Raw genomic sequence first — 130354 nt, forward strand, 5'->3', positions numbered from 1 at the left:
CTGCCGGATACCTTCAGCAATGTTCAATTTTCATGGTTAGTTTCCAATATATATTTAGGTGTTTCACACTTAATTGAACAAAATGCACCCCCAAATTGTGACATGTTTTTGGAAACTCAGAATGAGGTATCCGGTGCCGGATTCTTGGTATCCGGTGCGGATCCTTGGACACCCAGATTGAGGTATCCGGTGAGGTATCCGGTGCCGGATACCCGGATTCCAGGTGGCATACTTTCAGGTGAGGTGTCCATGCCGGATACCACGGATCTGGTATCCGGCAAGGTATCTGCCACCGGATACCCGGACGCGTTTTGGGTAAGTGTCCGGTGGTATCCGGCAGGTATCCGGATACCGGAAACTGCATTTTTTTTGCTGTGAAAGCCCGAAGTGATGCAGGTCTTAGACATTTACTTCTTCTGTGAAACCCACGAGCACGGGTATGGTGCTGACAAACCTAGAAACATAATCGGGGCGAACCGGGATTCGAACCCACAATCATAGAATTCTGGCGTGCCCAAGGGACGCAACTCTGCACAGCGAATCGCGGCGCCTTAGACGACTGGGCCACCCGTGCTCCCGACACAGTAAGACATGGTTTGGCAATGGTCGCTCCCGAATTGGATGGTGACATTGCAACATTAGCTTCTAAGCATCCTTACTCCTGTTCCTCGGAGGATGATAGGGGCCACGTTCAGCTTGACACTAAAGTTCGGAGGATGCTCCCTAAGTTTAAACATATTTTATTCGAATTGAAATGGATTGGGAACAGGTTATCCAACTTAGGACTCCCTCTCCATGGTATTTACAAAAGCCTGTACAGTAAATCATATACAGGGAAAACAGAAAAAAGATGAGTGTATAGCTAACAAAATAAATGTACAAAAAGAGATATCAGTATATTTACATTAATGTGTTACCCAAATCTCTTTGTATGACTTATAAAAATTTGCACTGCCTTAAATATATGTTGCTTCTCGATAATGGACAAACATTCATTTCCGTTTAACATCAAACTTAAATCTAATTTAACATATTTGTTCACGGCGTTCTGTAAAATGTCCCGAATTATTATTAACATAGAATGGCTTTGACGGACATACATTCGGCACTCTAATAAATAATGAAATGCACTTTCACATGGATTACCACATTGACATATTGGATCACATTTTATCTCTATTCTGTATAAATCATAATTTAACTGGCTTTTCATGTATCTTAATCGAGTATGATAAATATTCGACTTTCTAACACTATTTGAAAAATATGGAGGTGCAATAACTTGCTCTTTTTGTATGTATGTCTTGAATTGGGATGTAGATGTACAATTTCTACCTGCTGCAGGAATAGTGTTGCATAACCTTACAGTTGATGGAATAAAAGAACAGGTTGAGTGTTTTAATCTAGTATTTGGAATCACAATATTGTCTGACTTTCTTAAATTATATGATACATTTGAACATAGTGGTTGGTACAATGTCTTTAAGATAAGTTGGGGCAGTATTACTTTGTATTTTGTAGAACAAACATAGCTTACGTTACCTCCTTCGTTCTATTAACGTTTCCCATCCTGTTTCATAATACAGATGTTTGTGCGAAGTATACTTTGGGAGCCCAGTAACTATTCTGGCAGCTTCTAGTTGGAGATTTTCTAACTGAGTTGATAATTCTACATTACACCCATCCCTTACTTCACACGCATATTCGAAACGAGGTCTTATGAAAATTGTATATACTTTATTTCATGTACTTCAGTTCAATATGAATTTTAATTTTCTCATTGAATTTATTATTTTTGATGTTGATTTAATTATATTATCTACGTGAGAGGACCACTTTCCGTTTGATGCAAACGTTATACCCAAATGTTTATGACTTTGAACATTCTTAACTTTACATTCATCAAAGTACAAGGTAATAAGGTCTAAAATCATCTTTTAATGAAAATAAAACCACTTCTATTTTATCTGGTTTGTATTTAATTATCCAGCGTTTTGCCCAGAAACACAGCTTGCTTAGGTTTAAATTTAGAGTTGATTCAACTAGTTGATTATCTGGTGAAGAAAAGCCGAGTGCTGTATCGTCAGCAAAAAGTCTTGTTATGCAATCTAATTCATCAGTAATGTCGTTAACAAATACAATAAATAAAAAGGGACCTAACACCGACCCCTGTGGAACGCCAGCCTTTAAAATCCTTGGATTGGATAGAGCCCCGCTTACAGACACTGATTGAATACGATTGCTTATGTAACTTATGTCAGGTAAATTCCCTTTTATACCATACTTTCTAATTTGTACATAAGCCCTCTATGCCAGACACGATGGAATAGTTTTTGACACATCGCAAAAAAACATGCAATATTTTTCTCTATTATCTAACGATATACAAATTTGATTATACAATTCAATTAGTTGATGGACAGTGGAATGGCCTTTTTGAAAGCCCGACTGGTATTTATGTAACAATTTATTGTCATGAAAATAGTTATAAAGATGCTTAAATACAACTCTGTTAAACACTTTACCAATACAACTAATGAGTGATACTGGCATGTAATTTTCCACAATTGAATGATCGCCTTTCATATATAATGGCATAACATGCGCTCTTTTCCATTCTGTTGGATATGCATTTAAAGCCAATGAATGATTGAACAACATACATGAAACAATGCTAATGTGGTTTACTGTTTTCTTTAATAGGTAATGACTTATTCTGTCTGGACCATATGCCTTATTACTTTGCAGACATTTTATAACGTCAGATATTTCATTTCCTGAGACAGTTAATTTGTCAAAAATACTCTTAATGCGTTGCTTGAAATATGGTAATTCTTCCCGTTCTTCAGTTAGGGTAGATATGGATTGGAAATATTCATTTAATCTCTCTGGTTATTCTAAATCTGAAAATAAACTGGGGCAGTCATTCGTATCTTGTTTCCTTAACTGGGGAATGCTCGAAGAGCGCAGAGTTTTTGACAACATATCTTAATAATTTCCAGTATGATTGTTTATTTACTATATATAGTTCCGAAAGAAATTCATCGATGTTAGAAACTTTTCTTTCGCATAACTTTTCATGTTGTTGACTTTATTGCGTTGTTTTTTGTATTCAATAATATCTGTCTCCTTATTACTCCTTTTTGATTTCTTTCGTAACCCATTACATTTCCTACACCCCTTTCTTAAATGTGGACCCGTGAAGATTCCGGGGTAGAATAGATCTTCAGCAACCCATGCTTGCCGTAAAAGGCGACTATGCTTGTCGTAAAAGGGGACTAACGGGATCGGGTGGTCAGGCTCGCTGACTTGGTTGATACATGTCATCGATCCCAATTGCGTGGATCGATGCTCATGATATCAATCACTGGATTGTCTGGTCCAGACTCGAATATTTACAGACCGCCGTCAGATAGCTGGAATATTGCTGGGTGCGGCGTTAAACAACAAACCAACTTTCTTTAATGTGAATCAAACAATAGTTTGTCATTGGGTCGAATAGTGACAATTTTAGATGGAATACATTGTTACAAAATCATTCAATCTTTCATACAACACTTCACACATATCATCAACATTTGTACATTCATTAAATAATACAGACCAATAAGTAATGTATATGAGATCATTCAGTTTAACAAAGTCTCCTTTGTTATAACATAAAACCTTGCGTTTATAAGCTATCTTAGTGCATATGTGTGAGTCCATTTCCATACAGGTACCTCTGTGATCAGATTTTGTACTATCGAAGTCGATCACACCACTGACCTTTACATCAACTTCTTCACTAACACTGATAGGATCTAAAAGTGTGCTAGATTTAGAAGTCACTCTGGTGGGCTCAACAATTACATTCCTTCATTTTTTTCTGTGTAACATTTCGTTTATATGATTTTTTCTGTTGGATAATAAGTTTTCCTTTAAATCACCGACAATCACTATTTTACTAGAAATATCCAATGCAACTTCAATAGAATTATCTAAACGACTCCGAAACTGTAAAGAATTGTGTTCTGGTCTGTAAACAACACAGAGTAATAAAGGCCCTTGAGGAAGAAATATTTTTACCCATATACTTTCATCAGTAATATTTTCTAGTTCTAGTTCTTGGAATGCCATCCCTCGACGTGGTTAGTTGTTCTAGGGCCGATGGTATCATGGTGGTTCCACATGAGTCTTTCACCACCCTCTACCCACTGACATATTCAGCAAAGTTTCCAACTCCAGATAGATACTAGACACCGGCATAGGGTGAACTTGAACTGTATCTATCATGGAGGCAAGGGAGACGTCGACTTTCAACTTGGCTTCATCGGGAAGATGGTAATGGATGTTCATGTAGGTGGTGATGAGATTGTTGGCAGTGTTGATGGTTACAGGACATCCAGCCTTATAACACCTCCAGTGCACTGTGTCTCGTCTTCTTGTCTTGACTCTGAACTCATGTCCACCATACACTAAACTCTGTCCACCTCGCGAATTAGGGATGAACTTAACGTTTACCTGTGTATTTGCCATTTTGCAATAAATTCTCAAATGGCACCTCCATATATGTACAGTGTATATACCCGTTATTTTAAACTCACTCAATTTGTCTGTTTGGAAAAGTATAGTAATCAGTGATTTATGTTCACATCAAATAATTTAGCCATATCTGTTAAGCTGAACACAGTTCGCTTCATCAGTTAAGTTTGGCTCACAGTGGGTCACGGCTAAGTCATCAAGGAGCTCAGATAATCAGGACAGGCTATAGCTGGCAGCTCACTGGACCGTACAAGTTAATATCCCCAGCCTGCTGGCAAAGTGAGAGTAAACCCGTGCATTCTCTTGTATGTTAAACACTTTGTGGTAAACACCATAACCTCTCCCCCAAAAGCACTTCTATCTTTCCGTATTGGATCATGAAATGATTGCCACTGTAAAGTTTCATTATCTAAAGATTCATCCAGATGTGTTTCAGTGAAACAAACTACATCATATTCAGACAAATATTATGTGAGATACCTTTGCTTATTGCGGACACTCCTGGTATTTAGATGGAAGATCGACACGATTAGTTATATCACCGGTCAGTGGGCCAGGATTAAGTTCAACGTCCCCTGCAAGCTGAATTAACAATAGGAGTACGAGAATTACATTAACATTGCCGACGTAAGCCTGCAGAACACAAAGGCACAGTCGAGTGTTACAAGCTTTCACTTCTAGTGATAAAATATAATGCATAATGTCCAGCTCGTTCAAAGGAAACTTTGTGATAGGAGATTGGCAGATAAACAACTGACACAACCTGTTAGAAGACTTTACAACATAGATGATCACCCCGATCGCAACGCGATACTGATACTGTTTGTTTTCTTGGCTGTATTTGGTCTACTGTTCATTCCAAGCGAAAACACATCAGTCATATTTAATGTAGATTTGACCATCTGTTTCGGGGTCTTTTTATGGTATTGAATCCGTTGGGGATCCCGAAGGTTTCCGTTTTTCGCTCACACTTCTGTGTTGTCTGTGTTTGTGTTGACTAGCGTTTCCCGTCTCTCGGCCCCCTCGAGTCGACATCATGGCTCAATTCTGTGATTGGATCGGGAAATTGGCTCACAAGGTATCTTTGAAGTGTACTCTGACACTATTTATAAAATTAGAAAGTGTTATTTACTTCAGATCGTCTTTGCGTCTTCATAAATTGCAACACAACAAGGAGGATATCACATATGACCTCGGCCTGCCGCCATCTTGCCGTCATGCTTCCTTTGATTTTCAAAATTCTATCGGCGATAGAAGTGCTTTCATCGTCCTTAGTTCATGCTTCTTCCCCCGAAGAATTATGAAACATGCATCCGGGGTTGACCTTTTACAAACAGGTTATCCTCTACCTCTCGTGACAACACCTCCGACAACGTCCAAGTCTCTATATCCAGACAAACAGCTTCCAGTGCTCCTAGTTGCTAGTTGCTTGTAAAGAACGCAGTAAAATGTCTGGTCACTCAACTAATGACACCAGGTTTCAACGTCCTCAACTTCGTCTCATTTTCAGCAAACTTTGCCTTGAGACTCTTCCACACTTGCATGACATCAATCGCTAAACTACGAACGATTCTTCATCCCGGCAATTTCATGATCAGTCTATATCTACAAGATGCATACCCGTCCCTATCCTCCCAGAGCACCACCTCTAAAGTTCGTGTTCATTGGCCAATGGCGAGCGCTCCCATTTGGAATTTCTTCGGCCTCATGGATATTTACTAGCCTCAGGAAACCTATCGTCAAATTCCTTAACATTTGAGGCATGGCATTCGAATCTTTCACCAGCAACTGCATTCAATTCAACGAGGATTTGAACACTCTTCTTTGACACGTCGATTTCACACAACATTTACTTCACCAACTAGGTTGGATCATCAAAACAAAAAAGTCCGAAACGATTCCAACACAACAACTCTCCAACACAAGTCCGTGCAAGGTGTTTGTACCCCAGGATCATCCAATCCACCCTTACGCCAATGCACATAGGCACAGGCCCTCACCAAGAGGGTGTCAACTTCACCTACGTCCAATCCAGGGTTTCCTCAAGCCATACCTTCAGGACATGATTGTCAGTTTCTAATCTCTCACCACCTATATCCACATCTCCAATGGCGGTTAGGTGTCTCCTTGCAGCCATTCACCCCGATCCTCCACCTCTTCGTCGACAGGTGCAGGGCGGTTGTCTCTCAAAGAAAGCCAGCTTCACATCAACAACCTACAAAGCGATGATTCCGGCAGTGTCTCATTGGTTGACACTCCTTCAGTCCTCCACACATTTTATCCAACTGATCGACTCCATCAACATTCAAGTTCGGGGTAACATATTCCTGGCATCTCCAATGTCCAAACTGGACAAAGCATCTCCCACGGAATGGCAATTACATCCAAAAATATTCCAGTGTATTTGCCAGTTATTTCCAAGGGATACTCTTCACGATTGGCTAAGACCATTGTAGAGGTAGACCCCTGCCATGGCATCTCCTCAACAAATTGCTGAATACCTTCATCATCTCTGATCATCTCGTAAGTTTAAAGGTTCTACTCTAGCTACATACTTTGCGATGGCCGTGATCAATTCCACTGACACAGCTACAACAGCTGCAAAGATTTCTACAATCGCCAGACTGCAATCATTGATTCAATCTTACAAGTTGGCAGACCAGTCATCACGATCCTACCGCCGACCTGGGATCAAAACATCATTTTGGATCATCTAACTTCGGCTGATCAAAAACCTCTGGCCGAGAAGGCACTTCGACGATTACGGAAGAGATGATTCATCCCGCTCTCCACGACAGCTACTACGGAAATATCTCGTACAACAATATCGTTTTGGATACGCTCGGGCTTACACCTTCACTGCTCCAGTCGCATCAAACCCTTGCTGTCACCTCTACTATGGCTCTTCACAATAATTTCTCCTTGTGAGCAATTATGGAGGAATATTTCTGGAAATCTGATACAGTATTGACATCCCATTACCTCCGAGACATATCAAAGGCGGACGTTCAAGGCCTTCCAAAATCGGACCTTCGGTGCTCGCGCAAACAGTCTCCAAGACACACCTGCCCAGATAGAGTTGTATTACATCAATCTCTACTTATAATAAACCTCGTCATGATTGTTTGTGTTTATTGTATTCATTTGGGCTTCCCAGAATGAGTATCCGGTTGGAGGATATAATCAGTCGTCTCTAAAGACCTCCGTCTTCAACTCGAAGTCGTCATTAGACGCGGCCGATCTCGGTATCCGGATCCCTTATCTCACGCACCTCTATTTCAGGTATGTGTGCTAAGCAGTGGATTGATGATCCGTTTGTGGGTATTGTCGATCGTTTCCTCTTCTCGTCCTAGCCCATCGATTCAATTACCAACAAAGTGTGGTTGAGGGTTCAACGAAGCGATAAAAGAGATGCCACGCGGGTCGACCCTGAGGTCATAAGGAGATAGGGATATCCCGTCTTGTAGATTCCACGAATGGATACAACCCTTCTAGAATATAAATTGTACTCGTTTTGTTTAGACATACGATACGCTTGCTTACACGTATGGACATGTTACACAAATTGTACCTGACTTATTGACTTTCGTTTGTTCAAGTATCAGGATCTTAAACTCTTTGTTTTTTCCATTCCTGCCTACGCGATTTTTTCTTACGACACGTAACTTCGTTACTTTATTAAGTATTGTACCACTGTAAAGTTCCCGCTTCCTTCTGAGTATCCTGCAGTTGTTGACTTACAGACTAGGGAGTTGCGCCCCACCCTCTACCTGTTGGATAAATCGATAGTGTGAGACAGGATAAGTTTAAGATTTGGAAATTTTGCAATAAATTGTCCATCCACGCATCACAATTCCTTAGTCTATACGCTCTTGAGTTGAATGAGTTGGCTGGGATTGACATATGAACAGTGCTTGTAGGTGTGAAGTGTGCAAGCGTGCATGACCAACATCTGGTTGGTGACCACGGCGATGTTAGGTATGTACGGGTGACTTAACTTTAGAAGCTGGAAACCTTTATTTCAGACACGGTTGAAAGAAGGAGAAATTCATAGTGTGACATAGGATAAGTATATAAATATACGATTTATTGTAAAATGTCCAATTTTAGAATTCTACAACCAATTTGCAACGTAATTCTGAGATATGTTACTGGTTGTTTTACTGTCTGTTGTTGACACGATTGTATTGGTATAAATTTAGTAGATGTTTCACTCACTCACTGAATGCAATATGCATTGACAAACACCTAACATTGCAAAGCCACTGTGTGTGTGTGTGTGTGTGTGTGTGTGTGTGTGTGTGTGTGTGTGTGTGTGTGAACTGTAATCTGGTGTGGTAAACATGTTAAACTACTATTTGCAGCTCAGAATGTGTTCGATTTATCACTGCATAGTGATAGTTTACCTGTCAATTGTCAATTGTAGCAAAACTTGGTTTGCGAGAGACGGACATGAATATTGTATATTTATTACATGTTTATCTTTAAAATTCATAAACAATTTCACTTCAGTAGATTTTCTCTGCAATTAATCTACTTTATTCAAATTATTACAAATTTATGAGCCCGCAGTAGCATAGGCGTTTGTATGTGTGAGGGGGTTTAATTACTCTGTTAATTCATGATGATATATAAGATAGACTGACATGTTTATAACATCCATTTATCTGAAAACCTAGTACGTATTTGAACACGAAATACAATCCAGTATACAGATGTAGCTATAATTTGTGTGCGTTAAAGCGTATTCGGAAAATTGGATAGATTACCCAGTGTTTGAAAGTCAAACAGAAAAAAGCTTTGAAGTGATAGCAATATTTATAACCGTGCATGTGAATCAATATTGTCCTGACATGTCTGACAGAGCACTGCGTGTACACTACAGCAACAAATACCCATTGGCTATTCCACGGTTCGGTACATACACTTAAGAAGAATAACAAAATTTCCTCAGTGCAATAAAAGTGAAATATTTCAATACGTGAATAAGATCCGAATTTAGTAAAAACAACAACATAAACTGCAATACATCTGAACGATGCAACTGGCTGAGACGAACAGTCAATGTGTCGTGTAACTTGCCTCTAATTATGCGAAACTACCTCATAATGTGTACCGTCTACAAGCTATAGGCCATCCAGTAAACAGCACAGAAGACGATGAAAGCGCCAGGAAAAAACACACGAGACACATTGTCCACATTCTTTGCTCTTGCGGCCCCCGAAGGATCTTGGACCCACTTGGATACGGGTTCACTGTTTCCTTGCTGCAAAAAAGTTTAACATACAGATCAGATATAAACGTATTTTTAATTCAATTATTACTACATGGTCTTTTATGCTGAACGCATTCTAAATCTGTCGGCGACAATATGAAACCAGTTGTTTCTATTGCAACCATTAGCCAAGCCCAAATACGCAGTTCTAACAGCATTACTGGATAACGAATCATACTTGATACAAATTGAGAAGTAACTCTGATCAGTCAGAAACAACAATACAATGGTGTTTACCCTCAGTGGGGACTTTTCCACAATATCCAGAGATATGTCCTTTGGTGCTTGTCGGCGCTTCACCTGTCTCCTATCCATGACATTTACCAGAGCAAACTCTAGCAATGACGCAAATACAAAACAAAGACAGGCTGCCATCCACACATCAATCGCTTTCACATAGGAAACCCGGGGTAGAGAGGAAATGGCCATAGATTTCTGTGTTGTCATGGTGAGGACAGTGAGAATGCCGAGTGAGATGCGTGCAGGGACAGCGTCCACATTGAGCCAGAAAGACACCCACGACAGCAGTACGATCAGCATGCTGGGAATGTAGATCTGTATCATGTAGAAACCAATGTTCCTCTGCAGATGGAAGTCAACGGCTATACACGTAAAATTCCCTGAAATGAAAACAAAACACACACACACGTTCAAATGTTGTATTCCTTAACATTGTGTATTGGAGGAATCATTTCAACTGCTCTGCAACAGCTTCAAGCTTCATATCTCATTGTGTCATGTTATTGATGATTTAGAAGTCTTCTTATTTTTAGTTCATAAAGAACTTCACCATAATTATTTTCATTTTATATTGTATATCTATTTTTTAAGTTTCATACCAACTAGCATGACAAAAGACTTACGAACGAAACAATAAAAAGTCGAAATAGAACCATGTCATAACGTTATTTAAAATATATGTAAATCAAATAAATACCATCCTATAAAAAGAGACACAAACCTCGAAGGAGTTGATGGAATATATTGGATAACCAGGCGTACTAAGTTATGACATTCACTTCTTAAGTCTTATTAATTGTTGTAAAATGTGTTATAAACGTGCAATTCCGACTTGTTTCAGTATATTATGAAATAGCGGTTGCCATATTCGCGCCTCCTTGTCACCTCCGAGCTTGTGTGATGTAAACATTGCAAACATCAGTTTAATTTGAAGCGTCTCTGACTTATTCTGCTGATTTCCCAACGGGACCGTCTCTTCCTATTATCAGACGTAAAAAGAGTAAACCTCCAATAAGGGAGATATGAGTTGTGCTTGGCCTGCTCGCCCCCTCATACCAGGTTCACTGTAACAGCTAGCTTGGGAGCTGAAGCTGGAACACTCAAGGGCTGAACATTTTGTTTATTGTAATGTGGTGATTACTTTCAACCAATCAATATAAATGAAATTTATCAAGCCTTTTGGAAAAAATTTATCTGAAAGCTTTTGTTGACATGTTAATATGTGATAGAATATTGTACCTTTCAATCCAAAATCGAATGCGCCTAACCAAATTTATCACCCACTAATACGATTATGCATACCCTTATGTACAATTGTAATTTGATCACTGGCAGTGAGTGATTATGTGCTTCTTCAAGGAATCGTTTTCGTCTCCTCGAAAAAAATATCCTTGATGATCTTTTTTCAAAAGTAAAACAGTATTTGTTTCATACCATGCAAGCGCAATTGAGTGTAATCAAAGAAGGCTAAAAGCAAAAACTGTACTTTGTGTACACAAAAGAACCACAGGCATATGGCTACTCACCTGTACATCAAAATTCATTAGCAATAGCAATTTGAAAAGTACATTGATTAAACCAGACTAGGGAAATCAGTACATGTGGAACGAGATCTTTCTCCAGATTTCCGCCTTAAAAGCGTCTCTGGATGTTCGCTGGTGTGTATATGTGAGACAACACGCTCAGCTGGCAATGCCTGTCTGTACTACTCCCTCAGGGACAATGCTGCTGAGGCCTCTTCTTTTCACTAACTGGTTTACGGATTATTTTCCAAAACCGTAGGGTTGGTAGGAGAACTTGAATTAGGCAAACTCCCGTGTTGCCATAATGTAATTACCGTGTGTTTTTAGGTAGAATAGGTCTTCAGCAACCCATGCTTGCCGTAAAAGGCGACTATGCTTGTCGTAAAAGGCGACTAACGGTGGTCAGGCTCGCTGACTTGGTTGATGCATGTCATCGATCCCAATTGTGTGGATCGATGCTCATGATATCAATCACTGGATTGTCTGGTCCAGTCTCGATTATTTACAGACCGCCGTCATATAGCTGGAATATTGCTGAGTGCGGCGTTAAACAACAAACCAACCAACCAATCAACCGCGTCTTTTTAAGGTCGTGAATGCAATGAACCAGCATAAACGCATAAACCTTTACAATAGAAAGGCCTGTACGTCTACGAGTCCTTATGGCAAGACGGCTCGAAGAGAACAAATAATCCCCCTTGTCAATTATATCATCGCCCACTATCGAAAGTTTTGAAGCTTTGTCTGAATAATATATAGTAAAACAGTACAATGTTTATGGCCTTTTCAAAGAATAAAAACAAATTAACACTGACGACGAGATAGGTTATTATTCCTTTGGAAATTACTGATCAGCTGTATGCAAAGTTGTTTGACCTTAGACTTTCGCTAAGTGTTGTACCAGACGCTGGGATAACACGAATATTTAGTCCAATCTACAAAAAGGGGAATCCGAGAGATCCCAACTCAAACAGACCTATTACCATACTAAGCCGTAAGACGTAGTTGCTTTGTTTGTACATAATAATGAAATAGCAAAACGCGTGCAAGCAGACTCTTAAAGCATTTTTCCAAACTTAGCATGTACTATATATTGTATATTTACTAATATATCTCGGGGCTTTCGAAACTGTAACTTTGGTTTTAACTGTTAAAGTCAAACAGAGAGACGTACTTGAAGAAAGTTAACACAGATTCAAAATATGTTCAATGATATCAAATCTTGTTTTACTGGTCACAACGGAGCTCTCCTGGGAGAAACTTAATTCCGAAATGACCTCGATTCTCAGCTTCTGAAACCTGTTCGTAATGTCGGTAAATGCTAAATGTAGAAGTAATGGTTATCTTTTATTGATGTTACAAATTGTGTTCTTGATTTACGCTGTTTACAAGTTCCTGCTTAGTGTGGATCCAAGCTTTTTCTTTTTTCTTTGTATGATTATTCCAAATGGAAGATAAATGTTAAGCTTGCAAAAACTAATTTATTGTGCCGTCCCTTAAATAACAGAAAATTAAATTTCTGAGGAAGACATTAAAATTGAAATCTTTAACAACCTAAAGGACATCTGTTAAGAAGAGATAAACGCGTGGCATTATCTTACATGCAGACTGTCTTTTGAATGCAGTTGATGTTTTGGTGGTACCTAATTTTTTCTACAGTTGTTAAGCTAGAGGTTATGAAACATCGGACAATCTTGAAAAGTAGGTACATCTAAACAATACGAAAGTCGCTCTGGTTTATTTTGTGTATTGAGTCGGAATCATAAAAAGAACACTGCTTTCAGCAGAGATTATTTCTGATTATGGATTTAGTTTTGTCGCTTTTCATTTTCATTTAACCATCCTGAACACATCTGAGATCTATTCTGGTGCTAGACATCTCTTCACCTTGTTCAGAGAAGGTTTCGTAAGATAACAGTCGAATGGACAGGGAACGGTCAAAGGGATGAACGGTCAGACAAATGATCACGCTGAAATACATCAATTCATTTTAGCAGTTCCACTTTAAAAAAGCCTATAGGTTAATTACTAGTTGTACTCATTGGTATGATAGCATCAGGACTTCCTACGGCTAGCTCTGTCATAACGTCTTCTAAATTAAAACAGATAGTGAAATAGTAATTCCGCAATGACATTTTAGAATTTAAAGTTTTCGAAATGCGATTCAAAACCTCTAAATGTTTCAAATATCAAACAATCACGCTGACTCGGCTTAACTTCATGACAGCAAAGCGTACCGTTTTCATCCTCCTCTGTGCAGTTGCGGGTTTCTATATCACTCAAGCTAAACTGAGGCAACTGCAGTTTCCATCGCCGTTTGACAGGGTCCTCATCCTTCCATTTGAACATTAGACTTCTCTTTGAAAAGGCGACTGGAAACAAACAAATACATAATCAAATCGAAAACATTCAGATTGTCTTCCACCGTAAAAAGTAACCTTTTGGCAGCAAATATTCAGTGATATTGGATGCCGCATGTCTCATATATTACACTGCAAGTCTAACAGAGTAATATTACTAATACTCACAGCTTTGAACCAACAAGGAGCACATCTGTGAATCCATGGGGTACTTTTGTAACTGCATTGGACATGACGCCGTCAGGGACACCCTATATGTGCAAGTGTGACAGGTAAATGCAAGGAAATGTGTATTGAATTGTCACGAATGTCTCTTAGTCTAGAAAATAATTGTAATGGAAGTCCCTGTTTTCTGAACTTGGAGAAAATACTCAACGTCAGCAAAAATGCAGTACTGGAATGCAGGGATTCACTTTTCTTTTATTTTCATAGTTTCTTGATAGTTAACCAGTGATTATACATGATTATACCATCAATACCATTTCCAAGAATCCGGGCTCAAGAGAGTTGCCTTATGGTAACATTGAACTGATATCAAGGTGAAATTCTTTATTGGATACTCTCACCTTTTTCGCGAACGCCTGGTGTCATCACTTTTTGATGGTGAGTCATAAACACATGCTCATGATACAGTCGGAATAGTAAAATCGACTCTCCTTTTAGCAGAGATTTCTTGTGGCTTTAGGGTTTTGTCGCTTATATTAACAATATTTTACAACAATAGATACCAAGCATTATTCAATGACATAACCAATTACAATACCATTGATAATGACCCAAAACATTCACATTGCCCATGCCTTACTGACATATCTCAACATGTTAACCTCGTGGTGTAAAAATCACACCGCGGTCCTGAAACTCTGAACACCATTCATACGGATCTATTCATTCCTACCACACAATGCTTCCTGTAAGATTTCAAACTAACAAACAGTGTCTGTCATCTGTCAACGTAATCACCTACACATTATGTGACATGCTGTGGTCCCCGCGACATAATAGTAATACAAAACATATTATGCCTACCTTAGTTTGTAAACTACGTGGCCGTCACTATACAAGTGTAGCATTTTGTTGGGTACGGTCACAGAGTGGAAGGACGCTCGCTTTTCGTTAGAGAAATACAGATCTGGCACCCACACACCATCCATCAATTTCGTGTCCAATTCCAGGTATTCAGCATCTATAAGGCCTAGAAACTCCAAGCGTTTGTCTTTCCATTCTTGGACTACGAAGGCATTCAGACTGAATTCCTGAAAGACAGATACGCAGATCGGTATATACTTGTAGTCTGTCAGATAGTGAGAACTAAATAAATGAGTCTTGACACAGCATAACTAGCGGTGTTGTATATTCCATGACACAGAAGAATACTATACAAAAACCAATTTTAAACTGTAACTTACCATTGTCTGTTCACTGATGGAGTCTATGTTGTTGATGAATAGTGAAACATCGACCTCAGTAGGGGTGCCTAGAAATGCAAAAATGGTACATGATTATTATTTATAAGTCATACATATTGCTTTAAAGATGTCCTTGCACACACGGGTCAATGTACAGCACAATACATTTTGGAAATATTCATGGTACAATGGTAAACACTGATCGTAAACCGTTTAAGCGTAATAACAAGAGTGGTGTTTCCATCGTAGCAATCCACAATGAAATTGTATTAATTCGACAATTCATTGATACGAAATGTGTTTTTACATTAAGCACTACTACCATCCTACTTGTGGTCTTCAACTAGATGTTTCATGTGCACTAGAACCCTTTCCTCGTAATTGCTTCTCGTAGATGTAGCAATTGCCAGTATCGTGTTTTCTCTGTAAGCAGTATACATGATTTGATTCCTGTGTTTGCACATTGACTTAACTCAAGAGTGTGGAAGTAAAATTGAAGTTCAGCAATTTCATAAAAATGAACTAAGCATATGGCTGACTGGTTGGTGGACCTGGCCAACCCAAACAAAATGACACCTCGGGGTGTAACCCGTCATAATTACTGGCACACCTTTTCGGTCAAAGGATTAATAGAAAAAGCGCTTTCGTGTGATGAAAGCATCAGTCTGATATCTTAAACTATCTCAAACATATGTTCAAATTGCTCCCTAATAGTGTATCATACAATGCAGTGCATTTCAGTCATCGTCTATCTATCCAAAACATAAGGTTATAAGCAATTCTGCATAACATTACCTCCTCGTGTAAAAAAACACACACACAAATTTAAGTAAAACCTTTAAACCGAAAGTTGCAGCTACCTCAACGTTATAAGCATTTCCAATTTAATGACGTCGCTTCAGGACATACCAAATATACTGAATCGCAAAAGAAACGTCACCATGGATAGATATATTAGAAACCTTATTTGTCCAAACACTGTAAACACTAGTATCTGAGGAAATGGCATCACAAGTCAGAATCTCGTGTGTCTGCCATGTGCATTGTTGACTGCCGTTCAACGTCGATACATGGAATGGATGAGGCGGTTGATAAGGCCATAGGCACTTGAGCCCACACTCTGAGGAACACCTGACGCAGTTCTGCTGCAGTTGTCGGCCTTGGTCGGACGTCATTCAGCCGTCTTTGAATCTCGTCCCACAGGTGCTAAATGGGATTTAAATCGGGACTGAGGACAGGCCACTGCATGGTTCTGATGCCATTCTGCTTGAGGAAGTCTCTTGTTGCTCTCGCAGTGTGGGCACGGGCGTTATCATCCTGAAACTCGTGGTTGCGGCGACGTGCTAAATGAGGTATGGCGTGTGGCCTCAAGACATGCATGTCATCGTATACCAATTGCATGGATCGATGCTCATGACATCAATCACTGGATTGTCTGGTCCAGACTCGAATATTTACAGACCACCGTCACATAGCTGGAATATTGCTAAATGCGGCGTTAAACAACAAACAAACAAATAAAAATCATATCTATAATTACGTCCATTCAGATTGATTTGTCGTATTTTCAAACATAACATTGATCGATAGGGGGCGTGTCTGCTTATATTTTACGGACAGGAGTAAGTGATGACGAATGGAATTACCTTCATCAAACGTTGGGGTCACACGGTTATCATAATCTTCAAGAAGAGCTTTGATAAAGTCCGTCCTGAAATGTACAACAAATTGATGTAGTTTAGTACAACACTTTTGTAATGAAAAGACATACAATGGTAAAGTTGTATCGACGTTTGATCTCTCAAAATACTTCTTGTCAAGATTTCCTTTTTTTTAAATGATGTTTAGTATATTACCGCGCAAGTTATTTCAATATCTTTTCGGTTAATCAATTTATATAATCTGTGACTGGTTGCTTGATGATACACCTGTCGATAATCTGTTGATGCAACCTGATCAAATAGACAAAGTGATATTTCCAAAATTTATTGCAAGAAATATTTTCATACAAGGAATTGTAATATATCATTCTACTAACAGAGTCGAATTTATGTTTTTCTCATTCACGTCATTCTTATCACATGTTATATAAATGTTGCCGTTAAGTTACTAAAAAAATATAAAACATTGAAGTCCAAGCAGAACTAGAAGTGTATTAGCTGCCAGTGGTATTGCATGTTAATGGAATTCATATATACTGAACCAAATTAAAAACTTCACAATCCTAAAATTTAACATTTTGACCAGTTATCATTGTGGGCCCTTATTGTGTATTTAAACAGTAATGGCCACGTAGTGTCTTCAGATAACACCCGTTTTTTGTGCAGGTGAATCGATCAAAATCATGTGCACAGCACTATAGTGGCAAAAGTGTTTTTTCACGTGCAACTGGTCACGTGGCCATAATACACCACGTGTTTTCAGTAAAAATTTAGACACAGCGCTTTGTCACGTACCTTGATTGGGCGTGAACAATTTGTCCTAATCCTATCAGTGTCACAAGCCTAAAGACATCAAACATCGACTGCATTGCAGCAGGTGATTGGCAAGAAACACGTATCAAGCAGTCTGAAACACACAGAATATATTTATACACATTATTCAATCAATTAATCTTTCAATCTATATACCATCACACCACTCACAGTGGTACAGGGCATATCGGTGATCTTTTCAATTTTGTACAGATACACTTTTAAAATTTACTATTTACTTGCATAACTGAAACTGTTTTATACAAAAATAGTTGCAGTTTATAATAATATTTCACATTATAATATTTCTTCACAAAAAACAGTGCATTCCCATCTCATCTTCAACCGAAATCACAGTGGTGGACATATCATTAAATGGCAGGTACCAACCTCTTCAGGTCATAATAAGTCATCATAAAAATCCAAAATCAAGCTTGACATAGGAATAAAAGGCCCCAGCTGGATCTCGGAGCCACTTTCTACCACAGAGGGGCCAGGATTTACTGGATGCAAACGGGTTGAAAAAAACCCCAAAACATAATCCACAACTATAATATACGAGGGGTGTTCATGAAAGATTTCCCCTAAACCACTTAGGGCTATCATATTTGGTTGAAATTTCACATGTGTAATGATACATGTATCTATGTGTTATGTCTGAATTTGCAGCACCGAACTATTAATCTTACCACTTTTACAGGTGTTATGATCGAGTAGGGTGTGACAATAGAGCCAGTAGAATACCGAGCAGTGATTAGGTTTTTATATTTGAAAGGTCGCACACCAAAAGAAACTTTCGATGAAATGAAAGCAACTTATGGGGAAGATGACCCCATCATATGACATTGTTAAACACTGGCATCGCCAGTTCAAGTGTGGTCGGACATCTGTGGAAACAGCTGCCATTCGCCCACATTCAGCCATTGATGAGGACACTATCCATCAAGTGGAGACCGCCATTTTGGCAGACCGACGTATAACTGTTCGCCAGTTAGCAAAAGATGTCATACCTGGACTGTACACTTACTGCAAATATGTTATGACTATATAGTTTGATACTTGTACAGTACACTTACTCCAAATATATCATGACTATATAGTTTGATGCTTCGACTGTACACTTACTGCAAATATGTTGTGACTATATAGTTTGATATTCGGACTGTACACTTACTCCAAATATGCTATGACTATTTAGTTTGATACTTGGACTGTACACTTACTGCAAATATGTTGTGACTATATAGTTTGAAACTTGGACTGTACACTTACTCCAAATATGTTATGACTATATAGTTTGATACTTGGACTGTACACATACATGTACTCCAAATATGCTATGACTATATAGTTTGATACTTGGACTGTACACTTACTCAAAATATGTTATGACTATATAGTTTGATACTTGGACTGTACACTTACTCCAGATATGTTATGACTATATAGTTTGATACTTGGACTGTACACATACTCCAAATATGCTATGACTATATAGTTTGATACTTGGACTGTACACTTACTCAAAATATGTTATGACTATATAGTTTGATACTTGGACTGTACACATACTCCAAATATGTTATGACTATATAGTTTGATACTTGGACTGTACACTTACTCAAAATATGTTGTGACTATATAGTTTAACACTTGGACTGTACACTTACTCCAAATATGCTATGACTATATAGTTTGATACTTGGACTGTACACTTACTGCAAATATGTTATGACTATATAGTTTGAAACTTGGACTGTACACTTACTCCAAATATGTTATGACTATATAGTTTGATACTTGGACTGTACACATACTCCAAATATGCTATGACTATATAGTTTGATACTCGGACTGTACAATTACTCCAAAAATGTTATGACTATATAGTTTGATACTTGGACTGTACACATACTCCAAATATGCTATGACTATATAGTTTGATACTTGGACTGTACACATACTCCAAATATGCTATGACTATATAGTTTGATACTTGGACTGTACACTTACTCAAAATATGTTGTGACTATATAGTTTAATACTTGGACTGTACACTTACTCCAAATATGTTATGTCTATATAGTTTGATACTTTGACTGTACTCTTCCTCCAAATATGTTGTGACTATATAGTTTGAAACTTGGACTGTACACTTACTCCAAATATGTTATGACTATATAGTTTGATACTTGGACTGTACACATACTCCAAATATGCTATGACTATATAGTTTGATACTTGGACTGTACACTTACTCAAAATATGTTGTGACTATTTAGTTTAATACTTGGACTGTACACTTACTCCAAATATGTTATGTCTATATAGTTTGATACTTTGACTGTACTCTTCCTCCAAATATGTTATGACTATAAAGTTTGATACTTGGACTGTACAATAACTTCAAATATGTTATGACTATTTAGTGTGATACGTGGACCGTATACTTACTGCAAATATATTGGGACTATATAGTTTGATACTCGGACTGTACACTTACTCGAAATATGTTATGACTATATAGTTTGATGCTTGGACTGTACACTTACTCCAAATGTGTTATGACTATATAGTTTGATACTTGGACTGTACACTTACTCCAGATATGTTATGACTATATAGTTTGATACTTGGACTGTACACATACTCCAAATATGCTATGACTATATAGTTTGATACTTGGACTGTACACTTACTCCAGATATGTTATGACTATATAGTTTGATACTTGGACTGTACACATACTCCAAATATGCTATGACTATATAGTTTGATACTTGGACTGTACACTTACTCAAAATATGTTATGACTATATAGTTTGATACTTGGACTGTACACATACTCCAAATATGTTATGACTATATAGTTTGATACTTGGACTGTACACTTACTCAAAATATGTTGTGACTATATAGTTTAACACTTGGACTGTACACTTACTCCAAATATGCTATGACTATATAGTTTGATACTTGGACTGTACACATACTGCAAATATGTTGTGACTATATAGTTTGAAACTTGGACTGTACACTTACTCCAAATATGTTATGACTATATAGTTTGATACTTGGACTGTACAAATACTCCAAATATGCTATGACTATATAGTTTGATACTTGGACTGTACACTTACTCCAAATATGTTATGACTATATAGTTTGATACTTGGACTGTACACTTACTGCAAATATGTTGTGACTATATAGTTTGAAACTTGGACTGTACACTTACTCCAAATATGTTATGACTATATAGTTTGATACTTGGACTGTACACATACTCCAAATATGCTATGACTATATAGTTTGATACTCGGACTGTACAATTACTCCAAAAATGTTATGACTATATAGTTTGATACTTGGACTGTACACATACTCCAAATATGCTATGACTATATAGTTTGATACTTGGACTGTACACATACTCCAAATATGCTATGACTATATAGTTTGATACTTGGACTGTACACTTACTCAAAATATGTTGTGACTATATAGTTTAATACTTGGACTGTACACTTACTCCAAATATGTTATGTCTATATAGTTTGATACTTTGACTGTACTCTTCCTCCAAATATGTTGTGACTATATAGTTTGAAACTTGGACTGTACACTTACTCCAAATATGTTATGACTATATAGTTTGATACTTGGACTGTACACATACTCCAAATATGCTATGACTATATAGTTTGATACTTGGACTGTACACTTACTCAAAATATGTTGTGACTATTTAGTTTAATACTTGGACTGTACACTTACTCCAAATATGTTATGTCTATATAGTTTGATACTTTGACTGTACACTTCCTCCAAATATGTTATGACTATAAAGTTTGATACTTGGACTGTACAATAACTTCAAATATGTTATGACTATTTAGTGTGATACGTGGACCGTATACCTACTGCAAATATATTGGGACTATATAGTTTGATACTCGGACTGTACACTTACTCGAAATATGTTATGACTATATAGTTTGATGCTTGGACTGTACACTTACTCCAAATATGTTATGACTATATGGTTTGATACTTAGACTGTACAATTACTCCAATTATGTTATGTGTATATAGTTTGATACTTTGACTGTACACTTCCTCCAAATATGTTATGACTATAAACTGTGATACGTGGACCGTATACTTACTGCAAATATATTGGGACTATATAGTTTGATACTCGGACTGTACACTTACTCGAAATATGTTATGACTATATAGTTTGATACTTGGACAGTACCCTTACTCCAAATATGTTATGACTATATAGTTTGATACTTGGACTGTACACATACATGTACTCCAAATATGCTATGACTATATAGTTTGATACTTGGACTGTACACTTACTCAAAATATGTTATGACTATATAGTTTGATACTTGGACTGTACACTTACTCCAGATATGTTATGACTATATAGTTTGATACTTGGACAGTACCCTTACTCCAAATATGTTATGACTATATAGTTTGATACTTGGACTGTACACATACATGTACTCCAAATATGCTATGACTATATAGTTTGATACTTGGACTGTACACTTACTCAAAATATGTTATGACTATATAGTTTGATACTTGGACTGTACACTTACTCCAGATATGTTATGACTATATAGTTTGATACTTGGACTGTACACATACTCCAAATATGCTATGACTATATAGTTTGATACTTGGACTGTACACTTACTCAAAATATGTTGTGACTATATAGTTTAATACTTGGACAGTACCCTTACTCCAAATATGTTATGACTATATAGTTTGATACTTGGACTGTACACATACATGTACTCCAAATATGCTATGACTATATAGTTTGATACTTGGACTGTACACTTACTCAAAATATGTTGTGACTATATAGTTTAATACTTGGACAGTACCCTTACTCCAAATATGTTATGACTATATAGTTTGATACTTGGACTGTACACATACATGTACTCCAAATATGCTATGACTATATAGTTTGATACTTTGACTGTACTCTTCCTCCAAATATGTTGTGACTATATAGTTTGAAACTTGGACTGTACACTTACTCCAAATATGTTATGACTATATAGTTTGATACTTGGACTGTACACATACTCCAAATATGCTATGACTATATAGTTTGATACTTGGACTGTACACTTACTCAAAATATGTTGTGACTATATAGTTTAATACTTGGACTGTACACTTACTCCAAATATGTTATGTCTATATAGTTTGATACTTTGACTGTACTCTTCCTCCAAATATGTTATGACTATAAAGTTTGATACTTGGACTGTACAATAACTTCAAATATGTTATGACTATTTAGTGTGATACGTGGACCGTATACTTACTGCAAATATATTGGGACTATATAGTTTGATACTCGGACTGTACACTTACTCGAAATATGTTATGACTATATAGTTTGATGCTTGGACTGTACACTTACTCCAAATATGTTATGACTATATAGTTTGATACTTGGACTGTACACTTACTCCAGATATGTTATGACTATATAGTTTGATACTTGGACTGTACACATACTCCAAATATGCTATGACTATATAGTTTGATACTTGGACTGTACACTTACTCAAAATATGTTATGACTATATAGTTTGATACTTGGACTGTACACATACTCCAAATATGTTATGACTATATAGTTTGATACTTGGACTGTACACTTACTCAAAATATGTTGTGACTATATAGTTTAACACTTGGACTGTACACTTACTCCAAATATGCTATGACTATATAGTTTGATACTTGGACTGTACACATACTGCAAATATGTTGTGACTATATAGTTTGAAACTTGGACTGTACACTTACTCCAAATATGTTATGACTATATAGTTTGATACTTGGACTGTACAAATACTCCAAATATGCTATGACTATATAGTTTGATACTTGGACTGTACACTTACTCCAAATATGTTATGACTATATAGTTTGATACTTGGACTGTACACTTACTGCAAATATGTTGTGACTATATAGTTTGAAACTTGGACTGTACACTTACTCCAAATATGTTATGACTATATAGTTTGATACTTGGACTGTACACATACTCCAAATATGCTATGACTATATAGTTTGATACTCGGACTGTACAATTACTCCAAAAATGTTATGACTATATAGTTTGATACTTGGACTGTACACATACTCCAAATATGCTATGACTATATAGTTTGATACTTGGACTGTACACATACTCCAAATATGCTATGACTATATAGTTTGATACTTGGACTGTACACTTACTCAAAATATGTTGTGACTATATAGTTTAATACTTGGACTGTACACTTACTCCAAATATGTTATGACTATATAGTTTGATACTTTGACTGTACTCTTCCTCCAAATATGTTGTGACTATATAGTTTGAAACTTGGACTGTACACTTACTCCAAATATGTTATGACTATATAGTTTGATACTTGGACTGTACACATACTCCAAATATGCTATGACTATATAGTTTGATACTTGGACTGTACACTTACTCAAAATATGTTGTGACTATTTAGTTTAATACTTGGACTGTACACTTACTCCAAATATGTTATGTCTATATAGTTTGATACTTTGACTGTACACTTCCTCCAAATATGTTATGACTATAAAGTTTGATACTTGGACTGTACAATAACTTCAAATATGTTATGACTATTTAGTGTGATACGTGGACCGTATACTTACTGCAAATATATTGGGACTATATAGTTTGATACTCGGACTGTACACTTACTCGAAATATGTTATGACTATATAGTTTGATGCTTGGACTGTACACTTACTCCAAATATGTTATGACTATATGGTTTGATACTTAGACTGTACAATTACTCCAATTATGTTATGTGTATATAGTTTGATACTTTGACTGTACACTTCCTCCAAATATGTTATGACTATAAACTGTGATACGTGGACCGTATACTTACTGCAAATATATTGGGACTATATAGTTTGATACTCGGACTGTACACTTACTCGAAATATGTTATGACTATATAGCTTGATGCTTGGACTGTACACTTACTGCAAATATATTGGGACTATATAGTTTGATACTCGGACTGTACACTTACTCGAAATATGTTATGACTATATAGTTTGATGCTTGGACTGTACACTTACTCCAAATATGTTATGACTATATGGTTTGATACTTAGACTGTACAAGTACTCCAATTATGTTCTGTGTATATAGTTTGATACTTTGACTGTACACTTCCTCCAAATATGTTATGACTATAAACTGTGATACGTGGACCGTATACTTACTGCAAATATATTGGGACTATATCGTTTGATACTCGGACTGTACACTTACTCGAAATATGTTATGACTATATAGTTTGATGCTTGGACTGTACACTTCCTCCAAATATGTTATGACTATATAGCTTGATGCTTGGACTGTACACTTACTGCAAATATGTTATGACTATATAGTTTGATACTTGGACCGTACACTTACTCCAAATATGTGATGACTATATATTCTTGATCCTTGGAGTGTACACTTACTGCAAATATGTTATGACTATATAGTTTGATACTTAGACTGTACAATTACTCCAATTATGTTATGTGTATATAGTTTGATACTTTGACTGTACACTTCCTCCAAATATGTTATGACTATATAGTTTGATACTCGGACTGTACACTTACTCCAAATATGTTTTGACTATATAGTTTGATACTTGGACTGTACACTTACTTCAATTATGTTATGACTATATAGTTTAATACTTGGACTTTACACTTACTCCAAATATGTTTTGACGATATAGTTTGATGCTTGGACTGTACACTTACTCCAAATATGTTATGTCTATATAGTTTGATATTTGGACTGTACACTTCCTCCAAATATGTTATGACTATATAGTTTGATGCTTGGACTGTACACTTACTCCAAATATGTTATGACTATATAGTTTGATGCTTGGACTGTACACATACTGCAAATATGTTATGACTTGATAGTTTGATTCTTGGAGTGTACACTTACTCCAAATATGTTATAACTATATAGTTTGATGCTTGGACTGTAGACTTACTCCAAATATGTTTTGACTATATAGTTTGATACTTGGAGTGTACACTGACTGCAAATATGTTACGATTATATATTTTGATTCTTGGACTGTACACTTACTCCAAATATACCAAAACTATATAGCTTGATGCTTGGACTGTACACTTACTGCAAATATGTTATGACTATATAGTTTGATACTTGGACTGTACACTTACTCCAAATATGTGATGACTATATATCCTTGATCCTTGGAGTGTACACTTACTGCAAATATATTATGACTATATAGTTTGATACTTAGACTGTACAATTACTCCAATTATGTTATGTCTATAAAGTTTGATACTCGGACTGAACACTTACTCCAAATATGTTATGGCTATATAGTTTGATACTCGGACTGAACACTTACTCCAAATATGTTATGACTATATGGTTTGATACTTAGACTGTACAATTACTCCAATTATGTTATGTGTATATAGTTTGATACTTTGACTGTACACTTCCTCCAAATATGTTATGACTATAAACTGTGATACGTGGACCATATACTTACTGCAAATATATTGGGACTATATAGTTTGATACTCGGACTGTACACTTACTCGAAATATGTTATGACTATATAGCTTGATGCTTGGACTGTACACTTACTGCAAATATATTGGGACTATATAGTTTGATACTTGGACTGTACACTTACTCGAAATATGTTATGACTATATAGTTTGATGCTTGGACTGTACACTTACTCCAAATATGTTATGACTATATAGTTTAACACTTGGACTGTACACTTACTCCAAATATGCTATGACTATATAGTTTGATACTTGGACTGTACACTTACTGCAAATATGTTGTGACTATATAGTTTGATACTTGGACTGTACACATACATGTACTCCAAATATGCTATGACTATATAGTTTGATACTTGGACTGTACACTTACTGCAAATATATTATGACTATATAGTTTGATGCTTAGACTGTACAATTACTCCAATTATGTTATGTCTATAAAGTTTAATACTCGGACTGAACACTTACTCCAAATATGTTATGGCTATATAGTTTGATACTCGGACTGAACACTTACTCCAAATATGTTTTGACTATATAGTTTGATACTTGGACTGTATACTTACTCCAAATATGCTATGACTAAATAGTTTGATACTTGGACTGTACATTAACTGTATATATGTTAAGACAATATAGTTTGATACTTGGACCGTACACTTACTCCAGATATGTGATGACTATATATCCTTGATCCTTGGAGTGTACACTTTCTCCAAATATGTTATGACTATATAGTTTGATACTTAGACTGTAAAATTACTTCCAATATGTTATGACTATATAGTTTGATACTTGGACTGTACATTTACTACAAATATGTTATGACTATATAGTTTGATACTTGGACAGTACCCTTACTCCAAATGTGTTATGACTATATATCCTTGATCCTTGGACTGTACACCTACTTCAAATATGTTGTGACTATATAGTTTGATACTTGGACTGTACATTTACTACAAATATGTTATGACTATATAGTTTGATACTTGGACTGTACACTTACTCCAAATATGTTATGACTATATAGTTTGATACTTGGACTGTACACATACATGTACTCCAAATATGCTATGACTATATAGTTTGATACTTGGACTGTACACTTACTCAAAATATTTTATGACTATATAGTTTGATACTTGGACTGTACACTTACTCCAGATATGTTATGACTATATAGTTTGATACTTGGACTGTACACATACTCCAAATATGCTATGACTATATAGTTTGAGACTTGGACTGTACACTTACTCAAAATATGTTATGACTATATAGTTTGATACTTGGACTGTACACATACTCCAAATATGTTATGACTATATAGTTTGATACTTGGACTGTACACTTACTCAAAATATGTTGTGACTATATAGTTTAACACTTGGACTGTACACTTACTCCAAATATGCTATGACTATATAGTTTGATACTTGGACTGTACACATACTCCAAATATGTTATGACTATATGGTTTGATACTTAGACTGTACAATTACTCCAATTATGTTATGTCTATATAGTTTGATACTTTGACTGTACACTTCCTCCAAATATGTTATGACTATAAACTGTGATACGTGGACCGTATACTTACTGCAAATATATTTGGACTATATCGTTTGATACTCGGACTGTACACTTACTCGAAATATGTTATGACTATATAGTTTGATGCTTGGACTGTACACTTCCTCCAAATATGTTATGACTATATAGCTTGATGCTTGGACTGTACACTTACTGCAAATATGTTATGACTATATAGTTTGATACTTGGACCGTACACTTACTCCAAATATGTGATGACTATATATCCTTGATCCTTGGAGTGTACACTTACTGCAAATATGTTATGACTATATAGTTTGATACTTAGACTGTACAATTACTCCAATTATGTTATGTGTATATAGTTTGATACTTTGACTGTACACTTCCTCCAAATATGTTATGACTATATAGTTTGATACTCGGACTGTACACTTACTCCAAATATGTTTTGACTATATAGTTTGATACTTGGACTGTACACTAACTTCAATTATGTTATGACTATATAGTTTAATACTTGGACTTTACACTTACTCCAAATATGTTTTGACGATATAGTTTGATGCTTGGACTGTACACTTACTCCAAATATGTTATGTCTATATAGTTTGATATTTGGACTGTACACTTCCTCCAAATATGTTATGACTATATAGTTTGATGCTTGGACTGTACACTTACTTCCAATATGTTATGACTATATAGTTTGATGCTTGGACTGTACACATACTGCAAATATGTTATGACTTGATAGTTTGATTCTTGGAGTGTACACTTACTCCAAATATGTTATAACTATATAGTTTGATGCTTGGACTGTACACATACTCCAAATATGCTATGACTATATAGTTTGATACTTGGACTGTACACTTACTCAAAATATGTTATGACTATATAGTTTGATACTTGGACTGTACATTTACTACAAATATGCTATGACTATATAGTTTGATACTTGGACAGTACCCTTACTCCAAATGTGTTATGACTATATAGTTTGATACTTGGACCGTACACTTACTCCAAATGTGTTATGACTATATAGCTTGATGCTTGGACTGTACACTTACTGCAAATATGTTATGACTATATAGTTTGATACTTGGACCGTACACTTACTCCAAATATGTGATGACTATATATCCTTGATCCTTGGAGTGTACACTTACTGCAAATATGTTATGACTATATAGTTTGATACTTAGACTGTACAATTACTCCAATTATGTTATGTGTATATAGTTTGATACTTTGACTGTACACTTCCTCCAAATATGTTATGACTATATAGTTTGATACTCGGACTGTACACTTACTCCAAATATGTTTTGACTATATAGTTTGATACTTGGACTGTACACTTACTTCAATTATGTTATGACTATATAGTTTAATACTTGGACTTTACACTTACTCCAAATATGTTTTGACGATATAGTTTGATGCTTGGACTGTACACTTACTCCAAATATGTTCTGACTATATAGTTTGATATTTGGACTGTACACTTCCTCCAAATATGTTATGACTATATAGTTTGATGCTTGGACTGTACACTTACTCCAAATATGTTATGACTATATAGTTTGATGTTTGGACTGTACACATACTGCAAATATGTTATGACTTGATAGTTTGATTCTTGGAGTGTACACTTACTCCAAATATGTTATAACTATATAGTTTGATGCTTGGACTGTACACTTACTCCAAATATGTTATGACTATATAGTTTGATACTTGGAGTGTACACTGACTGCAAATATGTTACGATTATATATTTTGATTCTTGGACTGTACACTTACTCCAAATATACCAAAACTATATAGCTTGATGCTTGGACTGTACACTTACTGCAAATATGTTATGACTATATAGTTTGATACTTGGACTGTACACTTACTCCAAATATGTGATGACTATATATCCTTGATCCTTGGAGTGTACACTTACTGCAAATATATTATGACTATATAGTTTGATACTTAGACTGTACAATTACTCCAATTATGTTATGTCTATAAAGTTTGATACTCGGACAGTACACTTACTCCAAATATGTGATGACTATATATCCTTGATCCTTGGAGTGTACACTTTCTCCAAATATGTTATGACTATATAGTTTGATACTTAGACTGTACAATTACTTCCAATATGTTATGACTATATAGTTTGATACTTGGACTTTACATTTACTACAAATATGTTATGACTATATAGTTTGATACTTGGACAGTACCCTTACTCCAAATGTGTTATGACTATATATCCTTGATCCTTGGACTGTACACCTACTTCAAATATTTTGTGACTATATAGTTTGATACTTGGACTGTACATTTACTACAAATATGTTATGACTATATAGTTTGATACTTGGACAGTACCCTTACTCCAAATGTGTTATGACTATATAGTTTGATACTTGGACAGTACCCTTACTCCAAATGTGTTATGACTATATAGTTTGATACTTGGACAGTACCCTTACTCCAAATGTGTTATGACTATATAGTTTGATACTTTGACAGTACCCTTACTCCAAATGTGTTATGACTATATATCCTTGATCCTTGGACTGTACACCTACTTCAAATATGTTATACCTATATACACTGTAGTTTGATACTTGGACTGTACAGTTACTACAAATATGTAATGACTATATAGTTTGATACTTGTGCTGTACAGTTACTACAAATATGTCATGACTTTTAAGTGTGTTACTTGGACTGTATACTTACTGCAAATATGTTATGACTATATAGTTTGATACTTAGACTGTACAATTACTTCCAATATGTTATGACTATATAGTTTGATACTTGGACTGTACACTTACTGCAAATATGTTATGACTTTCTAGTTTGATACTTAGACTGTACAATTACTTCCAATATGTTATGACTATATAGTTTGATACTTGGACTGTACACTTACTACAAATATGTTATGACTATATAGTTTGATACTTGGACAGTACCCTTACTCCAAATGTGTTATGACTATATATCCTTGATCCTTGGACTGTACACCTACTTCAAATATGTTGTGACTATATAGTTTGATACTTCGACTGTACACTTACTTCAAATATGTTATACCTATATACACTGTAGTTTGATACTTGGACTGTACAGTTACTACAAATATGTTATGACTATATAGTTTGATACTTGTGCTGTACAGTTACTACAAATATGTTATGACTTTTAAGTGTGTTACTTGGACTGTATACTTACTGCAAATATATTATGACTATATAGTGCGTTACTTGGACTGTACACTTACTGTCAATATATTATGACTATATAGTTTGATACTTGGACTGTATACTTACTGCAAATATGGTGTGACTGTATAGTTTGAAACTTGGACTGTACACTTACTCTATATATGTTATGACTAAACAGATTGATAATTGGACTGTACAGTTACTGCAAATATGTTATGACTGTAAAGTTTGATACTTGGACTATACACTTACTCCAAATATGTTGTGACTATATAGTTTGATACTTTGACTGTACATTTACTGCAAATATGTTATGACTATTTAGTTTGATACTTGGACTGTACACTTACTCCAAATATAGTATGATTTTATAGTTTGATACTTGGACTGTTCACTTACTCCAAATATGTTATGACTGTAAAGTTTGATACCTGGACTATACACTTACTCCAAATATGTTGTGACTATATAGTTTTAATACTTTGACCGTACACTTACTGCAAATATTGTAAATCTGCGGCAGTGAAATACAGAATGAATAAGGAAAGTCACTAATCTTGATCCTTCCTCTAGAACTGAATGCGAAGATCATACAAAGTCAAATATATTAATTACAACACCTGAGTACATACATTGGACGCATGTCTCAAATTGCCCATGAACATCTCTGTGCAAGTCTCACTCTCAGATCGTCATGTTCCTACTCTGATAGATATCTGGTCACAATAGCTCGCCAAGCTAATTTAGTTGGAAATGAACCATTCCAATGTATAAGCAGTATATAGACGATTGCTGCGTAAAAGAATATTCTTACGTGAGGTCTAGTATTGCCAATAGCGTTGGTAGAAATGTGAGCACAGAATATATTTCTTGTTATCGTATTACAGCCGTTATTACAGAGCCTTCGTAATAATTGTATTCACTGTCCAAATCCCTGAGGTAGAAATTGATTACTCTGTTGGGATCTTTGCCGTAGAAGACTGGTAAAAAGTCATATCGATAAAGGCTTGACACACGTGCAGGGTGAAGGTCAGAATAATTAAGGCCAGTAGATAAGAGTGCATTTGAACAACACGTCATCACTCTTTCTTTTAGGATAAGTCTTTTATTGTTCATTAAAATTCAGTCATATCTAAGTCAGAACTATCAACTGTATCGTCGTCAATTTTGCAGATAATTTCCCTTGACGCACATATCATGTAACTTGACAAATAAACCCTCATGTCAAATACAATCGGAAGACTTTTCACTGTCTAAACATTCTTGTGATTCGCTTTCAAGCCGGTGAATACAGACATAATTTTCACCATGTTCTTTTCGACCACCTCCCTGGCCTTGTGGTAGAGCGTCCGTCCGGAGAGCGGAAGGTCCGGGGTAAGATTCCCGACCGCGTCATACCAAAAGACGTTAAAAGAACGTACTTGTTTTTACCCTGTCTAGCGCTCGGCATTAAGGGGCAAAAAGGAGGGCTGGTCGGCTCGGAGTCAGTATACTGTGTCTGAGTGGGGTATTCATGTTAAACTGCGACATGGTATGTCAGTGGGCTAGCACTATAAATCGTCATTAGTCCGGACTAGTACAAGCAGCCACACACACATGCATGTACGTCGCTTTATGAGTGCAATAATCTTGAACTAAACCCTTTTCACTTCTCACCGTGTTCTTTTCTAATTGCATCGGGAAATTAGATTACCGAAAGTGCATTTTCTATTCTACTTATAATGACTTCTTTTAAGAGTTGAGATTGACACGTTCTATGAGTTATACCCCTGCAGTCAGGGAATCATTTTTATCGTTTTTGACTTTATAAACAGGTATCCTATAATTTCTTTGAAGGCATATGAGTAATATTGGGATGCAAGTATGTTATGGAATAGGTGTTTGGGTGTCAGCACTAACGCTTCTCCTCCAAACATTAAATGGTGCTCACTTGTTATAGCTTCTGGTCCTGGAGATTTGTTTCTGTTGAGATTGAATATTTCGAGACTTTGATTTATGTATACAAGGTATTATCTGGACTGGATCATGATTGCGACAATTTTCTTCCATAATAACATGGCGCGTCCATGCTAGAGTCGCTTGCAACAATTTCCTATTGTCACTGTTGGAAAGCCATCTTCTAATTTTGCAGATTTAGCTTGTTTTACAGATACTGTCTTTAAACTGATGTAGAGAAGTACGGATTTATAATGTCAAATAAAACACGTGTTTCAACTTCTTTAAGAGGCATTTGGAAGTTTATTGGCATTGAGGGGCATTAGAAGGTCCGAATTGTAATAAAGAAGTTGTTCATTCATATATCTTATCCTTAATGTGTTTCAACGTTGCTGAAACCGTCTGTCATATGCTATCTCGCCGTAGCGCATTAATGTATTTTTGATGGAAATGTACACCTTGTGCCCTGCCCATTTGGTGAATTTAATGCGCCCATATGTCAAACAAATATTTTTAACTTTCATGTAAAGATAGGTATTGTTTCATACTGTATATACTAGTCTCTGACTGTGTACATTTGTGTATGTTTTTATTTGTTTATATACTCAACAACAAAAGTTGCTGTGACACCAATATCTTAGTGTATTTTTCAAACAAGTTTGGTTTTCAATATTGTAGTACATGTATGGAATCAAGTCACAAAAACGCAACGGCTACAGAAAAGCATGCATTCCATGCAAAAGTTGACTTTTATGCAAGCCCCATGCATTTCACTACCAAAGAATGGGTATAAAAGCACGTGCGTTAACGGGATTCCATATGCATTGTTTAGCATCGTGCTGACAACAACCACTCAGAAAAACAAAGGTTTTTGCCACGCCTGTCCGAAAATGAGCGTCTGTGAGCCATTGGTATGCTTGAAGCAGGATCGAGTCAACGTGATGTTGCAAGACAATTTAACGTCCACAGAAACGCCATTTGGCGTTTAAGGCAACGTTGGCAACAGACGAATGCAGTCAGAGACCATCCTCGGAGTGGCAGGCCACGCGTAACCAATAATCGAAAAGACAACTGGATTCGAACAACACGCCTACGAAATCGATTCCAGCCAGCAACAGTGACTGCAAGAAGCATCCCTGGCCTTCGACAAATATCTTCACAAAACGTACGTCGTCGCCTCATATGTGCAGGGATTGTCGCCAGACGACCCGCCAGACGTCCAATTTTGACAGGAAACCACCGTCAAGCACGTCTACAGTGGTGCAGACAGCGTCTACGCTGGCAGGCCATGCAGTGGGGACATGTTCTATTCACTGACGAGTCTCGTTTTCACCTCAGCCACAGCGATGGACGGATTCGAGTGTACCGACGTCGAGGTGAACGTTACGTCAATCATTGTGTCATTGAAGAAGATCGGTACGAGGGCGGCAGCGTTATGGTATGGGGTTGGATTACAGCAAGACAGAGGACCCGTTTGATAGTGGTAGAGGGAAATCTCAATGGACAGCGCTACCGTGACGACATCCTCGGCCCTGTTGTTCTACCGTTTTTGCGTCGTCATTGCCCATGCATTACCTTTCAACATGAAAACGCCCGGCCTCATATTGCTCGATTTGTTCAGGGTTCTCTTCAACAAAACAACGTGAATGTCATCCCCTGGTCGGCTCGCTCCCCCGATCTCTCACTAATCGAGCACATGTGGGATGAGATGGATCGGCGCCTTCGACGTCAACCACGTGTTCCACAGACACTCCAGGAACTTCGAAACATGCTCCAGCAGATATGGACAGATATCCCACAGGACTTTGTGCGACGCCTGGTCCATTCCATGAGACGAACATGTGTTGCTTGCATCACAACCATGACATTTTGGCATGTTCATGTTTTTTATGTAATCACGCATTTTCTGAAGTAAGTATGGCAAATTAAACCATTTGAACATTTACAGGAGTCTTTTATCTGTTGCACACCGAAATTGTTTCAGATTTGGTAAAAAAAAGAACTTTGTACTAAATCTTATTCAATGTCACAGGAACTTTTGTTGTTCAGTATATAATAGTTGTACCTCAGGTTAGACTCAAATAAACTGTCTGTTTGCCTGCCAAAGTTACTGTTTAAAACAACAAAATGGTGGTCCAGTACACTGCTAATCCAATGCCTCTTTTAATAAATGAATTTAGTTTTTTAATGGTATGTTCTTTATAAACCATGTTTTGTTTTTACTAGATAAAAGATACGCATACACAAATTACTGTTCCAACGAGTGGTAAACAGTACTGTTGTGTTACAGATTGACAAAGTATTTAACGTTTGTTGTTATCTGTGCAATTTGCAATCGCCTCGCATCACAAAGTGTGACTGAATCTCATGACGTCATACTGAATGAAAAAAGACTGAATTTTACATTAACAGGGTATTCAGTTATTATTTTTTTTGGTGCAGTTTGCAAGCACCTCTCATCACAAAAGGAAAAGGAAATGATCAAGATGTTCATCATCACGTTCAGTGAGGACAAGCGCAACAATTGAATAAACGTTTGATTAAAATTAGGACTTAGCCGACATGTTGACGTGAAAATATGATACATTCTTCATAATACATATCCCCATTTGCACGTTTCCCCACATGGAATAATTAATTTTTTTGTTTGACAGTTTTTTTCACAATTTGACAAACTATAATACTATGAATATCAAAAATCAGTCGTAAATTGTGAACTTCACTAAAATGTCACTAGCCGGAACTTGTCATAGACTTAGAATGCATGAACTGGTTGGGTGACTTCCCAGGAATAAAGAAACGATTAAAAATCCTGAAGACATCCTATCTAAATTGTGTTCACAAATTTCCTCTGATAATAAACTGTTAACTTCTCCATGCACAAATACGCAGGATGATCATTGGGCAATTGTAAAAATCACAAACACAAATAAGATCCTGTCACATGGTCCCATGCGATGATTGATAAGATCACAAATCATGCAGTCAGACAACATGGCAGCCTACATTATTTGTATATTCGATTCCAGTATCCCATTATAATTAGTGGTGTATGCTAGAAAATTTGCATTCGGATAACATATCCAGAATCCCCCACCAAACTTCCTCTTATCAATTATTACAAAAAAACCCCCAAAAAGTGGAAACTTCAAAGTCACACTATTTTCGTCCTGAGAAATGAATTTCCCCAATTGTGATAGTGCATCTCACAAACTTCTTGACTACACTCTTTCCCACAATATTAATAACATACTTAGCAGTGTAATTTACACCATTAGGATGCAATGGGATTTACAATGATTTTTTTTCAATTTTTTATTCATTTCAGAAGGATTTTACATTTCCGCTTGTTCGGGCATAGTTGTTTTCAGGTACATCTTCGGGCATATATTGTACAGAAACATAGTCATGTTTCTTCATATATGGACAAGGTATTATATTAGTCAGAGCATAAATATAAATGCATTTATCGTGATTTGTTTTTTGAGTGGCGAATACTATTGACCTATTTCACAGGGATCGGGTGGTCATGGTCACTGACTTGGTTGATGCATGTCATCGAACCCAATTGCGTGGATCGATGCTCATGATAACCACTGGATTATCTGGTCCAGACTCGATTATTTACAGACCGACGTCATATAGCTGGAATATTCCTAAGTGCGGTGTATAACAACAAACCAACCAACCAACCTATTTCACACTTTACTACTTTCGTTTGAAAGTGACGGTTGGCGTGCCCTAGGTGAAATCTGAACAGCACATGGTACATATTGCGATGTCAATAAGGCACGCAAGCGGGACAAACTGTGACAATTTGGCCATCCCGAAACTATCATGGCAACAGTATTCAGCAGTTCTTATCATTGACAAATTATTCTGTTGTCACCTTAATAAAATAATTTAGCAAGTAAGTTTGGCCGTATTGTTGTTATTTACAATTCAAATGTCTTTGATCACCCGGTAATTCCCAGTGAGTGAGTGAGTTAAAGTTTAACGCCACATCGGCAATATTTCAGCCATTTCGTGACGAAACAAAATTTGATATGAACAATATATATTAAACTGTTTACAATTCTGCTGACAAAGAGCAGTATAATAACTAGAACATCACAGACATTCGTAAAACTAGTTTGAGAACAAGTAAAAATAGATAACTAACTAATCATTTAACAACACATTATAAAAACAGGCTATAGATCGCCACCGACTGAAGGTTGATCACCGCGCTGGGGACCATGGGGACTTACAGTACTTTTGCTACCTGCATGGACCCCAGTCGGATTTACATCATCCCTTCAGTTGTTGGCGATGACTGACAAATTTAGCCAAACAGTAAAATTACACATATACTACTATTAAAAACGAGGAAGAAGTAAATATACCTTGAAAGACGTGGTCTTACATACCCTCTCAGGGGGACGGTAATTCCCAGTAGCTGAACACCGACTTAATCTTAATCCTATTGACATTGTGTGATAAATAATTCACTGTTTACACAGTATTCCATGAAGTTATTTTTTAGTTGTTTAGTGAAGTGGGGGTTTGCATAACTTCAATATCAGGAGAGTTGTATTTGAAGTCAGTTTGGCCTTTTGCAAGTCGAAAATATTAACCTTTGACCACTCAAGATAGATGTAAGAAATGAACCAAATTTATGTGTCGATTGTATCTATCCTATCGGAACCTAAGAAAAATTTAAAATCATAAACAAATCAGAATAGTCATGAGTTTTGATGTAAATGAACTCAAATACAAACACAGTACCCAACAATATCCGTTATTTGTTATTTTTAATCCCATCACTGGAAAAAGATGTTTAAGAAAATACCATGGTGTTATGAAGGAAACTTTATTTCCCTGTCAAATAACCATGAAAAGATGTATTATTTTGTGATCTGACAAAGTTAATATTTTCATGATTGGCACAGCCAAAAAGTCAAAACATCAACTTTAGCAAATCACACGATGATGTGGACATTTTATTTTACAGAAACATACACATCTTATTAGTATTATACTTTATATATACAGTTTGAGTTTTAGACATATCGGGTGAATTGATAGTATTTACTGAATAAGAAATATTTAGAAAGATCGATACACAACGTTTATTAGACATCATAGGTGTAGAAATATAATTACGATATTATTGAAATATGATTTGTTTTAAGCGTTGAGTCCAGAGAGATGACACAACAGCCTAAAATGTCCCCTCTTTGATTCCCTTTCTTCATGGAGAAGATGAATGCTGTAAAAACTGAAAACATCTCCGGTGATGGAGGTCTGGAGGAGCGTTCTGCTGATAGTGACACACAGGGTACAACGTATCACCTGTCACATTTTACTGAAATAGGACTAGAAGTGGAGAAAAAACCACAATCACTCACTCACCTGCCATGTGGCCGATATTTATCAGACTTGGGATTTATGAATGAAAGTAATCCGAAATAAACACACAGTGTACCATTCGTATACACGCAAGATCATTATTTTCTCCTGGAGTGTAATTAGATAATTTGACTGACACCTGACTCAAGGACATGTCATGTTCGGTTTCGAAAAGTCTGACGTGATTGATAAAAATGGCTCATACTGAGAGAAATAAAGACATGAACATTTCGATTGCTTTGCTCTGTTAATTATGTATGAGAAATCCGGAATATTTCAGATAGCTGCATTTCGGGCACTCGCTAATATCCAACTCTTAGGTTAATCAGAGTCGCGCAATTGAACCCACAAACATTTTATTTGCCAGTTCTAAATATTGATTTTAATTATTTGCTATAGAGGTTGTCTAAATTAAGAAAATAATAAAACCTGTTTTTTCCGATATCGAATGCTTAAATATATTGTCACGTTTCTGTAAAATCGTTATTCCACTTTTCCCTACTAAGGCTATTAACTCTCCAACATTTTATTTCATTTTGTGGGCAACATTTGTGGTGGGTATATGCGTAGATCCAAGAAAAACAACAAAACACCACATGCAAATGTTCGCTGGCAGGTAATATATATATATTTTGGTAACAAGATGAAGATATTCTAAGAATGTCGAAATATCTTAATCAATTACTGGTTGAAATTATTATGACCATGTTAACAATGACAAAATTTCCACTATTTCCAAAATACTTCATACAATATCTCCCCTTAACATGGCATCAAGAAATTTAAATGATACACTCAAACACACACACACACACACACACACACACACACACACACACACACACACACACACACACACACACACACAAACACATATATATATATATATATACATTACATTACATACATTACGTTGCATATGTCTACGCCTATGATGTCTAATAAACGTTGTATATCGATCTTTCCAAAATATTTCTTATTCCGTAGATACTATTGAATGAATGTTTTTCAGAAACAGAGAAGTTTTGCAAGAATTAGGCATTATGAATAGCATAACATGCTTCTTTAGAACATTCTTGAAGGTATCAATTCATCTGATATGTCTAAAACTCAAACGGTATAATCTGTGTCATACAGATGCATAGATTTAATGAAAAAGAGTTTATCATCAAAAACTGGCTCCCACAGGAGATATCGCTTGGTTGAGGTCAATGAGTAAAGGCTTTACAGACCATTGTGACATCATCGGTTACCATGACGTCACAATCAAATGACAAACCTCGCAGTTTTTTCACTTTTATCAACTCGTGTTGATATATTTGATATCAAAAGACACTCAGATGAGATTCTCTATGCAGTACAGTTCATTAAGTCAATGTCAAACACAAACTTCACTCTCGTTTAAATGAGCAGGCAGGTATTGGAGGTGACAGGTTTGGATACATGTATTATGTATTTAGATATTATGTATATGTATAATCAGACTTGGATAATTAATAAACAATGCAATATTTACATATATCAAGTTGTCGAGATAAATTGACAGTAAATATATTTATTTATTTTTGCAACTTTATGAATTAATGAATATCACAATATATGATATATTTATCTGCCTCAACTTCATTATTTAGATCACACATACTTTCGAAATCTTCTAATTAACTCTTAATCCCAGAAGTTTCCAAATTTATTTTTTCATATTCCACAATATTTTCTATAGTTATGTTTAGTTGATTTAAAGTATGAGTAGTTTTGTTGTTAGTGGCTTCAGGGTCAGTGTAAAAAAGAAAGAACAAACAAAGGGTAATTCGGTTTATGGATGTTTGCAGAAAAGGTAAAGTTTGTCATTATATAAAGTAAAAAGAGTTATTGCCCCATCTGATTATTTTTTATAATTTGTCACATCAGTTATTTTACCCTTTTCATTCACATCCTAATATTTGGGACTGGTCTCACGGCAAAACGATAATGCGTAGTGTAACAAAACCCAGTTTTCTCGTGAAATACACATATGTAGAGACGAACCTAGCTTTTGGAATATTACTGGCTCGCTGGCATCCATCGCAAACCGTTTCCACCAAACTACCCATCTCCGACAAACAGGTAGCGTCCCCAACCTAACCCCGACCACGTAACAAATGCCCCTTCAGGACCGCTTCATTCGCCGTCAACACCTTTATGATCGCTTTGGGCCAAGATCAAGAACAGTAGAGAATGTCACTGGAAACCATGGGAGATCCATCCATACATTGACAGTGATTTGGTGTTTGAGGGAGAACTGCGTGCAGTCGACCTTATCATGGTAGCTTCATCACACTCCTGTGAGGAAAGTTCAGTTTTGTTTTCAGTATTGCTGCAGAGAAATGCATTTCTGTCGAAGAATGGTCTTGAGTAATGAGTTCCGCTTCTACGTATCCTTTGCTGGTGGAATGGCTCGCAGTGCCCCTGAACTAAACCTGATAAAATACATGTGGGATGCGCTGACATCAATCACCACCCCATGACCTTCCATTCTTGACCTTAGCCTTGCAGGAGAAATGAAGGAACATCCCAGCTACCCGTATATCCCGTCTTTGTGACTCGGCGCCTCGCCGTTTACACGTATGGCTTCGAATAAATGATTGTGATATAAGATACTGACATCTTGAGGGTGGTGCTCTGAAAAAACAACAACAGGTTGCTGCTGGAGCTGCCATTCACTAGTATCTCCTGTACACTCATTTTCTCAAACAGTCATCATTCTTTTTCATGCAAGTAAATATTTACTGCTGAAATCGTTTTCGTGTCCCTACATTTGGAGCTGAAGTTTATCATGCGTTTTCATTGTGTGTCCGTATAGTTTCCGATCATGGGATTGGAACCCGAATACCGGATGTTTTTTCGTCATTTATTTCGAGCTCTCTACCAAGTCGGCTACTGAGGTTTTACGCAGAAAAGGAAAATATTTTGAAGTCATTCTTTGGGAAATATAGGAAAGTATTATCGGAATATGTGATAAAGTAGTTTTTTTTGTTCATGTGTGTTAACTTAGGGCAAACCAGCCACTATTTGTTTTAAATCGATATATTCAACATAGTTTTATAATTTTGGCCTCGGTCTTACTTACCCTCGCGTCTCTCTTCCCTCGGATTTAACAATCCCAAGCATGACCACGGAGTTATTTAAAATATAAATATTGAAATAAAACATTTGGTAAAATGTTTTATTATTTGGACTAACTATTTTTACTTTTGAATATGTGACACGTTGTTTATTGTTAAACTGTACTTTACCGACATGTTTTAACACACACACGTTCTCTTATCTAAGAACGAGAACTTCCAGAATTAAGCTAACATCTTGTACGTGAACGCAATAAGAGCATTAAGTTGTCATTCAATACATTCCTTTTATTGGACACGCAGATGTGTATATGAACAATACTTTCTTTCCTTTAAATCTTTACAATACCAGCAGCTCCTTTATTTATATAACGCTGATGTTCGATGAAATGCACCTGCGACGACTAGGTAGTCAAAGGACATTTCATAAGCAAAGGAGTGCAATCAGTTGCATGAAAACGTTTTCCTTTGAATTGATACTGTCCATTAAGCAAGCGGTTACTTCGGAACAGTTGATTAACTATTTATATCAGTTGCATCTGTTCATTATGGATCTATGTCACAAAAGCACGAATGTTTGCCTTCACCTGATGAACCCTTATTATTAATACCGAGGTCTTCATGGCTTATTGGCCATATATCATATGATTGATTTTATTACGACGCTTATGACTTGTACCTTCATCTTGTGAATTCCTTTTGTAAGCATGCATACCAGTAAATTGCTTGGGCTCATACATACACAGTATAACTGTGCTTATAATTGCTTACCCAAATACGTTCCCCAGGCACATACATGGTCGAAAAACAAAAACCGAAAACTAATCTTTGACCATTAATAACGCGGGTATCAAGGACGAATCTTTGATATTAGCACTTTACTTAGATTAAAGACCCGTGAAGATCCAGGGTAGAATAGGTCTACAGCAACCCATGCTTGCCGTAAAAGGCGACTAACGGGATCGGTTGGTCAGGCTCGCTGACTTGGTTGATCCATGTCATCGGTCCCAATTGCATGGTTCGATGCTAATGATGTCAATCACTGGATTGTCCGGTCCGGACTCGATTATTTACAGACAACCGTCATATAGCTGGAATATTGCTGAATGCGGCGTAAAACAACAAACAAACAAAACAAACTTAATTTAAAGGGTTGCTACCTGTGTGGCAGGACATACTGACCTGTTTTGCAAACTTTTACAGTAAATCGTGATGGCAGTTCCTTGCATATGTCGCTTACATTTTACGGAGACGTTTTATTTGTTATGGTGACAGACATACGAATATTCATTACCCTTAAGGTTTTGACGATTTTAATTCTACTCCTAAATTATGAAAATAGCAACAGTTATAGTGTTACGAAAAAGAAACCTGAAAACACATGCCACAAGGCTCCAAAAACCATTTCATGCCACGTATGCGATATCAATATCTTCTTTTTTGGTAACACATGCCTATTACTCCTTTACAGATTTAAGGTACTGTGCCTACAGTTAAGATATTAAGTAGCGTAAATGCATCCCCGGCCTCAAGACATAACATGTACATGTACTCTGGGCAGGTACAGGACTTACAGGTGTCTCGTACATTTTAGCCGAAATTATAAGAAGGTTTAATGATGTCACTTCAGAATGTTATAAAACTCAGACCAAAGACAGTACAAAAACAAGAAACAGACACACCTTCAGATACCTGTACATATTAGTCTTCAGCAACCCATGCTTGCCATAAAAGGCGACTTTGCTTGTCGTAAGAGGCGACTAACGGCATCGGGTGGTCAAGCACGTTGACTTAGTTGATGCGTGTTATCCTATCCCATTTGCGTGGTTCGATGCTCATGATGTCAATCACTGGACTGTCTGGTCCAGACTCGATTATTTACAGACCGCCGTCATATAGCTGGGATATTGGTGAGTGCAGCGTTAAACAACAAACAAACAAATGCTACCTTTATAAAAAAAAGCAACATGCACTTTCCGTTTTGTGACCTCGAACATCAATCCCAGCCAATCATAAGCATGGTTGCTTTTACGAACACAGTCTTCAACGCACAGACAAGAGAGACATGTGTGCTTAAAGAAAATGAAAGGAACTAAAACAGGATCTCTGAAATGCTCAACCCTACGGGCGATATGTATGTGAACAACGTTTCATCCTTCAGTAAAAACAACATGATCTGTCATGTAAATGATATCTTCTCTATATCAGTTATTTATCACCTCGTAAATTTATAATATTCTTATGAATATTATAAAGTTACTAGGTGGCTATACAAAATATGATACCCATAGCTAGAATATAAGATATGTATAAATCGCAAAGAACAATAAAGAACGAAGCGTGGTGTATTTCACGATTAAAAGTGCAAATACGCACATGAGCTCGAAACTTTACGTCGAATTTATTTAAATTGGACGACTTTATTATACCCCCGTTTACGAAGTAAATCGGGGGTATATAGCGTTCCGTCTGTCCGTCCTTCCGTCCGAGCTTTTGTACGGCCCATAACTTTTTAACCATGCACCCTAGCTTCACCAAACTTGCTACACACATTCACCACAATGAGTACTTGTGCCTTTTGCTAGTTTGAAGATTCTGAACTTTTTCATTTTTGCCGTTTCCATGGAAACATTAAGAAACTTAAACTTTTAGGGTGGGTGTTTTGTACGGCCTATATCTTTTTAACTATGCACCCTAGCTTCACCAAACTTTCTACACACATTAACCACAATGAGTACTTGTGCCTTTTGATAGTTTGAAGATTATAAAATGTTTAATTCTTGCCGTTTCCATGGAAACATTAGAAACTTAAACTTTTAGGGTGGGTGTTTTGTATGGCCTATATCTTTTTAACCATGCACCCTAGCATCACCAAACTTTCTACACACATTAACCACAATGAATACTTGTGCCTTTTGCTAGTTTGAAGATTCAGAAGTTTTTAATTTTTGCCGTTTCCATGGAAACATTAGAAACTTAAACTTTTAGGGTGGGTGTTTTGTACGGCCTATATCTTTTTAACCATGCACCCTAGCTTCACCAAACTTTCTACACACATTAACCACAATGAGTACTTGTATCTTTTGCTAGTTTGAAGATTCTGATTTTTGTAAATTTTTGCCGTTTCCATGGAAAAATTAGAAACTTAAACTTTCTTTGTACGGCCCATATCTTTTTAACCATGCACCCTAGCTTCACCAAACGTACTACACAAGTACCACAATGAGTACTTGTGCCTTTTGCTAGTTTGAAGTTTCTGATTTTTTAAATTTTTGCCGTTTCCATGGAAACATTAGAAACTTAAACTTTTAGGGTGGGTGTTTTGTACGGCCTATGTCTTTTTAACTAATAAGTATGCACCCTAGCTTCACCAAACTTTCTACACACATTAACCACAATCAGTACTTGTATCTTTTGCTAGTTTGAAGATTCTGATTTTTGTAAATTTTTGCCGTTTCCATGGAAAGATTAGAAACTTAAACTTTCTTTGTACGGCCCATATCTTTTTAACCATGCACCCTAGCTTCACCAAACGTGCTACACAAGTACCACAATGAGTACTTGTGCCTTTTGCTAGTTTGAAGATTCTGAATTTTTAATTTTGGCCGTTTCCATGGACACATTAAGAAACATCAAGAATGTATGTTGTGCTAAGCATTGATTATCCCACACTAGATTGAAATATATTTGCAAAATCATAATGCATCCTCATGGGGTTACAAGGGCAGTTCCTCTGACTTAAAGCAACAGGTATATTTCATTAATTAACAAACTATTTACTATTTGTTGTTGACCAGCGGGGATAACGGGGGTATGTGAGCTTTGCTCACTTCTTTCTTGTTTTTAGAGGGAAGTGTCCAGTGTGTTGCATCCCAGAAATGGAGCTGGGCAAGGTAAATAAACTCAATGGCCGAAAGATCGCTTCCAAAAGTGGGAGAGATATGTCAGTTTGTATTGGGAGAAAAGGTACAGACAGTACGTAATATTTTCCGCGAGGCTGGTCAACAGTTAGGGTGGGCATGCATTCCCATCCCACTGACCGACAGACAGGCACGTTTGGATTGGGCTGATGATCAAGTCATTGGGATCAGTCATTGCGTTGGGATCAGTAGAGATGGAAGGACTGATCTCCATGTCCTACAGCGGGGCGCGGTGACGACGTGGGCTACTGGGATGACATTCTGGATGTGTACATGATTCTATTGCAATGTATGCTGGTGCAATCGGAACGGATTCAACCTCATTGACGATAACGCATGATCCCATCGTGCAAGGGTCGCTGATGCCTACTTTGAGCAGGAGACCATTGTCCACAGGAGACCATTGTCCGCAGGAGACCACTGACCCGGTCACTAGACGTATTCCCTTGATGACACATGTGGAAGGAGCTGCAAATCGCCTTCTCACGACTCCCGTCCTTCCGGCAACTCCACAGGAACTCAGCAATGATTTTACTGAAGAATGAAGCAATCTTCCCTTGGCAACCATCCACACACATACGTGCTACTGGGTTTTGTTTTTATTGACAATGAATTTGTTTTCGTGAGTTCAGTTTTGATCTGATTGTATCGGGTTATCTGACTGAATATTGGTCACATGTTGTTTGTTGGCATTGTGTGGCGCATGAAAACCGACTTTTGTTTATTAAACACGTCTTCATGCAATATTGTCTTAAGTTATTTCAACAGATACACACAATTTGACATATAACATTTTAAAGTGATGATTCTTAGCAAAGTTTGATTAGTATATAGACTATGCGTCCATAGCAAATATTTCACCTTAAGCCACCTTACGCAGCCGTCAAGATACATAAAGATAAAAAAGAAATCCTTGGCTTTAGAGACACACACCTTTATTATATAACAGATCTGTACACGGATGACCAATAGACACTTGACACTTATATTTCGGGTATATGAACGTATTCATGTTTCCATCATCTGGTCATCGCGATCGGATGATGTGGGTTCAACACCCTTAAGACCTGTAAACATTGTTGGTACATAGGCTGAATAACAAACTGGTCACTTGCAGGATACGATCTCAGCACCTACAACATTTTCAAGATGGCGCTTTAGACATCTTGCCCACTGCGCCCCACTGATACACTCATGCATTAGCAGTACCTGCATCACATGTGGATACAAGATCTACGTACAGATACACAGTCTGCCCAAGGGATCCCTACTTTTTTCCGGTAACCACCAAAATTTACATGACCCATTTAGAAGGAACCACATTGCAGACATTCTCGTTAACCAACATTTGCAGGTACAAGAAAGTTGACATTTCTGTCATGTTAAAACTAGTCCCTTCATCTCACTTAAGACCAGCCAACTCCCCTTCCTTGACGTCCTAGTAGTCTTCAAACAAGACCTCAACTACAAAAGTACTTGAAGGTATTCAGAAGGCCCATGCATCGTCAGTCTGATCACCCGTACAGACGATCTTTGTTCAACACCTTATTCAAATCAACATGTCAAAGTGTGATTCTCAAAGCAACAAACATAAGTGTGACATGCCGTAACTGTAGTGTGAGTGTTCATAAAACAAGCATCAGTGTGAACTGTCGTAGCTGCAGTAGTGTACATGTGATTCTCCATATAACAAGCTTCAGTGTGACATGCCGTAGCTATTGTGTTATTCTCCAGAATACAAGCTTCAGTGTGACAAGTCGTAGCTATTGTGTGACTCTTCTCATAACAAGCATCAGTGTGACATGTCGTAGCTATAGTGTGATTCTCCATATGACAAGCTTCAGTGTGACATGCCGTAGCTATTGTGTGATTCTCCAGAATACAAGCTTCAGTGTGACAAGTCGTAGCTATTGTGTGATTCTCCTCATAACAAGCTTCAGTGTGACATGTCGTAGCTATAGTGTGATTCTCCTCATAACAAGCATCAGTATGGCATATCATAGCTGTAGTGTGATTCTCCATATAACAAGCATCAGTGTGACATGTCGTAGCTATAGTGTGAATCTCCATATAACAAGCATCAGTGTGACATGTCGTAGCTACAGTGTGATTCCCCATATAACAAGCATCAGTGTGACATGTCGTGGCTATAGTGTGATTCTTCTCATAAAGAAATTCAGTGGGACATGTCGTAGCTATAGTGTGAATCTCCATATAACAAGCTTCAGTGTGATATGTCGTGGCTATAGTGTGATTCTCCTCATTACAAGCTTCAGTGTAACATGTCGTGGCTATAGTTTGATTCTCCATATAACAAGCACCAGTGTGACATGTCGTAGCTATAGTGTGAATCTCCATATAACAAGCATCAGTGTGACATGTCGTGGCTATAGTTTGATTCTCCATATAACAAGCATCAGTGTGACATGTCGTAGCTATAGTGTGATTCTCATCATAAGATGCTTCAGTGTTACATGTCGTGGCTATAGTGTGATTCTCCATATAACAAGCATCAGTGTGACATGTCGTAGCTATAGTGTAATTCCCCTTGTAAGAAGCTTCAGTGTGACATGTCGTGGCTATAGTTTGATTCTCCATATAACAAGCATCAGTGTGACATGTCGTAGCTATAGTGTGATTCTCCTCATAACAAGCTTCAGTGTGACATGTCGTGGCTACAGTGTGATTCCCCATATAACAAGCATCAGTGTGACATGTCGTAGCTATAGTGTGATTCTCCTCATTACAAGCTTTAGTGTGACATGTCGTGGCTATAGTGTGATTCTCCATATAACAACATCAGTGTGACATGTCGTAGCTACAGTGTGATTCCCCATATAACAAGCATCAGTGTGACATGTCGTAGCTATAGTGTGATTCTCCTCATTACAAGCTTTAGTGTGACATGTCGTGGCTACAGTGTGATTCCCCATATAACAAGCATCAGTGTTTCATGTCGTAGCTATAGTGTGATTCTCCTCATTACAAGCTTTAGTGTGACATGTCGTGGCTACAGTGTGATTCCCCATATAACAAGCATCAGTGTGACATGTCGTAGCTATAGTGTGATTCTCCTCATTACAAGCTTCAGTGTGGCATGTCGTATCTACAGTGTGAATCTCCATATAACAAGTTTCAGTGTGAGATGTCATAGCTGTAGTGTGAATCTCCATATAAAAAGCATCAGTGTGACATGTCGTAGCTATAGTGTGATTCTCCATATAAAAAGCATCAGTGTGACATGTCGTAGCTATAGTGTGATTCTCCATATTACAAGCATCAGTTTGACATGTCGTAACTATAGTGTGATTCTCCATATAACAAGCATCAGTGTGACATGTCGTAGCTACACTGTGATTCTCCATATAACAAGCATCAGTGTGACATGTCGTAGCTATAGTGTGATTCTCCTCACAAGAAGCTTCACAGTGCGGGTCGTAGCTATAGTTTGATTCTCCTTTTGACATGTTTCAGTGTGCATCTCATACGATGACCATCCATATCTGTTACGTGGAATACATCTTCCCGAAGCAAGAGAGTTAACTGACTATAAAAGTCAAGTTTCCACCCTTGCCGAACTAGGCTGGTATTGTGGAGTTTCATTTTCGCTGGACTAACGAGACTATGCAAAGTCCCATCAAAATTGCGCAACGAAATCGATATCCGGTTCGTAAACTGTCGTGCAGATTTCGGTCCATTGCAGGATTTGCAAAACATGTGCACCGCCAGCTCGTTGTCAACAGACATTTTCCAAATCTTTTCATGTTTTTAATCAACGTGCTCGCGTGATTTGATGCACTTCGCGATGAAGCACCCGTTCATCACAATACACATCTTGATTATCGATCAGATCGTCTTGACCGGGCGCCGCCATTTTGTTTGAAACAAATGCAAGTGATGGAATCTGATTGGTCCATAGGAGAGGCTAAGAGGGGCATAACTCATAATAACCACTGGTGGCGCTGCGATCGGGCCCAGGAATTCCAGCCTAGTTCGGCAAGGGTGGAAACTAGACTTTCAAAGTCAGTTAACACTCTGCCTCGTGAAGATGCGTGGGATAAGACTATCCAAAATAGTAATGATATGTTGAAAGAAAAAAGCATACACACGAACGCAGAAAGTACATACGTTGTTGAAAAGATTCGATCGCTCAATATCTCTATTCGGGAGTGAACTGTAGACAGATACATGTCACAAATATATTTTTAGATGACAGAAATATAGCGGTGATGTTCGTTAGATGCTTTACCATTAAATTTGATACAAGTTTCTTTCATTACAAAAAACACATTTTTCCGAATTTTGTGTGATAATGCCTGGTTCTCTTCAGCAGCACATTATTCGAAAGACTCATTTACCAATGTTGATCGGGGAGAGTAGTGGATGGGAGACAGGGTGCACACTTGACTCCTGGGCCTTTCTAGGGTTTCGGTGACATGTTAAATGTGGTGCCTCCTTCGTTGGAAATATGCCTCTTTAAATGGTAATGTGAATGTTAACCTTTGGTTGTATACATCCCAGGAAACTGAGAATGACATTTGCGAGGACACGGGTCCTTTGACCGGAATTATAATTATTATCATTATCATTATTATTTACAGATTAAAATAAAAAATGCAGGAAAGAGGGTTTGGGTGGTTATTATTATTAAAATATTTAGTCCTCTGTCATTTTCATCCCAATTTAAACACGATCATTATTTCATGTACTAGGACTTCTGGGCGAAGATAGATTGTAGATTTTCCGGCATTGTGACTTGACTGCTGCTGACAACACACTATCGATCTCGTCGTCTTGATGTGTCTGCACGATGTGAACTGCTTGTTAGTATCTAACACAACACACCGCCTAACACTAAACTGAATGAGCATTTACGATACACACGACATGTACTTACTTTGAGCTCCAGCTAGGTGATGTGTCACTGTGGAATACGAAGACAGTAAATTGATAAGGGTTGAAGTAGCACTGACGTAACACCTTCCGATGGAGAACGCATGTGAAAGAAAATTCATCAGTTGAAATTTCAAGCTGTGATCGATCTGCAAGTCGATACCATTCTCTCACACTGAGGCCTAATACAACTCAAACAGGGATATGGTTGTCACGTGTTGGCGATAACATATTTTTACTATTGGCTGAAATTCCTAGGACCTGTGGAAGTCGACTCGTATCGGTTGGGCGCATTAGCATGGACGCTGAATATTACGCATTAAAGACTTGAGTAAAAGAGCCGTCAATTCCGGACACATCATTCAGGAGCTTTCTCTGGAAATTGGAGTCATAAGAAATTTCCCAGTGTCAATCGATCGTGATGTACACGGGAATTCTGCATACTGACTGCACTGCATATGCTGATATTGTAGCGTGGATGAAGAAACATACACAAGGATTACACGATCCGAATAGAATATAACAAATCTGGTAAACGATCAGGCAAAATACCATTTGCCATATTAACTGTTCATCAAGTCCAAAGATTCTATGCGAAATGCATGAGAACCTTTGTACACATGTAAAAATAAAGCATCATTACGTCAGGTGCTGGGTGAGGTGTTATGCAGACCGAGAGGTAATTACCAAAAGCCTGTATACGAAACATTTTTCAAATGGAAAACTATTTTCTAAAGTAGTATACAGAAATGAATTGATAATAAATATATTGATTGCAACTGTTTCTCGTAAAACATCGCGTGCTGAAATGGCCAGATTGTAGCAGGTAGAGAAATTTAGAGTTACCTTCCTTGGTTGTTTCAAACACAGGACAGCTTAATCTTGCAAATTGTTGCGTATTGTGACAGTTTGTCTGGATGTATATATGGGCCATATATAGACTTTCGAGAGTGCACTCGCCAATTATAGGGCTTATTAAGTAATGCTGCTGCCAATTATTTGACCCATTTTATTGCCTTTTGTGTGATTGCAAACCTAAAACCGTGTGTTCCAATATAATTTATAATTATGCACTGATCCTGTGTTAACCGCTGTTTTATGATTTGGTAGTCACCTCGTAACAGAAGATACTGAAGCCCTCGCTATTCTACAATCTGTCACATCAACATATTTCTTTTCTATCACATTTCAAAACCGATTTATTTAAAGCAAAATTTAACCGACAACCAATGAATAATTTGTTCAATGAGGAAAAACTTTTTTAAAGAAGCATCTCGCCTTCCTTCATAGTATTTCTTTAACTCTACAACCAGAATACAAAACGTTTTTGCAGGATTGTCAGAAAACGAACGTGTATTAACTGGAACAACTCAAATGAGTACAAACTGATATGGTGAACTGCTAGAAGCGTGACAGGTAAAATGTCAATATAGCAATAATGTAAGTATCGGCTGCATCTTAGTAGGCTGGCGTGGGCCTTTCATGAGGCAGTCATACGCAAACAAGAGATATTATAGTGTGAATATGTTTTGGGAAAATCATATACGCAGCCGGGAAGTCCGATATACAAATAAAAGCGACAAAACCTTTTTCCATATTCAATAGAAATCTCTGCTAAAATCAGATTCGATTGTACGATTTCGACTATATCATGAGAATGTGTTTATGAATCATTATTAAACAGTGATGATACTAGGTGTTCGCGGAAAGGTGAGCGTATCCTACCACACACTCACGCAAAGGAAAGTCACATATGGTATAAGTCAAAATAGGGAATTGCATCGGACATCATTTTTGTCACTGAAGCGTCAAATTTGGAAATGTCCTCCACCAGGTCTACTATAAAACGTTTTGAAAGCTTTACTCAGGCCTTGAATGTTGACCTTGATCAAACAATTTCTGAGCAAGAGTCGTATGACGCTTTTTGAAATCATTGTAGAAAGAGCATGCTCGATCGTATCTCAGAACTAGTGAAATGTAAACACCTGAGGCAGGAGCTGCTGGAATATTGCTTTTCATAAAAGGAAAGTTGACTATTGGAAAGTTGAAGTCATCCCTCGTGTCATACAGACTTGTGGAGAGTGTTTAGTCACTCTGAGTCGTTATGCATGGATCTAAATATGAAACAGATGAGGCAGTCCCACTGGGATTCTTTATTACTAGTTCAATGTCAATGTTTGCAAATGTTCTGACTCGTGTGCACAACTTATCCTTTAAAAAGTGTAGGAATGCGAATTGCTTAGACACACCATGGCTTAGACATAGGAAATACATGTTCGCGAGAGGCAACTTGATGCACGTGTGAACGAGAGGAAAATCTATATATTCAATATTGTGATATGTTTTCAGAAGTGAAGTCAAGTCAATATTTTAAAATTTCAAGTAATAGCATTTGAAACTTATTCAGGGAAGAACATTAACAATACTTTTTCGGTAAGTAATATTCTCTGAGGTGACATAATAGTTACATATTAGGATAAAGTGTTATTCATAGTCTATACCAAGCTTACATTCAGGACATGTGTGTAGTGTTAAATCTATTCGAAAAATGTACCTTCGTTTACCTGCAGCTCAAAGTCTAATAATCTCAGTCCAAAGAGTTTTGAACTCTCTATACAATATGTACCTAGAACTATTGTTATTATATTGAAAATACATATATATTGCTTCATTTTAAATACCCGAAGAAAAGCTACATTAGTATATTCATTAGTCCAATATGCATTGATATAACACAATGAATAAGGAACTGTTTACAGGGCGTCAAGCTTATTTTAGAGCCATGCTGGTCCTAGAGTAACTATAGCTTGCGGAGTAAATTGCAACATTTTGGCTACAATGGGTTAACATTAGAAAATAGATTCCACTTCAGGGCATGTCGTCATAAACATCGTGAAACTATTCAAGATTCCCGAGTCTATATAACCAATGAATTTATTTATTAGAATTGAATCAGTTGTGTGTGAGAGGAAATCGATAGACGTTCTCCAATAATATGGAAGTAGTGATGAAATATTTACGACAAACGTCAGTACAATGTCCTTCAAGATGAACAGTGTCCTTGGTTTCATAATCTTGCAAATACCCACTATATATATATATATGTGTGTGTGTGTGTGTGTGTATAGATTATATATATATATATATATATATATATATATATATATATATATATATATATATATATATATATATATATATTGAATCAAAGCATTGCCATTCTTTGTACATGTGTATGTGTTTGAGGAAATATTTGCATTTTTTGTTTAGACAAGTACATCACGACCAAGTAAATGAAATGGTATATGCTTTTAATGTCAAGTGACATAAATACGACTGTAAGTAAATGTTTCAGCTTAGCGGAAACTGAAAACGGAGCCTGTCATACCGGTTAACCTAATATCCCCAATGGCTGCAAACAGAGTAATCGTTAATCAAGACACTAACTCCTGGTCTAGAGCGTTATCCCAGGAACACTCGATGAATCATTCACATCAGGCAGTACATCAGGGCATAATAGTGAGAAATACTAACAACACTTTCAATGACAATATAATTATAAACCCTATTTTCTCATCACAGGAAATGGAACTGAAATTATTTTCTAATACTGTTATTTCTCCCTCACACGACTGTTAGCTGATTACTTTCATACACAATGGATACAGATCACTCCACGATTGAAGGAACATGTATTATTGATCTATTCTAGAATAGAGTAGACAGCAGATAATACACTCTCGTCTGTCTCTTTAAACAAAACAAAACGGAAGGCAAAGTGTCTTGCATGAGCATCAACAATTGTAAATAATTAAAACTCACCGTGGAAGTTTATTTTGCTGCTTGAGCAAACACCAGCTGTTGACAAGTTATGACTATTTCTATTCCTTATTTGCTCACACTTTTATATTTACATTGAACAGTTTAGAACAGATAAGCTTACTCCCATGAGCAGTATCACCAGGTGCGACAAGCAGGCGAGCCAAATATGAAAATACAGGCCCAATACACCTCCATCCTCAACCCTGCCACCAACACCCTCACATAACAGCATAACAAAGCCATGCTTCCTTATGGCAAATGATATGGGTCTGTTATCTCGTTCGCAGCAATGTATTCGTGAGTTTCGCTCATGATGGTATTCTGACACCATACAGTAGTTAAGCCGTTTCAGTTAACCCCTTAAAACCGATTCAGAGTAATACTCACGAGCTGGAATGTGGTGGCAAATCCTCACGGTGAAGAGACGTGGAGGTAATCTGCCTCTGTCTACAGCCTTCAGACATAAGATTGCGTACTGTCACATTCACGTCCACAGGTGGCGGGCGACACGGCTTTAATTTGCTACACACTCTTGCCGAAGATCTCCTCTCAAAGCAAGCCAATGCCATGAATATGCATGAACAAATGCATTCATCAAAATGATTGGCTGTACTTTTTCAATTCGATACTAGTCGATAATGAACTCAAGTAAAAGTGCTGAGCAATAGTCAGTAACGACATACTGCAAACATTGCATTGGAATGTCGGCAATCAGTCGTGTGTTCAACAGTATTCATAGAAAGGTCAGTTCACTTATAATTACAAACTGTGAGGTAAGATTTAAGCGTTTCTCTCTGTACAGTTTATTAGCACTGGCACTTCTACCAGACATCTTCCAGGCAGCTACTGTTATTCATCAACAAATTGATGATAACTGATACGCACATAACGTAAATGTCAATCTGAGATAATCAATACCGACACCTTTTGCAAGTACAATATATCAACGTCAAAGATAACAGACAATATTTTGTCATAACTAATTTCAAACCGAACAGGGTGGAAGCTGCAGAAACGTTACTTATTACTTGCTCTGCTACGAAGCATCGATCCTTGTCCTATGTGCAAACATGTCTTTAAATCTACAACTTGTCCTTGTCAAGTAGGAAAACTACACGTACATGTTGATAGTTTCAACAGTTAAGTGACAAGTGAAACACTGCTAGTGACCAAGCAATATATTTTGTGAAGTCATATGCAATCATGTTTTACATATCTACATACTTCTTTTCTAAAAGGGGCGGTCGGGTAGCCTAGTGGTTAAAGCCTTCGCTCGTCACGCCGAAGACCCGGGTTCGATTCCCGACATGGGTACAATGTGTGAAGCCCATTTCTTGTGTCCCCCGCCGTGATATTGCTGGAATATTGCTAAAAGCGGCGTAAAACCATACTCACTCACTCACTCACTCTTTTCTAAATGTGCAGGCAGGTCAAAATTGTGTGTGTAACCTTGATGTGCAGAAAATATATTGTATAAGCAAATGGTCTTCGTAAAAGAGTGTTCGCTGACTGCCTAGTACTAAATGAATATTACAACCTAACTGTCAGTAGAAACCATTGCGAATAGCTTATGCCTGTGGGGACTCAAAATAGAAGGCTTCCATTGCTATGCTTGAAATGTCAACGAGCAGCAGCAAACGTGCGTTTGTGTACAGAAATGAATTAATCAATATTGTTTTCCCCAGAAAGATTCGGAACCAACCCATGGCTATATATAATCACAGAAATCAAAGGTGTATTCATTACAAGATAATTTTATCAGACACGTGTTCGGTGGTAACTTTGACATATTATTAGGTATGTATAGTGACATTCAAGAAATAAGGATTCAAGGTGGGTTTTTTTATATTAGATCCAATCTCATACAAATACAATCGAATGGAGATAACCCTAGTTATTTGGCTGTTAATCAGGTTTGGTATGCATTCGAAAACAATTATGGTAACCAGTACAGTACCTCGCCTCCTCCATGTTGTGTGACAAGTACGTGACTATATTCACAACCTTTATTGTGTCTTCGGGTGTGTCACATTACTGCCCATGTAAATTATACCACGTTGGAGAACACTGGCAGTGGGACTCTTTGTTACGTTTTTGTTATACATGGGCAAAATATACACATAGTTTCCTGCTAATCGAAATGTAAGATGTGTGTCAAGAAGTGGAATGTCACACCATGTATGTCGCACTGCTTGTAGTACAATTTTACACAGATGGATCTTGGCAAGTATTACGTCGTGTTGCAATTAAAAATGGCCACTCCGGTTGGTCTGTATATATGAATGTCGGAATAATAAAACGAACATATCTATATTTTCCTACATCCAAATGACAATGAAGACATGTTTTATTTATAACCAAGTCCCTGGTGCATCACGGAAGTGACAGCCATTTGCTAAGTTCCTTGGCGTGTGGAAAGCTCTCTCTGTTGGTCAAGTAGATGACAGTTATAACAATTTCCGCTGACAGCGTCATGGGCAAGATTGATGGTAGTGCTGACCACTCGTAACGGTCTAATAACATGTAACACGTGGTTGATCTGTAGCAAGTGTTGGGAAAGACTGTTTCATTACATTAGTGATGCTCACAGTCTCTCTCACAGTCTCTTAACAAGGATACTGAGACGATGATCAAATAAAGACCGACTATAGTCTCTTAAATGCCACATAAAATATATCGAAGTTAAAAAAAGGAAATGCTTATGTGTATACGTTTTGAGCTCTGTTGTTAAAATCATAAAATAAGTACAAGGCACAGTTTTATCCCTTGTTCGATGTTATGAAGATATCAATTCGTGACGTCATTTCCTGTTGCCGCTATCCCATACAGTGTAGACTTATGTGCAAGAAGTGTTCTATACCCTATCATATTGCAGTTATTTTAGTGTTCTATAAACTTCAGCTATCATACTGTAGTTGTTTAAGTGTTCTATAACCTCCACATATCGTACTGCAGTTGTGTAAGTGTTCTATACTCTTCAGCTATCATACTGCAGTTATTTAAGTGTTCTATAAACTTCAGCTATCATACTGTAGTTGTTTAAGTGTTCTATAACCTTCAGCTATCATACTGCAGTTGTTTAAGTGTTCTATACTCTTCAGCTATCATACTGTAGTTGTTTAAGTGTTCTATAACCTTCAGCTATCATACTGTAGTTGTTTAAGTGTTCTATACTCTTCAGCTATCATACTGCAGTTATTTAAGTGTTCTATACACTTCAGCTATCATACTGTAGTTGTTTAAGTGTTCTATAACCTTCAGCTATCATACTGCTGTTGTTAAAGTGTTCTATACTCTTCAACTATCATACTGCAGTTATGTAAGTGCCCTATGCCCTTCGTCTATCATACTGCAGTTATTTAAGTGTTCTGTCCTTCAGATGTCATACCGCAGTTGTTTGAGTGTTCTATGACCTTCAGATATCACACTGCAGTTGTTAAAGTGTTCTTTAACCTTAAGTTACCATACTGCAGTTGTTTAAGACTTAACGGTGAATATTACATAAGTTAGAAGAGAAGGCACAACAAGAGACAGGAATGGGAAATTCTTGTAAACCTTCTTAAATTAATCGCAAAACGATATTACTCTATCTTAAACGTTGTGACAAAATTATTTTCTGCAGTTATTAAATATGGATCATTATTGTTAGGACTGACCGCTACACAAATTTAAAGAAGATGTGACCTTCACATGAGGTACAAACATAAAATGTAGTCCTTAAAGTTTCAAAGTCATTTGATTTTTTAAGAAATGGGTCCGATGATATATTGCGCCACGTATCTGCCGTTCATTGTAAGTCTACGCCCCGTAGGTTCTCGTATTTCCAGTCTCATAATTTGATTTTGAATAAATAGAGAAAGGACACAATAAGTCACATAGGCAAACTTGTGAAAGGGGACTTTTTCCCACATGAAGGATATTGACCTCATCTTCTACGCTGCCAAGTTGTTTCCCAGTGTAAATCACCTTCCCTATCGTTCAGTGTCAGAACACATACCCATTCGGTGAGCTTTCGTCCTCCATACTTATAACAGTCCGAACATTGAGAGGTTTCAACGTTCGCTGCTGCAAATGAAAACTATCATTCTTTGTATGGTGACTTAAACATGTATTGGTGGAATATAGATCGAAGAATGTACATTTTAGTCCACGGATGATAATAATAATAATGTGCACTTATAATGCGCTAACCTCCACGTAGCAGTTCATGCTCAAAGCGCTACACAATTATTACCCCGGTCAATGGATCAGTGAGCACTCGATTTCCTTCTCAGCTCCCTGGAGAGTATAAAACCCAAAGCTGCATGTTAGGCGCTAGATGGTAAACAGCCGCATTACCATCTAATCCTAGCGGGTAACCACCCACTACGTTATACGTTATTAATGCCGTTTGAACGGGGTGTGAGTGTGAAAGCACAAATAATGCCTTCACACAAGTCGAGTTTCACAACCAAACGAAATTTTTGGTGTATTAGGACGCACAAAAAAGATTTGGCTTACCTAAATATCCTACAGACTAACAGTTTATTTCTCTTCCTGAAATCGTTTATTCTCGATAGATATTGTTTTTTCCAATAAAAGGCTAGGCAAATTGTTTCATGCTATCTAAAGCAATAAAGAAATAATCTCTATTTTAAGTGACTCAATAGTTGTTAAAAATATTTTATGTGGCAGACTGTAACATGAATCTCCGATATTTTGGCTTAGACATTGTTACGAATGATTTGTCACAGTTTTCTATCCAAACAACATTATGATTGTGTAAACTGTTATTCAATTTACCACTGTGAGTGGTCTTTTGAAAACAAACATACAATGGATAAATTGATACATATCTTAGCCATGGTACACTGAGATAGGGTCACCCATGTGGTAGCATGCCAAGGATATGACACTATTTCTCACATTTTGTTTTTTTATCCAATTTCTTAAATGATAACTACAGTAACTGCTTTATTCAAATTCAGACTAATTTTTAATACAGTTCTAGTTCATCTATTTGTTATTCAATACTATAATAATACAGGAGAACATAGTTTTTGCCCCAGTAAAATAAAGCATAACTACAGCACAATGAATGCCTTCAGTGCAACTACAAATACCATGTTTAATGAAGACAAATCATAACTTTTGCCAGTTACTAAAGGCCTTGTTACAGTCAACAAAAAGAACATAAATCTGACCATCGTCATTTGTATTATCTCCTATAGCAAAACCTCCCTGGCTGTTTCATTACAATTATTCCTTTATTAATAAATAATAAACACTTTACTGAAAGGTGATGCACCCTAACTGTACAGTTGTCGGCTTTGTTGACATCCACGTGTTCGTCGATAGGAATGATAATGCCAGTTTCCCTCACTTTGAAAACTAAGATTGATCTAGCATGACATCATGTATCAGTTCTACGTAGGGAATTAGTATTTCTTCAGAGTAATTAAAATGTCCGATGTGAGATTGTCTACTCCTGGTTATACTTGGGATTGTAAAGCTTAAAAGGCGACGAACAGTAAAATCGAGGGCGAAGCCTGAGGTCTTTTACTACCAACACTCTCTGCTTGACGCTTTTACAATCCCGAGCAGTGCTGATAAGCTTTACTTATGAAATAGTGTTGAAACGTGATCGTGATCATCAGTTTACTACTAATTAAACATCACTGAACGACGTGTAGTTTTAATCTATATTTAATTGTAACATCGTTAACGTTGGGAAGAAATTACAACGTACATACAACGTCGATGAATGTTGATCTATTATCGATTTAACCCAAACGTTAGAACTGGAAGTACATTAATCTCTCAATAGACCAGCAGTGTTCCATTTACATTTGTTATTCAGTGGTCAGCAAGTCCCAATTGTCGATCAATCAATCTTGTCTGCTGGATTTTTTTACGATAATATGCACATTTTACATCTAATGAATCTTGTAAACGTTGATGTGAGCCTGGTAATGACTTATCTACAGAGTGTTATTAGTTCTAGGTGTAGTCCCTGGATGATAAACAAGACTTCTGTCGACGGTTATCTATATTTTAAAATGGAAATTATATCAACTGACATGGTTGAAACATTAATTTGCCTGTATACTTAAAGTAACACATCCAATCCACTTTAAGTACCACATTGTGCAGTTGTAATAATGCCTGCTTCGAATACTATCCAGTAGTCTGTACTCATTACCTCTAACACTGTCACATTACCCCTTTGTTTTATACTTTAAAAAACGACTATGCTTCTCGTAAGAGGTGATTAACGTGAACGGTTGGTCAGGCTCGCTGACTAGGTTGGTTCATGTCATCGCATCCCAGCTGTGTTCTATGCCCTTCAGCTATCATACTGCAGTTGTTTAAGTGTTCTTTACTCCTCACCTATCATACTGCAGTTGTTTAAGTGTTCTTTGCCCTTCAGCTATCATACTACAGTTGTTTAAGTGTTCTTTACTCCTCACCTATCATACTACAGTTGTTTCAGTGTTCTTCACTCCTCACCTATCATACTACAGTTGTTTAAGTGTTCTTTACTCCTCAACTATCATACTGCAGTTGTTTAAGTGTTCTTTACTCCTCACCTATCATACTACAGTTGTTTAAGTGTTCTTTACTCCTCACCTATCATACTACAGTTGTTTAAGTGTTCTTTACTCCTCACCTATCATACTACAGTTGTTTAAGTGTTCTTTACTCCTCACCTATCATACTGCAGTTGTTTAAGTGTTCTTTGCCCTTCAGCTATCATACTACAGTTGTTTAAGTGTTCTTTACTCCTCACCTATCATACTGCAGTTGTTTAAGTGTTCTTTACTCCTCACCTATCATACTGCAGTTGTTTAAGTGTTCTTTACTCCTCACCTATCATACTACAGTTGTTTAAGTGTTCTTTACTCCTCACCTATCATACTACAGTTGTTTAAGTGTTCTTTACTCCTCACCTATCATACTACAGTTGTTTAAGTGTTCTTTACTCCTCACCTATCATACTGCAGTTGTTTAAGTGTTCTTTGCCCTTCAGCTATAATACTACAGTTGTTTAAGTGTTCTTTACTCCTCACCTATCATACTGCAGTTGTTTAAGTGTTCTTTACTCCTCACCTATCATACTGCAGTTGTTTAAGTGTTCTTTACTCCTCACCTATCATACTACAGTTGTTTAAGTGTTCTTTACTCCTCACCTATCATACTACAGTTGTTTAAGTGTTCTTTGCCCTTCACCTATCATACTACAGTTGTTTAAGTGTTCTTTACTCCTCACCTATCATACTGCAGTTGTTTAAGTGTTCTTTGCCCTTCAGCTATCATACTACAGTTATTTAAGTGTTCTTTACTCCTCACCTATCATACTACAGTTGTTTAAGTGTTCTTTACTCCTCACCCATCATACTGCAGCTGTCGATACTGCTGCTGTTCAGTGTTCTTTACATTTTACCTACTCTAGTCCAGTTGTTCAAGTGTTCTATTCATTTTATCTTACATATTGCAGCTGGTCTGTCTGTACTCTTTATCTCCCACACCCCAGTTATGTAGGTGCTCTATACGTTTTACCTCCAATACTACAACTGTTCAGTTTTCTATATCCTTTATGTCCCATACTGCAGATGTTTAACTGTTCTATACCCTTTCGTCTCATAGTGCAGCTTATCATTGCTTTTTGGGTTTTGCCTTCCATACTGCAGTTGGTCCATGGTCTGTATCCTTTCCCTCCGGTTGTGGTCAAGTGTAGAATCTACCAGTCATTTAGTGAAAGGATGACACATTCCACCAGTCATTTATTCACTGCTTAACATAATAAACATACAATTTAAATAATGCCATTTACATGTTATTCTACTATAACACATGTATACACTTTCCATTTTTGGCCACAGGCCCATATAGCTACATAAATAGCATTGCTTTATTAAACAATATACTTGCTTATGCAATTGCTTTCAGAATTAATCACATGTTACTATTTGAGTTTTACCCATGCAGCTTTTTTGCTTGGGACTTGTAAATTGTTTAATAGACAGAGCATTGAATTCTGGAAACCAGTAAGCGACATTGTCGCGTTGTTGCCATTACAAAAACAAGCAAAAACCAAAGCGCGACAATGCATTGTTGCATTGTCGTGCTTTGAATATTATTTTTTACTTTTGCCAATCTCATTAAAATCAGATCTTAGCTCTCGCTTCCGCTAAACAAAGATCTAAGGACATCCCATTACAGGTCACGTCAGAACGATCTTTCGCAAAATTTGATGAAAAATGAAATGACAAACGAGAAGTCGATACTGGCCAATCAGAAACAACTTTCTCGAGCTTTAATGCAACACTTTCAAACTAGGCCTTGGAAACATATTTTGACAAAGTTCTCGATTTTAAATTTGTAAATTGAACAAAAGAACATTCTAGAATATTAATGACCATGATTGTTTGGTAGTTATTCCCACGGAAATGTAAATTCTTTCCGTTAATATGTTTATTCCATATTGAAGCGAGAGATAGAAGATGAAATGTCATTCAGAATATCCTGTGTTGACCCTTTTAGAGGTATTATGATTAAGAAACAAATTCCGACTTTCTTCACATTCTCCGAAAAGTTCTGGGTAAGTTTGACTAGGCAGCGCTTCCTGGGAGAAGTCCCATTTGCTGTCTGGTCTGCGTGTAGAGGGGGCAAGGGCCCTGAGCTAATGATGAGTCTAACTAGCCTGACTGTGCCAGGATCACCCAAACCCTATTTTCTGCATTTTTTATATTAATCTGTAAATAATTATAGGCCATTTATATTGCACGTATTTCATCACCACTCAGGGAAGTGCTCAAAGCGCTATTGTTACCCCGGTCACTGGATCAGTGTGCACTCAAGAAACAATCTAAGCTCCCCGGGGAATATACAACCCAAATTCCTGTTAGGCGCAAAGAAGGTTAACAACCACATCATGCCATTCACCCGTTCACTGCTGGGTGAACAGAGGCACATTTCGAATAAAGTCACGTGCCCAAAGAGAGACATGTGTTAACATGTGTTTCAGTATGGGGCAGGACCGAAACCCTGGAAGGCAAGCTGCCGAAACGCGGTCACCCATCCATCTCCGCGACCGACGTTGCTTAACTTCATCTGATTTGTGATCTGTACGCTGTGGACAGGATCACGTGCCACAACTTTATCGTGAACGTCTCAATAATATGTTCGTGTAAATGCTAATCCAAAGTAGCGGATTAATGCTTTTTATGAAAAAAATCACTTTATATCCTTGGCTGGCCGCTTGGAGTGAAATACTACCTGAGCGGAGGTTTCCGACGTGTATCCGGGATTTTTGGTACTTTTGTTAAAGTCAAAGTCCTTTTGTGAATCTTACTTTGGCATTTCTTTGAGGGAATTCATTACTCATTGTGGGAGACGCAATCTATTTACATCTGATACATTTTTTCAGACTAAGTGACGTAGCAAGAGTTTTGTAGAACTTGTCACGTATGTCACTTTGTAGGAAAACCAAATTCACTTATCCCTCCCTCAAACTAGTACCTTCCATCGCAAGCATTCTCCAAGGTGTTAATAGACACTTTAGGGAAATAACCGTTGTTGCAGTTGCAGGGATGAGTCTGTGATTCGTACACGCGGGGCGTCTATACTAAGCTATTCGTGCCTATTTAACATGATCTCATGACACGAATATGGGGCATGCACCTCAAACTATCATAGGCCATTCGGCGGAGTTCCTAAACAGCTGATCCGATATACTGATGACGCAGAATAAATTTGCAATTTCGAAGTAGTGTCCCAAAGGTCACAGCAAATTGTTACCTATTTCGCTGTCACCAAAACTAGAATGTATGTATGAAATATATTACGCTCATGGTGACTCCATTTAAAGGTTAAGTATAAACCTATACTACTTCTGTATATAATATCTCCGATTCAATGTATCGATACGACTGCTTTATCCTTCATACTAAAAGTAGTGTAATGTTCACCATGAGATGTCGAAATGAAATATTCCCCGAAGAATAATTCAAGTATACGGCCTGCTCTAATGAACATACTGTCACTGTCCATCTGATGTCACATGTCCAAGCCACAGACCATTATGTGACACTGATAATACGATGTAAGTGTCCACAGAAGGATATTGACGCTGGTGATACGTTTCAATAGGATGAAAATAACAACAGGATTACAAAGACCTCAGCATGCCTATAAGATAATGTTCCTTCGTTGAGTGTTTATCTCCAAGTTTTATGAAAACGTCTGAGACCTGCATCACTTCGGGCTTTCCTCCAACATTAAGCTGTCACGCCGTGATATAACTGGAATACTGTTAAAAAGCGGCGTTAAACCAAACTCACTCACTCCTTGGTTGATGGAGTCATTATACTGGGTTGTACAAAGCCGCCATGACACTATCCAAGTTTTATTGTTTTACGCGACTGACCATTGTTGTATTGATCGGCATGTATGCAGCACAGCGAACACGAAGATACCTCGTGTCTGTGCTTCTCAAATTAACTTGCATCTATTACAACACCAGTAATGAACCAGATATCTCCGTCCTTCATTTCCTACGAGGAACCGGAAAGACAATAATCTGAATGACTAAATCCAGACACATACTGAAAATGGATCTGTCGATTCTCTCACTGTCGATTATTCATGAAACGTTCAGGTATGCGCAGACAATGCTGTAGCTCGCCAATGAACAAAGGTTTGAACGCCGATAACATTTAGTCAGTTGAGTTCTTGATACTGCAAATGTGTTATATTAATAGATGATATACAAAAAGTAAAGATAAGGAATTTACAATGATGTAAACCCTGATCATAGAGATCACATTGTATATTACTAGGCATATTCGGAAATTTAATACCATACACTATTATGCTAGAAAACGAACAGGCACCTCTCTTCGTTGAAAGTCCACAGACTACTTGAAGATGTTAAGATTTTTTGTGGTAAATGTATCACAGTTCTCTAATAAATAATACGGATAAGTTAATCCCAATAACCACCAAATGGGACCATGTTTTTGACACTAGTTATGAATCACACCTTGGTGCTCTTAATATAATTTCATCTTGTGTAAACGGGATGTAAACGGTGCACACTAAATCCAATATGATACACCAAGCAATCGTTTTGAATGTAAATCGTAAATAATGCCAAGTTGTGTGTGAATTTGGTGGAAAACAACTGTGTCGTGTGAGGTATAATGCAAAACGCCCTACGTTAGGTTTTCAAGGTAATAAAGTTATTAGTTCCTAATAGTAAACGCATATGGAGATATTAACGCAACATGACAAACAAGTACATATATTCAAATGTCACATCATATTAGAAAGACTTGATCCACAACACTTATATCTCCGTTCCAAAGAGCATGCGTGTCAATTGAGCATGATAAATATAGACATACCTCAGCTTACAATTAACATTGCAATGTAATTACCATGAATTAAATCAGATAGCTGAATTAAAACGTGTTGACTGGATTATATATCCTAAATCTATTTTCAACCATAAAGAAAATTCATGATATCGAAACTCATATATGACACATGTACTTCTGAAGTGATATATCCTATTATTCTGGCAGGCAGGAGAAATGAGGTATAAGTCGGAATCAGTGTGGTGTTGATCACATTCTCACAGTTGTTGGACATGGGCCATTTGACCACTTGACTAGCCAATGACGTACGTGGTACAAGCTTAATGTCAAGTCCATCTTTTTAATTTAATATTTAAGAAAGTTCTGAATGAGCACCCAGTCTTGGCGCGATGTACTGATATCACCTCTTCACTTTTTGTAAATCACCAACACCCTCAGGAAGCCGAGGTTTATCCGTTTTGTTGTTCCGTGTTTCATACTACACACTTGGGCATAAAACGCCTTGGGGGATCAGTTATAGTGGATCAACATTATGCGTTTCGCGCTTCAGTAGAGGTGTGTTAAACTCCCCAAGCAATACATACTCAAAATATAAAAGCATTTAAGGTTTATCTGCTTCGCGGATAACCACTGCTGTCTGCTTCAACCAAGTGCCCCTGGAAACTGCCCCCCCCCCCCCGGAATAATCTCTGAAGTTAACACTAAATGGTGCGTTTGTTCCCATTAATAAACATAATGGATGCTTTTTTCAAGTTTTAATGTACCTTTACACGCTTTGAATGTTCATAACAAGATTAAGCAATAATAACATTTCCTTTAATCAAGGCTCAGATAGCTGAGATTAAATGAGAATAGAACATGCGAAGGCTATCTATATGTTCAAGTTGATTGAGTGCAATGGAGGAAGGACAACATATACTGAACAACAAAAGTTCCTGTGACATTGAATAAGATTTAATACAAAGTTATGTTTGTTATCAAATCTGAAACAATTTCGGTTTGCAACAGATAAAAGACTCCTGTAAGTGTTCAAATGGTTTAGTTTGCCATACTGACTGTCCATATCTGCTGGAGCATGTTTTGAAGTTCCTGGAGTGTCTGTGGAACACGTGGTTGACGTCGAAGGCGCCGATCCATCTCATCCCACATGTGCTCGATTGGTGAGAGATCAGGGGAGCGAGGCGGCCAGGGGATGACATTCACGTTGTTTTGTTGAATGGAATCCTGAACAAGGAGAGCAATATGAGGCCGGGCGTTGTCATGTTGAAAGGTATAATGCCTGGGCCATGACGACGCAAAACGGTAGAACAACAGTGCCGATGTTCTCGTCACGGTAGCGCTGTCCATTGATATTTCCCTCTACCACTATCAAACGGGTCCTCTGTCTTGCTGTAGTCCAGCCCCATACCATAACGCTGCCGCCCCCGAACCGATCTTCTTCCATGACACAGTGATTGACGTAACGTTCACCTCGACGTTGGTAGACTCGAATCCGTCCATCGCTGTGGCTGAGGTTAAAACGAGACTCGTCAGTGAATAGAACATGTCCCCACTGCATGGCCGTCCAGCGTAGACGCTGTTTGCACCACTGTAGACGTGCCTGACGGTGGTTTCCTGTCAAAATGGGACGTCTGGCGGGTCTTATGGCGACAACCCCTGCAGATCTGAGGCGACGATGTATCGTTTGTGAAGATATTCGTCGAAAGCCAGGGATGCTTCTTGCAGTCACTGTTGCTGGATTGAATCGATTTCGTAGGTGTGTTGTTCGAATCCAGGTGTCTTGGCGATTACTGGTTACGCGCGGCCTGCCACTCCGAGGATGGTCTCTGACTGCATTCGTCTGTTGCGAACGTTGCCATAAACACCAAATGGTGTTTCTGTGGACGTTAAATTGTCTTGCAACATCACGTTGACTCGATCCTGCTTCAAGCGTACCAATGGCTCGCAGACGCTCATTTTCGGACAAGCATGGCATTTCGTAATGTTGAATAATTGCGTAATTTTGTTGTTTTTTCTGAGCGGTTGTTGACAGCACAATGATAAACAATGCATATGGAATCCCGTTAACGCAAATGTTTTTATACCCATTCTTGGGTAGTGAAATGCATGGGGCGTGCATAAAAGTCAACTTTTGCATGGAATGCATGCTTTTCTGTAGCCGTTGCGTTTTTGTGACTTGATTCCATATATGTCTTACAATATTGAAAACCAAACTTTACTTGTTTGAAAAATACACTAAAATATTGGTGTCACAGGAACTTTTGTTGTTGAGTATAGTTCAACGGACTCAAAACCTTTTTTAAAATCGACATACACTTTGTGTTTACGACGTGATAGACATTTTTGGATTATTGTATATAATATGAATATATGATCTGACGTTGAATTCTTTTTTCTGAAACCAGATTGAGTTTCGGGAATCGTATCTCGCATGTTACCCCAATTCTTAATCCTGGAATTAAGTATTGATGTAAAAAAAATCGAAGAATACTCATTAAGGATCTTCCTCTATAACTGTCTGGGTTGTTAAAAACTCCCTTCTTGTGTACTGGAATAATTACCGCACAAGACCAGCTTCTGGGGAATAGACCACTTTCAAACATCCCATTGAAACATTTTTGAAGAAAAGGCAACATCTCAAATTTGGAACATTTTATCATTTCAACCACAATATGGTCAGGATCAGCAGCTTTTCCACTTTTTAGATGTATTACAGCGTGCAGAATTTCATCCTGTGATATGGGTGATTCTAAAGTAAGTTTGTCAACGTCATTATCACATGAAGAGGAAACATCAATAATATCGCCAAACACATCACTGTCAGTGTTGAAAACCACGTGTATAAGCCACTCAGCCTTTGAGATACTATCCTTTCTTTTTGTCTGTTTTTGTAATGAACGTATTTGTTTCCAAAACTCAGAGGGGGAATGGATAGTATTACTCAGTTTTTTTAGCCTAAATTTACACAAGTCATATTTATTTTTCCTTCAGCAGGATTTGTTGTGATTTCTCTTTTTGCAGTAGATGTTTCTATTAGAGTCAGTACGTCTACGTCTAAATGTTCTCAATGCTTTTCGAGCATCCCGTCAAACAATCTTACATTCGTCACTTTATGGTGCCTTGGTATGTTGATAGTGCATAATTCTAGTTATTTTCCTTTTGGTTGTTCATGTTTGGGAATTTACATGTCAATTCTAATGGTAAATGATCGGACTTTATACGATCACCAATGTTGAACATGTCAATGTTGTGACCACAATATGTATATTCCCCTTCTGTGTCTCCATATACCCTGCCGTTAACAATAAATAGTGTAACGCATGTCTAACAATATCTGCCCAAATCTGTTTATTACACTGTCATGGGATTTACGATCATCAATTGGTAGATCTTCCTTCTCACTAAATGGAATGTTGTGTTCATCAATAGCATCATCAAAGTTAGCAAGTTGGTTGTTTCGATGATCTGTTTGTGCATTCATTATCACCACAAATAACTGTGTAAGAATCACTAATTTCTGAAAGGTTTTCTAATAAGAACTGATCAAGCAGTTCAATGTTACATTAAGAGTTACTATCGTTATAGTGTGGCGAACCCGCCGGTCAAATCTACTTTAATGCATACAAAATTATCGATATCTGATGTTATAAACCTGCAAAACTTACCAACTGAATGTTGGATACATATGCGCACTCCACCTGAGAGTCGACCATTCTCAGATAATTTAATTGCAGGGCTGCAGAAGACATCATAACCATTGTTATCTAACCAATTAATGTCTGACATATCATATACAAATGTTTCTACAAGACACACTATTTGGAATTTGCGTAGGTAAGAGATGATGTCGCGGTCATCCACTTTTTGCCTCATTCCATGTAGGTTCCAACGCAAGAAAGTTTGTTTCTCATCTTCATTCACAGTAGCGCTCATAAAATCGATCGTGTCACCGGTGTCTGATCTGTTACATCCATGTGATATATTATCCGGGCCTCGGCCATAGCCCTTTGGAAGTTGCCTTTTCGACGATGTTTAAATTACAGCTTCAGTGACCATGCCTCGCCTACGTTTGGGGGTGTTTCCTGTTGAGTACGGTAAGTACTATCCGAACTTTCACGAGGTTTTGTCACAAGTTTACCGTTCTTAAAGTAACAAAAAATGCCGGTGTCTTTTAGAGCATTCACTTGTTGACGTTGGCGTGTGGTCAAGTCACTTGAAATTCCAAGCCCCTTTTCCTTAAGCACGGGTATAGCTTTCAGAGCTCGAATCTTGTCGTCTGATATCAGAAGCTTGGCAATTATAGGGCGTGGTTTCTCCGCATGTCGACGTCTTATTCCAAGGCGATGGCCACGGATAATGTCAGATGATTGCCACGTTTCAAACATTACGTGTTCATTAAAAATTGACATCACCGTTTCCTTACCTGCAGCCATCGATTTCTAACCTTCTGCTTCGGGTACACCATGGAGAATGACATTATCAAATAATTCCAGTTTGTCCATATTGTCATCAATTTTAGATAGACGTTCTACTACAGTTTCAATTTTATCAGCAACAGCATCAATGTCAGTATTCATAATGTCATGATTATGTTTCAAGTCGTGAATATCAGATTTGATTAGTGTCAATGTTACCTCAAGTTGACCACATTTAGAGCTGATTGGGTTCACTTCAGTTTTTAGAGCTGTAATTTGTGAACTTTATTCCGACCTGGCGTCGCGTAGCTCCGACAAGATAGCATATCTTACTTCTTCTGAAGAGATCGGTCCCGGGTTTGTTTCAACGTCGTTTGAACACAACATGATCTGTGTGATAACCCCCACGGGCAGCGCGTCGACACCTTTCACGAGCAAGCCAATCGTGGTACTTTGTCAAAACTGGGTCATAGTTCATCGCAGTGACGACACATGATACACACAAAGAGCTATTTTCTTTTGGCACATACCGATCAAAGTTCATTTTTTCGAAACGATTGGGTAGGGTGAAGGATGCAGAGAGGTGTCTAGCAAATGCAATAGTGCAAATGAGCAGTCTCAAATGAACATCAATCTCAGACACGAATGGCGAGTACTTACTGTCTCTGTGCCGCGTTACTTGTCGAGTTCCCCTCAGGTGGATAAAAGACCCGATTCTGGCTCTATACGCATCAATCGATACCATGTTGATGTCAGGAGTGTTGAATATATAACAAGTTATCTCCTAGCGTTTGCAGTGTAGTATATGCGTCCTTGGCATATATTTTGAAAACAGTTCAGCTCGACGTTACATCAAGGGACGTAACTCTCTCAAATGAACAGTTCCCAGTTCAGTGCTGAGATCGGTGTACAACTGAAAGTGGCGAAATGTGCTGTTTGTATGCATGACAAAATATCCGACAACACTTAGCTCTGTCTCAATTTTTAACAAGTCTTAGTATTAATTTTACGCCCTCGGGATTCCTTGTGAAGAATTGTATCCTTGGGTACAGGGTTAATGAGACGCGTTCACCAGTGTGATGGTGACACTGTGTTTAAAACAATAACTTATCTAAGAATTATCTTCATTGGACTATGAATCTTCATAGAGAATGTCGAAGTGTCTGAACGCCGGAGCTTGCGACAAAAGTGAAAGTCAATGTCAATTCATTTGATTTTTCTCAAAGCACTATTATGATTAAGGTGAGTATATAGATGTGTCAAAGAGGTACTGCGGAAAACTCCTAGATTGCTTTCACAGTCAATCCAGACAAAGATCGAGGCGGTGGGGCAGGTTATTGGTCGAAACGTTCGTTCGTCACGCCGGAGGCCCGGGTACGATTCCCCACATTGGTACAATGTGTGAAGCCCATTTCTAGATCTGGTGTCCCCCGCAATGATATTGCTGGAATATTGCTAGAAACGGCGTGGAACCACACTCACTCAGTCACCAGACACGGATCGAGTCGAAAGTTTGTATGTGCAGTTCTTTGTTTTGTTCATATTGGTCGTAAGATAGGTCGTATCGAATAGGGGCGGTCGGGTAGCCTAGTGGTTAAAGCGTTCGCTCGTCACGCCGAAGACCCGGGTTCGATTCCCGACATGGGTACAATGTGTGAAGCCCATTTCTGGTGTTCCCCGCCGTGATATTGGTGGAATATAGCTAAAAGCGGCGTAAAACCATACTCACTCACTCACTCACTCACTCACTCACTCACTCACACACACTCGTAGCGAATATATTCGTGAACGACCATGCAATCAAACTCTCCAATTGTTCTCCATGTTTGCTAAAACGCTGTGTTCTATATCAAAGGGTCTAAATCATCAGAAGCAGCCCTTCAATATTTATTCATCCTTGGGAACTCTTGGGGCCCCATGAATGTGGAAGTCTGCAATTACGTCATTTCAAGAATACCATCTCGTGAAAAACGTATCAATGTCAAAATGTGTCGTTCATACACGTCAGTTTCGCAGTCATGTGACCGACCACCCTTCCAAATGAAAAAAAAAACCCTTTACATTTAAAAACAACGCGATGTAGTAGGCCAATACAATATTGCTTACGTAATACTTCCATGGTTATGTCCTCTAGTCCGGTTCCCATTCTTCCCGTTTATATTTCAAACCATTTCAATTCGTTTCTTTAAAACTGCATGTATCTAAAATTCCTATGATTTTGTTTCAATATGTTTCCTAAGTGCACCGAAATTCTATCCCCTTATTTAATGTTTACAGCACGCATTCGGGTCCAATTATGAACCCACTCTTCCCAAGGCAAGGGAGTTTTTACAGTCAGTTAACTTTCTTTCTTCGGAAAGATGGAGCCTTAATCGCCAACGCTATCTATATATGTCAATTACTCCTCCTTACGTCGCCGTATGTTACGTATGTACATATTCGTGGGTCACTCATCTTGCACCACGTTACGTAATTCCTCTATCTACAAAATCTATCTGACATGGTCAATCAGGGAGTCGGGCCCAGATCATCGACAGAAGCGGACAGATTATATGGCTAGTCGTGACGTCGGCCAAGGCCGTCGCCTCACAAACGACTACGTCGACGATGAAGAATCGCCATACGACTTCTATTCTATGTGTATGTGACAGAGCGGATCTCCGCACCCGGGAACACTGATCATTCGGTCCCAGTGTGCGTTCTGTCACGTTTTTACAAGTACTTGTACCATTTGGGCCTATTTCAACCCATCAATACATATGGCTGCTGTCGTCTAAACTTCACCCTTGAGTTTTGTCTTCCGTCATCACCCTGAGCTACCATCTGAGGAAGAAACGTATGCTCTTGGATATTTATAAGAACCGATTCCACTTACGGAACAGACGCAGGACAGTTTAGGTGCAACACATCGTAGTATTCTCTACTGAACCGTGACGTACACGTTCCATCGAAACCCGTGTACCATGATAGAGCGTGCGGTAAAACGTTTCCAGTCATTTCGTACGGTATTTGGGTATCATCGGATTTCTGTGGTTACGGTTGACGGCATACATACAGCTTGTCCCACAACATCCCACAAGCGCTCTAAAATTTGGTTTGGTAAACAATGTAAAATCGCCCGTGGAAAATACTTTGAGGCCAAGAGATATTTCAAACGTAGTCAAACATTCCAAAATAAACAACGACTAGTTAAAGCAAGTAAAAGTTATAAAAATTTCATTCATAAATTTTCAAATATTCATTTAAAAAAACCTTCAAGTCAAATTATATAATGTTGAAAGAAATGACCCCCGTTCATTTTGGAAACTTCTTAAGCAAAGGCAGTCTGTCGGTGAAAACCTTCCAGATAGTGAAGCATTATTCAGCCTTTTAAGATCTTAATTGAAGTTTCGGCAGATGACGACTTTGATATTGGTAATCTACGTAAAGTAAACATGGAAGAAAGCACAAAACTTCATGCAGCTATAACAAGAGGTGAAATTATAAACTGTGTGCAGAATTTTAAAAAATAACAAAGCTGCTGGTCTTGATAATAAAATTAACGAATATATTTCAAACACAATTGATGTCTTCATAGATATTTGTGTTATCGTGTACATATTTGTCCCAATTCGTTGAAAATTCCTTACATTATTTTAAATCCAATTTATCAAAACTACAGCTTATATTATAATAAAATATTTCCAACTTAATCTTATATACCTGTATATCCAAATTCTTGTACATTCAACATTAGCTACCTTTATTATTCTACTTTTATTTCATTTTAATTATTTTACTTTCCATATGTTTTATATAAACTTAATATTACTTTGATAAAAGTTATCCAAGCTTTTTCCTTTTACATCCTACTTACATAAACAATAAGCCGTCCAATTTCATACCCATAAGGCACAAAATCAACATGCCCATTGTCCAAACATAATCCCCTGCTGTTTTTATTCTATACCCGTCAACGTCTACTAGTGAGCGTAGCTCAATCACCGTCAGTGTCTACCTACCCATCACCTCTAATTATCCCGCTTAGGCAAAGGATTACCGCAAGGCAAACATTATACCAGATGCATTGTTTTTAGAAAGTAATCCTCTTATCGTTAATGTCAAACAGTAGGTTAGTAAAACTTGGGAAATCAGTCGGTCATTACAAGCCTTAGGTCAGAAATTCAAAATTGGCGTTACATACTTTGGACCAATAACAGTAAAGGCGCAGTTCCAGCTCCTCGTCCTCTCAACTATCAAAACCAAGCATCTGGTATCACATCTGCTCAAGAATAAATACTGGAACTGTCGCCATCAATTCTATGATTTAAATTCCCAACTTTATGTCTAAGTTACCCAAATTTTTGTGAGAGCGCACAGCGCGCGTCCTCATTTGTATCCAATTTTTTAACATGGTTCTTGATACTGGTATATTTCCAGAAACATGGTTAGTAGGTGTTATCAAACCCATTTTTGAGGGTAAAGGTGACCCACAAAACCCCGAAAATTACAGACCTATCACCCTGCCAAACTGTTTTGGTAAGCTTTTCACGGCATTTTTAAATAACCGTTTGCAAACATCCATCGAAACGAACTCCATATTGTCGGAAGCTCAGACAGGTTTCAGAAAGGATTATTCTACCAGTGATCACATCTTTGCTCTATATTACCTCATGGAATTATTAAAAACTAGGAAAAGAAATTATTTTGTGCATTTGTAGATTTTCAGAAAGCATTTGACACAGTTTGGCGATCAGGACTTTGGCAAAAACTGAAGTGATGATTAATTAACCATCCAAAATGACAAGACAAAATTAACTTTTACACCTTTAATTAACCCACAAGTATATAGAAATGTATTTACAAACGTCACCCAAACAGTGGAGACATGTTGTTTGGTTTTGCTAACAGTTGGTTCTGTTAAATAAAAATTCAATTCATTTGACAAAAGTCTGACCTAATCAAGATCAGCTTTGAATTATTACCGGGAATTATGGATATGTTGCCCCTTTGACAACCCAGGCTCGACCGATTAGTGCATTGATTTTTGAAGCCACAGCTGGACTTCGAATCACGGATTTCACGTGCGTTTTTCCGCGAAGCATTTTACGTTTTTGAGTCTTGTTTTTTACTCCAGAAACGGGTGTTCTCCAACCCATTTCCCCTCTCCTTGATAGATTCTAATCTATCAAGTTAAATAAATAGAGGCATCATTTCATTTAACATATCAAATATCAAATTTTTGAAAATGCATCAATACATAAAAAGTATCAAACATCAATTCAGCATTCAAAACACCAATGCATTCTGAAAATTTGGAAATGTCCATAAAAAGTCAATTCTTACGAACAAATAGTCTCATTTTTGAAACAAAATACATTTTTGTCACATCTGGTGTCAGTACTTACAAAATCACAATTCTTCTGTCCGAAATCACTGTTGTTAGTCCATAAGTTCACAAACCACATTATCCTTGAATCTTAGCGATCCATCTCCTAGAATCTCTCTCCTGGAATCTCTCTCCTGGAATCTGTATCCTGGAATCTCTCTCCTGGAATCTCTCTCCTGGAATCTGTATCCTGGCATCTGTATCCTGGAATCCCAGTGTCCTGAAGTTCTGATGTCCAATCTTTTCATGATCTGCTAGACTCATCCTGTCCATCTTCTTCATTCCATTCCAATGGGCATAATTTGCTGATTGGCCTGGACAGAATAGACTGTCCCACTTGAACATTAGCAACTCGTACATGACCATCAGACCCTGGAAATGTCTTTATGATACGTCCAAGCTGCCATTCTCCTCGGGGTACATTTGGAGAAATGACCAACACCATGTCCTTTTCCTTTAGATCCTTTTGTGGTTTTTGCCACTTCTTCCTCGTGTTCAATGTTGGCAGCCATTCTCGCATCCACCTCTTCTAGAACTGTTTGACCAGCTCTTGCACCTTGCACCAGCTCTTTCTAGGATTGAAGTCTGTTTCATCAACTGACTGTGGCGCAAATACACCTCCAACCTGCCCATGGAGAAAATGATTTGGTGTTATTGGCGTATCGTCGAGAGGATGAGCTGACTGGTAGGTCAGTGGACGAGAATTTATAAGAGCTTCTGCTCTCGCCATTGCGGTGATGAGGTCCTCATCTGTAATGCTTCCATTTCCGAGAATAGCATATATTGCACGTTTTGAAGCCTTTATCATGCTTTCAAAGACACCGCCAAAGTGTGAAGCAAGTGGAGGGTTAAAATACCATTTTACACCTCGGTTGGCAAGAGATCTAGATACAGCATTTTGATTGACTTGCTGTACAAGTTCTTATAATTCCTTTACTGGACCAACGAAATTAGTACCATTGTCAGATACAACTACTTCAGGAAGTCCTCTTCTACTTGCCATGCGATAAAATGAATTCAGAAACGAATCCGTATCCAATCCATATGAAATCTCAAGATGGACGGCTCGGCAGACAATTCACCGACATTTGCCAACTCCTTTGGAACAGAACAGTTGTGGAGAAAGCGGTAGACCCAAGCGTTTACTCTAGTGAGTTTTGTCCAACTGGAATATCTTGCTGGCTCTAATCGGCATTCATCTTCAATGCAGTCATCAATAACATAAGCACTGTTACTTTTTAAGATAGCGCTATTGGACTTTTTCTGAAGGGAAGGTCACGATTTGTTTTGGCCAGTTATTTTCCCCTTGCTGTAGGAAATCTGGTCCGCACCACCACATGCTGTTTAGCATAATAGAAGATGATACACCACGGGATATCATGTCTGCAGGATTCAATTCTGAAGGGACATAATTCCACTGAGAGGGATTAGTTGCAGTTTGTATTTTTCCAATTCTGTTGGCAACGAATGTTTTGAATGAACGGCTGTTGCTTTTTATCCAACAGAGCACATTATTGCTGTCTGACCAGAATATCACACTCTTCAGGTCAAAGTTCATTGCTTTGACAACTGCAACTGCAAGCTCAAGTCCAATAACTGCAGCCATTAGCTCTAAACGTGGGATACTCACAGCTTTCAATGGTGCTACCCGACTTTTGTCAGCAACTAACTGACTTGTTGTTTTACCATCAGAGTCAGTATGAACCGCATAGACAGCTGCACCATAAGCCTCTTATGATGCATCAACAAATGTATGATAAAATGCACTTCCCGAGTAGTCTTTAAAAAGACATCGTGGTACTTCGACACCATGCATATCATTCACTTCTCTAAGCCACAATGATATCTTGTCTTTTAGATCACCATTGATGTCGTCATCCCATCCACAGCCTATCATCCATGATTCCTGCAACAGTATCTTTGCAGTGATTGTGAATGGACAAATGAAACCCAAAGGATCAAAGAGTTTTGCTATTGTGCTGAGAAATGTCCTTTTGGTAAGTTTGCCTCCTTTTTCAAATAAGTCAGATTTGAATACAAATGTATCTTTTTCAGCATGCCATAGAAGCCCAAGTGTCTTTAATGAAGGTAAGTAGCCTTTGCTAATATCTACTTCAGATACCCTGTCGCCTTCAGGAATGTGTTCAAGTACCTTCAACGAATTTGACAACCATTTTCGAGCATGCATACCAGCTTTCGACCACAACTCTGATAACTGCTGATAGAGCTCAACACCTGTTTCTTCAGTCTCAACCGAGTCCATGCCATCATCCATGTAAGTTGAGTTTAACACGGTTTCAGCTGCTAAAGGGAACTCTGATGCATTTGACCTGGCATGTTCTTGAGTGACATACTGTGCAAGAAATGGAGATGATGTTACTCCAAATACTACTCTACTCCACTCATATACTTCAATAGGCCCATCCGTTTTCATAGAACGCCACAGACATCTATGATAGGGTCTATCTGCTGGAAGCATTTCAATTTGGAGATACATTGCTTCAATATCACACATAACTGCAACAGGATGCTTTCTGAAACGGAGCAGTACATCAAACAGTTCACGTTGCAATTTGGGACCTGAATAAATTGCATCATTTAAGGACATGCCTTCATATCTAGCAGATGCATCGAACACTAAGCGTGCCTTAGTTGTTGCTGTGTCAGGTTTCATGATTGGGAAATGGGGCAAATACCACTTTCCTTCAGATATTTCATCCACATTTACTTTGCGAATGTATTCTTTAGACAAATACTGTTGGATGACATTTTCATATTCAGTGGCAACATTTGGATCTTTGAAAAGCTTCTTCTCTATACTTCTGAGACGACTGGCTGCCATTTCATAGTTGTTAGGCAAACATCTACTTTTTTCTTTCCAAGGGATTCCTATTTTGTAACGCCCTTCATCAAACATAAGTGTACTTTGGACTTTGTCTACAGCCAACCTATCATCTGGAGTCCATGTAGAGGGAAAGTCAGATTTGATATCTTCAACTTCCCAGAATTTTTGCATCAAATGATCAAGTTCAATATCAGCCTCATGCGTGAAATAAGCATCTACAAAAGATGTCTGAAGATGTGTTTGCTTTCCAACATTGCCAATACATGTCCAGCCCAAAGGTGTCCTCCTTGCTATGGGCTCTCCAGGTTTACCACAAACTTCCTTATAACAGCAATGAAGTTCTAGGTAATCAATGCCTATTAGCAAGTCAACAGTGGATCCATAATTTGTGCTAGGGAATTCAATGTGTTTCAGATGACTCCACTTATGCTTGCACTTCTGCCAGTCAATGGTTGTCATATTACCTGTTACTCTGTTTGCTGTAAGAGTTGCAAATTGCATATTGACAACACCATCTAAGCTTTTAAGTGTAAACTCCACTGGTTTTGTTTGAAAGGTTTCAATTTTACCATTGAGAACATTTACAGAGATTTTCTGTAGTTGACCTTGCAAACCCATTTCTGCTGCACTGTCTGCATTAATGTACGATCTTGTACTAGCATCATCTAATAAGGCATTAACAATGATGCGTTTACCTCCATTAGACAAAACAACCGGTACAGTTCTTAGAGTAGTTACATGTTTCTGCTTAACGTGAGGCAATGTAGCATGAGATCTATCTTCAGTGGAAACCATTTCACCATCTGAAGAAGCACTATTTCGAGCAGTAGCTTTTTTATCTCCCGTTGTGTGATGCGAAGCGGTGGAATCAAAGGTTGTATTTTCAGGTTGTCTGTGAAGTAATCGGTTATGGGCTTTTCTGCATCCTTCAATACCACACAGATTCATACGTTTACAACTTTTGTTGTGATGACCTTTGCCAAGACAGTGGAAACAAAGATTTGCTTTTTTAGCTGCGTTCAACCTATCTTCCACCTTCATGGCTAGAAATACACTACACGCCCATATATTGTGTCCTTCATCACATAGGATGCATCTTTTTGCCTCACTAGACTCAACCTTAGAGCCAAGAAAGGTAGAAGACAACTTCTTCTTTTGCTCTGAATTGCTAACCTTTTGATCTGACCTGTTCTTTGGAACAACACCGTGAATAACTTCAGAAGCAGTTGTCAGGAATTCTCCTTCTCTTGCATAACCCATTCACGCAATGACTCAACAGAATGCTGTCTGTTAAGCTCATAAACCCATCTTTCATAACGAGCGACCATTGATTCAGTCATTTTCCTTAATAATGTAGCATAGAGTAATCCATTGACAAACTCCTCTACCCTATCCTGCTCTCGCAAATTCACCACTGCAATGTCTAAGATGTCTGCAAATAATTCGACATCACGTGCTTGACCTTCACGAATGGGTTTGAAATTGCTTAACTGATCTAACTGAATGGCAATCTGACGCCTCTTACCGCCATATTTCCTATCAAGTCGCTCTAGGGCGACATCATATGCAACAACACTATGTCCCAAGCTTTCAACGACTTTAAGAGCTTCACCTGATAGATATTGACGTAACTGGAGAAGTTTGTATTCGGGGGTAGCAGGAGCCATGTCAATGCACGTCATGAAAGCAGCTTTCCAGCTTTCATAAGTTTTTACATTTCCTGAAAAGACTGGAATGGATACACGCTTTAACTGCTTCCACATGTCATTGCCGATGGCTGTGCTATAATTTACATAGTCATTTCTAAGACAACGTTGAGCAGTGTCATACCCTGACCTTTCCGAATCTCTAGATTGTTTGACCTCATGATTTGACGCACGTTCATTTCACCTGTGAGAAGAACCATTATCATGTGCGTTCAAGTTAGGTATTGACTCATGTGTTTGTTGCCTTTGAGACAGAACATGTGTTTCCAGTTCATGGTCACGTGGTGGTCTCCTTCTAGACGAACCTTCATGTGCTTGTGATTTGTGTGATTGTACAGTATCTGATCTACGACTGGCTGTAGATTTATGACTAGATGCAGATTTTCGACTGCGAGAACTATCTAAATATTCCTGTGCATCACCAACAGCTTCAGCTGCTTCATCTTCCATACAGGAAATTTCATAATAAGTCTTTCTGACATTTTGTTTATCGCCAATACTATCATAAGCACTTGATAATTTGACCATGATATCTATTGCCTCAACCTGTAATGAATTGACCTGATCAATACCATCTCGTACTGCTTGACGGGATGGTTCATCTTGATCCTCAACTAAACTACACAGACGATTTTTTGCTTTTGTAAAGGCTGTTTTAGCTTTTGCATTTTGATGCTTTAAACCACGAATTATCTGGCCGATATCGTGCTCATCTATCCCTTGAGCTCGATGCTTATTGGGAACAGATTCCAGATAATCCAGATAGGACATGTTAACAGCCTAAACAAAAGTGCATATAAAACTTCAAATTTCACTCAAATAATGCCATTGTGATTTGACTTCAGTTCAACTTAGTGATAACAATATCAAACAGTTTCAAAATACTTCAGAAACTCATTTCAAAACAAACCTTAATTTTTTTATGTTGTAAAACCACGCTCTGCAACCAATAAATGAAGTGATGATTAATTAACCATCCAAAATGACAAGACAAAATTAACTTTTACACCTTTAATTAACCCACAAATATATACAAATGTATTTACAAACGTCTCCCAAACAGTGGAGACATGTTGTGTGGTTTTGCTAACAGTTGGTTCTGTTAAATATAAATTCAATGTCCCTTACTGGGACTAGTTTCCCCTGTTGCCCATTTGACAAAAGTCTGACCTAATTAAGATCAGCTTTGAGCCGAGCCCAACAACATCCCTTACCGGGAATTATGGATATGTTGCCCCTTTGACAACCCAGGCTCGACCGATTAGTGCATTGATTTTTGAAGCCACAGCTGGACTTCGAATCACGGATTTCACGTGCGTTTTTCCGCGAAGCATTTTACGTTTTTGAGTCTTGTTTCTTACTCCAGAAACGGGTGTTCTCCAACCCAAAAACTATTACAAAATAACATATCTTATCTTTTTTATCATATGTACCAGAATATCAAATCATGTGTTTCATGTAATGGTAATTTAACAGGTTTCTTATCAATTAAATCTGGAGTAAGACAAGGAGAAAACCTGTCGCCTGTCTTGTTTGCAATATTTCTAAATGACCTCGAAGCATCTCTTGAACAGGATTTATGTAAAGGTGTCCAATTGAAACCAGATGAATTCTATGATCGAATCGAAAATATTGTCACACTATTTGTATTACTGTACGCAGATGATGCAGTGCTATTGGCCACAAAAGCCTATGATCTAAAACATATGTTAGACTCATTTCATAATTATTGCACACACTAATACTACCAAAACTAATATATTAACATTTGGTGGATCAAAAACTGATCATAAACATAATTTCAAAATTGGTCATGATGTTTTGGATAAAGTTGATTCCTATAACTACCTTGGTGTTATCTTTAAAAAAAATTAAAAATTCACTTTAACAAAGAAAAAGCTAATAGAACAAGCAACGAAAGCTATGTTTTATGTTTTATGCCAAGGACGGAAGTTAAATTTGTCACTTAAATGTCAACTGCGGCTTTTTGACAGTATGGTTGTACCAATTCTTCTCTACAGATGCGAAGTATGGGGATTTGAAAACATCTCAGCCCTAGAAAGTCTACATTTGCGTTTCCTAAAATATCTTTTATCATTAAGAAAATGTACTCCAAATTTCATGGTACATGGGGAACTTGGAAGAATCCATCTATCAAACATCGTCAAAATGAGAATGATCAGTTTTTGGGTAAAAATACTTTCCGGGAAATCATCTAAATTATCCTTTCTTGTATATAAGTTGTTATTTAATGACGACCTATTTGGAAAATGTAAACATAAATGGATTACATATATCAAACGAACTTTTGGTTGGCTACATTTGGTTTCCATAAAGTTTCAAAAATCCCTCACACCTAAAACATCTAGTCCATGAAAAAATAAATGACACTAACCTACAGTGTTGGACCAGTGCAAGATGTAAGTCTTCAAAAGGCACAATGTATAGTATCATCAAAAATGATTGCCTAAATTTTGAATCTTATTTAAACGTACTGCAGGAAAACGCTTGGCGATTCTTACTTAAGTTTAGAACTTGTAATCATAATCTATCTATTGAAACAGGGAGATGGAGAAAAATACCTTTAACCGAAAGGAAATGTCAACTTTGCAAATTATCTGACATAGGTGATGAATTCCATTATTTGTTTATTTGTCCATCTTTAGAAAACGAAAGAAAACATTTTTTACAGATTCTACTACATTAAACCCAATATGCATAAAATGAATTTACTTTTCAAAAATTCACGACTAGGAACATTGAGAAAACTATCAAAATTCTGTAAAATCATCACGTCATTGTTTAAACCTATCAAGTAACTCTCCCTCTTTTTGAATTTCACATATATTGCTAACATAGTAAATCTGTATAAATATGCATGCATGCTCGGCCAAGATGTTTTTTTTGTATATATTCTATATTTATATGTATATGTATTATGTTGTTGAAATAATTTTGTACCTCTGATGCCGCTGATAGCGGCCTGAGCGTAAATAAAGTTCAGTTCAATCGTAATTACGGCTGGCATTGTACAGTCCGATAGCCTCGGGTACTTTTGAACAGTTGAAATGCGTGTACTGTCCGAAGGCAGTGGTTTTGATTGTCAGTGTTGTATGAAACGATACCATGACATCGAATGTGTCATGTGTTTGCTAACTGTAAAATTGATTTCTCTTGTAGCAGAGGTGATTTCGTATATCAATAGGTTTTAGTAAATGGCGTGAAGTGCAACTGGTAGGTGATTAGAGGGTGGAAAAGCAATAGACATGTTTGTGAAAAAAGGACTGTGGCAAAATAGGTTTACTTTAGAACTCGTGACAAGTGTAAGAAAAACAGTATTTGCAGTGTCAGTCTAAGTGTGTGAGAGCGTTGGATGTGCCACTCAGTACAACATGTAGCCTTTGAGATATAGAGACTCAGACTACTACACGAGTGTCTGTCAGATACCATTAATCTTACAACGAGTTGTTTCAAAACGTATCTAACGAGCGAAAGCTCGTTAGATACGCTTTGTAACAACGAGTTGTAAGATCAATGGTATCTGACGGGCACGAGTGCAGTAATCTGTTTATTACACACCCTAAAATCGCACCTTTTTAGCATCGAACCGATGAATTTTGTCTATTCTCATGATTGCAGTAGCGCATTAATACATAGCACCACTGTCATAAGTGACATCATCCTATGTGCTGCTTACTTCTCATAAATAATGTGACCCTACACAAAAAAAGGATTCCGTCATATCTGTGGATTATCAAGGCGATGATGAAAATGCAAACTAGACAAAAACAAAGAACACACTGGGTGTCAAGTTGAAAGTTTACACCTTAAAGAAATTATCAAATATGTACAACAATGTTTACTTCCGTATGACATCACTACCGGTGACCGACTTTTACAAAAGGGCGTGTTCACTGACAACAGTACCAGACGTGTCCTTCCTTGCTCGCAACCCACGCTCTACCATGAGAGATATCGCTCTATCTTTACCGAGGGAGTTAGTTGCCATCCTGGAGCCCTTGCTGGCTTACAGGGTTGGGGACTACTCTCTCCGGACTTCGTACAAGTCCAACTCTTCCACCCTCTCCATCTCCTTTGACCTAGGTCAAAGGAAAAGGCCTCTGGTCAAAGCTCCGGCCAAGACCAAGCCAAAGGAGAAGAAGACCCCGGCCCCTACCCCTGCTGCACCACGCCCGGTACAGAAGGCCAGGCCGCCCACAGTGAAAAAGGCTCCACCAGTCGCCCCAATGGAGACACAGGAGAGCCTTCCCACCACCCCTCCACCCCCGACAGCTGCATTGGAACTCGCTCCCCTCGAATCCAGAGGGGAGGAGCCCTTTCGCACGCCGGAAGGGACTGGCCATGGAAGGAAAAAGAGAAAGAGGAGAAGTATCTCCTCCCCCGACTCTCCACCCCTCCCATCACCACCAGCCTGCAAGACCACGGAAACCCAGACCGCCACACCACCAGGCCCCTCCCTCAACACCAGCCAAGTCCAGACCGACCCGGTCCCGGATCAAGATGTTGAGGTCGACCACCGTGTCCACCTTGCACAGCAGGCAGACCTCATTCAAACCACTTTTTCACATTATTATTATTTTTTTTTTAAACCCAAACCCCACCCAGCCAAACCCACCCCCCTAGATTAAATTTGTAGGTTTACTTTATTTACATTTTTTGGGGTCGCACTTCTTATTTATTCATTACGCTTTTTTTTCCTATTTAGTATAAGTGCTTCCCCGTGTGCGAGATACGCTAAAGTGTAATTTATTACATGCGGAAAGCGCACGTTAAATCCCCGAAAATCCAATCCAATCCAATCCGACAACAGTACGCGGGATTTCCAGAGGAGGATTATCGTTGATTGAGGGATCGTATACACATAAATGTTTCACGTAAGTAATCAGAAACATTCTGACAATCTGCGTACTGTTATTTGTTTACCATGTTTTCCAATGTAACAAAGAGAACTATTCAGAAATGCAGAAAACTACCGTCATCGTTGTGCGTGATTCAGCGTCAGTCATCGCGTCATACAGGACGGAAACTTTTACGGCTTCTGTGCAAAAATTAGACGAAAGTACCTCTAAAAATGCTACACAGTGTAAAATCTGAATTTTGCTTTGTTTACATTTCAGCAAGTACAGTTTTCCGAGCACAGTTTTCGTTTCCATACCTAATTTATTTCGCATGATTTCACCTAGATAATTTGCATTGGTGACAAAGACCATTTATCCATTCACTGGACAAAATATCATCCATTCCAAAAAATCCAAAACTTGGAAATACCACCATTCAAATTAGAAATATGACCATTCCAATATTTGGCAAGGTCATATTTCCAAGCTTGGATTTGTTTGGAAATGTTTGGATACAACATGTCATCATCATATCTGTTAAACGTTGTACAACTTTTGACCTTATGTGAGATTAGTAATGACATGAAAGTAAATAATTAAGAGTATTTTGGCACTATGTACCACGAAAAGACCAAATCATGAGCAAATTTAACTAAAAGAATTTCTGTCATTTAAAGTGGCTACTCTTTATATTTAATTTCTTATCTTCCTTGTCTATAATCATATGACATTGACTTTGAACTTTGAACAATTAAACAAATATTTTGTTTTCCCATACTGAATTACGGTTGTCGTAGAACAAAGACCGTTTCGAGAATATAGAGGGCCTCATTATTATAATTTGAACTAATATACATATGTACATAATAGTACTAGGTATAAATGAATTTTGATAAGTGTTCGTACAAGAATATGAACTTCGAATTATCTCGGAATTATGCGCAACACATAGGGCTGGAAATTTTATAATTGTTCTGGAACTATCTGACGGTAATTCAAAACAGGGAACAAGATTTCGTCAAATGAATCATTGAGCCAAGAATGCAACGATTTAAATGCTGACAAAATGAATGAACATATCTGGAACAGAGTAGACTGTTCATGCGGACAATTATATGCTTCGTCTATTGCCAATGAAGTTTATCACCCCATGTTATAGCATTTGTTTCATATAAAAGATAGAAGCCAAATAAATGGGACAATTAGTTGTTATGAATTAGCTTTACCTCTGTGACATATCACGCAACTAAATGTGAATATGTTTATCAAATAATCAATTACAGTAATTAACCTAGTGTCCTTATTTATACACAATTTAATTACGTATTGGGGTACAATATATAATACACATATACACGGAATGATTTCTTATTTTGTCAATTTAATCATAACCCAAATCATACAAATCAAAATGTGAAAGTAGTGACTAACTTTATTATCAAGGGTATAAATACTCAATTGTATCTATTAATCCTAATAGTATAACAATAAACCCTGTGTATATACTGAGCATATTTAGATACATCCGGATCGACGACCGCAGCCATATAATCAATCAAGGAAAGTATATTAGATTGAATTACAAATGTGCTATCACTTAAACAAAATTTTCCGTTATCCACGTAAGCCTAAACCTGGGAGAAATAAAGTTCTGGTCTGTTCTGAAGACGCCGTCATGATTAGTTGGCGCCAGTCTAGACTGTCCAATCAACGTGAATATACAAACCGTGATGTTACTTGACCAGTTGATGACACCTGTCAAACTCAAAGTGCCCCTGGTCCTCCACCCACCATGTGTAATACTTGAGCGTACTTGATTGTTTAATTTGCAGTTATATCACTGTTAGGCTGAGTGATGAGAGAATACATTTTGTTGTTTTTGTTAACGATCGTTTCCATTTTCAACGTGGTAACCTTATAAGTGACTAACTTTTTTATCATGATGAAATGAAACATATTAAAATAATCAGAGCGACTGACGATCGCATTTTTCGCATAAATGTCATGCTAGCATTAATTTCATGATTTACTGAAGATAGATTTGAACATTTCTGAGCAACGATCATGTTTGGGTAAGCGAAGTAATCTTGTCTCCGCTTGCAATTGGATTCAGTTCCGAGATCGCAGCTTGACTGTTCCATACGGCCGAAAGGCGGCATCCATGTTGTTCACGCTCCGCTGATCACGGGGCCTCATTTGTCTGTATTCTGCTTATGAGCCGGGATACGCATGAAACACGGGTGTCAAAACGAATATATTTACAAATTATACGTACGGTCAATTAGCCAGTCCAAGAGACAATACCCTGGTTCTACCACCTTTAGGTGTAATTACGTCGCATGCCCCTGGTTCACGGTTCGTCTGATCTCCCGTCATAAAACCACGATGTTTATTTACCTGGAGCCTCCGACAGCGCCGACTTCCTGTGTACATGTACGTACATGGCAATAAATGGTTTGACAGTTGTGACGGAATCAATCAATAATTATTGACACGGTGATGTAATTAAAATTTGTCACTATTCACAACTCCTATTTTTCTTTTTCTATTATTCAGCTGTATTTTCGACCAGTTTTATATGTATAAACAATCTTCTCTTGTATTTATAAACCAAACCTAAAAACATTATATAAGAACAATTGTGTTTTTAAACCGTAAGTTTTCTATTAAAACAACCCTGCAAGTAAGATTTCAGCCGTAATATTACTTTAGTCACTCCACAGATTACACATCTTATATGCTGCAAACGCAGCGAATGTAATGCTACTACGTCACAGCTGCCTCGGTAATTAAGGGCTGGAATGTTTTTGTGAAGGCAGTTAGAGCAGACGAATTTCCCCCCTCGCTGTATAATGACGGTCGCTAACCATATATGTGTATTTTTCGTGTTTTTGGCTTGATTTGATTGTCCTTTGGTGAAAACAAATGTTCAATTGTGAAAGCAAACCCTTTTCCCCTGAACGTTAAAAGACAGCTGACTTTGTTTTTGTCTGAAATATCAACGCTAGAGTCGTTTATATATTCGGAAATCCATATTATGGTTAATATATATAATATAATATGGACAATGGTAACATTCATTATCACAGTTTAAGTGCTATTCACAAATGTATGTAAATCTACTTCGTAGATGAATGAAGCATGGCAATAAATGTATGCATCTGATTCTTCATTTGTTCTGTATTCTTTGACGAGAATGAGTTTCGTTAATGATGATCACTCTCACAGATTTTTTGATAAGAGGATAGGACTTTAACTGGAGAATAGTTATGAAAAATATATATATAAGTATAGGCGGTCTGTGCACATGTGGTGAAACTGATACCTCATTGATTTGCTAATCGGGACTTGGAAATCATAGTCTGTCATTAAATTGATTTTAAAATATATGGTTTTGACTGTAGTACGTCCTGACATCATAATATTATGTTGTAAACAACTTATCTTATCTTATGTTAAGTAAAACAATTATTGATAACTTCCTGAATTCTAATTGTTCAATGAACAGAATTATTCACAGCTCTGGCGTGAGACAACAATAAATTAGATGTTACCTAAGATTGTCCATTTTATTATCTTAGGCACATGTTGGCGCACTTACATGTGAGCCGTCTAGACGACTGTCTGTTTTGTAATTAAATGGCAGCTGCCATCCAGCCGAATACTTAATCTTGAGACCTATTAGTTGTCTCAGCACTACACAATCAGCAATCTAAAAAACAACACAAAATCCTCATCCTAACCGACTCCCTCAGTTGACTACAAGCCCTCAAAAATAAAAACACTAAAAACCACCCCAAACTAATAAATCAAATACTCAATAGCTCAAACAACTTAACTAGGGCAGGTAAACAAATAGTTCATTTGGACCCCCGCCCACGCAGGAATCTTTGGAAATGAAAAGGCAGATAAAGCAGCAAAATTATCCCTTAAACTCCCAGAAATAAGCTTAAACTTACCCAGCTCAAAATCAGAAATCAAAAGTCTCACAAACCAAAAATCCACAAAAAATGGCAAAATATATACCAAAACTTAAATAGCCAAATCAGGAAAGTACTAAATAAAACCCTAAATAAACCAAAAATACTACACCCATCCAAAAAAATCGACAGAATAATTACTAATCAACAAACAGGCCACACCAAACTAAATAATCACCGTAAAATAGCTAATCTACACACAACAGGAAACTGCCCACATTGCAAACAACAAGAAACACCAGAACACGTACTCATTCACTGCACACACTACCAAACACACCGAACAACACTACAGACCACCCTAAATCTTAAAACCGGACTTACACTAGAATCAATCCTAAATCCACAAAATAAATTAGAAAATTCAAAGCCTTAGGTTTATACCTAATTAAAACAGGACTAATTAGTCGCATTGAAACCCCAAATTAAATAATAAAACCAAAACTACCTTATCTAACAACCACCCAAACACACACAGCTCCCTTAGTTCGGCCCCCACCCTTTTTGGAAACACATTAAATGGCCTGGCCGGGCCCGTGTGCGACATACGCTTGCAGTCGGAAAGCGCACGTTAAATCTCCAATATAAGTCAGTAAGTAAGTGTCTTTTCGAGTCAAGTGCGGGTCTCTCTCTCACCTTAGGGAGAATGCGACTGTAAAAGCCCCTCGCTAGACAGACAAGTAGTGAATGTTTGAGATAAATTTATTATTTATTATATATAGTTTAAACTCAATAAATAATTCATAGTCTTTTTATTGTTCAAATTACTGATAAAACATATTTTAACTTGTTCCTTCTAACCATATTTCCAAACAATTCCAAACAATTCCAAGTCATTCCAAACATTTCCTGTGTTGGAAATATGTTTGGAAATGTTGGCATTCCAATTTTGGATTTTCTGGAAAGATCGATCTTTCCAAGCTTTGGAAAGTTTGGAATGAGCGATCTTTCCAAAGCATTCCAACGTTCATTCCAAATTGGAATGGACGCTATTTGGTCTTGTGATTGTTTCGAAAATGTATGAGGAATTCAGGGATGCATGTATAGCAGCTGAGTTTGAAATATACCTGATCGAATAGGCGTCTCATAACCGGCATTTTGTAAACACAATCCAATCCAATATGGCGGAACGTACACTTCGGCGTTCGTGTATGCGTATTTTCCAAAACATTCTAAACGATTCTCGGCTTATCAGCGACGTTTCAGAATTATCATTAGTGATTTGGTACCCGTGATCGCTAATATGCTATTTTTCTACTTTAATTATTCGAGTAAATATCCGATATTTAGATTTCTAAACCCACAATAAATATTCATATAACGCCGTGAATTATGAATGGGCGAGGTTTGCAATATGTCTAATTTTCAGAAGTCACTTTCAGTAATTTTGAATTGCCTTAAATGACAGTAAATGATAAACAGAAGGGGGAATTCAAAACTGTTGCACCTGAAGTGTATTAGTCTGCGTGATGTATTTTGAATTTTATTCGATTTCGAAGTGAGGGTTGAAGAGGAGGGACATATGTGTCGCTGTGGCATCCAGGGAGTTTACACTCTGAAAAAACCCGATAATATTGACATAACAACAGATAATGTAACTGATAATAATACCAAACAAACTCGCAGACTAGGACGAGTTTGTTTATTTTTATTATTAATTACACGGTCCTGTTGTTCACTACAGACGTAGGTGAACATTCGACTGAAGCACGAGCAACTTATGAATGACTTACACTCAGGAAAGTAGTCAGTCATCATCTGACCTCAGGTCATCACCATGGAGTAGCCAATTACGGGCCTGGAATTCGATCTCACACATATGTTTGATACCAGTTATCTCAAATGGGTTTCTCACCCACAGGTGTGTAAAGAAGTAGAATGTACAGGATACATCGTACTATATGAGGAAGACAAGACACTGTTATCTGTCGGCTGTTGTGTGTGCAATTGTTTAATATACATCCCTTGCAATTGTCACCAACTTAACAATTATTTGTGTAAATAACGTTTTGAAAATTAAAAGGTTTGCGAATTTAACATGTCAAGATTATTTACAACAGCCAGAATAGTTATACATTGCAAATCCGTTTTTAGACACTGTGCGACTATTGAGAGTGCCTTTTTTGTGAGGCGTGACTTGTACGTCCTATTGTTAAGAAATAAATAATTTGCAAGCGCTTCTCTGGCATTTGATTGGCTAACCAAGCAATATTATTTTGCGTTTATATTTCCATAAACCGAACAAAATAGGCCACATTCACTTAGAAACTAGTGTTTCCTGATTGGCTGATAATAGAATGGGCAGGGCTGAACGATGTCACTGATTTCTTAATGTTGTCTACAGTATTTTGTGCGAATCATTTAATAAGACGTCTGTGAAGTAACTGTTGTTGACTATATTTATTTATAAGAATATTCTTCAAACTGTTTTGCGTTTATGGAAATATATTAACGTAAAAACCGGTGTGCACATTTTGCGTAGATCGACTACGCGAATTTACGCAGTTTGTACACAGGTATTTACGTTTACACCTCCACAATAAAGTTTGTACTACCCCAATGTGCCGGAAATTGAAATACCGATTGCCTAAATGATTGAGACAAATGCGTTTAAAACAGAATACAAACACCACTGACGAGAGTGGTTTGGGGTTAGATTCATCAGTATTTATTATCCCGAACAGTATGTAATATTAGCGCAGTAATAAAAAGGGTTAAATTGTATGTTTCCCTATACATTTAGCTCATTTAAATTACATAAGACTAAATATTCCACAAGTGCATTGTGGGACCAAGGCTTATACATGAATATGTCGTAGGTTATTGATAGTTTAGCTGTTTTACGTCGTAAAGGTCGAAACTCATATTTCCCCTATGAATGTCAGCAGACAGAAGCAACTGCCCGCCATGTAGGAAACATACAGGACACCAACTAACGTGAATCGACGGCATGGGCAAAGGGATCGGACATAAAATGACGTCCCCATGGGACGAACATGGTGGATGAAGAGCAACAGCCCTGGTGTTATTTGCCTGTTGTATGTTGTTAAATGCCCAACGCTGAGCAACAGCAACTGTGGTTATTTAACACTACAGTTTGCACACATTTAGGACAACCCCATGGATGGCTTGTATCATTAATAAAGGTCTGCTCAGACAAGTTTTTCCGCTGAGATCCTAAAACAGACTAGCTACCTGTCAACCGAATTTTCACTGAATTCGAAGGCTAACACGTCAAAGAACATCTCAAATTCCACATGATTAAAATGATGCCATTTTATGGCAACACTTAAACAAAATGACAACATAATGAGATTTCTACCTTAAGACAAGTCGGTTTCCTATTAATACAGCGACGAACAAAACATCAGATCGTTAACGTCAACCATGTTGAATTCCAAAAGTGGCATTAACCAGACAATTCTCCTCTGATGTACAGATGAAAATAATCATCAATTTCCTACCCTCCAGTGTATAATATGGGAACTCATAAACCCACGGTTCTAGTAGGCCGTTTAGCTTGCAATGAAATCTGAATGAATAGAGGTACTTGTGCGGGATATCGATTGATGTGTTTAATCAAAATATCAAGATCTTCTCCATTATGAATTTCATCTCAAGTCCATTTTTGCCGTAATAATTCCGAAGAGTATAGGTTTCCTCAACAAACTATGCATTGAACTGACAGTAAAATAAGACAAAACGTCAAAGTGGATTCTTTCGTCTCTCAGACAGATCATCCCAAAACAGAAGGATTGCAATCATCGCTGTACGGTTGCATACTGTATGAGATAAGTAGAAAGTGTGAGATGTCAGAACGCGCCATCTGAATTCCGTACGTTATTAACTATTTGTCCAATATGAATTCATTTACTCACACGTGTAAACTATACCAGATTCAAGTCACAGGTAGATATAGTTCATAACAACCATTTCGTCGAAAGTTGTAAGGGGTTCAGTAGTCTTAGACACCGGGATTCGCTGTGCAGAATTGCTTCCCCTTGATCCTAATGATTATGACCCTTGGTTTGTTTGGAACATGTCCGTGCTCATGGATTTCGTGACCAACTTGTCATCCCGAGACAATCCGGGTGGCGACTCGTGTCTCTTTCGTGGCCATTGTAGGAACTTATCGTCTTCGAGCAATCATGCATAGAAAAAATATAATCAACTTGTAGCAAATCCGCAATTACTTTGTAAGTACATATGGATACTATGTAAATAAAGTACGACAGCAGATTATAACCACTTATTCAGTATGGCGAAACGGGTCACTTGTATCCCGGAAAATGATAGCTAGTTCCAGACGTCCAAGTGCTGTCGGAACTAAGGGGCACTACCTCAGGACTGCCAATCCTTAGGAACATTGTCAAGTGGCAGGAACTAATGTCCTGCTAATGTCGCTTTCTGCACTTTGCTCTAGTACACAATGTCCCACGCGCTAGGATCCAATGTCCGCACCAAACAAAACTAACATGGACGTGACTTATGATCATGTGTGCGAGTTAGATGCACCTGTACCCGGGATGATGTTTATGATCCGGCACGGGCCGTTGGAGAACACAGACACAGGCAGATGATGATTATGCGTTTATTAGCATGGGGGTGGCTGCTGTTGAAGAAATAATCTGAAGAAAAGAACATATTATTCCTCCTCAACAGCAGCAGCACATGAAGTCATATATTTGCAGATTTACAGGTATTTATCTTAAATGTAGAAGTACAAAGCCATTTTGTAACCATAATAAAACTATTAGTAATTTAACATTAAAGTTATATGACACTTGAAAAAGCACATGGGCCAAAATGGACCATGTGGTTAATTATTTTACAAACTAGATTGATAATATTAATTTCATTTACTAATTTAATATTACTTTAAATGATATTATATATGTTATTCAATTTAGTTCAGCACCCTTACATAGATATTAATTTCTGACAGAAGCAGATGAAAACAGATTGAAAAGTGGCCATTCCATACCTGAAGAAAAGTACATATCCTTCCTCCTCAACAGCGGCACATGAAGTGAAGAGGAAGTCAGGTATGGAAGGAAGCTACCTGTAGAGGACCAGGGTGGCCAATTAGAAGACAGATTGCATTAAGCATCAAAGGAAGTGCTTTATGCAAGATATAAATAGACTGAGGGAAACCCTGCAGGTGTAGAAAAATGTCTAAAGATGGACAGAAGGTTGAAGGTGAAGATTCCCAGAGACTGAAAATAAGGATGTCATGTACTTTAAAGAGTTATTTACTGACATGCAACTGTAGACAAGAAAAACAATGAACATTAGGATGATGATGATGTATGAATAATGGTGTAAATACCAATAATATGATAAAGGTAACAACCTACCCTGCTACACACCCATCACATCACGTGGATTAGTGCGTGGTTGATAATACACAGAATACAAACAGGTGACTTGTTTTTCGGTATGACATTTGTCTATCTGAACTCGATGTTGAACAGATCTACAACACAATGTTTCTACTGTTTACTACCCAGGCATGAATTATTGAGAGAGAGAGAGAGAGAGAGAGAGAGAGAGAGAGAGAGAGAGAGAGAGAGAGAGAGAGAGAGAGAGAGAGAGAGAGAGAGAGAGGGAGACTTTACTAGTCCAGACTGATGTCGCTGATCATCTTCTGATGTCTTTTGGTATGGCCACTAGTAATTATTTACAGTTGCCTGTTTGTCCACTTATCAATCTATTAGTTCCCCGATACAACAAAGTGTCACCTCGGTAACCGTTTACTTTTACTTTGGTACGAAAAGTGTTTACTTGCGCGATGTTTCAGATTATTGGCCCAAAGACCTATGGCAGTGATATCTCAACTTTGTAATACATTTTTTTTTATCGATTTGAGAAAGTTAAGATTCCGAGTTGGGAGCTGACTTGAAAGAAGACAAGGTTAACAATTTAGAGTTTGAACAGATAGAGGGATGCTAACTGTGTATTATGGAGTAGATCACACGTTGTTGACACTCGGAAAGAACGAAATGTTCATCAGCAACATTCTGGAATATCAATAAACAGACAAAACCATATTGAAATAAACTAATCTTCACGATGGTAACCCACAAGGTTCTCCTAAATCGTCTACACTGTAGAACACACACCATAGGTTTATAAGCGAAGCTGAGTATAATTTGTGATTGATAATTTGAATTTACTCCCCTAAAACAACGTTGTTACCGTTGTTACTGGATGAATTCGGCAAATAATGATTTATGTTTCTAGCTTTTTTAAGTAAATAAAATGAAGCTTTTCTTGTATTCTCTGCCAAGATCAAATAACAATACTCTTTCGGAATGAAACAACCGTTTTGACGGCCACTTCACCGCGGAAGCAAACATCAATTAAAAAGTAAGACTTTATCGAATATTGTCAATGGGAATTTTGAAATAATGACATGTGCAAATGTTAGTAGGTGAATGAGTATGGTTTTACGCTAGAAATTGTCCTAGACATTGTATCCATCGTGGTGAACGTGCAAACTAAATGTAGTTGTGTTACGTCCATATTCTTATTTCTAAAGGTCACTTGGGAAATGTACCAATTTGCTACTATCAGACCTCTCACTGTGTATATAGTTATCAAAGTTCAGTACTCGGTGGGTAGCCCACGCAAGGCAATTAGAATCGGGAAAGGTATTTGTCAAACGTGCAATCTTTAATGATTGGAATCAATACCATTATAACCGTTCTATGTTCCGAAAATATACATAGATGGGGTCTACAAGTTTGTCTGATGCTGAGATTTGAAGCAAGTTGTCACTTTGGCGCCATTTGCACCTAAATACAATACCAGAGAATGACCTTTTCTGCTATAACCAATTATACTCTCAATGGCATGGCGAAAGTCAATTAACTTCTTGTGAGTCGCCTATAGCAATTAGAATGAAAACTGATGCAACGACGATCTCTCCACCATGACACTTATAATGGTTTGCCCCCATGTAAATTGTAATGACGTTTTATAGTAATAAAAAGTTTAAAAAGTTACTTTTTTATAAAGATCAAAATTGCAGTAGGTTGAAGCTTATAGAAATATGCATTGCCCATTAATGGAGACAGGAATGGCATCATAGTATAGGAATCGTGAGAACCCAACTAATGTCAAACAGTCAGTAATAAGTATATATACATACATCATGCTTCAAAGACAAATCATTAAACCGTTGAAGAATATCTTAAGAAAAAAATAAAATTATTCTCGCCCATAAGAGGTTCGTTCACTGCTAGTATATATCTGGAATACTTTTAAAGGGGACGTTAAAAACAATTCACTCACTCACACAATAATTAATACACAAGTGGTAAAAGATAAAAATGGAAACCAAACATTCTATGTATCTCACTTAATTCCTTTTCAACATTTAGTAACATTTATTTTTCATAATTCCATCTCAATGTAAGTCGAAATGATCTTTTGGCCGGATCCTAGTATCCACTACGCTAATTACAGGGCTACAATACACAATATACATCAAACGGTTCAGACGTATACCAGGATTAATGAAAGGATTGCCGGGAGTGCAGGTCGTTGCAGGACGGAAGATAACACATGGTTTAAACCCTCGAGACCCCAGAAGAGATTTCTCCTGACGTGTTTGGTTGATTGATGTAACAACTGTTCCTACTCATAGTTAGACACTGCACTCAAGAGATGGCCAGTCTTGTTGGTGAGGTGGTCCCAAGGGTCCCCAGTAACACTGCTACTCAGCTTGCGCTAACATATTACACACGTACACTTGTACACGTCAACAACCTGTAGATGCCAGGGGTGATGTAGTCAGTGGATATTATCTCCGATCCTCAATCACCATGACAGACTGATGGTTAGTATTTCCACTGCTAATTTAACCCATTAAATACTCTCCAAAAAGTATGAGATCATGAAATATGATTTGCAGACTTTAGAGCAGGCTTCTGTAGACATAAAATGTCAATGAACAGTCTCTCACAGGGCGTCCTAGGCCAACAACATAGGCTCAGGAACGACTTATAAAACCTGGAAAAGAAAAACGATCACTAACAGCTAATCAAATCGCCGTTCACTTGCGTTTTGACTTTCAAGACGACAACGCTCGTGTCCACCGGATACGTATCTTAACTGACCAGCTCAAGCAGCAAAATATCACCAGACTGGATATTACCTCAGAAGAGCACTTCTAAGACATGATCAGGAGAAGTATACGCCGGCGTCAAAGGCCACGCGCTACGTTAGTCGAACCGGTCCAGGCGTTGCACGAGGAGTCATTGGAAGATTGATTCGGACGCTGCCAAGTGTAAACGAATGCATGACCAATCGTGGGGGATAGACCTATTATTGACGTCATATTTAGCTAAATAGCACATCGTAACACACATCTTTTTCTGGAAGGTGGTTGAAAGTTCTTGATGACGTCATCGCCGTCACTTGATTATCTTGGCTTATGTATCCAATACCCATTCAAGCATGATGACGTTTATCAAGATTAAATAAAAAAATAAAAGCGACAAAACCCTTTTCATATTCATAAGTAATATCTGCTGTAATCCGTCTGTTTAAGGAGCATGTGTTTATGAATCACTATCAAATAGTAGTGATACCAGGAGTTCTCGAAAAGGTGAGACTATCCTGCCCCACCGGTAGAATTCGTCACAAACACGCGCAAATCAAGTCTATTGTTCACCTAAAAACAATGGAACATACGGTACAAGGCTAAATAGGGTATTGCATCCAACATCAGTTTTGTCACGGATACGTTAAATTTGGAAACGTCCTCCAAATGTCTCCATAAGACGTTTTGAAAGCTTTTGTGGCCTTGGAAGTTGTAACCTTGATCAAGCAACTTTGAAATATTGGTAGAGAGAGCACGCTCGATTGTACCTCAAAGTTGTGAAATAAAGACACCAAGATCTGGATTATTGCTCGACATAAAGTTAAAGTTGACTATCGGAAAGAATAAGTCATCCCTCTTTTTGTCACTCTGAATCCTTATGCATAGATCTAAATATCAAACAGACGAGGCGATCTCACTGGTCTCCTTTATTTCTAGTTCGGGCGAGTATCTCAGTGGCAGGGAATTGGTTGTATCAGATACACCATTACACCCGAATATCAGTTAAACCTCTTGTCCAATATTTTGACTTGTCCAATCCGAGTAGAAATTTTGATTTTTATGCATAAAGAAACACATCAGTAAGGAGGTGAGTACATTTAGTGCCATTGAGGATGCCTACTTCTTACCTAACTGTCTTGGCCCCAACTTCTACATACATAGATGTTATCAATGAGGAAGTCCAGCATTTTACATAATATTATTATTTTCGAAGTAAACTTCAGATGGCATTTACTTTCATCATTTACAAATTGTCCTGAACCTCTGAGGATATCTCCCTTTGTACGGATTTTTATTGAGCTTTGGAACCCAGTACACAAGAGGAATGGGGTGAAGTAACAACCTGATAGTAGTAATGCTTGGTTGGTATATTCTTTCCGCAATTAACATACTAGCCTTTTATGCGGCATTTATGTGATATGCCACAAGCTGTTTGATTAAACAATTAATGGATAAATGCTTATTTATAATGATTATGCTAGTTGAAGCCTTGTAAAGCAGCCACGATTATGAGTCTTTATGTTTCATATCCACACACGATAAAAGATAACACATTCATTCGGAGCCGGTGACACATTTTATATTTAACAGTACGCTTATTAATCCAAGAACTGAGTCTGTTAATTCAACCATTCAATCACGTATGCTTATATGAAGCTGGAAATTGTGGAACTATTTGCTTCTTCGATTGACCAGACTAAACCACAAGGAAGTATACGTAACCGGTTATTACGCCGGTAATGAATCCTGAGTTGAATAAATCAGTTGAACTCCAGTGATGTAAATTTACCTGCATACCACCTGGAATGAGGCAATTGGAGAATCAAGAATAATACTGATAACATGCTTAAAATTGTGTAGACATAATTGCCTGTTGATTATTGTTTATTACAACATGAAGTTCCAAACAATAATCTTGATTCTTTATTCTTTTCTTATTCTTGTGTTTCATGTACAAACATTAGATTGACTGTAAGAGATAGAAAGGATTTCATTGAGTATATGACTTTTGAATTTCCTTAATTAACACATTAACTTCATAATACAGCAGGAATACTAGGTAGGGCTTGTTTACTTTACAACGGCATGAACATTTAACAGTAAGGTAAATTACAACACAAACCTGGAAATTGCACTAAGTACATAATAGTCCAATAAAATGTACAGAAACAATGCCTTAACTGCACTAAATAAACAGGAAGCTTAATATTTCATATACCTTCATAACTTTAGGCCATGAGAATATTTGTGAACAAAGTTGAAGTCTAGGGTGTATTTCCATGAGCCAAGTCTAAATCAGCCACAAACCCTCAATTATGAAGAATTAGGTTACTGTGTATGGTAGAAATTAAGAAGATGCATTTATAAACACATTCTTATTTATGAATTTTCAAATGAGTGAATAAATGTGCCTTACCATTACTTTAGACCTCACTGGCTCCTAGCATGACTTCCTCATGCATGTTGCTTAAAGCACATGGTGACATGACCACACCAATCTGTGCTTATCTCCCTTCTTATTAAGGTTGATGTAAAATTGGCACATGATAAAAAAATTAAACATAACATTCAAACCCAGGAAATTAAAACCATAACAATTATTTAATATTGTATACAGCTGTTGTTATATGTAATACATAATTTGTGGAAATTCTAGAAACCAGATTTCATACCTCCTTAACCAATTAAGCTATCATAATTGATGGAAAATAGAAATAAACATTTTGATCATTACATACCGGTCTCCTAATTGTACAATCAGAAAGTAACAATTACAAAACACAGTACTAAAATGGTCAAAACTTCTCTGGATTTTTAAACATTCTATAATGAAAAGACCTGAAAACAACATAATTTGTTTGTTTGTTTGTTTGCAATATCGCCGCACTCAGCAATATCCCAGCTATATGACGACGGTCTGTAAATAATCGAGTCTGGACCAGACAATCCAGCGATTGACATCATGAACATCGATCCACGCAATCGGGAAACGATGACATGCATCAACCAAGTCAGCGAGACTGACCACCCGATCTCGTTAATCGCCCCTTACAACAAGCATAGTCGCATCTTACGGCAAGCATGGGTTGCTGAAGATCCATTCTAACCCGGTTTTTCATGAACCTTATAAGAGTTATCAACTGCACTCTAAGTAGCCCAAATAAACCTTAAATGTAACATATTCACATTCTTTCACGATGTCTTTCAGAAGAAGTGTTCATTTTGATCCATGCACAATGACACACAATTTGTTTATAGGACGGACAAGCTCTGTTAAAGCTGTCCTCACACGCACGATACGTACAGATCCTTTTTTGCCCATCATGATCTCAATGACACGTCCTAGTGACCATGAATTATGAGGAGAACTGTCCGCCAGAAGAACAATGGCACATGATAAAAAAAATGAAACATAACATTCAAACCCAGGAAATAAACATCCTAACCATAACAATTATTTAATATTGTATACAGCTGTTGTTATATGTAATGCATAATTTGTGGAAATTCTAGAAACCAGATTTCATACCTCCTCAACAAATTAAGTTATCAGAATTGATTGAAAATAGAAATAAACATTTTGACCATTACAATTATCAATGATCCTTTTTGAGACAACAGCAATAATTAATATTGAATATGTGTTTGCTCTGTATTTAATTTCTGGTCACGTTAGGTGAGGTAACGTTATGATTACACGTGAAGTTTAAACAGCAGTAATATATGTTTTATACCGTCCATAAAGACAACTTTAAAAACGTTTTAGATATTTTAGATATTCTTTCACAGAATTTTCTGATGTTTCTTAATTAATTTATTCCATCCACCATAAACATAGTTCAAACGTTTTCGGCTTATTGAGATGCAGAATGGACTGTACGTTTATCAATCATGCCTGGGTGTAGTCTTTTTAGGCCTTCCTCTACCCACCCTCATCCAACCCCACCCGTTTGCCTATATCGCTCCATCAGTTGCTAAAATGTCTGTCAACTGGATTCTGTGAATGAGCAGCTTCGGTCATGCCTATTGCGCGCAATCTTTTCTTTTCCTTCCTTCGCGTAACATTTGAACGCATTACCTTCATTGTACCTGATCAATGAACCGTGTTGTTGTGACATGTATTGGCACATACCGTAAACCAGGATGTCTCACGCTCGACGGCATGCTTTATATGTGTCATGTGCAAAGTTTGAGCGAGTAACAAGTTGATTTTTCCGAAAACCTTAGACACAGCCCAAACGAAATCATAGTGATAACTGCATAAAAAACAAAGTCACTGTCGATTATTATTGAAAACAAGAAAAAAAACATCAACAAATGAAACTAACATCAAAGATGCTCAATTATATGCCAAGCCGTGTAGTTAAGTTTATTGTTTGTGAAGTCATATGAGTCGTATTATATACAAGTGTGTTATACAATTATCTTATATTTGCATTATGGAATTGGATTACATTACATTCCGTTCTATTTTTAAATATGATATACATATACTTTGACAGATGAAATATATTCTCAAATCTTTTACAATTAATTAATGACATCATGTCATGGACTTGCTTGTTTGTTAAACTTTACAATAGGTACGTGCATCAGTATACAGAGGACATTTATACAAAACATGCTTTTCATCTTCTATACATTTACATTCATTACCTATATTACTTTTACTTTTACATAAGTTTGGAACACTAAATGTATTGTATGCACTTCTAAATTTTAACCAGGCCTTTCTGTAATTAAATACATAAATATTTTGCACTTACGATTCAAACAGAAGTTCTGATTTCGTGGTTGAATAAAATACAAGTGATCGTTTATCTGTGAGAAGTGAATGCCAGTTTTGTTTCGCACAATCAAGAATACTTCGTTTCAGAACAAACATACATTATTCTTCTTCACCAAGTCCCAGGCATATCCAAACATGCCCAAAGCCGTTCTAAACACCAAATCTCTAATATAAGAAGCCCAGTTTACATGTTTCGTATCACAGGTATCGCGTAACATCCGATAACACTGATGCGGATGTCCATATGTGGGTATTGATGATTCACGTAACCAATGTTTAATAAGCGACGGTCCAATCTGCTTCTTCCAGGGGCGGTCGGGTAGCTAGCCTAGTGGTTAGAGCGTTCGATCGTCACGCCGAAGACGCCGTGATATTGCTGGAATATTGCTAAAAGCGGCGTAAAACCATACTCACTCACTCACTTATTCACGCTTCTTGCAGTCTTGTTCCTTGATCAATGTGCGCTACGACAACTAGTGACATGTAGAGACGGAGCCAAGCTACGGCGTTACCCTGTTGTTCCTAAACGGTCATTTACTTCTGAATTTTTTAAACTAGCACATATTTTGTAGTGATTATTTGTTAAAAATATCAACCTTTGTTAAGTGTTCAGCTAAAAAATTGCAAATGATTGATTGTAAATGTTACTTATATATCAACATTTCCTCTCCATTCAGATTTTTATAAACATTCTAATTTTTTTTTATAAGAATACCAAATGGAAATCTACCATCTATCAACCAGTTATTTGCACTATCCTGCTACAGCTTATATATCCTGACAACTGCATTATATGAAGTCAGTTTATTAGATATTAATATGATGTAGCAGATATGATATTAACATGTTTATAATCAAATATGTCATCAAAATATAAATTCAAAACACAACATTCATTCCATGTCTTAATGCATTTATTCATGTAACATAATGCAAGTAAAATCTAATACTAGTACACAAAGTTATATCAAATAAAATTAAAATATTGAGCAATGCAGATATGTATCGATGTAAAGAGAAACAAGAATAACATTATTTATTTGTTTGTGTGAGAATTTGAAACAAACATTATGAATGTGTTTTATTTATTGCAACCATCTGATCATTCTCAAAGCCAACACAATGTAGACACTGCAATGTTAAGACAATAATTGTGAATATTGGACATTAGTATGAATATATATTCTGTTTTTAATTTAAAAGATGAAAAATTGTAGTTGGTATAAGTGCCCTTGAATGTGTATTTAAACTAATATATATAGGCTCTTCTGTGTCCAACAATTTTCTAACATTGAATATTTTTAAAAAGCCATGAGAATATCTACGTTTTATTTTATTATCACAACACAAATGTATGACAGCAAATACAGCCACCATTCATCCATGCAATCGTTTTATGCACCATGCACGAATTAACCCTTACAACCACCAAAATAGTTTTCAGTGATTTCTATTTTCCTTTATTATGAACATGGTATAAGTAGATAACATTTAATAACTATCCCCCCTCACCCCCTCATTTGATGACGTCACAAGTGCACCTAGTAACCCCACGTGACTGATGACGTCACATAACCTTGACCTTGAGGGTGGGGGGTGTTGTCAACGTCATTGCCTCATTAATATGCAGAATAACTCATTAATATGCAAATGTATGCATGACGTCAAAGGTCAATTGGGTTAATAAAGGGTCAACTGACCAGATGCAATCATGCAATTAATGACTTGACCATTCGTTAACCGTAGAACACGGGATAGTAATGAATGTCCCTACATGGACATGATACTACGACCGGGGGTTGGGTTGGGTCTTGACTCACGCGGAATGGAATGTCATTGTGAGACCATTTTGGCGCGAGAACATGTGGTAAACATTTGAACCTTTTGCGTTGAAGACATTTCTCTGTGGGCATTCGGTAGCCGGCTATGTGTGGTAATATTAAAAAGCCCAGGAACAGGTTCATGTAGAAAGATCTCCCGATATTCAATTACGTAAATAAAGGGTCAACTGACCGTATGCAATCATGCAATTAATTACTTGACCATTCGTTAAAACGTAGAACAACACGTGTCTAAAAAACAAGATGGCGGACGTTGCCATGAACGCTCATGGGTGTCACGTGTCCTCGGTTTGAATCTCGCGCCTGACCTACAAGTCAGTTCTATGGGGCCCCCATTCCACATCTTAGGCTAAGTTGATCCATAAGTGCAATAACTCATTCATAGTCAAATATAATCATGACGTCACAGGTCAGAAAGAGTAATGAGAGGTCTGTTGTTCCAATGCCTGAATGCAATGTGTGAATGAGTTCATGAGAACAAAGTGTAGTAATGAGTGTCCCTATATGGAAGTGGCTACTACGAGGTTCAAATGTGATTCACGGGGGAAAGGAATGTCATTGTTAGACATATTCCATTGACGCATGTATTTCGTGTAGTAATGACTGTCACATGTGGCAAAGAGGGGTGTGAGTTGAATTTCCATAGAAACCACATGTCCAGTTCTTAACTCTTCTAGTGTTACCTATTATAAGTTCCTTGTAACATTCAGTTGTCATGACAACTAAATAAAAAAATAAGGGTTAACAGTCTTGACTCCTAGCTAGAGGTCAGCTCGGAGAAATATAGAGTCGGTATCGCGAAACCCGTGTGTTGAAGACTGTAATGTATGCCAGTCTGGTATATGACGTTTTAATACTGTAAAATTCTATTCTTTTTTCTAAAAGATGTTTGAGTTCAAAATGTCGGTTCAGTTTCCTATTTCAATGGAAAAAATACTCGTTTAACCCATACCCAGAATCATTTTCATGAGAAAAAATAGAGTGAAATAACGTAGTTTAGTAGATAACTTCTAAGAGATAAGATTACTTGAGCATTCATTAACAAAGAACAATGGATAGTAATGAATATCCTTATATGGAAACTTAGGTCACCAATCCCTCATTAATATGCAAGATAACTCATTAATGTGTAAATGTATAAGTGATGTATCAGGTTAATTAGGTGAATACAGGGTCAACTGACCAGATGCAATTTACTTACATTAACAAAGAACAATGGATAGTAATGAATATCCTCATATGGAAACTTGACATCGCACGCGAAATGGAATGTTATTGCGACTGAATTTTGCCGCCTTTTTGCACCTTTTCTCCATGCTCATTCGGGGGGCTGCGTCTGCTGAGATTATCAGCCCAGGAATAAGAGTGTGATCTATGTCAATATGTGTTATAAAACTCCTCCTCCTCTGGATAAACACCCTCCTCCTCCTCCTCCTCCTCCTCTAGATAAACACCCTCCTCCTCCTCCTCCTCCTCTGGATAAACACCCTCCTCCTCCTCCTCCTCCTCCTCCTCTGGATAAACACCCTCCTCCTCCTCCTCCTCCTCTGGATAAACACCCTCCTCCTCCTCCTCCTCCTCCTCCTCTGGATAAACACCCTCCTCCTCCTCCTCCTCCTCCTCCTCTGGATAAACACCCTCCTCCTCCTCCTCTGGATAAACACCCTCCTCCTCCTCCTCCTCTGGATAAACACCCTCCTCCTCCTCCTCCTCCTCCTCTGGATAAACACCCTCCTCCTCCTCCCCCTCCTCCTCCTCCTCCTCCTCTGGATAAACACCCTCCTCCTCCTCCTCCTCCTCTGGATAAACACCCTCCTCCTCCTCCTCCTCCTCCTCTGGATAAACACCCTCCTCCTCCTCCTCCTCCTCCTCCTCTGGATAAACACCCTCCTCCTCCTCCTCCTCCTCCTCCTCTGGATAAACACCCTCCTCCTCCTCCTCCTCCTCCTCCTCCTCTGGATAAACACCCTCCTCCTCCTCCTCCTCTAGATAAACACCCTCCTCCTCCTCCTCCTCCTCCTCTGGATAAACACCCTCCTCCTCCTCCTCCTCTGGATAAACACCTCTTCCTCCTCCTCCTCCTCCTCCTACTCCTCAGGAAACCTGTGTCGAAAATAAAAAGCTGCTGTGAAATGAACCCAAGCTGTCTTTAAGCATTGCATGGGTGAAGGGTATTAAAGAATGGTTCAGACCCTCTTATCGCGCACTTGTATTTGTTCACTATGGAGGTTACCAACTGTCCAGACTGTGGCAAGAGTTTTGCGCGAAAAGATAATCTACAGAGACATCAGAAGCAGGTGCATAGATCAACTCAAGACTCGCCTTCTCTTCTTCCTCCTCTGGATAAACACCTTACTCCTCCTACTCCTCCTCCTCCCGATAAACACCCTCCTCCTCCTCATCAGGAAATATCTCCACGTTTGCTTTCATCTCGGGAACACCAGTGACACGGACGATTCAAGTTCCTTATACCCTCCAATAGCATCGTTGTTGGACCCAGTGGATGCGGAAAGTCGGTGTTTGTCTTCAACCTATTACGTCGTGGATTCGTTCAACCCCTGCCCGACTGTATTGTCTGGTGTTATACTGTGTGGCAACCGCTTTACGATAGCATTCTTCAAACTTTACCTCAAGTACGGTTTGTGAAAGGAATACCTTACAATCTCGAAGATGAAAACTTCTTCGATGCCCGTAATCAGAACATGATGGTGTTGGATGACTTTTTGTCTGAAGCAAAGAATGACAATCGGATTTCCCGTCTGTTTACCCAAACCTCCCACCACAAAAATGTCATTATCTTTTTGCTATTGCAAAACCTCTTCCCGAGAGGTAAGGAATCCAGGGACATTGCTCTAAATTCTCATTATGTCACACTTTTCAATTCGCCAGTGGACAGACAGCAGGTGAAGTTATTCGCCAGAAGAATATTTCCTGAAGACATTGGTAAATTTATGACTCTTTATGAAAGGGCTGTTGAAACCCCTTATGGACACCTTACAGTGGATCTCAAACCCGGTACAAGTGAGAAGAATAGATTACATGTCAACGTCTTGACAACCAGCGACAATCAACCTGATCACAGTGCTTCACAACAACAACAACAACAACAACAACAACGGGTAAAAGATGTCTCTCTAGCATTAGACGTGCAGACAGCTCCTGACATTCGTGCTGATCAGACTTCAATTTCCAAAGAAAGGTCTCTAAGCTCTGACGACGACGTTGAAACAGCATCCATCTCGAGTGACGACACAGGACCTTTTACCATGGCCACTGCGTGTACTGACTGCGGCGTATTGATAGACAATATGCACGATCTACAGCGACATATTAGATCATGGTGTCCAGCAAACAACAACTTGAAATGTAAAAAGAAATTGTCTCAGATACGAGAGTGACGACAACGGCGACGACGATGAGGAACGACTTCCTGAACAGAAAGGTGGAGGTCTCGCTGTCAAACGTCGTCGCTGGAAGCCGCCAAACACCGACGTGGATGCGGAGGAGTGGCAAAATGTTGGTTTACAACGCATCTCGAATCGTGTGTACAACATCAAGCATGACGCGATGAAACTCAAGAGGAAAAAGTACAGACAACAGGGTCGAACAGAAGAATGGATTGACAGAAAAATGAAACAGATGTGGGACAGCGAATTGACCGACAGTCTCAAAAGTGTCATAGAGTTCTCCCAATATTTTAGACAGGCGCCTCTATTTCAACCCATCCTAGACAGCCTGAGCGATATGGATCCTGGCACTGATCAATCTATTATCAAAAACAAGATCGCTCGTTTCACGAAAACTGTGATGAAAGACATTCTGACTCGTGTAGACATACCTGAAGCAGATAGTGACACTGAATCTATCTCAGCCGCCGATGATGGCGATGACGAGCAGAGCGAGCAAGAATAAAAACTTTGTTCTCGTTTTACAACCCTTCAGTTGAGATTTTGTGTTACCCAAAGCAATGACACGGAAGAATCGGTCACCGAGTCGAGGTAAAGGAAAAAGATTTGGACTTATCCATGTATTGAAAACAGGACCTGTCATTAAGTCAAAACAGATTTCTCTAAATGACAGCTCCCTGGCGTCAAAGAAACGCCTGGTCGTATACATCAGGAGACCGGTCAAGTTGGGACCTCTGGGATGCAAACATCTATAATGGCACAAAGATGGTCGTCTCCATCAGGTGCATCTGAGTGGTGTATTTCATGTCGAGATTAAACACTTAAAACTTTTCTAAAATCATTGAACCGTCAAGGTTTTTAATCATTTTGTAAATCGTTGAAATCACTCGAACTCTACACTTGTAAAGACAACACCCTGTGCTGTTAATAAAAGCCTCATTACAGTTTATATTTTGTTGTTGTTTTAATTCATATTTCTATGATGTCATACATATGGTCAAAATGCCTCTGGAAAGCAATTATCTCTACAAGCCGATCACACGACAGTTTGCTTGTGGTTATTTTGTTTTTTGTTTTTTTTAGTATCATACAGTTACTAACACGAACTTGTCTATAGTAAAACCACACTGTTAACACTTCAATTCAACGAGAACTGTGAACCTACAGTGAGTGAGTGAGTATGGTTTTAAGCCGCTTTTAGCAATATTCCATCAATATCATGGCGGGGGGACACCATAAATGGGCTTCACACATTGTACCCATGTCGGGAATCGAACCCAGGTCTTCGGCATGACGAGCGAACGCTTTAACCAATCAGCTATCCGACCGCCCCTCCGTACAGATTCACATCATAGATCTATCCAACTTCATTCGAGGTGCTCTGACATCAGCACTTACAAAAAAGGAGCTCTTTTCAACAAATTGTCACAGGATAGGTTTTCAATAGCCTATTTAGGCTGAAATTTGATTGTTAAAACGAACAAATGTCCAGCTTGGCACTCAAGGGGTTAAACTTTTGGAACTATATTTAAATGAGAATCTTGCGTGCCCGGAGACTTTAAAAAATTGGAATCTTTGTAAAACGGTTTAGTGTTAAATATTATTGTTTAATCACGTTTGTATACACGCAACGAATAAATATTCTTGATGTGAGTGTATTGTCATTTTGTTTGTTTTTTAACATATACCCAACCTGATACAAAACAGTCAATTAATCTTGTGATATTCGCTGCAAGAGGTTTTGAGTTAAAGGTAATGAACGCTGTGATGTGACATGGTGAAATAATAGAAAAAAATATACAATAATTGGTATCAATAAACTTAAGAAATTGTGATTTGGTAAAATACAATGTATAACACTTTTTTTAAATTTTCCGACTTGCAGACGAACTCGCATTAGTCTTTTCGTTCAAAATCGAAATGGATATATTTATAAAATTTAAAAAAGTATGTACGGATGTACAAGTGCTATTCGATAACTAAACTAGGGAAAGATGCATATGAAAATCATGCACATGTTGCTGAGATGATCTCCTGACTTCTACATACTCTTAAGAAGATATTAGACATAAACACAATTAACGAAAATTATTCTTATAACTGCAAATTAACACGAATATACACTCATACTGTAAGTAGGTCAAGGGTCAGATGCATTCGGGCAGTGTTTGAAGTAAAATGCTCGAATTTCAACTCGTGAAATAGTCGTTCGTTGGTTTCTCCTGTAATTACAAATACTCTGAATCAGACATAATAGACACATACTTTGGAAGACATCCTCTCTCCGACTTTAATTTCTCGCGCAAAACACTGTATTCTCCCACCGATTATCATGTTTCCCACTTGATTTTGTTATAACACACAGAGGTGAAGTTTCCAGCTAACACCCCATGTTCTCAATAAATGTCCAATAATTATCAAATTGACTTCCAAGTTATCAGGTAACGACCATTCCGTTAGCTAGCTTTCGCGGTATTATAATATGTATCTAGCAAACAATGGTTACATGGTCAGTTTGAAGTTAAAACTAGCATTAAATATTACACAATGATTTTGCAAATTCGTACTTTGCAGAGTTAAAGGATATGGTTGTAAATTTCACACAGGCGAATTGGTGTTTTTCATATAATTAGTATTGTTCTTTTACAAAATTAGATCCTGATATTCTTAGTATTCATCATGCCTTTATTGAATAGCATGTGTATAGTAACTCATACCATATGTGAACTTTCTACAACGGAGTGCAGCTGTGGTTAACCAACCCCCTCCATTCATAAGCAGGCTCACGATAAATGGCATGTGGTGACCTCAATTTCAGGAGGCTCTCTAGATGTCAGTATTTCACAAAACAGCTACACTGACAAAACAAGGTGTTATGTGTATAACATATACCAACTCATTCGGAGTAAACCTCACTTGTTACCATATAAGCAATATGATCTACTGTTAGATGCGTGGACAACTGTGTACATAGTACACTAACTAAATATGGAAATATTACTATGCCCATTGAGCGTTGTAAAGATGGTGATCACGTGACTCCCCAGCGAATATGTACTTGGTGAAGCTTGCGTTGAATTGATCATCGGGTTATCTTCCTGACCACTGACAGAGGACACAATACACCAAACGATTAATCTTAAGGTTTTAAAAAGCTAATCATGCTAAATTCAGAATATTCTAACTTTATCTCGAGTAATAGAAATTTATCATGACAAGGGTTAACTAACACGATGCTAAGATCACCTTTTTAAAACCTTAAGATTAATCGTAACTGTTTTGTAAAAAGAGATAAAAAAAACAACAATATAAGAATACATTGATCGATGTCTGACTTTATTAAACAGCACAGAGGTAAAGGTAACTACATCACTATGTCTCGTCATTACGATGGTTCTTCAATGGGACGCCATTTGTGGTCCACACATCCTGGAACAAAGGGAACATTGAATTTGTACATGTACTTTTTTTTTCCTAAATGAGAATTCGTTGGACTCATGATAACATAATAAACTCAATCAAGTTTTTTTTTCATACACATGCATCATGCAGAAACAGACTATAACATCTACAGCCAGGAATCGCAATGCCATAGCATGTACCCAAAAGTTGTGTGACGCTCGCACAACAAAGTATAGTCTGTATCAGAAATCACTTTGTTACATTTCATAAAAAAATAAATTTTCATAAAATCACTATGAGTATTCTATTTCTTGCTTTGTAAAATGTTTAACGAGTGATGTTTTATCAACAACAACAACAACAAAAAAGAAGAAGAATTATATCTGATTTCTGTTGGGTATTAAACTCTACAAATGGATTAGTTAAATAAGAATCTGTTTTAAGTTTAACTGTTAAATAATCTGAATTATTTTGTCAAAAGCATGGTGTACAAATGCATACATAACATTACAAAAATGCTTTACACAAATATGCATTAGAGGTAGACAGATGAGAAAGAAAGAAAAAAGATTTTAATGTAACTAATTACATATCAGTAAATAATTTGTAAAAATATTTAGATTAAAATTATTACTCACCTAAGACCACTCTGACACAGCAGCACGTGACCTCCATTCTCCTCATTCATTCCGTCTTCAATACTGTCAGCAAGGTTAGAGTGAAAATGTCAGTCACTCAACACTACCGTTGAGTTTTATAACACATATTGACATAGATCACACTCTTATTCCTGGGCTGATAATCTCAGCAGACGCAGCCCCCCGAATGAGCATGGAGAAAAGGTGCAAAAAGGCGGCAAAATTCAGTCGCAATAACATTCCATTTCGCGTGCGATGTCAAGTTTCCGTATGAGGATATTCATTACTATCCATTGTTCTTTGTTAATGTAAGTAAATTGCATCTGGTCAGTTGACCCTGTATTCATCTAATTAACCTGATACATCACTTATACATTTACACATTAATGAGTTATCTTGCATATTAATGAGGGATTGGTGACCTAAGTTTCCATATAAGGATATTCATTACTATCCATTGTTCTTTGTTAATGAATGCTCAAGTAATCTTATCTCTTAGAAGTTATCTACTAAACTACGTTATTTCACTCTATTTTTTCTCATGAAAATGATTCTGGGTATGGGTTTAAACGAGTATTTTTTCCATTGAAATAGGAAACTGAACCGACATTTTGAACACAAACATCTTTTAGAAAAAAGAATAGAATTTTACAGTATTAAAACGTCATATACCAGACTGGCATACATAACAGTCTTCAACACACGGGTTTCGCGATACCGACTCTATATTTCTCCGAGCTGACCTCTAGCTAGGAGTCAAGACTGTTAACCCTTATTTTTTTATTTAGTTGTCATGACAACTGAATGTTACAAGGAACTTATAATAGGTAACACTAGAAGAGTTAAGAACTGGACATGTGGTTTCTATGGAAATTCAACTCACACCCCTCTTTGCCACATGTGACAGTCATTACTACACGAAATACATGCGTCAATGGAATATGTCTAACAATGACATTCCTTTCCCCCGTGAATCACATTTGAACCTCGTAGTAGCCACTTCCATATAGGGACACTCATTACTACGCTTTGTTCTCACTTAATGGAGGACTCATTAACACACTGCATTCGTGCATTGGAACAACAGACCTCTCATTATCCTTTCTGATCTGTGACGTCATGATTATATTTGACTATAAATGAGTTAATGCCCTTGCGGATCAACTTAGTCTCATATCGCTTTGTGGAATGGGGGCCCCATAGAACTGACTTGTAGGTCAGGCGCGAGATTCAAACCGAGGACACGTGACACCCGTGAGCGTTCATGGCAACGTCCGCCATCTTGTGTTTTAGACACGTGTTGTTCTACGTTTAACGAATGGTCAAGTAATTAATTGCATGATTGCATACGGTCAGTTGACCCTTTATTTATGTAATTAAATATCGGGAGATCTTTCTACATGAACCTGTTCCTGGGCTTTTAAATATTACCACACATAGCCCTCCACCGAATGTGCACAGAGAAATGTCTTCAACGCAAAAGGTTCAAATGTTTACCACATGTTCTCGCGCCAAAATGGTCTCACAATGACATTCCATTCCGCGTGAGTCAAGACCCAACCCATGCCAGGTCGTAGTATCATGTCCATATAGGGACATTCATTACTATCCCGTGTTCTACGGTTAACGAATGGTCAAGTCATTAATTGCATGATTGCATCTGGTCAGTTGACCCTTTATTAACCTAATTGACCTTTGACGTCATGCATACATTTGCATATTAATGAGTTATTCTGCATATTAATGAGGCAATGACGTTGACAACACCCCCCACCCTCAAGGTCAAGGTTATGTGACGTCATCAGTCACGTGGGGTTACTAGGTGCACTTGTGACGTCATCAAATGAGGGGGTGAGGGGGGATAGTTATTAAATGTTATCTACTGGTATATGATATGCAGTTGATGACATAATTTGTCAATGCCTGTTTTTTTTAAAAGACTTTTTTGAATAACATTCTCAACTCTATAAGTTATATACCTGAAAAATACTTGTATTGCTGTGACAGTTCACAACATTTACTGATGATCTGATCGAACGTTGCATAAGACCTTCACATTTCGCGGACTGCCTTGACTAGCATGCGTAATACCCGATCGGCGATAATACAACATAGATATGGGTACGTATGCAATACAAATGTATTTCATTTTTAAAAGTATGATATTCAAGGATCAAGGGCTACACTAAAACTATCGATTCCAAAACGTCAACAAAACCACCTGGAATGAATGATCAGCTGATCCCACCGGCTCGCTTCGAACGGCCATCAAGTGGTTTACTACTACTATATAAGCAGTCGTGGTCATCCTGAAAGTTTCACTGAATCACGGAACATATATTTCAGGTCCTGATAATGGATAGATAATTGTTTTCGGCGAAAAGATATACTGTCCATACACCAGCGTGTACGTTACCGATTGAGGTAAAGCCTATGCTGGTTTTCCATTGTGGGGCAACAGGTGGTGTGAGATCTGGACTTTCCCGTCACCTCTCAACAAACTACAGGAAATGTTAAGAAGATGGAGGAACTACAATCTCCAGGTACGACAATTTCATCATGTTTAGCGTCCGTGATTACCAGATGTCGCCACCTGTCAGTACAACATCATGCTATGTATTGCCTGTGTACTGTGCATCTACAGAATATTCACCGGACCTCAAGTGACCACTCAGTCAAGAGGTAAGATGTAAGATGTCGGACCCATCTTCACATTTAAACCAAAATCATCTTCCCTTGCCGTCATGGCTGACACTGACTGTCAGAGTTGTCTTGCTGGTATCAAGGTTATATATCAACTTGGTCTCAGGAAGCGTGACCTCATTCCTGTGACAATGAAGATGCACGCTGCAAACAACAAGGGCATCAACATCCTCGGTGCAATCACCATGCTGTTCTCAGGCAAAGACCCTAATGATAATTTAGTTGAGACCCGCCAACTCGTATACATTACAGACGACTACGACAAATTCTTCCTTAGCAGAGAGGCTGTTAGAGAAATTAGAGCCTTTACAAGTAGGGGCATTCAACACTTGTGAGCACCAACCCCTCCCCCTCATGGAGGGCCCTCCAATGAAGCTTATGATTGACCCCGATGCTACACCAGTTGCTTACCACACACCTGTACCAGTTCCTCTTCACTGGCAAGATGATGTCAAAGCTTGCTTGGATTAAGACGCCCGGCTAGGTGTGATCGAGCCAGTACCAATATGTGAACCTGTCACATGGTGCACTAGAATGGTTGTTTGTCCTAAGGAGAATGGTAAACCAAGATACGCTGTTGATTTGCTCTTAACGCACATGCAATCAGAGAAACCCACCACACACTGTCCCAATTCCACCAAGCCAGATCAGTACCACATGGTAAAAAGAAGACTGTATTTGATGCTTAGAATGGTTACCATGGCGTACCCATTCGTGATGAAGACAAACATCTGATGACATTCATCACACCCTGGCGAAGATACAGATATTTCACTGCTCCCCAAGGATACATTGCTTCAGGAGATGCTTACACGCAGCATTTTGATGAGATTGTAGTTGATGTACCTGACAAAACCAAGTGTGTAGAAGATGCACTCATCTGGGCTGACGACATTGCTGACGACATTGCAGAGGGCTTCTTCCAAGCTTGTGGATGGCTTGACATCTGTGGTAGAAACGGCATCACACTGAACCCTGGGTGTTTGTCTTTTCTCAGGAAACAGTTGAATTTGCAGGCTTTTAGATAACACATGTATACGGCCCTGTAAAAAGTACATCCAAGCCATCTTGGACTTTCCACACTTTGAAATATTACAGATAAATGGTCATGGTTTGGCCTAATCAACCAGGTATCTTATGACTTCAGCATGCCTGAAAGGATGCAACCACACCACCAGCTATTGAACCCTGGGACACCTTTTCGATGGGATAACCACTAAGACATGTTGTTTCAGGAATCAAAGGCAGTCATTGTCAGTGAGATTGAGGAGGGTGTACGAATATTTGACAATCGAAAGCCAACATGCCTTGCTACTGACTGTTCAAAGGGAGGAATTGGATTTTGTCTCAAGACAGTGCCTTTCTGTTGTCGCGATGGTTGGAAAATCATTCTGGTTGTCAGTCGATTCACCCATGCAGCTGAATCCAGCTAGGCCCCTGTGGGAGGCGTTGGCAGTTGCTGATGCACTGGAAAAAGCCAGGTAAAGTACTGTGTTCTCGGCTGTAACCCTCTCACTGTTGCGGTCGACCACAAACCACTCCTCAAGGTGCTTGGCGGCCGATCCCTCGAAAACACCGTGCTGCTTATGCTCTGTCACGCCATCCAACTGGCCACCCTGAGAAAATGGTGTTAATATAAGATTTGTGTGAGGTAGGAAAATACATTTATACGACGAACCGTACAAGGTATTGAGCCAAAATGTTGTGGAGAGAACACTTGGTAATTGTAGTCATCTCAGTTATCGGTACTTAGGAAAAGTCCAAGGTGAAGGTCAGCTACCATCAATAACGCAAATGTCCCTCGTTAGAATCGATAGCAGCCTGATATATCCTGCCCATGGAAGAGACGAGTATGCGAATCACATCCTGGGGAATGGTAGCCCAGTCGGCCTGCAACACAAAAGCCAACTGCTGCAACGTCTGGAGTTGTGGTTGACGTCAGCGTCTGTCCAATTCACACTACAGGTGCTCTATTGAGTTCAAATTCGGGGATCTGGAGGGCCAGGGGAGAACATCAACGTTGTTGCTGTGTAGACAGGCTCTTGTGATTCGTGTTGTATGCGGTCGAACATTGTCCTGCTGGAATACACTGTTGCCATTGGCTGCAGTTGAAAGGACGTGTGGTAGGAGAATTTCGGTGAGCCATAAGATTGCCCTGGATATGGACCAAACCTGTCCTGCTATGATGAGAGATAGCCGCCCACATCGTAACGCTACCCCTACCAAACCTGTCCACTTCCTGTAAGCAGTTTCCTGAGTAACGTTCTCCCAAACGTCTGTAGACCCGTGCTCTTCCATCCCCTCAATGGAGGTGAAATCTTGATTCGTCGCTGAATCAGACATCTCTCAATCGCAGTTGACCCTGTGTTGACGACACCAATGCAGTCGTTGTTGACTATGTTGTTGACTCAATATGACGCGACGAACAGGACGTCTTGCTCGTAGACCTGCTGTTCTTAAACGATTTCGCACGGTCTGGTAAGAGATTCTGCGCAGTCCGGGTATTTGGGATGCGGCTGAGGTGGCTGTGGTCGTCCTTTCACGCAGTGGCGCAGTCGGATGTAGCGATCTTGGGCGGGGGTTGTTACTCTTGGTCGTCCCGACCTTTGCCGATCACGTGTTGACCCATGCTGTTGAAAATGATCCCATAGCTTTGTGATGATAGTGGGCGCTATACTGACCCAATGACGTTGTTTCTTTGCACTTCTGTTAATTTTGGCATGTTGTTGAACTGTCACTGTTCGATTGGCGCAGATACCAGGCAATCAAACACCCGCACTTTGATACCGTTCATAGTTCTGCTGCACGTGCAGTACGTGCATGCAGCTCCATGGCCCTTTTGTTAATGCAATGGGTGCGTTTTTCCGAATCGTATGTGTTTCCCGACTAATGGTTTGCATGTCCTTGTTGTGATAGTTTTCATCCGGGAAATTTGTCACTGACACTATAACACATTTAACCCCTTCATTTTGCACCTCATGGTCCACTAATTTTGCTTTTTTGGCCAAAAATATCCGCATTGCGTTTCCTTATTTTGAAGGGTATAGATTATGTCGCAGCCTTCTGCAATGATGATGACGTGCTTGACCTCCCAACTTTCTCAAATCTCAGTCACATGAACCTAGCCTCAATAAGATGCAGCGAGAAGCCTGATGTCAGCATTGAGGACTCAGTTATACACTCAGCCGTGTCATCGATCAGCTCCCTCCAGTCAATCACCTGGGATATGGTCAAGCTGGTGGAGATGATTGAATCAGGGATGCAAGAAACCCGCCATGAATTGCCAGCATCACTTCGTGATTACCATCAGTCTCGTGAGCATCTACAAGCGGTCAATGGGGTTGTCATATAATCACAGGCAAAAGAAACGCAAATGGTTTTAAGCAAACAGGTAACACACACGGAATCATAAATTGATACAAGTTCTAGCATGTAGTGAAGCCTGATGGTGTTATCAATATTTTTGGTTGCATTTTGGAAGCCCCGAGTAAAAACGCAACATAACTGCAAGTGAAAGTGCTCGACAGACCATAGGAACACATAATCGACACATTAGCCGGGACACTGTGATCCGACGTCTCCGTTCCAACAACCTCAGATGTCGCCGACCAGCTCGTCGTCCTGTTCTCCAACCACGGCATCGACAAGCACGACTTCAGTGGGCACAGGGTCATCACAATTGGCGTCATCGTGAGTGTAGGCGTGTTTTCTTCTCTGATGAAAGTGGCTTTTGTGTCTCCCATGCAGACGGAAGAGTCAGAATTTGGCGGCGTCGAGGTGATCGTTTCGCTGACAGGAACATTGTGGAAAGGGATCCATGGGGTGGACCTAGCGGCATGATATGGGCAGGGATTGGACTTAATGCGAGACTTGAACCCATGTGCTTTCTGAATGTTGGTCAAGGTCGGGGACACGGCGTCACTCCTCAGCGGTATATCGACCAAGTGATCAGACCCCACATTGTTCCATTTTTTGCACAGCATCAACAACACATTTTCCAGCAGGACAACGCTCGTCCCCATGTTGCTAGAGCTACCATGGCCTTTCTGCAACAACACACCATCCGTGTTCTACCGTGGCCAGCCCTCAGCCCTGATCTGAACCCCATCGAACACTTGTGGGATGAGGTTCAAAGGCGTTTGCACAATGTGCGCCCAGTCCCTACAACTGCCGATGAACTGCTCTGGATGTGTGCAGGAGGATGCCCAGGGCCTTCACAAATCGTCTGATCCACTCAATGTACAGGAGATGTGTGGCAGTGATCAATGCTAATGGTGGTCACACAAGGTATTGACTGACATTTTGGGTATTGACCCGAAACTGTGTAAGCCCTTAGTATTTGAAAAAACCCAATTATGTCATCTGCCTTTTAATCCATTAAACTGTCTTCAGTCAAATTTTTGTCAATCTTGCCCTATTAGTATTTCTTGTCTTTACTGTTGAAAATAAATAACATGTATACTGCATACTCGACTTGCGTTTCTTTTGCGGGTGAGTATACAAGGGTCGAATCGTGATTCCCCCATTACTACGACAGGATGTCCTGATTGCACTCCACTCTGCTCACCAAGGCGTGTCATCGATGTCGAGAGCTGAAGCATCTATCTTCCAGCTATCATAGCTCTCAGAAACGATTGCAATCACTGCAACCGTTTGGCCCCCTCCCAACCTTGTGGCCCACCCATGCCACCATTCTACCAAGTCTACCCATTTCAATGTGTGTGTGCTGACTTTTTCCATTACAAAGGGGACAACTACTTAGTGATCGTCGACAGATACTCCAACTGGTCTAATAGTTGAAAGAACCTCCAGTTGTGTATCTGGCCCGATTGATTATCTACGCCGAACATTTGTTTCCTTTGGCATTCCTGGTGAGCTATCCTCTGATGGTGGCCCTGAATTTACAGCCTCAGTTACCAAAGGGTTCCTTCGAACATGGGGGATAACCGCCTATCGCCTTCCCACACAGCAGTTGTCGAGCAGAGGTGTGAAGACTGTCAAAGGATTGATCACGAACAACACTGGACCTAATGGCGGGAACTTGACACTGAGGCCTTTCAACACGCAATGCTCCAATGCAGGAACACTCCAGACAGAGACACCAAGTTATCCCCTGCAATGTGTGTCTTAGGTAGACCCATAAAGGACTTTATACCCATACTACCTGGTCGCTATAAATCACATGACACATGAAGTGTACCCTTTCCAAGAGAGAGGATGCTTTGAGAAACCGACATACTAGGGCGGCTGAACGACTTACTGTGCACACCGAACAGCTGCCACCCCTTGTTGTTTGGAATCTCGTCCAAATCCAAAATGAAACAGGTCCTCACCCACTGAAATGGGACAAAACAGGTGTGTGATTGAAGTTCGCCAATTCGACCAATATGTAGTACGTGTGGACGGCTCAAGCCGTGTGACTCTACACAACTGGAAATTCCTCCACAAATACACTCCTGTATATCCACCCACAACAACAGTCACAGTTTCTGATAATTTGCAAGGCTTTACTCATTCAACATCACCATCTGGTTTCAATGGTATACAATAGCGTCCTTTTTTGCATAAGGCCTTATCCAGGCCCAGCAATGCCATCAGTAATCAGCCTGTTGCCCCCTTGCAGAAGGAATTAAACTTGATGGAACCATCACCCTCAGCCGTGCCAGCAACGACGACAGTGAGTCCCTCAGACCTGTCATCGGAACTACCCGGCTTTCAACACCAGACTGAGCTCCACAACAACCTGTCGCACTGTCGTTGACAACAACATCAAATACAAAAATGCTACTACCCCCAAGTCCTGCCCCAGTGGACGTTGAAACAAGACGTTCTACTCGAAGAAATATTGCACCCTCGTGGCTTGTGACTATATTCATGCTATTTAGGTGGAATAACCCCTGAACTGTAGGGCTGTAAATCTGATAAAGATTACCAGACATGTACGTGTTACATGACATTCCTGTCATCCTTCCCTTCCATAGATATGGAGGATTGAAACATTCATAATATGTGACATCAACACACTTGAAGACATTTCAGTTCATTTTAACACTCGGTCAAGATTTGACTGTCTTACTTAAGCCTTGTCATACCTTTTGCAAGATATACTACTGACTTGGTTAGGGATAGGGGATTATGTACATTTACATTATACAACCATGTGTTGCATTAAGTTCTGTTTCCTGTTCTATGTTCCAGATCTCCATCATTTGTGATGTCGAATAAAGATATGTCCAAACAGTATAACAGCTGCATATTTAAGATGTAATGCATATATGACAGCTACAGCCTAACTAAAAACGACAAATCTCCTTTTTCTGAAATCTCCATAACCCAAGTTGCAGACGTCAGTCATTGAACCATGGCCTTCAACAAGAGTTAAGAATATCCACTATTCGCTGATGCCCAGCTGATGATGGTTTTTCTTCGCTGCTTCCACGACACAGAGACTGTTCGGGCAACCTCGATTCAAGGATATGGATCTTCTCCTCGCTGACATATGTAACAGTGTGAACGGTCATTAGGTACCAATGATCAACGACGTCGAACTGTCCTGTGAACAGTATAGGACTCGACTATCAACTATAACATCGTCTACAGAAACATTGCTGCAATCATGTGTGCAAAATGGACAATGAACGTTCATCATGAAAATTGTTTCGAGAGAATATCACTTCAAACGTCTGTAAGTATAATCATATTCAAACCTTTTCATATTAACCTATGTTAAATTTATGTCATCTCTTTATGATTGCAAAACAAAGTGTAAAGTGTATAATCGGTTTACTTATGAATTTTGACATTAAATGTGTTTCAAGGCACTGACTAAACATCATTTTTGAGACTTTCCAGTACAAAAAAGACGTGTTAGACACCTTTCTCGAGTAGTTCAATCGTCAAAATATAGTTATTATTACAATTATGTAATTAAGAATCGTGTGTTGACTATTCACGAAAGTCATGTTTTCTGTATCACGAAGCTGCAACGTAAATACGTAGCATAGATATCACTATTGGGTGAGAACAAATTAATGTATGTAGTTGTGTTTGTAAACTATACCAATATTTAAGAAATGTTGACCTTATATGACAATAACGTGCAATGCATAATGTTTTACTTTTAGCACTGCTGGTTAAGTAACATTCGCTATCCGCGTGTTATGTAGGATTATGCCAAGAGAATTTAAATTGCAGTATTATACGCAATTGACTGGCAGCAATGTGCAAATCAATCAAGATTGAAGATTGCTGACTGACGCCCCGAACGACGTGCCACCTGTCATGCATGTTAAGTCTCAGCTTCATTATAGATAGATAAGCATAGATGTTAATCAGGTAAAGTCAATTTATTCATGTCAAATCAAATGCATATTATATAATAGTGCATTATTTTAAATGCGTTTATTATCATGTATATAACTGTATGCATGTACTGGTATTAGAAGGAGACACGGCCTGGGTGGCATTTGAATCACGGGACCCGGCGGCAAATTCAACAATCTGTTTCAATTCGAAACAAAAATAAAGACGTCTTAAAAATTATCGTTCCGAAAACATTTCAAACAAGCACGATTCATGGTGTGGATTCCTTAAAATTAAATCCATTTGCAACTTCAACACCTATCAATGGGCATTGTGCAGAAGTTTAGAAAGTAACCCCTCTCCGTAGTGGCTCCCTTCTTGTGAAATGTGTGCAGACACAGCAATCTCTTAATCTGTTGTCCATCAGTCAGTTTACCAATGTTGAAGTTACTGTTTCAGCACATAAGATACTAAACTCCAGTTGAGGCATTGTTCGTGACAGAGCACGCTGCCTTTCCGACATGTGCGACAAGAAATTGTGTTGAAAAATCATGCAGTGACAACTGTAAAACGTTTCACTAAAAAGATAGATGGTGTTATCACTCCAACAAACACCTATCTCTTCACTTTTGACCGTACATCAATCTCTCTTTCAACTGAAGCTGGTCATGTTGTATGTCGAGTTGTATGTCTACTCCGATGCTATACATGTCAAAAGTTTGGCCATGCCTCCAACTCCTGTGATCGCCCTGGCATTTACGAGAGTTGTGGTGGCAAACATCCTCACGACTCGTTATCGATGTAGATGGGCGTTGTCATACATGACATTCAGTTATAGCATTCCAGTTGCGATACCGAACGCATCCTTTTGCTGGTGATGATATGATACAGTGGAATTTGTTGTACCAGCCTAGTTGACGTGTACATTCGATAACCCATTAGAAGAAATCATGCTCCCGGCTTCCTTTTGAAGATCCTTGTGGAAAAATATTGCTGTGATGAACCTGCTCCAGACGAGAGCAGCCAAGTAAAGGTCCTCTCTCAGAGATGTCATCCTTGGCCAGTCTTGTCTTGTAATGTTTGTTTTGAAGACATTTACCATATGGTGGAATGGTTTTGAGCTCAACAACATGGCTGATACTTTCCCAATTCAGTATCCAAATATCTATTTAAAAAGTCATATCTCATGAATCATATATCCTAATGCAAAGGACAGTAATCCTGTTCATCCTGAATGGCACAACAACAGACAGAAAACGACGCCATAGATTTTAGGAGTGGGCACACAATCACGTCTGCCCCTTACAAACATTACTGAAACAACCCCGCATCTGTCCTGGTCTATTATAAGGCATTCTTACACTCAACTCAAATCTGTCGGCATTTCTGAAAATTGCAGAAGATTACTGTAAACAGTGGCGCTTCACACTCTCTCCCGCTAAAAGTCAGAAAATGATCTTCAGAAGCTGTGTACCAGCTGAAATAATGCCCTACGGGCACCCTATACCTACAGCCAAGTCCGTCAGGCATGTTGGTGTTATACTGACTGATGACTTCAACTCTATGGAGAGAACTCTGAAGGCATACAATAAGCTGAGGTCTTATGTGTATTCTATGTCACACAAAGGACTAGGTCCAAACTATCTTAGTCATATAACATGACGTTTGAGACTTATCAAGGCTGTTGCCCTACCAACGTGTCTCTTTGGATGTTAGTTGTGGAACTCTGCCAGTTATACTGAAATCCTTATATTTGAAAGATCCTATCGACATGCGATTAAACTCACCCAAGGGTTGCAAAACAGAGCACGAACTGATGTATGCCTTGGTCTGTTGGGACTACTGCCCTAAGATGCTGAGATTGATAAATGCAAAGTTATATCTTCCTCACCAGATGTTCATGATCAGACTACTATGCTATGTGCATGGCCTTTTCGAAAGACCAGGTAGATTTACCTGATGCGATGAGACTCGTGCAGAAGTACGATCTGCGTTATGTATTAGATGTGGAAAAGATGTGGAAACAAACTGTAAAAGCTGCTGTTAGGAAGTTCCTTGAGACAGCGTGGTGTGAACGAATTGCAAACGATGAAGAACTACTTTGGTTCTCATTGATGCACAAACAACTTGTGGTGTCGTGTGATTATTTGATGAGAGAGAGAGAGAGAGAGAGAGACACACACACACACACACACACACACACACACACACACACAAACACACACAGCTTCTGCTACTATTATTCATGTTTCATATTCAACATTTTGCACTCGTGAAGAGCAACCTCCTCGTGGTGAGTGCTGGGTAATGCTAATAGCTCTTCCCCCTTGTGGACTTGGGGTAGAATTTGTCCACAGCACCCCATTGCTGGTCGTAAAAGGCGACCGAATTGGGCAGCCCGTTTGTCGTGGGTTGCGTCCCTGTGTCGGCGGAGTACGGTAGTCTGGTGGTTAAGGGCACTGGTTCCAGGAATAGCGTTCCTTTGCCCAATACACCTCTTCGACCCTTACTTCACCTAGACGGGTGGTAGGATGGGCCCGGTCCTATCAATCGGCTGGTCATGCCGAGCCCTGAGCACTTATTGTGTTTGTGAAATATTGCAGATGTGACGTTGATTTATTAACTCACTCACTCACTTATTGTGTTTGTACTTATATCACTTTTGATTAAACTTTCTACTTAAGGACTTGGCCAAAAAAATTGTGACAAATCTTGTATATTGATTGTGGAAAATATAAATTGCCTAGAGTCGTATGCTCAGAAGGCGGTGGCTCATGGGCCAATCCGGTTGATAAATTGAATTTTCGTTATTCTACTTAAGTATACCATCCCAGTATCCTTGGTGCTGCCAGTTGGAAATCCACTGGTTTATAGCATTGTCCTTGTGATACTCCATGGTGGGTGGGTAGCTGGGATGGTGAACCATATACAACTTCACCATGGCTCAAAACAAAAAAACAAAACGTGCTTTAGATGAATCCTCTGATGAGAAACATGCCATTCCAAAGAATATTTCAAATAGTTTGTCTCAGTTTTTAGTCGTTTCCGCTACTGATGGTTCCCCAGTGAAACTAAATCCTTTTGCCATTTCCAAGGCACTTTATGGCATTGCTGGTGATGTCCAAGATGTTAAAAAACTCCGGTCTGGATTACTGCTAGTTGAATGCAAAACTCAAAATTAGTCTACAACATTACAAGCTGCTAAACTTTTGGTTTCTACTGCTGTTCTCATTTCACCTCATAAAACTCTCAACTCAAGCATAGGGATCGTCAGAGATAGAGACCTTTGTCTCTATGATATGACGGAAAATGAAATTGCAGATGAATTAAAAGATCAAGGTGTGACACACGTGAAACGTTTCACATACAAAAGAGAAGAATCAATCTTTAAATCCAATACCTATCTGATGACATTTTCAAAATCAGCTCCTCCAAAACATATAAAAGCAGGGTATTTTAACCTCGAAGTGGACAGGTACATCCCAAATCCCGATGTTACGTACAAGTGCCAGCAGTTTGGACATGGTGCTCAATCATGTAACAACCGAAAGATATGTCACCAATGTGGAAAACATGATCACGAAACTGAGGCGAGGTGTACCAAAACTCTTAAATGTGCAAACTGTTCAGGAGACTATGTGGCTTCTTTGAAGTCCTGTCCCAATTTTAAAATCTAGTATCAGATTGTGAAAAAACATGAAAGGAATATCACCTTCCTGGAAGCTAAACGGCTCATCATGGCCACTGTCTCTCCACCTGCAGCAGTGTCCTACTCAGCAGCTGTGTCTAGCACACATCCAAAATCCGTGGCATCCGTTTAATGCCAAACAGACATCACTTGGGTTTCCACAGCACACTATTCTTTGATTCAATCCAGTTCTTCTTCTCAAACTGATACTTCATCACCATCAGCAACTGTGTCAACACCGTTAATCGCAACAGGACCGGAACTCACTCCAGCTCCAAAACCAACCCCTATTGTTAAAAATGCCATAAAAAATGTTGACTATTCCAAAACTTCAGATCGTGTCTCAAAGGGTCATCGTGACACCAATCAGATATTCAACCGTTTTCAGACTCTGGAGGACATGGATGTCTCTCCTCATCTCCAAGGGCACAACAGAAGTAAGTCGCCACAAAGTGGGAGAAATAGATTTCCTGTCACCCACCAGTAACATGTACATTTCCCATCCACTAGTACAGCGGAATTGCAGAGGTCTCAGGACCAATTTTAACGAGTTACACCTTTTAATACAAGATTTTTTCGCCATCAGCAATCTGTCTTCAAGAGACGTATCTCAAAGAGACCGACACCTTTGATTTGCGACGGTACAGTTCTTATCATTCATTTTCTCCACCAGGTGTTAAAGCTACTGGAGGAACTACTGTTTTGGTGAAGCAGGGAGTGATCCACAGCCCTGTTTCACTTCATACCAATCTTCAAGCTGTCGCAGTGCGGCTGACTTTACACATAACCTTTACTCTGTGTTCTCTGTATATTTCTCCTTCCTCTGTGCTTCCGAGATCAGATCTTCAATCCTTATATGATCAGCTCCCAGCTTGCATTATCATGGGTGATTTAAAAGGACATAACCCATTTTGGGGAAGTATTGACGTTAATCATAAGGGGAAAGTACTTGAAGATTTTATTTCTGATAACAATTTATGCATTTACAATGATGGATCAAATACTTATTTACATCCTGGTACTGGAACCTATTCCGCTTTAGATCTGTCACTAACAGATTCAAATCTTTTGAACGAATTTACGTGGTCAGTCCACGATGACTTGTGTGGATGTGACCACTTTCCTTCAATATTAACAGCAAATAATCCATCCGATATTCCACCTACATCAAGGTGGAATTTTGCCAAGGCTAACTGGCCTTCCTTCCAGGAACTCTGTACAGATAGATTAACACCTGATATGTTCAGGACTGTTCCTGATCCTATTCAATCGTTTTCAGATAAGCTGATTGAAATTGCTGATATAACCATTCCTAAGTCCTAAATCCACACATTCGAAAAACCATGGTTCGATAAAGAGTGCAAACAGGCTAGGAAGTGCAGGAAAAAAGCGGAGAAATATTTCCGCCGACATCCAACTGTGCATAACTTAAATCATGTTACAATCACAAATGCCAAGGCACGCCGTACATTCAAACAAAATAAGCGTATGTCTTGGAGAAATTATGTCTCCAAAATTAATTCTCGTACTCCATTGTCCAAGGTGTGGAACATGATCGCAAAAATTAAAGGTAAAGGATCCAAATCGAGTGTCCACCATCTCAAGGAAGGTGGCCATCTATTAACAGATAAATTGGATATTGCAAATATATTTGGTGAAACGCTTGCCAAACACTCTTCATCCTCAAACTATGATCCCAAGTTTCAAAAATATCAGAAACAACAGGAAAAGAAGAGTGTTGATTTTACTTCTCAAAATGGAGAAGATTATAATCAGGTATTTTTAGTCCATGAGCTAAATACTGCATTAGGTCAAGCGCACGACACTGCGACGGGAGCTGATAATATTCAGTTTAGAGACACTACTTACTGTATTTGATAACATTTGGACATCAGGAGATTTTCCTCCTTCGTGGCGTAATGCAATAGTTGTTCCCATACCTAAACCTGGTAGGGACCATACTGATGCATCAAATTATAGACCAATATCACTAACTAGATGTGTGTGCAAAACCATGGAGCGCATGGTAAATAATCGGTTAGTTTGGTTTTTAGAAACCAACAATCTGATTAGTAATATTCAATGCGGTTTCCGAAAAAACTGAAGTACAATTGACCATTTGGTTCGTTTAGAATCATTTATTAAAAATGCTTTTATAAATAAACAACATGCTGTATCAATCTTTTTCGACCTTGAAAAAGCTTATGATACCACTTGGAAACATAGTAGTTTAAAAGATTTACATGACTTTGGTTAAAGAGGCCGCTTGCCTCAATTTGTTTCCAAGTTTTTAATAGACAATTTCAAGTTCGTGTTGGATCAACCAAGTCTGATCATTATAATCAGGATCAGGGGGTTCCACAGGGCAGTATTTTGTCTGTCACATTGTTTAGCATAAAAATAAATAGTTTATCTAAAGTATTAAATGACTCAATTGATGGGTCATTGTTTGTGGATGATTTAAATATTTCATGTCGTGGTAAAAATATGCAAACCATTGAAAGACAGTTACAGTTGTGTCTTAATAAAATTCATAAATGGTGTCTTGAGAATGGATTTACGTTTTCACAGACCAAAACAAATTGTATACATTTACGTCGGAAATATAAACCCCATAAAGACCCAGAGCTCTCTTTAGATGGTACTCCACTTAAGGTTGTAAAAGAAGCCAAATTTTTTGGATTGATTTTCGACCACCATTTTACGTTTTTGCCACATATCAAATATTTAAAGACTAATTGCCTGAAGGCCCTAGATTTATTGAAAGTTGTCTCAAATTCAAAGTGGGGAGGGGATCAGACAACCCTTCTCCACATATATAGATCTCTAATTCGCTCTAAGCTGGACCATTGCGTATGCTGGAGCTTCCAAGAGTAATTTAAAAAAACTGGATTCAATCCACCATCAAGGATTAAGACTTTGTCTTGGTGTTTTTCGAACTTCCCCGGTTGACAGCCTATATGTCGAGGCTGATGAACACTCTTTAAAACAACGCCGAATTAAATTGTCTCTCCAGTATGTTACTAAATTACGTTCCAATCCCTCAAATCCTGCTTATGACTCCGTTTTTAATCCCCTCTATGAGGAACTATTTCAGAAGAAACCAAAGCTGGTTCCACCACTTGGAATTCGTCTCAGATCTCATATTAATGCTGCAAATTAAGATCGACATCGTCTTTTGTAGGTTGCACAGTCATGTGGGCATAAAAGGCAACACAATGGCTGATGCAGTTGCTAAAGCAGCTCTCAACAAATCTGTGACACCACTTCTACTTCCATACAGTGATTATAAACCTGTGATCAGATGTTACATCAGAGAACTTATGCAAGAGAAGTGGGACACCCAAATAGGAATTAATAAATTACATCAAATAAAGCCAACTATTGGTTACACCTACTTGGGTTGTCAGTCCAGATTTGACGAGGTCATTATGCGACGATGTCGTATTGGCCATTCCAGATTTACTCACGAGTATTTATTGAAGGCTGATGATCCTCCATTTTGTATCCCTTGTGATGAAAGAATAACCATCAAGCATATCCTGCTTGACTGTGTTGATTTTTCCATCACAAGGGATAAGTATTTCAAAGTTACTTCGACAATTGCGTTAGTTCTCATTTAATTTTTTTTTCTTTTTAAAGAAATAGAATTGTATAATAAATTATGTTGATATGTCGTGTCCAAAAACTGACTTTTAAATTTAGGTGAAATATATTTATATCTGAGATTGTTATTGGCTGTATCCTCGAAGGGGGTTAAAGTAGTGTAAAATTATAGTCCCCCTGAGAGGATATTGTAAGTCACTTTCATTCAATGAATATTTATATCTCCTAGTATTTTAATCGTAGTATATCTGTCGTTTTAATTTTGGCTAAAAATGCGCTCAATCGCCAGTGACTGAGGATATGGTATAAATCCTGCTGGGGTCCATGCAGGTAGCAAAGGTACTGTAAGTCCCCATGGTCCCCAGTATGGTGATCTATCTTCAGTGGTTGGCGATCAATAGCCCGTTTTTATCATATCTTGTGTATTGTTACATCTTTTTATAGTTCAATACTAGTTTTATATTCATATCTGTGATAGTCTTGTTTGTTTTACTGTCTTTGTTGACAGGTTTTTATATAGTCAAAATATATTTATTATTGCTTGTATAAATTGATCTCGTCACTTTATGGCTGAAATATTGCCGATGTGACGTTAATTCTTAACTCACTCACTCACTATTTAACATTTATCTAATATATAAACTATCGGGCAAAAGAAAGTTTTCACCGACTTCACTTGACCAAACACCAAAAACAAAGGCATATGTGAGATTTATGATGATTAATTTATGAACAGAAATCATTTTCCATGATTTAGAATGAAAATGCATTGTAATGCCGATATTGCATTCTCCGCAATACACAAAGAAAGAGTCAAAGAGTCCAAATTAAAAATTACACAAATCAGAGTTCATTGAAAAAGTGCATGAAGAGTCCATTAATGACACGGTAGTCAGGTAACACGTCACCAATAGCGAGTGTGACCACCCTGACCATCCATGCACGCCAACACACGCCTCCTCATTGACGTCGTCAGTCGGCGGATAACGTCAACAGGAATCCTGTTCCATAAGTTCAATAGAGTCTGTTCAAGTTCCTGGAGGCGGTACATGTTGTCTCAGCTGACGATCAAGATGATCCCAGAGATGTTCAATGGGGTTCATGTCTGGAGAACAAGATGGCCAGGGCAATACGTTGACGTTAACGTTGTTCAGGTAGTTTTGAACAATTCGGGCGGTGTGAGGCCTTGCGTTGTCTTGTTGCAAAATTAATCCTCTTGGCTAATGTTGAATAAAGGGCACAACAACAGGTCTCAACACTTCATCCCTGTATCGCTGAGCATTCAGGTTTCCTCGGATGATAACCAGCCATGTTGTATTCTGGCCACAAAAGCCACCCCATACCATGACGCCTCCACCTCCAAACGGGTGAACTTCTCTAATGCAGTTTGTCGCCAGTCGCTCTCCCCTTCGTCGAAAAACTTGAACTCTGCCATCGTTCCTGAACAGACAGAACTGACTTTCATCTGTAAAGAGCACTCTCGCCCAGTCACGTCGCTGCCACCGACGTACAATTCGTGCCCATTGCAGTGTGCGTTGACGGTGTAGACGGGTCAAGGCCATTCCACGGAAGGGTCGGTAGGTTCGTATACCAGCCGTAGGAAGTCGTCGAAGGACTATTCGTCTGCTTATGGCATGCCCTGGTGCTGTTGCCGCAGTTGACGTCGCCGTCACACATCTGTTTCGGAGGTGAATCTGCCGGATGTAGCGGTCTTCGGCTGGTGTTGTCACTCTCTGTCTTCCCGATCTTGGCCGGTCTTGAGTCTGTCCTGTCTGTTGGTAGCGGATTATGCTGATGGTGGTCTGGGAGCAGTTGAAGGTTCTGGCTATCTGACGTAGCCCCCATATTGGCCATACCGATCGCTCTGTCTCGTTGCGCTTGTGTAAGTCTGGGCATATTCTTAGTGGTTTTTTTGCTTACTGAATCCTGCTCTGTCCGACGTTGGTATTTATGCCACAATCACGCACGTGCACTTGGACCA

The 130354-nt window shown here is 38.3% G+C and overlaps 1 protein-coding gene across 4 annotated transcripts; it reads right to left on the bottom strand.

Annotated features, from left to right (window-relative positions):
• Nucleotides 1–8580: 8580 nt before the first annotated feature.
• LOC124113293 (glycine receptor subunit alpha-2-like) lies at nt 8581–119106 on the bottom strand. 4 transcript variants are annotated; one of them, XM_046473592.2, is made up of 9 exons: nt 119038–119106; nt 17788–17899; nt 16978–17042; nt 15332–15399; nt 14952–15178; nt 14091–14173; nt 13800–13934; nt 10037–10419; nt 8581–9790 (listed from the first exon to the last, which is right to left on the bottom strand). In XM_046473592.2, the coding sequence occupies exons 2-9, from the start codon at nt 17859–17861 to the stop codon at nt 9644–9646; spliced, it is 1182 nt and encodes a 393-aa protein (XP_046329548.2). In that variant the 5' UTR covers nt 17862–17899; nt 119038–119106; the 3' UTR covers nt 8581–9643. The 4 variants fall into 4 exon arrangements, with proteins under 4 accessions (XP_046329548.2, XP_046329547.2, XP_046329546.2 ...); XM_046473591.2 differs by lacking the exon at nt 119038–119106 and adding an exon at nt 99414–99515; XM_046473590.2 differs by lacking the exon at nt 119038–119106 and adding an exon at nt 54742–55054.
• Nucleotides 119107–130354: the final 11248 nt, after the last annotated feature.

The sequence above is a fragment of the Haliotis rufescens genome, unplaced genomic scaffold, assembly GCF_023055435.1.
Source record: "Haliotis rufescens isolate VD_foot unplaced genomic scaffold, xgHalRufe1.0.p SCAF_7, whole genome shotgun sequence".
Classification (NCBI taxonomy): domain Eukaryota; kingdom Metazoa; phylum Mollusca; class Gastropoda; order Lepetellida; family Haliotidae; genus Haliotis; species Haliotis rufescens.

Excerpts from the sequence above, each read along its gene's own strand:
- LOC124113293 (XM_046473588.2), bottom strand. The coding sequence starts at position 50,654 with ATGAATTTTCTTTCACATGCGTTCTCCATCGGAAGGTGTTACGTCAGT. Across the intron at positions 15,400-16,977 it reads GACCCCAACGTTTGATGAAG|GCACCCCTACTGAGGTCGAT; the intron begins GTAATTCCATTC and ends TTGCATTTCTAG. Across the intron at positions 10,420-13,799 it reads CACAGAGGAGGATGAAAACG|GGAATTTTACGTGTATAGCC; the intron begins GTACGCTTTGCT and ends TTTTCATTTCAG.